This window comes from Gracilinanus agilis, chromosome 4 (genome assembly GCF_016433145.1).
Source record: "Gracilinanus agilis isolate LMUSP501 chromosome 4, AgileGrace, whole genome shotgun sequence".
Lineage (NCBI taxonomy): Eukaryota > Metazoa > Chordata > Mammalia > Didelphimorphia > Didelphidae > Gracilinanus > Gracilinanus agilis.
Genome location: NC_058133.1, coordinates 330,412,635 through 330,556,813, shown reverse-complemented (window position 1 = coordinate 330,556,813; position 144,179 = coordinate 330,412,635). Strand labels below are relative to the sequence as shown.

General features: G+C 35.2%; 2 protein-coding genes across 2 annotated transcripts; one reads left to right on the top strand and one right to left on the bottom strand.

Moving 5' to 3' along the window:
* The first annotated feature begins 30,701 nt into the window (after positions 1-30,701).
* On the top strand, positions 30,702-31,499 carry GJB7 (gap junction protein beta 7). Its single transcript, XM_044675383.1, has one exon. The coding sequence runs from the start codon at positions 30,702-30,704 to the stop codon at positions 31,497-31,499; it is 798 nt and encodes a 265-aa protein (XP_044531318.1).
* Positions 31,500-50,238: 18,739 nt separating this feature from the next.
* ZNF292 (zinc finger protein 292) lies at positions 50,239-141,487 on the bottom strand. The gene is made up of 9 exons (XM_044676365.1): positions 141,432-141,487; positions 141,057-141,253; positions 82,796-82,950; positions 82,545-82,623; positions 81,622-81,757; positions 71,902-72,104; positions 64,252-64,388; positions 60,907-61,048; positions 50,239-58,020 (listed from the first exon to the last, which is right to left on the bottom strand). The coding sequence occupies exons 2-9, from the start codon at positions 141,222-141,224 to the stop codon at positions 50,839-50,841; spliced, it is 8,202 nt and encodes a 2,733-aa protein (XP_044532300.1). The 5' UTR covers positions 141,225-141,253; positions 141,432-141,487; the 3' UTR covers positions 50,239-50,838.
* Positions 141,488-144,179: the final 2,692 nt, after the last annotated feature.

Here is a 144,179-nt window from a genome sequence, read left to right as displayed (position 1 = left end):
GTTTCTCCTTGGCACTTTTTCCAAACAGTTCACTTTCTTGATTTGGGGAGGTAGCAAGTTTCTTATCCTAAATTACTCTCAAACAAGAAAATTTTTTATAAATCTAGAATTATATGGCAATTATACAATTCCACTGAGGAGAGTGTTGACAAACACACAGATCATCTTGAGATATATGGCTGAGTTATGAGGTCTGTAAATCAATTGTTAAAAGGAAGTCAAAAACATAAAAAAAAATAGAAGAAAAAATAAAAATTAAACAGTATGTAAAAATTCTGTGTAAACAAGAAGAAGCCCACAGCAGGTTCTAGAATCAGGGCCTAATGAAGTGATTTATGTCCCATAAGCCTGTAGGACCATTGCAGCAATATGCACTTACCCAATCAGCAGCCAGGACTACAGAAAACTGCTACATGTATGAAAAACAGAAAAAGGACTAGATTTTGTAGCAGATGGGAAATAGCATTCCCTGGTTTGATTTTATCTTTGCTTTCAGGGATAGGAGAGTCAGAATTGTAACCAAACTGAGGTGGTTTGTCTGAATCTGGTACGGGGAAATCCTGCGTCTGACGTTGTCAAACAGCTGCTTCCTCAAACCCCAAAACAAGTCCTCTGTCTTGGCGCAGATTCTCATCAATCCCAGCAGGACTGGTTGGTCTCCTTGACCTTGTGCTTCATGGCACTGTATAATGGCTCTTCTGTGATCCCTTCTCTTGTAATCAGACATAATCATTAATCAAAGTCCCATAATATTTAACAATCAATGGCAGGTTTCCATAGTCTAAAGCTTTGGGGGTATGCATTAGTATTAGGGCTAATGAATATTTAATTTAATAAGTTTACAAACTTATATTAATGGAAAACCAAAAAACCATTAATACTATTAACATGTGCTTCAAGTAAAAAATGAGAGAAAAAAGAAAATTCAAATACTCTGTTGCGCATACAAAGAAAAACAATGATAAAATTTTTAAAAATCAAAAATATATAATTTACAATCAGTGACACATTGTGTTTGGGAAGGAGACGTGCAATACAAAGGATTCTCACACAAAAATAAGAATATTTTTTTAACTTAGTCATAATTCATAGTTGAGTGCAAATGATTTTCACCAAGTAACAGCTTTATAAAACAATAGTATAGCTAATGCACATTCAAAGAAGTACCAAAATCCCCCAAATCATGAGTCCATTTAATGACAACAGCAAACAAACCCACTATCATATAGTATTCAAAGTTGTTCTTTGACATTTAAAAAACCTTTGAAGCTCATGAATACGTCACATATTCTCCAGATCTAGCCAGTCTTTCAACCTTGGCTGAGATATTTTTAACAAAGTCTCTTACCGTCATCATTCCAAAATTTGGCAGAGAAGCCCAGAAGAATAAAAACCTCTGTACTGTTGATGAAAACCTTTTGGTTCTAAAACATCACCAAGAATCTAGATCATTCTGGTGGAAGGTTAGAGCAAGCCAAAGAGTTACAAATATAAAAACAATCCAGAAGCCACTAGGCAACAAGGATAATGTTCTCTCTTGAGAGCCATCCAGAGGTATCACGCCCCATAGGAAAACCTTCCCACCTCCCGGATGAGACTATAACAGCCGTAAAAGGCATGTATTTATATGTCTCATCCATTACATTTTTAAGAATGTGGGGGTGGGGGATACAATACTTGAACTACTAAATGGACCCTTACCTTTTATTACAAACAACTCAATGGTAGGCAAATGATCAGTCAGAGGTAGTGGTGCTCCTAGATATCCTGAAAAATCACTTCTGAAGACCCTTTAAAATCAAATTTTTAGGTCATTAAATTCTCCAAAAGTTGTATACAGGTTGTAACCAGTTTGATGGAGTCCATCCACCATCATCTATGTGACAATCAACAAAGGCAAAAAGGCACAAAAGGCCATTTAGGCAACATGTGATCTCGATGGATCTGGTGACAAACCCAGCATCCATAAGGACTTATGGCCATGCCACATTAAAGGGTTTGTGCAAGTTGTTTGTGGACTTTTACAGTGGTATTTTTCTCCAGACCAGTCGTATGGGGAGGGTACAAATAAAGACAATGTAACAGAATATATAAGAGAATAACAGAATATAGCTAAATGGCCAAAACATAGTAGCTGAAAATGATATAGTGTGTTGAATAGCATAGATTAGAACAATATGTGAACTTAACAAACAAAATTAAATCTTAAAGCAAACAATCAACAAATACCATATATGTGACAGGATACATGCACTGAATTCAAAAGTCCTTTTTTCCAATTCTGATAGCTGCATTACAGAGACTTCTTCACTATTTGGAGGGGAACAAACTGAAACAGTTAGCAATGGAGTCTGAAAAGCTAAAAATTCACCTCTAGACTCTTTAAGGTTCCTTCCACTCCTGAGTATCATCATCCATTTATTACCATCATCCTTTGGTCACACTTCTGGGGTTTCCCATACCTGCACTGGGCATAGTGTGGACGAACCCCATATTGTATGTGTTGTGGGGACTGGGCAGGCCAAAATGGTAAGGACATGTAGGGAGATGAATCTCCCCCTTGAATCAGGATTACTCAAGCTAATTGCAAGGATATGTGCACCCAGGAACAGTAAGAAGAAAAGACATCCTAAAACTTTAGTAATGCACTGTTCTTTCATGGAGTCCGCCATGCTTGTAATTCTACTTATTAAATTGGTTGCAAATCTACTTCCTGTCTTTAGGTGGAGCTACCCTAGTATGTACTGGCTAAGAGTAAAGTGAAGAGGTTTGGAAAAGTATTTTTCCTTCCCCTTACCCCTAGGAATAAAAATGCCAGGGAATGCTACCAAGTGGGAGTTCTGGAGTACTAGCTGAAGGGTATCTAGACCTCGGTGCTTTAGACACATTGGGGTTTAGGAAAGGCCTTAAAGAGAGAGAGCAAACTTCTAGGAGTAAGATAAGGCTAAACTTTCTCAATTTAGCCCAATAATTAATACCTTCTATTAACAACAATAACAACAAAAACTGAGCTGAAATTATTAACTTCCTCCAACATGCTGGGATTCTGGAGATGATATCTTGTGTTTGTGGGGGCAGGGTTGCTTCCCTGAGGTAAAAGGAGTCAGGAGGGTAAGAGGCTAATTGTTGCTAAAAACAAAAAACAAAAAACACACCTGGCTTACTAGGTAGCAGAGAGCAATGGCTATTCAGCTGTTTTCAGTTTAAGAGGAGAAAATGGGATTTAGATCTCACCTTTCCACTTCCAAATGACTCTCAGGCAGGCAATCAGCAGTGGGACCAGCAGTGGGAGAAAAGCGGCACGGATGGCAGAAGCACTGGGAAGTGGCTGGAGGCAGTGAGGCTTAGAAGCCTTTAGAAAGCTTTAAAGTATTAGACTGATGGTTGTGTCCTTGAAGCTAATCTGTCCTGCTCTACTCACTTAGAGAGGGGTAAGGGTCCTAAACTCCAGACTTCAGGTCGCCAAAAATGTAAGATTTAAATTAATGTCCACTACTCCAAGTATTATATTTTGTAAAGTTTATTAATAATCACTTGAAGTAAAGGAATAAAAAGGATATAGAAGTACAAAAACATAATTATCTAACAAAAATAAGACCATGTGAATAAATTCTCAAAATCCCCCAAAACCTGCTTCAGTTAGCCACCTTCACAAGAAGAGAAAGAGGTGGGGATATGCAAAACTTATATCCTTCCTATGTCAGCACGTAACTTGGGAAGGAACATGGGATGCTGGAAATTGTAGTTCTAGGTTTCAAACTGTAATTACACCATGGTTTGTCATTTCCTTCTCCAGCTCATTTTACAGAGTCATGTGGCTTTTTCAGACTCACCCAGTTAGTATATGAGGCTGGATTTGAATTTAGGAAAATGATTCTGATTCCAGACCTAGTACTCTCTCCATTACATGGCCTCTCCTATCTTTCTAGAATTATTATATGTTTATTCCCCTTCATGGACTCTATTGTTTAGACAAACTGGCCTTCTTATTGTTCCTCATATATGGTATTCCATATTATCTTTAACTTTGCACAGAGAATGTACTTTCTCCTCCCCTCTGTTCCTAATTATCTCTAAGCTTCAATTCCAATGATGTTTCCTCCACAAGGTTTTTTTCTGATCTTTCCAGATGCTAGAGCCATACCCTTGTTGCCATTTTGTAGCTTGTATTTATTATATCCAAATATTGTTACATACCAGTAAACATAACATGTGGTTTTTTCTAATAGAATATAAGTCCTTTTTGTTATTGTATCATTAGCTCTCAGTATACATTGTTCCACAATAAATACTGACTGACTGAAAGCTGAGTCTTCTCTAGTCTCTACTGTTCTAGCCAATAAACAAATGAGCTTTTTTTTTTGTAATACAGGATGATATATATATATATATATATATATATATATATATATATATTCCCTTAAAAAGTAACCATTGGAAGCCATTATGCTCACATATAATCAGAGCTGACTTTGTATAAGTGACAGGAATCTGAGAGTGAAGCTACAGGAATTCTCCACATATTACTGGATAAATGTAGGTTTCAGAAGAAAAAGCCACCATTGATTGAAAATATAATTTGATTCTCTTATAAATAGATTTTTGAAAAAATCACTCTGTATATCCTAAGCAACTGATCCATGAGCAACTTTTTATATATGCTAATGTGGAAGGCCAGTTAAGATGGTGAGTGACAGGTACCTCCTTTTACTACACATCTACCTGTATCAGCAAGAACCTGAAACTAGCACTAGATGGATTGATAATAAGGAAATTCTATATAAAATACAATAAAATGACTTCCTCCACCCCAAACTGCACAAAGTTAGCCAACCCTAAATTTCTATCTTTCTTCTCTCTCTCATTATATATATATATATATACATATATATATATATATAACCACCTCTCATAAAATCCACCAGGGTAAAAAAAATGTCGTCTTCATTTTCAATAACCTCTAACTGAATTTTTACTTTACTTTCAATTATTTTAAAAATATAATTCTGATTGGAACTCATAATGTGAGAAAACGAAGGTTAAAAACTGCTTCTAAATGTAACTGGTGAAAAGATAAAATATTACTGAAAAAAATATAAGTCTGAGATGGGGTCCATGATATAAAAAAACTTAAGAACTCCTGCTCTAAGCAGAATTATCTCCTTAGATAATTATGGCCATATGAATGGAGTTCTTTTAACTTCCTGCCTCTTCTTTTCTACTCATCTTTTTTTTTTTTAAACCCTTACCTTCTGTCTTAGAATCAATACTGTATATTGGTTCCAAGGCAGAAGAGTGGTAAGCTTGGCAATGGGGGTTAAGTGACTTGCCCAGGGTCACATAGGCATGAAGTGTTAAGGCCAGACACGAACCCAAGACCTCTAGTCTCTAGGCTTGACTTTCTCTCCATTGAGCCACCTAGCTGCCCCTTCCACTCATCTTTATATCCTGACCCATACATCCACTTTTCCTTCCCTCTGGTCTCAGAAGAGGTGATTTTTCTCTTTGCCAATGGTAACCTGTCTTTCTGTGCTCTTGATCCTATTTCCTATTTTACTCCAATTTCCCCATACAGTTTTCATCTTTCCCTCTCCAGGAGGTTTCTCTCCTGACTACCAATATGTTTAGGCCTCTCCTATAAAACAAACAAACAAAAACCCAAATCATTCTCCAGAATTTGCAACAATCTCAAGTTATCTTCCCATTTCCTTCACTTCTTTTCCTAAAAAAGGTAAAAATACTTGTAGAAATAGTCATTTAAATGGAATGCGTATTTCTTTTCTATTCACTTACTCCTCAATCCCTTATTAAGTAATTAGTCCTGTTCCTATGTTCCTACTAAAACTGACAATTTCCACCATTCTTACAGCATCAATTAAAATCTCTGACCTCAGGATTCTTGATATAAGCAGTAATGAAGGAGGAAAAGAGAAACTAAAATAGGACAGCAAAAACAAAAAAGGAAACAATGCTTTAAAAACACTAAAGAAGTAACTTATGGGAAAATGAAGAACAGAAATCCTAGTCTTTGATGACTTCCCATTGTGCCACATGGTCCCCAAGCCACGAGCTGTTTGATATCAGAATCACTACCCACTGAGTGTTGTTCTTCGGCAATGTGGAGTGGCCAATCATGTCTATATTGTAATCTAATCAATGCTAGGTGGCCTGAGTGCTACCTTGTTATGCCAGAACAGTGCTACCACAAGGCCTTCACTGTCACTACTGGGTCCTGACTTTGCCTCTCTATATCCTTAGGCCCTTGAGGCAATCAATTTTCAAGGACTATCTCAATACCAATTAAGGAAAAATTAGACCACCTGGCACAGGAGGTTAACTATTGCTTTCACCAGAGTACTCACTATATACTTGGACCTAAACCTGATTTCTAATCTCCAAGGATGGTAAGGAATATAAGTGTAAGACTAGATGGACTTTAAAATCCATTTCAACTCTCAACATATTATTGCATAATTCTTGTTCAAGCTCTCATTCTTTTTAAAAACTCACTTATTTTATTTTCAGTTCTGAATTCTCTCCCTTTACCCTCCTCCTTCTAAAACAAAGAAAGAGAAAAACCATTACAAATATGTATAATCAAGTAAAACAAATTCTCATAATAGCTATTTTTAATATTATTTATATTTATTTAATTTTATTATTTTAATTTAATATTAATTTAATTCTTTTAAAAATTAAATTAAATTGAATCACATTAAAATAATTTAATTAATATTAATTTAACTTAATATTAATTATTAATATTGTATGCTATTATATAGTTTTCCTATTATTGAACCAGTCCTATATTGCTCATATAAATCCAATCTTGTTAAAGTACATAATCTGTGATATGTTTTTGTAGTCTCCTTGCTAATATTTTATTGAAAAATTTTGCATCAATATCTATAAAGGATGTTGGCTTATAATTTTCTTTCTCTGTTTTGACCTGCTCTGGTTTAGGTATCAAGACCATATTTATGTCATATAAAGTATCTGATAGGGGGCCCTTTTTATCTAATTTTTCAAATATGATAAGGGTAGCGCGAGAAGGATTTTAAGATTCATTTCTACTTTCACTATGTTATCACATAGTTCTTGTTCAAGTTCTCATTTTTAAATTCAATTTTGTTTTATTTATGTATATAGTTTATATATTGCTGAAATCAATTGTTATTTAAATATTTGAAGAATTTTGCTTGTAAATTAATCTGGTCCTGAGTTTTTTCCTTCCATTTGGGAGTTTATTTATGCCCTATTCAATTTCTTTTTTCTAAGATAGGGCTGTGTACATCCTCTCTTCTTATTCTGTTAATCTGGGCAATTTATATTTTCACAAATATTCATCCATTTCACTTAAATTATCAATTTAATTAGCATATAGTTAGACAAACTAGCTATTAGTAACTTCCTTTATTTCTTCTTCATTGATCATGAATTTATCTTTTCCATGGTAGTTTGATTTCCTTCTTTTTCTAAAGTCAAGTTAGCTACTGGTGTATACATTTAATTGATTAAAAAATACAACTTCCAGTTATATATTTTAACTAAGTACAGTATTTTTGCTTTCATTTTTGTTCATCTCTCTTTTAATTTTCAGGATTTCTATTGTAGTGTTTAATGGTGTTTTAATTTATTGGTTTCCAATTTTTTTAGTTGCATACTCAATTTATTGATCTATTTCTTTTCTCTTTTATTGATGAAAGTGTTTAGAGATATAAATTTACCCTTAAATACTGCTTTGGCTGCATCCCCAGAATTTTTGTATATTATCTCATTACTGTCATATCTTTTATGAAATTATTTATTGTTGCTATGATTTGGTCTTTGACCAGGCCATTCTTTATGATTAAATTATTTAGTTTTCAATTAACTTTTAATATTTGCTTCAAAGACCTCTGATTGAATATAATTTTTATTGCATTATGGTCAGAAAAAGATTCATTTAATATCTGTCTTTCTTCCTTTCTTTAGGGGATTTTAAAGCCCTAACATATGGTCAATTTTATTACTTCTTTCTAGACTTAGAATAGCCTACTAACTGCTTTCTCTACTTTGAGGGTCTTTTTACTCCAATCTATGCCTGAAATGGTTGCCCATTAATTCTTTTTTTTTAAACCCTTAACTTCTGTGTATTGGCTCCTAGGTGGAAGAGTGGTAAGGGTGGGCAATGGGGGTCAAGTGACTTGCCCAGGGTCACACAGCTGGGAAGTGTCTGAGGCCAGATTTGAACCTAGGACCTCCTGTCTCTAGGCCTGGCTCTCAATCCACTGAGCTACCCAGCTGCCCTTGCCCATTAATTCTTACTAATGCATCATTTAAAAAAAATTCTCATTTACTTCCCACTTAAAGTACAAATCCCTAAGCCTAGCATTCCAGTTCTTTTACCATCTCGCTCCAAACTACCTCTTTAGCCTCAATATGTATTGCTATTCTTTATGTAATCTACATTCAATTCAAAATGGGGTATTCATTATCTCCAGTATTTTTCCTTCTTTCTCTTGTTCTTATGCCCCTGATCTTTCTAAAATTCATGCCAAAATTGGACTTTTTTCACTAACTTTTACTGTTGAAGTCTTTTTCTTCCTTAAAAATCTGCCTCTAGTGCCACCTTTCCCCCAAAGGTTTCTTTGATCACTCCAAATCAAATGATAGTACTTGGGTTTAGGTTCTGTGGATTTTGGTTAAAATCTTGACTATCACTTAATTATGTTTGTGACCTGGGCAAATCATTTAACTTCTCTGGTCTTCAATTTCCCTATCTATAAAATGAGGGAGTGGAATGAGATGATCTCTAAGGTTACTTCCAACTCAAATTCTATGATCTTTGAATTTCTCATAGCACTTTTGACCTCTTTTTTCACTGGTTATATTGTGTAGTCTTGTCTCCCCTATTAGATTGAGAAAAGGAATTGTTTCTTTTTCATAATCGTAATATTAGCACCAAGCACAGTGCCTTGAAGAAAGTAGGTGCTTAATAAATGTTTGCTGAATTTGATGATGGCAAGGCACTGCAGTGTTTCTAGTGACAGTAACTTCCTTTCTTTTTGCTCTAAAAAATGAAAAATTAAAAGAAAATTACAGTTTATGATAGGTTGCTGAAAATACCTAATTGTACCTTGGAACTAAATTTTGTAAACTAGAATAAGTATGGTTACGACTTCTTGTTTGGATCTAAAATATTGGATGAAGTGATTAAAATGAAAATAAATAGTTTTGTGAATACAAGGAATAAACAAAAGAGTTGTTTCTTATGCTGAACAGTGGGAAAATAGTGCAATATCCTCTCTTTATGTCTACTGTCTTCTTGCCTATTATGTTTTTTCTTTAAATTTTGAGGATGATCCTCAAAACAAGAATTTAAAAAATGTTCTTTTTTTGTTGTGAACTTAAATACCAAGGAACATTAATCAAACTGCTACCTACCCCTCTGCCAGGATCAATAGAACATCCCATTCCATCCCCCACCGATAGGAATTTTTTTCTATTATGTACAGTTTTTCTTTAAACATGTGTGTGTATATATACATATATATGTAAATATGTATATCAGTATACATACTATATGCATCTGTATCCAGATAAGGATAAACATGAGACTTGGTAGAATTTCTTTGGATCAGGGACTAGACATCAGATGTTCCAGCTGTTTCTATCTAGGTCTTTCCTTTCCATCCTCTGTGAAAAAGGGCTTCAACTGAATAGTTTGCATTACAACTAAACTTTAAAATGGCTCCCTTGAATATGAAAATATGGCTGTGCAAGCACAAGAAATAGAATAAGTCTAATAATAAAATAATCCCAGGCAGGTGAGTCCAGAGGCTTTGAGTATTAAACTTACTTAGTTAGGTAGAATGTTTGCATATAGGTAATAATTAATACCTGCTTTGGAAACAACTAATGTGGAAAAACAGTTGGGAATTAGCTACAAACTTAATATGAGCTAATGGTGTGATGTGGCTACTAAGAAGGGGAATAAAATTTTAGCCAGAATTATTAGAAATATAATATTTAGAGCAAGAGAAATAGTGTAGTCCATTATACCTGATAATGGCCAGAACACATCTGAAATGTTTATTTAAGTTCAGGTTATCATATTTTAAGACAGACTGACCAGGAGTTTAACAATTTATTGTATTTAAGAATTAATGATATTTATTCTGAATTGAAGACAATAAGATTGTCTTTAAATATTTGAAAGGGAGGATAAACTTGTTCTTTGTTGCTCTATAGAACAAATTAGGGCCAATGCATGTAGTCAAAAGGAGGAAATTAGAGGGTACTGTATAGAGAAGTAGAAAGAATATTGAACTTGAAGTCATTCAAACCTAAGTTTGAATCTTGACTCTGCCAGTTACTATTTGTGTAACCTTAGGTCTCTCTCGGTAGAGCTAAAAACAATTTTTTCAACGATTAGGACTCTCAACATAGGAATGGACTGATTTTTGAGGTAGTGAACTCCCTATTACTGAAGGTATTACAGCAATCAGGACAATCATTTCTCAAGATTTTTATGGATTAATTTATGTATTTGTCAGGAGGCTGAACTAAATGACTCTACAAGTCATTTCCATTATTAAATTCTATGATTTTAAAGTCATTACCAAAGGAACTAGCAATATTTTTATGTGAGAATTAAGAGGAAGCACTGTAAAATGTCTCAACAGAATTATTTTATTTCCTGAAAGAAACAATGTATTTTTAGATATCTTGAATTGTAAGGAATTCTTTTATCAGTCTTTGAAAGAAAGTGATCATTAATATTTATTTTTTATTCCCTCAGGCTAGAAAAGAAGCAAAAAGGTTGTTGCCTCCCTGAAATCAAAGAATCAGTATTAACTAGAATTACAACTCAGAAGTTCCTTGATCCCAGTTCTATGTCCTGATAATCTTGCTCTTTCCAGGCTACACTGTTTTCTCTCATCATTCTTGGACAGACTATACTATGAATCAATCTAGTGCCTTTGTGAAACAGACTTAAGGTGGAAGGGGAGAGTCCTCTGGGTTTTATTCACTTCTCTCCTCTCTATAGGACAAATAGCTCTAGAGAGCCTCTTTTGCTTCCCTTTCTTCTCCCCCCACCAAAAACAATTTTGGGGTTTCTACCCTTTTGTCTCTTCTTCTTCCCTTTTATCCCTAAAGTAGTGGTTGTTACTGAGGCATGGAGGTTAGGATTATGTATATATTTAAATTTACCATATGCCACAGTAGAGATTTGCTCAGAAATAACCAATCGCTCAAAAAATAATTGATTCATAAAATAAAGTCCAGAATTCTCTGCCTGGCATTTGGATCCTTTATCATCAACCCCAGGCTTATCTACTCAGCCTTATTTTCCATGCATCTCCAACATAAACGTTTTATTCTAGTTTTATCTATCTCATCTCTCTCTACTAGACATGCCCCCTGCTCATTTTATCTTTCAAAGCCCAATTCTGGTCCCATCTCTTCTATAAACTCTTTCTCCTCCACTTGAGCCTGAAATGGTATTTCATTCCTCTAAATTCCTATCATACTTATTACTATCCTGAGTCATTCATCTGACTATTAATTATGTCCTTGTAGTATCCCTTATCTTGAACTGTCCTGGGGGATAGAAACAATCTGAACATTTAAGATATATTTTTAAATGCCAAACAGAAGATTTCATATTTGGCCCTAGAGGTAGTAGGTAGTTTTAAAATTTGAGAGTAACATGGTTAGACATGTATTTTGAGACCATTTTGGCAGATGAATGGAGGATATATTGGAGTAGGGAGAGACAAGGTAGGGAGATTATTGAGAAGGCTATTGCTATAATTCAAGTATGAGTTGTTAAAAATTTGTACTAGGAACTACCACACCAATGCAACTACCAACAATTTGGAAATTGGTCTTAATCAAAGACACATGACAAAACTAGTGGAAATGCGCATCGGCCATGGGTAGGGGGGGCGCGGGGGGGGTTGAAGGGGAAAGGAGGAGCATGAATCATGTAACCATGTTAAAAATGAATATTAATAAATGTTAAAAAAATTTGTACTAGGATGGTGGTAATGAATGGAGAGAAGGGGGTATATGAGAGATGTTGTAAAAACAGAGAGAATAAGACTTACTAACACACTGGATGTTTATGGAATGTGAGGAGTCAAGGGTGCCACGTGAGTTGTGAACCTGACCAAGAAAATGGCAATGCCCTTGGCAGTAACAGGAAAGTTGGGAAGTGATAAGGGTTTGGGCTGAAAGATAATTAGACATGTTTTGGACGTGCTGAGTTTGAAAAATTTATGGGACATTTTGTTGTGGATGTACAAAAGGCAGTTGGTGATGTGGAGCTTAGCAAAGATTGCTGTATAAATAGATGGGGGAATCATAAGTATAGAGATGATAATTGAAACCCATCGGCGATTATGAACTCATTACATGAGACAATATAGAACAGGGGTCGGCAACATATGGCTCTCGAGCCATATTTGGCTCTTTTGAGGGCCAGATATGGCTCTTTCTGCAGGAGCCATAAAGTCAATTTTTTTTTTCAGGCACTGTTACAGGAGCGCGCATTGTGAGCACTGTACGGCTCTCACAAAATTACATTTTAAAAAATGTGGCGTTTATGGCTCTCATGGCCAAAAATGTTGCTGACCCCTGGTATAGAGGAAGAAGAGAACAGGATACAAGACAAAGCATTAGTTGGTGGCCATGACCTTGGGGAAATCCAGCAAAGACTGAGAAGCACTTAGGCAGTTGCAAGGAGCATGAGGTGAAAACAATGCCATGAAAACTTTAAAAAGGAGAGAGTATCTAGGAAAAGAGGGTGATCAACAGTATTAAAAGCTTCAGATGGGGGGAGTGAGGGGGGTGAAGGGGAAAGTAGGAACATGAATCATGTAACTATGTTAAAAATGAATATTAATGTTTAAATTAAAAAAAAAAAAGCTTCAGAGAGGCCAAAAAGGATGAGCACTGAGAAAAGGGTGTTAGATTTGGCAATTAAGAGATCTTTGATAACTTTAGAGAAAGCAGTTTTGGTTGAATGATGTAGGAGGTCAGACTGCAGAGGGTTTGGAAAAAAGAGCAGAAATAGAGGCAAGTAGGGAAGTATCTGGTATATAGATGATTTTCTCAAGGATTTAGAAGGGCAGAAGAGATTTAGGGTGATAATTATCAGGGATGGTTGGGTTTAGTGAGATTCTCTAAATTATCAATATTACTAGTATGTTTAGCAAAGTCATCCTTGGGAATCTTCCACTTGACTCCATACTCCTTAGCAAATGATTTTAAAGGAGGGATTTATATTAGGAAATGACAGAATTTTAGGATTACAACAGACCACATCAGCTATTCAGTTCAAAGCATGCCCACTGAAATATCTCTTATAATTACTTTTTCAGCCTCAAGTGAGGGAGAACCCACTGCCTCCTAGCTAGGTGGCACAGTGGATAGTGCTAGGCTTGGAGTCAGGCAGACCTGATTTCAAATCTACTCTCACTTGCTAGTTGTGTGACCTTGGACAAGTTATTTAACTTCTCTCCCCCTCAGTTTCCTCAGTCTTAAAATGGGAATAACAATAACTATTTCCCAAGGTTGTCATGAAGACCAAATGAGCTATCTGTAAAGCACAGTGCCTGGAACATGGTAGGCACTTAAAAACAACATGCTTATTTCCTTCTAAGGAATGTCATAGCACACTACACTTTTGAACTGGTTTAATTTTTAGAAAGTTTTCGAAGACATTGAACTTAATTCTATAAGACCTACCCATTGCTCCTCATTCTTCCTTCTGGAGTAAATTCTACCTTCCTTCTACAGGAAGAATCTTCAAATATTTGAAGATAGCTGTCATATTGTCCCAGTTCTTGTCATCTGAAGGTTAAATACCCCCAGTTCCTTCAAATAATCTTCAAATGTTTTTCTTCTTGGTTGCTCTTCTCTGTATTCTCCCCAGAAATATGCTTCTGAGACTTATTACATGCTCATTAAAAATTCATGAAAAATGTTGGGTAATGCTGTTGCTATTTATAAAAAGCAGAAGTGGAAATTAGTGAGATAACGATGACTAGACAAACATCATTTTTAGGATCTAACGGATCATTTATGGTCTGATTTGGTGTCTCAAAGTGATGAAAACTCTTGGGAGGGGTTGTATGGAAATCCATATTTTCAGTCGGTGTCATCTATTGTGAATGAGAATTTGCTTTTCTCAGAAAAGAAAAAGTTTGATTAGAAGTATGATGGTCTTTCAACATGATAAGCAATGGGAGCAGCTAGGTAGTATAATGGATAGAATGCCAGGGCCAGAGAACTTGACTCAAATCTGGCCTTAGACACTTCCTGTGTGAGCCTGGGCAAGCCACTTAACTCCATTTGCCTAGCCCTTGCCCCTCTGCCTTAAGAGTTGCTACAAAGACAGAAAGTAAGGGTTAAAAAATGTAATTAAAAAAAGAACACACATGTATAGATAGCCTTAAAATATTGATTCCAGTTTCATTTTCCCTTAAGCATGTATTACTCACACCAGAGACATAGGATTATTATTTAAGTCATGAGCCAAAACAAATACTCAGGTTACACTTGTTTAGTTTATACAACCTTGGAAACCATTAGTTTTCATTTTCCAATTTTAAAGCCACAGCTCCCTTTCAAGGAAATGACACAATCTGCTTATGATTTTTTAATGGCTTGAACTAACGCCTCCAACTCTGCTTAATCTCTTCATCTATGCTGTGCAGGTAAGTCAAGCTTATTGCTATTGTGATAAGATGCATTTATTTTGTGGGAGAAAAGATTGCATTTGTATGAAATGAGAGGAGCAGCTATCTCAGGGAAATAATTCCTCTGGAACTTCTGAGAAATATAATGCTAATAATTATAAACCTTACCAAAATGAATGGACTTGCTATCCCTTGCTGTCCCCCCTGGATGTTTTAACAAGCTGCCCTGGAGTAAAACTATCCCTTCAAACTATCTGGTTGAAGTGTGTACTTTCATAAAACTGATCTGACAAAATTAGATTTCTTGATTGATGCTTACGAGTATACATTCTTTTTTCTGTTAGATTCTTGTTAGTAGTACTCCACTGAAAAATTTTGGTATTTTTCAGTGGTATTGCATCATGAGGACTGAAGATTATCATAATTTTTTTCAAATAAGGGAATCAGGTCTCTATATGTTAGGAGGAAATAATTCAATTAATTTTCTTGCCATTCCTATCAGATTAGGAATCTGAGGATCTTCCAACTTTGGATCTCTGATCTTAAGGTCCCAGGTTGAAGTGCCACATTACAGATGAGTAAAATGAGGCAGAGTAATAAGAGATTAGGTGAATTATCCAAGATTTGAGACTAGAAATTTGGCCTCCAGAGAGAAAAACAAGTAATGTGGATAGTTTTATTAGTGTTAGACCATTTCCAGAGTGATCAGAAAGGTAATTCAAGGATCACATGTTCTCTTATTTCTTCCTTCAAACCCCTCCAAATTTCAAAATTGCTTTTGTTTATTACAGGCAGATCTTGAGCCTAATGGATGCTTTTGTACATATTTATAACCTTAGAGGGGGGAAAAATCTAGACTAACAGGGGCTGTTCTCTTTTGTTCTTGAACTATTTTATTCTTCATTACTTTTTTTTTTTTAAACCCTTACCTTCTGACTTGGAGTCAATACTGTGTACTGGCTCCAAGGCAGAAGAGTGGTAAGGGTAGGCAATGGGGGTCAAGTGACTTGCCCAGGGTCACACAGCTGGGAAGTGTCTGAGGCCAGATTTGAACCTAGGACCTCCTGTCTCTAGGCCTGGCTCTCAAACCACTGAGATACCCAGCTGCCCCCTCTTCATTACTTTTTGCACTAGCCCTATGCAAATCAGAGCCAGAAGAATTAACCCTCAACAAGTTGAATAATTAATATAACAGAGCCTTTGAATAGTTGCTGAAGCTTTAGGTTTTGGCAACCCTTTTGGGACTTGGAGGCAGATCTTTTGGACTTTCTCCAACAAAGGACTCTCTAATTTTGTAGTGACTGTTTGGGTTATACCTATCCAAACTCTGGTTCTCAGGCAGAACTTATCCAGGAAATAAGAAATGCATAATTACAGATGAGCCTGGTTATTCATTTTATTTCCTTTGGATTTTCATTTTGTTATGATGTCTAAATATGTACAAAACAAAGAAGAGTTAATTAAACCAATGATTTATAAATTCATCAAGTTCTCTCTTCTTTCTCTACCTCATTTTTATGATCAGGTTCAAATTCTCATTTGGATATATATGTGTGTGTGTATATATATATATATATATATATATATATATATATATAGACAGAGCTTTGTGTTATTGTCAACTTAATAGTGTAAAAGGGAATTCTTGGTTCTCTATGAGTTCATACCTTACTTGATGCTAGGTGAGAACAAGCCAAAAATGTAAGAGCTGAGGAGCTCACAAACCACTTAGTGAATTCACACCTTACTTGATGCTAGGTGAGAACAAGCCAGAAATTTAAGAGTTCACACACTTAAGAAATGTGTGGTTCCAAAGGTGAGAACTCAAAGGGGCAGGGGCAGGGACAGGAAACTACCATAAAAACCATGAAAATTCCTGAGGAAGAAAGCTGGTGAAAGTAGTCTGGTGGAGGAATCTGGTGAAGGAGACTAGTAGAGAGTGAACTCCAAGAAGAGAGTCACTCCAAGAAGCAAGTCAGGTTCAAGAAGTAGATCAGCTCAAATAAGAAAGTAGGCCTCAGGAATCACCTTCAGCTCTAGTCATTGTCTTGGGTCAGTGGATAGCTGGTTTTCCCTTCCTGTCTTCTGGAGATAGTTTAATTCTGATTGAAGGTTAACAAGTCCTGGCTGAGCCAAGCACTGGAACAATATTTAGTTAGATAGGTTAATGTTTTTTTTTTCTATCCTTTTGTATTTCTCTACTTTTACCTCTTTTATAAATAAAAGATTTATAATTTTCATATATGTAGCTAAATCATTAATTTTAACACTTACAATAGGTTTAGTATATTTTATTTTCATTTATTTATTTATTATTTTTTTAAACCCTTAACTTCTTTGTAATTGGCTCATAGGTGGAAGAGTGGCAAGGGTGAGCAATGGGGGTCAAGTGACTTGCCCAGGGTCACACAGCTGGGAAGTATCTGAGGCCGGATTTGAAGCAAGGACCTCCTGTCTCTAGGCCTGACTCTCAATCCACTGAGCTACTCAGCTGCCCACTGGTTTAGTGTATTTTAAGTGATGATAGTTGAGGTATATTCGAACTATAGAAAAGTGAAATTTGAGGACACGATGGCTCCCCAGACCTGCCTTTGTATGTATGTCGTTAAGACTTTGTTCTAATATACATACATGTTGAGACCTTTCAAAATAGAATTTACTTAGGGCCATTTTGTATTTATGAAAGGTTTTCCAAAAACCCTTTTCAATGAGTCTCTAAAAATGGGTTTAATTTAAGAGATTTACTACATTAAATATTTAGGCAATTTGCATTGATGTCTCCACAAAAAACAAAGCTGGTATTGTTTCTAGAAACATGCATGGAAGGGTGATTAAATAGGAATAAAGGGAAATTTTCTACACGCTAAAATAACCATCTTCTCTGGCAACAGAGATAGGGTACAGGACAGAACCCTGAGGGACATCTATGGTAAGCAGGTGTGATCTGAAAGGAAGATCCAGCAAATGAGATAGAGGAGTGGTCAGATAGGTAGGAGGTAAATCAGGAAAAAGTGATGTCCTCAAAGTCTAGGGAGAAGGGTCTATGAAGAAGGAGAAGGTGACCAACAGTGTCAAAGATTGTAGAAAAGTCAAGGAGAATAAAGACTATGAAAAGGTCACTGAATTTGACAACTAAGAGATCATTAATAACTTTGGAGAGAGCAGTTTCAATGGAATGATAAGGCTAGAAACTTAGTTGTAAGTGATTAAGAGAATGGAAGGAGAGAAAGTGGAGACACCAACTGTAGGCTGCTTTTTCAAGTTTGGCTACAAAAGGTAGGAGAGATAAAGGTTGATAAGAATATGGAAGGATCAAGTAAAGATTATTATTATTATGAGTGTCCAAATCCCACATTTTACAGATGAGTATCTGGAAGCCCAAAAGTCTGACTAACTTAAGATTGCATAAGAAATAAGTGGCAGCAGCAGGATTCAAACCCACTCCTCTGACTTCAAAACCAGTAAATTCTCTTATAGTCTGGGTAAATCTGGCTCTGAATATATTAGACATTTTAAGTGCCTAGAATGGATATAAACAAATATACTTTACTCTCCATAAAAGCAGATTTTTTTTAACCCTTACCTTCCATTTTAGAATCAATACTAAGTATTAGTTACAAGACATAAAAGTAATAAGGACTAGGCAATTAGGTTAAGTAACTTGTCTAGGGTCACAATTAGGAAGTATCTGAGGCCAAATTTGAATCCAGGACTTCACCCTTCTAGGACTGGCTTCCAATCCACTTAGCCACCTATCTACCCCAGAGTGTTGCTGAATGTTAGTGTCCTCAAATAGATACTGGCCTCTGCAAGATGATTTAATCAATCAGTCACTAAACATTTATTAAGTGATTAATACAGACCAGTCAACCCCAAATGGGGTCACAAAGAGTCAGACATAACTAAGACTGAAGCAAGTGAACAACATGTGCCAGTCATTGTGCCAAACACTAGTGATATAAATAAAAATAGAAGATGGTGCCTGCTTTCAAGGAGTCCACAAGTCTATGGCACATAGTTGGTGCTTAATGTTTATTGACTGATTTAATATTGATTAAATCTATTGGGGGAGACAACATAAAAACAACAATGTAAAACAAACTATATAGAGCCATGGTGGCAAAGCTATGGCACATGTGCCAGAGGGGGCACTCAGAGCCTTCTTTGTGGGCATTCTTGCTTATTTCCCCAGCCAGATGGACAAGGGTCTAGGCTGCTCCCCTTTCCTTCTCCACCTGTGCCTATGGACATTTCTCACATCACCTACCACACTAAAAGGTTCACCATCACTGATATAGAGAATAAATAGGAAATAAAGAGGATAGGCAATAGAATTAAGAAGGAGTAAGAAAGGTTTCTTGTAGAAACTGGAACTTTAACTGGGATTTGCAGGAAGCTCTGGGGTAGAGATGAGGAGGGACATTATTCTATGCATGAGGGATAGCCAGTGAAGCTGCCTAGAATTGTAAGAGGGAATGTCTTATTTGAGGAACAGCAAGAAGGCCAGTGTTACTGGATTAGAAGAGTATGGTGGGGGTGGAGTTGTAAAGAGTAAGAAGTCTAGAAAGGTAAGGGAGGGACAGGTTATGAAGGACTTTTGTTTGATCTTGGAGGTGAAAGATGAGTGAGGAACTGAGGATAACATTAAGGTTGTGAGCCTGAGTAACTGGAAGGATTGTGATGCTTTAGATAGCTATGGGAAAGCTGAGAAGAACAAAGGGGAGAGAGAAATGATGAATACTCTTTGGTACATGTTGAGTTTTAGATGCCTATAGGATTCGCAGTTCAAGATGTCTAAACATAGCTGATAATGGGTCTGGAGCTCAGGAGAGGAATGAATATATAGATTTGGAAATCTGCACAGAAATAGATGAACCCATGAGAGTTGATGAAATCACTGAGATACAGTATAGAGAAAAGAGGGTCAACAAAAACAAATCTATTCCTTTTTATACTGCCTTTGAATTACAGGTAACCAGAGAAGATGTGGTTTGGCTGAGTGTCAGATTAAGTTTTCTGTTGGGTTATTTTTCTTCAATGACTTTTTTGTTGTTTTATGAGATAATGTTCTTCAATTTTCCTTCTCATGAAATGTTTTGCAAGTGAGCAGTTATGTTTTAATGGGCAACTAAAGTTTTTGAAGACTGAGATAATCATCAAGGCTACTTTTGCCCTTTCATGTTGTAGTGATAGATTCACTGAATTTACTTTTGTACAGTGTCCTTTTTTTGGAGTATATAGATTGCTTAAATATGCCAAGTTGAAGATTTTTTCTTTGAATTCAGTGCCTTCTCATTTTTTTATCACTCTTAATTTGATATTGTTGTTGAATTTGATTCTAAAATAAATTGCACAGAGACAACCAATTCTGAAATGACTTCTACCTTGGTAAATCAGTTGTCTTTCTATTAAGATGCATTCAGTTTAATTTTTTGAGAGTATAACATTGATCTCTGCTCCCTATATCCAGTGCTTCCTGATTCCCTTTTTGAAGAAAATATTCATGAAATAAAAGTGTGAGGCATCTGAATAGTGCATAAGTCTTTAGTTGCTTTCATTTTTTTGGTCCTAAATTTTATATATATATATAAATATATATATATACACACACATATATAAATAAATTCAAACCATATAATGAAATATACATTTTGATTTAATTTGGAAGTTTTTCTGATAATGTTTTAAAGACCACTCCTGTTAGTCTAGATTTCCCCCCTCCCAGGTAACATTTGCTTTGTTTTTCTTCCAACCATTGTTCTGTAGCTATAAGGAATTTAATTCTTTCACATAATAGTTCTTCAGACACCTGAAGATTGTAATAATTTCCCTTTTGTTTTCCTTAAAAAGTGAACTCAGAGGAAGCAAATATATAAATGCATATATCTATTTGAGTATAAGTACACACAAAAATCTAACAAAAATAAAATGGGCATATATGTATATATATATATATATCCATCTCATTTTCACTTTTGTTATTTTTAAATGTATATACTTAGGAGAAGAAATAGTAGCTATCTGAAATGAGGAAAGGAAGATGATCCATCTATACAGGGTAAGTTTTCTAGAGATGGTGAGATTGGTGGTAGTGGACTCTGTGTATTAGAAATTATATCTGATTGGTCTGACAGAGCTAAACCTTGTTCAATTTTCAAAGTTATCTCCCATGAAAAAAGAGTGGAATACGTTGGCTGTGATCCTATATCTATTTTACTACTTGAATTCAGAATGGATAGGTAATTGGGTCACTGATGTTTCATTAAATTTAAAATAAAATTTTTTTGCTGGGCTTTTTGTGTAAGCCAATGACTTAGAAAAATCTGATGTATCTTCTAATATTATTGCCAATAATGGGGTTGTGCTTTAAGAACTCGCTTGATTAATTTCATTTTCTGTTTGTATTTCTCACTAAAGCTAAAATCCTGTTGAAATTAACCGATGCTCCTTCAGTGAATGGGAGAAACTCACTGGGAAAATTAGATCTTTAGTCTTGGTAAGTGGAAGTTCCTTAAAAAAAAAAACTAAAGGAGTTCTAAGAAAAGCAAAAAATAAAATAAATGAATAAAGAGAAAGCAGATCCTGTGAAGAAAAATCAATGATGTTGAGATTATTTATAGCCAAAGCTGAGGCAGAACTAACAAGTAGGGAGAATCATCAAAGATCTCTTGTAGGAGATGGAAATTGAGAGAAAAGGTGAAGGAAGCTAGCAGTTTTTATGGTTGTTTTAAAATTATATATATATATATATTTTCATATATATATATCAATTACATGTATTGACACATTTCCTCATGAGTTTTCCTAAGTTATATGATTTAATTAATTTATTTCTCTCCTTCCCTTCCCCCTTCCAGTGCTGGTTTAGTTGTTTATTTTATTTTTTTTTAAACCTTTACCTTCCATCTTAGAGTCAATACTGTGTATTGGCTCCAAGGCAGAAGAGTGGTAAGGGTAGGCAATGGGGGTCAAGTGACTTGCCCAGGGTCACACAGCTGGGAAGTGTCTGAGGCCAGATTTGAACCTAGAACCTCCCGTCTCTAGGCCTGGCTCTCAATCCACTGAGCTACCCAGCTGCCCCCTTAGTTGTTTATTTTAAAAGAAGGAATCATGTTTTACTTTTATTCTTACTTACACTGAATACTCATAGTTATAAATATAAATAAATATAAGCCAAACTACAAATTGAGGAAATAAAACACTTTACATCTTTGAAGAAACTGAGTTATCTCAGGTAAAGTGACATTAAAATTAGACATTTTTTAAAAAGCTCCAAGAAACTTATGCAGAAAAATACATACAGATATAGATGTATTAATACACATGCAAATAAACATGAGAACATTGCCCATTCAGGTGGCTTTGCTCCAAGAACCATATTAATATTCCCAAAGTTACTATGCTCTGATTCTACTGACTACACAGCTAACCTATATAACTATACAAGTGGCAAACCCTAAATACCTCACTGCTTTTATTTGTCCTGTACAAATGAAAGTAAACAGGAACAATTCTAGGCAAAGTTACATATTAGGTGATTTGTTTCAGGATCCTTGGCCTGCTTACTTTTCAATCTTTCTCTCTTCTTTGAAGAGTCCAGTATACACAAACTCTCTTTTCCTGCTTTTGGATTAAAAAGTCCAATACCAGTTATTTACACTTCAATGGTTACCAGTCATAGAATACTCTAATAGTCTTCAAAAAGTTGAAGTTAAGGTTTCAAAGCATATTAGTGAATGGAAGCTAAAAGTTCTAAGAATTGGAGATGAAGAGCAGCAACATTTCAGGCATGAGGTGGGGCAGGGAGGGATAACTTGTGTGGGGTCAAGAGAATGGGAGATAGAATGGCAAATATAGGAAGCTGAGGGATTGAATTAGACTGGTGGCCCTATATGAATACAGAGAAAGAAGCAGATGTGAGGTAGAATCTTTAAGACTTGGCAACTGTTAAGAAAAAGGGTAATGAATAAGTGTAAGCTAAGGATAACTTTGAGGTTGGCTTTCTGACAAAAACAAGATGGGTTAGTTTAGGGAGAAAGTAACAATGTCGAATGATACCTGTTGTGTTTCCCAATATTTCATACTAGATTGGAGGAAGTCATTACTAACTGGAATAATCAAGAAAGGATTAATGGAGGGAATATTTAGTTTTACATTAAAGGAGAAAGAACAAGGAAGGCATACATCCCAGGCATAGAGAACACCTTGAGCAAAGTAGAAAAGAGAACATGGTTGAAGGACAATAATTTATTCAGGTTGGTTTGAATAGAGTACATTGTAAGATAAGGCTGGAAAGTTAGTCTTGACAAATTGTGGAGGGCTTTGAATGCCAGGGTAAGGTGATATAGTAAACAAAGAGGTCTTTGTAGACCAAGGAGACCTGATGTCAAATTCTAGTTTTTACTAGCTATATAGTGATGGATAAGTCTTTTAACCCCTTTTGAGCCTCAGATTCTTCATCTTCATCATCAAAATTACAGTTGTTGGAAACCTTAAAAGGTCATCTACTTTTTAGTTACAATTAAATTTTCCTTGGTAGGCAATAGTAATCCATTGAAGGATTTTGAGCAGAGGAATGGTGGAACTAGATCAAGGCATAATTTGTTCCTGGAGGATGGTTTGGAGGATGAAGAGTGGAAAAAGTCTCTTAGGCAGCTATTTTGATAGTTCTATGGATCAACCCTATTCCCTATTGTTACTATTTTTACTCAAGGGTGGAAGGACAATGGAAATAATTCCTCTTTTCTCTTTCCTAAAAGGCCTGATAAGGTCCTTTCTTTTGTTTTGTAACATGATATAGATTTCTTCTTGTGTAACATGGGCACATGCCAGGTGCCATATGTCATGGGGAAACATAATACTTGTTTTTTTTTTCTTTTTGAAAGTTCATGTATTTATACAGATATTAATCTTTCTGGCAGACTTAAGGAGCCTCTTTATTTAATGCAATTTTGTTTGATTCTAGGAGCAATGAAATGTTTTTTCCTCTTTGAATGGAACATTATGCACACTTGTCTTCATTCTCTATGAAAATATATATTATTCTTAAACAACTGTCCTGGGCACTAGGATCTGGGCTTGTTATATATTATCTCTCATAAGGGAAAAACAAAGTTATTGTGTCTTATTTGTGATACTTTATCATAAGGGCCTTTTTAGTACTTTTTGCTTGATTTTCTTAACCCTTTATTTTCAGAAAGTCATTCTATCTTAGAACAAGATCCTATATACTTTTATTGGTTAAAAGGCTAAGGAAAACTAGATTGTGACAAAAAAAAACACCTCACTCCATTTTTTTTTGTTCTGATAGCACGAAACTTTTCATATGTTCTCCTCCTCATTTCCCATCTTTTACATGCCAAAAATTTCCAACATTCCTGATCATCCTTTCTTTTGCTCTGGCTCAGAAAAAGATATGGTTGACTTCTGCCCTTGATGCTATCCCTTTTGATACTTTGTTCCACAGATCCATTCTCTCTTATCTGTAAACTTTCATTCTTTTAGCCTTATTTTTACATTATCTTCTTTTCTGCATTCTACAGTCCAAACTGACTCATTTTCTTATTATTTCTCAACATGATACTATATCTTCCATCTCCATTACTTCACACTGACAATTTCCCATGCTTAGAACTACTTTTCTCTTCACTTCTCCTTTCCTTCCTTCAAAGATGTAATTCAAGAACCACTAATTTTCTGACTTCCCAACTGCTAAGGGCTATTCTAGTCAACTACCTAATATTTAAATATCTATTCCATACCTTGATAGAGATCCTATACAGAATTCCAGTTAAAGAAGGATTCCCTATAGATGGTGAAGTTCCCTAGGTTATTCTATTTGTGTATGACATTGTGTTGATTGCATCCAGAGTCTCCTGAAAAAATCTAAAATCACTCAAAGTAGTTTGGTCTGTCCATCAATGTGGGAAAGATCAAATGGATAAAGAATGTCTACAATGCAGATTTCTTCTTCTTCTTTTTTTAATTAGTGGATTTTGTTCACAAATGTCCCAGCCCTTCCCCAACCTCCCTGCATCACAAATGATACTGTCTGGGAGACAGACATGTTCATATGAATTAAGTCATTCAGGTTTTTACCTTTTAGTTGACTCTTTGGAGGTAACATTCACACTTAATCCTTGTGTTATGCTATTCTCTTGGTTCTACTCATTTCATTGTTCATTATCCCATGTAGTTCTTTCCAAGTTTTTTTTAAAACTAGCCTGTTGATCATTTCTTATGGTGCAGCAATATTCCATTATAATAATATGCCACAATTTGTTTAGCCATTCTCCAAATGAAGGACATCCCTCAATTTCCAATTCTTTGCCACCACAAAGAGAGCTGCTCTAAGTATTTCAGAACATATAAATTCTTTTCCTTTTTCTCTGATCTCCTTGGGAAACAGACTCAGCAATGGTATTCCTGGGTCTAAGGATACAGTTTTATAACTCTCTGGATGTAATTCCAAATTGCTCTCGAAGGGCAGCTGGGTAGCTCAGTGGATTGAGAGTCAGGCTTAGAGACGGGAGGTCCTGGGTTCAAATCTGGCCTCAGAAACTTCCTAGCTGTGTGACCCTGGGCAAGTCACTTAACCCCCATTACCTAGCCCTTACTACTCTTCTGCCTTAGTAAGGGTTTAAAAAAAATTTCTCTCCAAAATGGCTGGATCAGTTCACAACTTCACCAATAGTGTATTAGGTCCCCATTTTCCTACATCCCCTCCAACTTTGTCATTTTGCCCTTTTGTCATTTTAACTAACTTGATGGGTGGGAGATGATATTTCAGAATTGTTCTGGCTTGCATTTCTCTAATTGGTAGTGATTTAGAGCATTTTTTCATATACTTATATATGACTGATTTCTTCATTCAAAAATTGTCTGTTCATACGTTTTGCCCATTTGTCAACTATAGCATGGCGCTTATTCTTACAAATTTGGCAAAATTCTCTCTACATTTTAGATATGAAACAGCTATCTGAAAGGCTGTCTATAAAATTTGCCATCCCTCCCCTGAATTTTCTGCTTTCCTTTTAACCTTGGCAACATTTGTTTTATTTATACACAACTTTTCAATTAAATGTACTTGAAATTATCCATTTTACATTTCATGATGCTCTAGCTCTTGTTTACTCATAAATTCCTCTCCTATCCATAAATCTGATAGGTAGTATTATTCCTTGTTCTTCTAATTTACTCATGAAATCTCTTTTTATGTCTAAGTCATGTATCCATTTTGATCTTGGATATTGGTCTCTATTACCTAGTTCTGCCAAACTACTTTCCAGTTGTCCCAACAATTTTTTATCAAATAGTGATTTCTTATTCTTAAAACCTAGATCTATGATTTTATCAAATACTAGGTTACTATAATCTTTTACTGCTATTTGTTGTTTGTCTATTCTGTTCTGCTGATCTATCTTCATATTTCTTAGTCAGTACTGGATAGTTTTGACTATTACTGCTTTATAGTACATTTTAAAATCCGGTATTACTAGATCTCTTTCCTTGACATATTTTTTTCCAAATGAATTTTGTTATTATTTTTTTAACTCAATAAAATAATTTTTTGTTAATTTAATTGAGAGGGCACTGAATACATAGATTAGTTTAGAAGGCTTTTCATTTTATCTATTGGCTCTGCCCATTATTATTAGTTTTTAAATTGCATCTGAATAACAACCTAAGAAACTTGTTTAGAAAGTTCATATATACTACTTATAATATATCTGGGACATGTATGTATGAATAGTGGTAGTCCAAATGGTTGAGATTTAAAAAGGAGGAGAGCTGGGGTGCATAAATTTGAGGAAATTGCAAAGCACTCTTACTGACCCCTGAGCTTCTCCTAACCAGCAAAGGTCCATTTTTTTTCAGTACAAATATTTTACTGGTATTGATATGTGATACTAAGACCTTAAACTCCACTACCTCCAAAGAACTGAAGATGAGCTTCTTAACACAGAGTAATGGAAAGATGAATGATAAGTGGAAGCAGGTTGCCACACACAACTGTAAGAATATAAAAATTTAGGCTTTTATGCTTACATGAAAGTTCTAAATTAATATTGTGGTTGCTGATTTAAAAATATTGTAGCTTAAGTCAAAATTACTTTTAGTAGCTTTATTTACAAAGAGGTAGAAAGAGTGAAAGTGGAGAAATGTAAGAAGAGGGTAGAAAAATGTTTAGTCTATCACCCTAAATGTTGCTCTGGTGTTTGGCTCAGCCCCAGCAGGGTTCAATAATCTTTACTCAGAGGACCCGGTGGTATCTTCAGCAAGAGCTGAAGTTCACCAATGCAGCCTCCTCTGGGAAAGGAAAGACTCTGGAACCAATCTCTCCAGAAGCTGGGAAAGTAAGGGCAGCTACTCACCCAGCAAACTGACACAGGATTCAGGGAAAGTGTCTCCTCCTTCAGTCCAGCTCACTGGCGGCAGAGTTACAACATGAAATCCAAAAAGCCAAGTTCCAAAGAACTCCCTTGGACAGGAAGTTTAGGGCTTTTTATAGTCCTTTTTCCACGTCACTTCCTGTCCTTTCCTCCACCTTACGAGAACCAATCTCAGTCTTTCAATTTGCCTGGCACTGCCTAAGGGGGTTGGCCTCTAGGGTTGTCACCTACTCTAGCAAGTGATTCATGAATTCTCTTAGTGTTAAGTAGGGGTGCTTTGAGTTCTGGATTGATTAATTTAAAAGTTGCTGATTGATAGACAATGAGAGTTTGATTCACTCTTCTCACAACCAATAATGAACTCATTGTTTTTGTATATGCACACATATGTACATATGCATGCATATATGTACATATGCATGTGCATGTATATATGCATAGTCACACATCACACTCATGTTATCTTCCTCAGTACAATGCAAGCTCCTGGAAAGCAAGGACCATTTCATTTTTTGTCTTTGTATCCCTAGCATCTATCACACTGCCTGGCACATAGTATCCATTTAATATATGCTTATTGATTGATCAAAGTCCTTCCTAGTAATTAATAAGTATATTAAAACAAATTAATGCACCATGTCCAAAAATATCACCAATCATCTTTCTTCTAAGAGCTGGGAGGCTTATTTCATTACTCACTTGAATTCTGAAATCTTTCAATATTGTTCTACATGTTGGTGGCTACTGTGTAAATTGCTCTTTTCCAAATTCCTTCTATTTTTCTCAGTCTTCAGCCCCTTGACCATTCTGCAGCACTAACAGTATTGGCCGTTCTCTTCTTAGATACGATATTATCCTGATTCTAACAAAGCTTTCCTCTTATTTTTCATTGTCTCAACATCTTTCTCCTTTGATTAATATTTCTGTTTCCTTCATTGGATTATTTATTTTCCTCCTGACCCCTAAACATGAATATTCCTCAAAATTCTCTCTATAACTCTTTTATTTTTGGTGACTGTATCCATTTTCATTGCTGCAATCATTATCTGAATGCCAGTGATCACTACCATATCTATTATTCACCCTGAATCTTAATCTTGAGGTATACTCCCACACTTCTGCATTCTGGACATCTTTACTTAGATATCCTTCCAGCATCTCATCAACATATTCCAGACTCATTATCTTCCCTCTATCCATTTTATTCTTGTTATGGAAGCACCTTCTATCTTGGTACATAGTCTCAAAAACTTGGGAGTCATATTTAATCATTCTTTCTTTAAATTCAATCAGTTGTCAAAACCTGCCAATTCTACCTTCACAATCTTTCAAGCACATCAATTTTACCACTAGTTTAGGCCACCATCATCTCTCACCTGTATTTTTAAAACAGCCTTTTAACTATTCCTTCTGATTCTAGTATCTCCTAATACCAATCTAGCCATTGGAGAGCTACCAATGTAATGTTCCTGATATTGAAGTCTGACTATCTTACTTCCTATTTAAAACCTATAGAGGTGGGCAGCTGGGTAGCTGAGTGGATTGAGAGCCAGGCCTAGAGACAGGAGGTCCTAGGTTCAAACCCAGCCTCAGCCACTTCCCAGCTGTGTGACCCTGGGCAAGTCACTTGACCCCCATTGCCTACCCTTACCACTCTTCCACCTATAAGTCAATACACAGAAGTTAAGGGTTTAAAATAAAAAAAAAAAAAAATAAAATAAAATCTATAGAGGTTCTCTAATATAGATAGAATAAAATGAATACTCCATGCCCTGGTATTAAAAGCCTTCTATAATCTTTCTCCGACCTATATTCCTAGTTTCTCATTCCTTCTGCATAATCTCTATTTTCTGTTAAAAATGGACTCTTTTTTCTTTTTAAAAGCCCTTACCTTCTATCTTAGATTCAATACAAAGTATTGGTTCCAATCAGAAAAATGACAAAGGCTAGGCAATTGGGACTAAGCAACTTGCCCAGGGTTATACGGCTAGGAAGTATTTGAACCCAGTACCTCCCACATCCAGGCCTGGGTCTCTATCTACTGAGTTGCCTATCTGCCCCATAGATGTCTCTTAAAATGGTTTAATACAGATTGTTGTTAATTAAAGGGAAATCTGCATAGCTGTGTGGTTCTTCTTCTAAGAACCTTATGTGTTAAGAGTACCATATGGCCAGGGAGAAGAGAAGAATGATCTCAGAGGTGGTGGTGGCAGAAAAGGCCAACCTGGTAGCTATAGGGATGTAAACCTAAAGCAATGGAGTAGCAGTGGAAGAATGACAGAATAATTCTGGAACAAGGGGAAATTGAAACCAAAGAACAGCAAGAGAAAAGGGTATGCTGTTGTTCAGTCATTTCAGTCTTATCTGACCTTTGTGTCATCATTTTGGAGTTTTCTTGGCCAAAATGCTAGATTTTTTTTTTGACATTTCCTTCTCCAGCTCATTTTACAGGTAAAGAACTAAGGCAAACAGGGTCAAGTCACTAGCTCTAGGGTCACACAGCTATTAAGTGTCTGAGGCTAGATTTGAATTCATGAAGATGAGCCCAGATGCCCCAAAGAGGCATGATATAAAGAACAAAGCTGAACCTTATTTGTGACCAGTCACATAAGTAATGTGGACTGAGCAGGTCTGTGAGAAAGGAGACAACTTTCTAGGAAGTATGGGTACTCTCCTTCTGAGGTGGGGACCCTCAATTTCAGAGTAGTGCTAATTTGTGATAACTCTAGATTGTTTCCTGGAGAAGGTGGGAATTAGAGGAAGGAGGCTTCTTGACTCTTTAGAAATCTTCAGTTCTTTTTCTTTAGAGATCAAGATTCATGGGAAAATTCTGAGTAGTATACAAGAGAAAAAGAGGGATTGTGTGAGGGTCTCTTATATTTAATCTAGCACTTTGGCACCTTCTCCAGGGGATACTGTCAACACTAAGACAAAGCACTTAAAATATATGTATTATAACCTTGTTATTTCATAGTTTCGAGATGCTAAAAATGTTCGGAACAAATTTATGGTGGAAATTATTAGACTGATAAACATCAAGAAAGTTCATATAAATAAATCAAAAAATGTAATATATTGGGCAATTCCCAAGTAATAGCAAGTTTTGAATACTCAAAATGCTTTTAAAAATAACTTTAAGTCTTAGTACTAGTGAATCACTTTATGACTTTTGAGCAGCCCAACTAGTATCTTAAAGGAAATAGATGCTTCAGGCAGGAATCTGCAATTAGATGGTAATTAGGATCACTTTAATGCCCATAGACATAGCACTTCTTTCTTCAGAGACAATAATGAGAAAGGAGTTTTACTTATTGATGGGGTAGGGGTAAGATGCACTTGAGGATAAATCAACCAACCAAATTCAAGTGGATGAGTGCGGTTACTCATGGGCCCTAATAGTGGATCAAGACAGGATATTATTTATTACTTTCAAAAAGTTTTATAAAGGACTCATCTTCATGAATTCAAATCTAGCCTCAGACACTTCATATCCAAAGATGTGGAATATGACAAAAGTAAGGATTTTCTTCCATAGCTTTTATTCAGTAGTAGTGAAGAGAAGTGGATAAATGCATCTTAATGAATTTGTTTTCTTTCACAGAAGTCTTGACCAAAAGCCATGAGTTGGATGCTCCTCAGAGATCTCCTTAGTGGAGTAAATAAATATTCAACTGGAATTGGTCGAATCTGGCTGGCTGTTGTCTTTATATTCCGTTTGCTGGTCTACATGGTAGCTGCAGAACATGTTTGGAAAGATGAACAGAAGGAGTTTGAATGCAACATTAGGCAGCCTGGTTGTGAAAATGTCTGTTTTGACTACTTCTTTCCCATCTCCCAGGTTAGACTTTGGGCCTTGCAGCTGATCATGGTCTCTACTCCTTCTCTTCTGGTTGCTTTGCATGTGGCCTACCGTTTGGGCCGGGAAAAAAGGCACAATAAAAAATTTTACATTAGTCCAGGTAGCATGGATGGGGGCCTGTGGTGCACTTATGTCATTAGTCTTGTTTTCAAAACTGGATTTGAAATTGGCTTTCTGGCTTTGTTTTACAAGTTGTATGATGGATTTAGAGTACCCCACCTTATGAAATGTGATATAAGGCCTTGCCCTAACACTGTGGATTGTTTTATCTCCAAACCTACTGAGAAGAAAATCTTCCTTTACTTCTTGCTAGTCACATCGTGTCTGTGCATTGTTTTGAATATCACTGAGCTAGGTTATCTGGTTTTCAAGAATTTTGTAAAGTGCTGCCTTCAACGATATGCTCAGAATGTCAAATTCTCAGCTTATAAGTGTCACAATGTTGATTATGCCACGTGCAATGAGATTAATGTCCCCAAACTGCTCCAAAAGAACAACTCTGACTGTTCCAGAAGCATTCCTCAAAAACTTGATAGAAGTGATTTGCAAGAAGGGTGAAAAAAGAACTATAGGGTGTTCAAAAACAGGATTTAAATTGTGCTGCAATTCAGAGCATCCCAGATCATGTGCTTTTATTTGGTGGATATGAAAAACAGAATATAAAATGTATCTTCAGTTGTAAATATAATTGTACTGCTTTTCTTATACACACACACACACACAAATATATGTATGTATGTAGTGCATGATTTAATTTTTTCCCCAAGTAGTCCAAAGAGATTGAAGGCTGTGAAGATGGGATTGACTTTCTCCTTGCCTACTTTTAAATTTAATCAACCAAAAACTCAAAACACCCCTACTTAACACTAAGGAGGAGAGATTCGCAAGTCACTTCCTAAAAGTGGGTGAAAACTTGGAAATGACTGACCACCTCCTGGACAGTGCTAAGTAAATTTAAAGACTGCAATTGTCACCGTAAAGTGGAGGAAGGGACAGGAAGTGATGTAAAAAAAGGACTATAAGAGATGATGAACTTCCTGTGTAAGGGGTCTTTGTCTTGAATTTTTGGGTTGGAGGATCTTCTCCTTCGGGACTTTGCCTTGGGACTTTGGTCTTCAGCTTCACTTGGACCTTGGACTCTGGCTCTTGAATTGCTTCTGGTAAGACTGCTCCTAGATCTCTTCCCTTTGGATCTTCTCCTAGTGAATGAAAAGCTGACCTTCCTTTCCTGGCTTCTGGAGAGATTAGTTCCAGAGAGGCCTTCCCTTCTTGGAGGAGGTTGCATGGGTTGAACCCTTGCTTAATTCACCACCAAATTCTCCAGCTAAGGGGTTAATGAGCCCTGCATGGGTTGAGCCCAGGGACCAGAGCAACATTTAGGGTGATAAGCTAGACATCTTACTCTACCCTCTTACACATTTTTCTACTTTCACTTTCTCTAACTTTTTTTAAATAAAAGCTTCTAAAAGTAATTTTAACTTGGCTGTATTCATTTTAAAATCAGTGACCACAGTATTATCTTAGAATTTTCATGTATTTAGTCCCACCATAAAATTTAATTCCTTACAAGGCAAATGTCATATACCTTTAGTTTCAAGTTTTAGTAAGCATAGTGATCATGCTTCTTACAATGTCTTGCACATCAGCAGGTAATTAAAATTTTTTGAATTAAGTTATCAATGCAGCATAATATGTAGGAAGAGAATGAGGAGAGGTATTTGTTATAATCTCTCCATAAGTCACAAATTAGGGGTTAACAAGTTTTTCAAAGTAGCTTGCCAGGCCTCCATTTATATATTATCTTCCTGTGCAAGATTTTATAGAAGTTAGGCCAAAGACCACATGGAAGGCTACCTACTTGGCTCAATCAAACCATTTGGCAAAGGTGGGTAAGGATACTCACAAACTAGGACCCAAATCATGGACCTAAGCTAAGAACAGAAGGGTTGGGAGGAGTCACAACTCAAATCTTTATCAGCAAATATAGTATTCCATTAGCAGGAATGGAACAAGGAAGTATTCAAGGAAAAATCAACAAGGGGAAGTAAAGAAACATTGGATATGCATGATGAAAATTCTCCAAAGACAAAATATGCCTCATTTACAAGATTACCTAGAGCCTTCTGTGTCCCTTTGCAACCCTGGTGGCAGAGGGGGGGTGGCTATTACAAATTATAGCACATTTAGGCTTAGTAGCCAGCAACTACTATGGATACACTGCTTAAATTGTAAACAAACTAGGAAACTGCTAATTATTTGGTCTTGTTTATATAAGATAATTTATAATTTCTCATAGTTTAATGTAGAGTTCAGACCTAGGGTATTTACCCATTGGGGCAGGTAATAAAAAAGTCACTTTCATCTATGATACCCTTTGTTTTCATCTTGTTTCAGAGAAAGGGCATGCACTAGCTCCATTTGTATTCTTTTACTGTCATACTGTAACATATCTCCCAAAAGCTCTTTGTTTGGATTTCATTTACTAATTCAACAAAAGCTATGCTGGGTACTGGAGACAATAAAAAAAAAAAGAAGCTGTCCTTAAAGAGCTTACATTTTACCTGGAGATACAACGTATTAAAAAAAACAAAGAAAATTATTTGAAGAGGGAGAATGGACTATGGGGAAGTAGGAAAAATTCCATACAAGATAATATCAGAATGAAGACTCAAAGGAAGCTAAACATTTTAAAGAGAGAAGATGAGAAGGGAGTGTGGTTGAGCCGATGTGTAGTGTAGAGAGGTTAGTTGGATCTGGAGTTGGAAGATTTGGGTTCCATTCTCACTTCTGACATTTTCTAGCTGTGTCATCTTGTTCCTTCTCAAGCTCCTTTGCTGGATTTTCATCCTGGTCAGGTCTACTAATCATGAGAGTCCTTCCAAGGCTCTGTCTTCAATTCTCTTTTTTCTCTATATTGTCCCGGTTGGTGATTCTATAAACTCAAATTGGTTCAATTATTTCTATGCAGATAATTTCTAGATTTATGCTTCTAGAATTGACATCTTTCCTGACCTCCAGTCTCTTATCACCAACAGCTGCTAGGATATCTTGAACTAGAAGTCTTATAGATATCTCATTTTCAACATGTCCAGAGCAGAACTTATTATGTTTTCTCCCCTAAAGCCCTCCTTTTCCCAAATGTCCATAATATTATTGAGGACAACATCCTCTTCTTAGTCATGCAGCCCACAACCTAGGTGTCACCTCAAATGTTCAACCTATTGCTAAATTTTGTCATTTGTTTCCACATCTCTATTTTTTCTGCTTTTTACTCATCTAGCTATCAGCCTAGTGCATACTTTTATCACCTTTCCTATAAACAATTACAATAGCCTTTTGGTTGGGCCCTTGGCTTCATCTCTTCATAGTTTTATCCTCTACTCATCTGTCAAAAGTAATTTTCTAAAGAGTATGTCTAACCACATGGCTATACTTGCTAAACTCCATTGGCTCCCTATTACTTCTAGGATCCTCTCTATTATCTATAGAAATATAAAATCCTCTTTTGATTTTAAATCTTTTTCACAACCTGGCCCCTTCCTACTTTTTCAGTTTTCTTATGCTCTTCTAGTCTACAGAACTGATGATGTATGAACTGGTTTTTCCTTTTAGAATGTGAGTTCCTTGAGGGCAGGGATGCCCATTTCTTAGTATACAGTTCCTGGAACACAATACTTATTGCTCAATGATTGACATCCTAAGCCTTAATTTTCTCCTCTTATTATGAGGGGGTGGGATGAGATAAATTCTAATATTCTGTGGATGCATTACAGGTATGAGGGACAAGCCTGTGCAAAGAATGGAGACAGGAGATGGAATGCCAACTCTTTTTTAGAGCAGAGAATTTTGCTCATGGTTCCTGGCAACAAGAGACTAAAGTTTTGACATGGAAAGCAAGGGACCTGGACCTTTTACTCTGTTATTGTTATTTTGATAGTTTGATGAGGTCATGACAATGTATGAAATCGAATGTTTTTGTTCATTGGACAGGATACTGATTAGGTTAGATAACTTCTGAAGCTGAGATCCCAGAATTCTGTGACCAGTCAATAGAAGTCAATTATAGGTGATAGTGTCTGCATTATAATTCTAATGAAAATTATTTCATTAATTTAATCAGCAAAAAAAAAAAAAATCAGTTAATCAGCAAATAGTAAGCCTCTCCCATATACATGCATGGTGCTAGGCACTGGGATATAAAGATAAAAATGAAACAGTTTCTGCTTTCAGAGGCAAATTCCTTGTCATATGTAAATATTATATTTATTTAAAATTTTTCACAATGTGAACATGTACTCTGCTAAAAAAATACTTTGATGGCAGAATTCAAATGCTCCGGCATTGGGCTCTTCCTATGTGTGTCCCACTATGGTTATCTTAAATAAATGCTTGAATTGTTGTCAGAAATAAAAAGCTTTTGAGTGACAATATGATATCATCCTTACTTTGTGTCAGGTTAACAAACTTCAACCTCTTTAAGAATGAGGCAATGATTTCTTCTCTAGCCATGACGACAGAACTTTCTGTAATGAAGAAGACAACATGACAGTGTAACTAGAGACTCAAATGGAAAAAGGAAAACTCCAGCTATAGAAAAACAATATTAAATGTCACTTTCCTTAACAGTCTTTTTCTTTCTGGGTTTCATCAGATTATTGATATAGGGGAGATGGGCAATTAGGGTATATATAAGATTTTGGAATCCATCTACTTGGTTGATCTGAATATTAGGATGATGGAGTTATTGTAAAGACTTTTGCTGACTAAGGAAAGGTCAACATTAAGCTGTATACTTCAGCATGGTTGGGGAAATGTCAAAAGAACCAGAATGCTGGCTGTATCAACAATGTAATTTCCATAGCCTGAAAAATGTCATGAATTAATCTGATAACTATCAATCTCCTCTGACCAAAAGAAACATTAAATCCTTGAGTTATCAAGGTTGCTTTCATTAAATTGGCATTTGCTTGATTTTCTAAGTAGAGAAAGTACGGTAACTTGAGATTTGACTTTTCATGGAAATTAAAGGCAGATCCAAATAAACTAAGCTTCTTGGCTAGAACAGATTGCTCCCAATTAAATTAATTTTGTTTAAAGATTAAAAGCTGCATTATGCAAGAACAAGGAGATAAAGGGCAAAATCAACTCAGTACCCACTCCTGCATAAACATAGCATTTCAGATGATTTCTTCATTGATTGTTAAATCTATAAAAAAAAATTCAGTTTAATACAGGAAAAATCAGTGAAAGTGAATGTTTAACACTACATAAGCAAAAATAACTGGTTGTATGAAATGTTAATTAAAAAATATAATTAGATTAATGTTTAAAGGTAGACAGCAGCTTAGTTTTCCATTATCTAGAAGCAACTACCTAAAAAAATACCTTCTCTTGGAACACAGGGAAAAAAAAATGCTTCCTTTATGCCCCCCTCATCAAGAGTGCTTTTTAAGTCATGCATTTCATATATATACACACATATGTGTATATATGTCTGAGTTTTATATATATTAGATATATATAAAAGTTATACATATATCACATATATATCAGAGTTTTATAAATTTGTGGTCTTTTAGCTTTGGTAGTAGTGAATCTCAACAGATTGTACCTCTAAACTTATACATCTTTCTTGAAAATGAGAGTACATATGAATTAAAAATTCAGAATTGAACTATACATTGATCACATTTGAGAAATTTTGGCTTACAATTATACAAACAACTGTTCATCACAAACATAATCAGTTCAGATGACTAATTTGCTTTAACTCTAACAATTTCTATTAATAAATCACACATACATAAACACTCCATAGTTAAGTAAAGATGACCCATACACACAAAATAGGCCTAAAAGGAAGGAGAGTGGAGCAAGAGTTATCAATAGACAGTCCTCAAAATGATCAGCATAACAGGGAGTCACAATATGGGAGGTGTTTGTTTTGAATTCAGGGAGGTGCTATTTGGAAGTGTCTTGCAGACTTCCTGTGGACACGTGGGGGACTATGAGACTACATTTCCCATGATTCCAATGGGTTTCCAGTTTCCGGTTTTGTGGCGTGGGGATGTCCCCAGGTATAGGGCAGCTTAAATTCAGAGGAGGGCCTAGAGAAAGTCTCTTGGTTACCTGGATGGGCTGGCTGGCGTATGAGAGACAAGATGGACACTAGTGGTAAATTTAAAAGATAGGCAAGTGCAGTCATATATGTTTTACCAGATAGGCCAAGGCAACTAAAATACTAATTTCTCTTATATTATATGTCTTTATCATTTTTAATCGTAATAGAGGGGCAGCTGGGTAGCTTAGTGAAAAGAGCACTGGACCTGGAGTCAAGAAGACCTGAGTTCAAATCCAGCTTCAAACACTTCAAACACTAGCTATGTGACCATCGTCAAGTCATTTAACCTTTCTTTGCATTAAGTCACTGGAGAAGGAAATGCAAAGCACTCTGTTCTCGCTGTCAAGAAAACCCCATGACCAATATTGGTGTGCTATGGTCCAACAATCCAAAGAGTTAGACATGACTGAGTGGAAACAGTAAGAGCAGAGTCAGGAAGACTAAATCTCAGAATATGCAGAGAATGATAATAACAATTTTAAAAGGTTTTTTTTTAAAAGATATGTTGGAGTAAGAAGTCCACTTCTTGCTAGAGGCAGATGATATAATGAACAAGTTCATGTTGACAAATGTTTAATGAGCATGTACTCTGTTTTGTTCTCAGCCCTGAATGTTAAAAATAAATAGGGGAGGGGAAACAGAACTACTCTTACTCTGTTTTGCTTTCATATCAAGGACTAATAAATAGTAGAATAAATATGGTTAAGAGAAAATTGAAACCCGAGAAGTGAGTACACAATGAAAGAGAATATCTCACTTTAAATGATTTAAACGCTCATGAAATGATTTCATTTCTCTATGCATGTTGTTTTGGTTCATATTCTAAAATGATCTCATTAAGGGGAAAAATACAAAAGATATGTATTTGTAAACATTTTGTAAACCTTAAGATGCTATGTGAATACTATTATTACACTGAAAAAATATAGGTATGCATTCTCTTATCAATTTTAGTTTGCATTCAGATGGGGAAGGAATGTTGAGTAGAAATGTATTTTATACTTGAGACAATATGGTACATTCGAAGGTTCTAAAAGAACTTGCTTGTTGACAATCTTTCAGAAATCATGGTGAATGGGAAACAAAGTCTGGAGATGTACAAATGTTGTCCTAGTTTTCCTAAAGCCACTACATAGGCAACTTTTAAAATTCTCAAGAAATAATCACTAGAAGCCAACATGGGTTCAACTAAGAACTTAATGTCCATCCTACTTACGCCCTCATTACCTCTTGCCTGTATTATTGTGATAGCTAAAGGGCCTTCCTCTCTTTACCAATTCAGCTTCTTTGCAACTGCCAAAGTGATTTCCCTAAAGCATCCATTCACCTTCCTGCTCAAGAAGCTTTGGTGGCTTCATATTACCTCTAGAATAAAATCCAAATTCATCTGTCTAGCTCCACCTCATCTTACCATAGAGAGTTCACATTATTCCCCAGGATACTAAATTCTTGTCCAGCAAAGAACAACAATCAAATACTCATTCCTGGAATGCTCTTCTCCTTTCCTTTCCTTCTTGCAGAATCCTTAACTTCCTTCAAGGAACAACTCAAGCAGATCTTTCCTGATTTTCCCAGTTGTTAGTTTCCAAAGGAATTTGTTGGTGGTTGTTTCTTTCTAGCAGAATGTATGTTCTTGAGGATAGAAATTGTTCTACTGTCTGTTATTCCTAGTGTTAGCTGTTTGCTAAATTGAAATGACTTAAATTAGAAGCCACATCTAGAGTCAGAGATATATCAAAAAGTTGAAAGTATTCACTGCTGCCTCAAATATTCCTAGTTTTTTGTTTGGGTAACAACTTGGTCATCATCACATACTACCTATGCTTTAAATTTATCTACTTATATGTTATATTTCACTAATAAAACATAAGATTCTTGAAGGAATGGAGAGTCATTTTTTATTATTATAGTCTCCATGGTTAGCACGTGTTGAAGAGACAGAACCAAATGGTGGATAATGCTGAACTCAGTCAGCCTGAGCTGGGCTTGAATCCTGTCTGTGATACTTGGTTACTGTGTAACCAAGAGAAAGTCACAATCTCTGCCCTTCTTACCGGTAAAATGAATGAATAGTACTTGTTCTTACAGGGTTGTTGTGATGACTAGAATAGAAGTATCTCAAAAACTTTAAAGCACTATGTAAATGAAAGTTATTATTACAGTATGGAGAGGCAGCCTGACATAGTCCTGCTTCTGATGCATTTTGACTGTATGTTTCTGGGCAGATTACTTAATCTCTCAGTACCAAAGGCAATTCTCTTAATATACTATGTTTCAGAACTTGCAAAAGTAGAGAATTTTGTCATCTAGGAGTTTCCCATACCAAAGAAACCATTGATCTAGCCCTTATCTCTAAGCAATTTACATTTAATGAAATTTATCTTTTGGATTTTTTTTCTTGTCATCATCAACAGGTCACAAATATGATTTAAATATATTTTTTAAAAGCAGATTTATTTAGGTTGTCCATTCTACCTGATTATCATACTAGTGTGTGTGTGTGTGTGTGTATATATATATATATATATATACNAGTATCTCAAAAACTTTAAAGCACTATGTAAATGAAAGTTATTATTACAGTATGGAGAGGCAGCCTGACATAGTCCTGCTTCTGATGCATTTTGACTGTATGTTTCTGGGCAGATTACTTAATCTCTCAGTACCAAAGGCAATTCTCTTAATATACTATGTTTCAGAACTTGCAAAAGTAGAGAATTTTGTCATCTAGGAGTTTCCCATACCAAAGAAACCATTGATCTAGCCCTTATCTCTAAGCAATTTACATTTAATGAAATTTATCTTTTGGATTTTTTTTCTTGTCATCATCAACAGGTCACAAATATGATTTAAATATATTTTTTAAAAGCAGATTTATTTAGGTTGTCCATTCTACCTGATTATCATACTAGTGTGTGTGTGTGTGTGTGTATATATATATATACATATATATATATATATATATATGCCAGGTGTCATATTGGTGAAGTTAGTCATTTACATTATATTACATAAAAGTAATTTTTTAAACACAGTAACTGATCAATTTTCTTTCTTTTTTAAATTTCAAATTCTTTAAGACATTATTTTTTCCTTTAAGAACCAGAAAAATCTCACTGCACTAAAAAGAGAAATTCACTTACTCTCTCTTGCATGAGTGAAAATACAAATTCTCAAATATTCTAACTTCAATGCTGGGCAAATAGAAAAAAAGTCATTGTATTGAGCTTCTTCCACAGATAATCTGCCCAAGTCTGCCCCAACAAGTATACCCCTCTGCTCTTCTAATTCAGCTCCACAGTGCAGCCTAATACCATGAGAGGCCTCTGCCCTGAAGTAGAAGTCTTAGTGTTGATAATTTATACCTGAATTCATTCTTTATTAACAACCCCCTTCCTCATTTCTTCCCCCCCATTATCGTTATTCAATCACTTCTCCATTCCCTGCTGCCTGTTTCCTTATTCTCATCTCCCCCAATTACCAACTTTCACTCTAAAGCTACTCACCCCACATTCCTCTGTGCTCTCTGGAATATCTGCTCCACAGGTACCTATTCTCTTCCAAAATCTTTTACTTTCCCACTCCATCTTTTTGCAAGCATCTAACCTCACTTCCAGACTCATTGGTTGTGATGGGTGAGTTCAAATACTATTTGCTACCAATTACCACTTTCAGTCTTTCTCTTTACCACCAGTACTCTGTAACCTCTACTCTTTTGAGATTACTCAATCAAAACTCTAGTGGTTGTCTACCAACCTCGAGGACATTCTCTTTTATTGAGGCAGGTAGGTGGTATGGTAGATAGAGCCCTGGGTCTTCAGTCAGGGAGATCTGAGTTTAAATGCAACTCCAGAGATTTACCAACTATAACTTTGGTTAAGTTATTTAACCTTAGTTGGTTTCAATATTCTCAAAGGCAAAATGGGAAAGTAACACCTACCTCCCAAGGTTGTGCGGTTCAGAGAAGATATTTGTAAGACACAATTGAGTTCAGGTGCCTAGCTTATTTATAGCCATTTTGGCTTCCCTAATTTCTGCCCTTATACTTCAACATACATCTTGATATTTCCTCAAACATCCTAACTTCCCAGTTCCTTAGTGTACTCATTTCTCATGACCTTATGTCCCATCCCATCTCATTATAGAGGTGGTCATGTATGATCTTGTCATCACCTTCAAATGTCCATTTCTATGTTCATGAATTCTCAAATTCTCTCATCTGATCAGTGTTATTTTACCTCTTCTGTTTTGCACCAGCAAATGCTATTATTTATCTTCACCATAACCTCCAAACCTTCCTCAGAACTTTCTAAGCCATTAACCCTGGCCATACTCTCCTCCCTTCCTTATTTTGATCCCTGGGAAAACCATTTCAACTAGACACTGTCCACTTCTCTCTTGGTCAGTCCCTTTATTATATTCCCAATCTTGGCCTGCCAAGCCTCAGCCTTGGATAATTCCTACCACTTGTTGCCTCTACTCCTACTCATGTGTTGTTGGAGCTAGAGAAAATCATGAAACTGTGTTGACAACCCTTTTCTAATACCCTAATTGACCATCTCACTCACCCATTTTTCCAAATGTTTATCCTTTCTCAAGCTTCCCATGACTCTCCTTTCAGATGAAGATCTTGTCTCATTCTTCACTTAAAAACTTAGTACACCAGGCCTAGAGATGGGAGGTCCTAGATTCAAATCCGGCCTCAGACACTTCCCAGCTGTGTGACCCTGGGCAAGTCACTTGACCCCCATTGCCCACCCTTACCACTCTTCCACCAGGGAGCCAATACACAGAAGTTAAGGGTTAAAAAAAAAAACAAAAAAAAACTTAGTACATTTAGCTGGTTCCATCTATTCCTCTCATCTCACATCACTCAGATGCCTTTTGTCACTATATCCTCCTTTATCCATCTTATCTTCTTGCCACATCAACTTCACCCTACATGCCCACAAGTGATTCTATTCCAGTCTATCATCTCAGGCAAATTACCCCCTTATTCCCACCCTCACTTTTATCTATTCTCTGTCGACAAAATGCCCTTCTCTCCCCATATCAAAAAGCTCACTTGATTTTTTATCCCTGCCCAGGTATCACCCCATAATTCTTTGTGTGTGTGTGTGTGTGTGTGAGATGGGGGGAGGTGGGGGTAGGGGAAACTTGAGTAGGCTATTAACAATTTGTACATCTTTTTTATTTTCCATAGTCTGACTTCTAACCTCACCATTTAATTGAAAGTACTTTCTCCAAAGTTTCCAATGATCTATCAATCATCAAATCAAATGGACTTTTCTCAATCTTTATCCTTCTTGACTTTTCTGGAACCCTCAACAATGTGGATCACCCTCTTCTTCTTGCTATTGCTTTTTTTTCTAGGTTTCCAAAACATTCCTATATCCTAGATCACTTTCCACCTGTCTGGTTATTGTCTTCTTTGCCAGATCTTCATCCTTCCATTCATGCATCATTTATAACTTTAGGTGTACTAGGGTCCTTTTCTCTTCTCTCTATACCATTTTGCACAGTGATCTCTTTGGTTTCCATAAGCTCAATTATTATTTCAAAGCCAATAATTCTCAGATCTTCTTATCCAGCCCTAACCTTTTTTCTTACCTCCTCCCATTTCCAACTGCCTATTGAACTGGATGTCCCATACACAACTTAAAATGAACATGTCCAAAACTGAATTTATGTCTTCCCTCAACTCCAAATTCTGACATAAATTATTACTGTAGAGGGCACTGCTATCTTCCCAGTAACCTAGGTTTGTAACCTACTTGTCCTCCTTCATGTACTCACTCTTACCCCTACAGAATCTTTTAATTGCCAAGTCCTGTTGATTTTAGGTCTATAACATCTATCATCTGATGCTGACATCACCCTATTATGGGCTCTCAAAATCTTAGATTACTGGCCCTCTCCTATCTTTCCCAGATCCTTATGCCTTACTCTCCCTCATGAATTTAATACTGGCCTCCTTTAGCATTCTTCAAAGAGAAGACTTCATTTTCCAACTTTGGACATTTTGACTTTCTCATACCTGGATTTTTTTTTTTCTCAATGGTTTCTAAGCTGTCTTGGCTTCAAGTCCTGGCTAAAATCTAAACCACATGTTAAGAAGTCTTTCCTAATCCTCTTGAATGCTAAATTCTTCCCTCTTGATTATCTCCAATTTATCTCATAAAACTTACTGGTATGCTGTTGTTGGCCCCATTAGATGGAGTTCCTTTTTTTGTGCAGTAGTACTAAGCAGAGTCTTTAACATGCCATGTGCTTACTAAATACTTGACAAGTTTAACATGCATATGAACAGTGTTGTTTTTTTTTTTTTCCTTTCTCTCTCGAAAGAATTGAGGATGTTTATCTTGGTGAACATTTGGGGGATACTACCACTCGTCATTATTTGAATGGATGTCATGTAGACTTATTCTGCATGGCTCTAAAGGGTAGAAATTGCTCGTGGGTCAAATTTATAGAGGCAGTTAAGCACAATGTGTAGACTATATAGTCTACACAAAATAACTCTCCTATTTCATCCATAATCCACGATTGCCTGTGTCTTGGAAAAGACCAACAGCTATTGGGCCACAATTCACTTAGGTTAATAGTACTCTTGAAAACTGAACATATGTTCAATTTGTTCCAGAAGGGAAAAGTACTGGACTTGTGATTTCAATAGTACAGGGAAGTCCAGGTGAGGAAACTATCAAATCAGGATACCTTCTATGTAATTTAAAATTTGATTGCTGCCTAGGGCACCAAGAGGTTAAACACTGGCCCAGGGCTACAAAGTTAATAATGTGTCAGAGGTGGAACTTCGGCTTCAATATACAGTGCCTTCTTGCCTCTCATGTTATTCTAAAATGCCAGCACATAAGATTATAAAAAAATTAATCAATGAATCATGCATGCCCCTTCAACCAGGGATCTGTGAAAATATCTCTAATTAAATATGATCTCAAGTCAACTTAAGTGGAAGTGTATTTCCGATGTTATTTTGCCATCTAGTGGCCATTTCTCAGTATGCACCATAACAAATAAAATTAAGGTTAATTTAACATACAGGTTTGTTCCCAAAGATTTTATACTTCGCCAATAGACAAATAAAAAAATAAGGATACAATTGTTACAGTCAAAGATATGTACCAACAATGAGTTAATGCTATGCTAACACCACCATGTAAAAATTCAGAGCATTATAGAAAGGACATGGGAGTTGGAACTTGAGTTGAGCTTGGCAAATTGCTTGCTTGCCCATTTCCTCAATTATAAAAAGGGGAATGGGATTAGATAATCTTAAACATACATTCTCTTGTTTCTCTTCTCTGCTTCAATTAATCTCTTTGGCTTTTTAAAAAAAAATTTTAAAACCCTTACTTTCCTTCTTAGAATCAATACTATGTACTGGTTCTAAGTCTTCTAGAAGAACCTTTAAGGGCTAGGCAAGGGCAGCTAAGTGATTTGTCCAGGGTCACACTGCTAGGACGTCTGAGGCCATATGTGAACCCAGGACCTTCTGACTCCAGGCCAGGCTCTCTAGTTACTGAGCTACCAAGTTGCCCCACTACCTCTGTTCCTCTAAAATTCAAATAAAATCCCATCTTCATTAGGAAGGCTTCCTTGACCTCTCTTAATTCCAGTTCCTTCTCTCTAGTAATTATTTCCTGTTTACATTGTGCATATATATATTTTTGCATGTTGTCTCCAAAATGAGACTGTAAGCTCAAAAGTAGGGGCTGTTTTTTTTTTTTTTTTTTTTTTTTGTCTCCCTAGAGCTTAACATACTGTTTGGCACAAAGTAGGCTCTTAATGAATGCTTGCTGATTTGTTGTTTAAAAGGGGACTTTTTTTGGGGGGGGGGGGCAAGTCAATATGGGTCTAGTAAAAGGAAGATTAGAGAAAGAGTTCCGGCAAATAAACAGATGGGACTTTTGTTTCAAGTCCAGATTTGGTTTTAGCCTCTCTTCCTATTCTGTTCACAGAAAAATAAGCTTATTGCAGGCTACCTTCTCCTGATAATATCTAAGTGCTCCTTATCCTACCATTGCAGTATGAACTGTATCATAGCATGGTAGTACTCTTGGCTAAGAATGAAAAGGGATCTTAGAAGTTATCTATTTGAACCCTCTCGCTTTATAGATAAAGAAATGAGCCCTAGGGAGTTTAAGTGACTTGGTCATCACACACTTAGTAAATAATAAAGTTATATTCAAACTCCAAACAGTCCTTTTTCTAACTCATGCTGAAATTCTTAAAAGATTTTATTAATATCCTTTATTTGCACATTACCTTCATTTCTGAATACATATTTCTTTCTTCTCTTACCCAGTGAGTCATCCTTTATGCCAAAAAATAAAAGAAATAAACAATAGTTTGGCAAAACCAACCAGCAGATCAATCAGGTATGGCAGTATACTGTAGTCATCTTTTAAACAGTATTCTAGATTTGTAACTGAACCCAGCAGGCCAAATCGGTTCCTTAGAATGTAGAAGGGTCAGGTTATAAGTCTGAAAGCAAACATAATGTCCAGACCAGAGCTGACACAGAGATGTTAACTCTACCCCAGCTTCCTAATTCTTTCCCCAAAATCCAACTCTTCCTTGCCTCCCAATTAGGATTTCTTAACTATGCAAAACAAAGATCTAACTTCTGTATAATTGAGACTATTTGCCATAACTTATCATAATAAATAAAAATCAAACACTAGAACATTACAGTAGTTATACACTATCACTTCAACAGAGAAATGAGATTAGAGTTAAGGTAGATTATAATTGATAATATTGACAGATCATATGAAAATACATGGCAGGAGGAGGAAGCAATAAATAATTTGGTCTGAGGAAATCAGGCAGTCTATAGGCTTTGCAAATCCCTACACAGATTATTTGCTTCTAATAGCCTCTAGTTTTCTTTCAGTGGCAATGAGGTATGCTGGCTTTGTACAGGAAAAATGCAAAAATATCACATTTAACAAAAAACTCCAAAGACCCATAATCACACACACACAATATTCTATCAAAACTATACACTTTTTATTTGAAATTCTTACACAACAGCCATTCAAAACACAATGACCGCTGCTAACTGGTGCTTTGCTTCATTCACTTCAGGCTGAGAAGTAGCTTTGGGCTTATCTGCTTTCACTAATGGGCAATTGGGCTCAGGTCATCTGTTTCTTTATTCATTTTGTGGGGGCAGCAGGAAGGTACCAGAATTGTTAATTTTCTCATTTTACCGTGAGAAATTAATTTCACTAAAAAAAAAAAAACACCCCTCCTATAATTAGATACTACTTTGCTGTCTTTGAACTACAATTGCTTAAGTTTATTTAGCTAATTTAGTGTTACTTCATGTTAAGAATTTAGGACATACAAGGTATACTGCAATTATGCATGCATTTAGTGGCTTCCCACCCTCCCATTCCCATGGTTATACCTGAGATGAAAAATGCAGAAAGTTTCTCTACAGTATCTACTTATTTTTCTGCTGTTAACAACTCATATTAGAGAACAGCAAGATATATGATGAATACTGACTGACAATCAAGTGATGTGGTTTTATTCTATTTCACTGGCCTGCTGTATGACCCTCTCTGAGCAAACTGTCTGATAAATTAATATCCATCATCTTTGAAACTGGCAGAATGCCTGCCCAACAATCTACCTCAGGTTTTGTTGTGAGCCTCAAATTATGTAATGTTATAAATATGGTCTGAAAAATACAAACTACTATAAAAACACAAGGTCAGAGTAGCATTTATTTGCTTGCCATTGGCTGTAGAAAGGAAACATAGAAATAATCCATAATCATTTCCTGTTTCTCCTCCATTTTCTTCCTATTTTTCCATGGCTGAGGCAGTGAGTTTGTATTATAGTACCTGCCTCATCTTTTTCCTCCTAGAATTACAGTGATTAAACCCTAAGCCTGAAACTCAAAAGTAAAGCAAGTCCTAAACATATACATCAAATTATAAGCATTTTTAAATCATTTCTTCCCTGTACTTTCTACATGTAGCCAATAAATATCGAAGCATCCTTGAGGTATTTATTTTGCCCTTTCAAGAATGCAAAGAATTAATGAGGTGAGAAGAAAAATTTCAGGAAATTCCACTAAGGTCCCTCATCCTTTAATAATAAAGGAATGAGACCCTTAAAGATTCTTAAAGAAGGCTGTCACAGGTGGAACTGGATGAGGGGGTGGATGTTCACTTACTTTCTCTATATCCCTCCTTCTCTCTTTACTAACACCCCATCACTTTTTTAAAACAATGAAAACATCAGTAAAAATATGTGAATATGCTGTGTTCAGATTTACTTATTATAAAGTATGAAGAAATTTATACCATTCTGTGTAATTTCTATATCCACCTTTCAATTATTTGAAGATTTGTGGGTGGAGTAGAAGCACAATCCACTGAAAAAACCTATATATAATTTTAATATTTCATAACCATCATGGTTTCTTTTCCCTAAAGTTTTACAAATAATTTCTTTATAATAAATTCTACAGTACCTACATATTTTAAAATCCTGTCATTCTGAATCCCTCTTTCCCTTGCTTTCTTGGAACCTCTTGGTGTTCAAGTGTTGATAAAGGGATTACTTAATTCAGAAATTTCTTAGGGTTTTAGCCTAGTAAGACATTAGTAAATAAACATATAAATATCTTCCCTGAAAGAGAGAAGGAACAATCCTTAAAGCAAGTACTCAAGTGAGGTAAAACATGCAATCTAGAGAAACTGCAATCTTAGTTTTTCCTTTTTAAAGATCCTTTCCTATTTTATAATGTTCCTTATAAATGTCAAAAAGCATTCACAATAATCAAATTATACTCTTTGCTTAGTTGATTTTTAAAAGGAAAAAATTGAAAGGCTTAGTTAGGCTACAATGTAAAAGTTAGGAAAAACCAATATAACTCAAAGACATAATTAGAATCCAAGGAAACTATAGAGTAGACCTGATAATATTAGTGATATAATTTGTAAGTGCTTTTCTTTAATAGATTTGAAGCATAATTCAATATGGCACTGAAAATTAAATGAGAACATTTCTGTTTAGAAAAAGTTTGACAACATTCCATGTAAAAAATTAGCTCATTGGTCACATTTCACTTTTCTCTACTAAATTCCTTCCCTTTTTGTATAAACAGTGCTTATTTTAAAAGTTGGCCATAAACTGGTACAGTATAATACCTTTGCAAGTAGGGAATAATTGAAATCAACTGCTATATCCCAGCTGAGTCTGGATATCCTATTCCTCTAATAAAAATATAGGATAATCCAAGTCCTGTTTATTCCAAGTCTACTTTATTCTGTCCCTTGTATTTCAAAATAACAAGGTTAAATACTATGAAAATATTGCTTAAAATTACCATAACTTATGACAATGCATATTGGTGATGAATGACATGACTTCTCATTTATAAGTTTTTAGGATCATTACATTTGGAAAAAAATTAAAAGATAGTAAAATAACATTTAGAGTATATATGACAAAATGTTTCTGTTACTAAGAAACAGACTTTAATTCCCCAATTATATTTTAGAACATTACCTCATTCTATTACATTTAGTCATTGGTATTAATCTCTTGTAAGTGACATGTAGATGAATAGCCAATAGCAATTTTAGTCAATTTTCCCAATTTGGGGGGGGGAGGAGGAGGAACCCAGGTACTCTAAATTCATAAGTTAAGGGCCATCACCATAGTATTTATAAAAAATAATTTATTAAGCACTTACTTGCACATGATGTTGTGCTAGGCACTATATAAGAGCCAATTAGACAGAATTTCCTGTTGTCAAAGACTTGGCAAACTGTATGGAAAAATCCAGTTAACAAAACTTTAATATTAAAATTATTCAAAGCTACCTAAGCTATTGCTAATCTCAAACACACCATCTTTTAATTATCCATAAAAGAAAAATTATGATTTCATAAATAACAGTGACTTTAGCAAAGTGTAAGAATTTTAATTCGTATCACATTTTATACCTTCCCAGAAATTTAAAGAGGCAAATGGACTGTTCAATATGTCCCACGGCTTCAGGAAAATAAAACTACAGTACTTTAAAAATAAAATGTCCTTTAAAAATTTTAAAAAGAAAACAATTCACTGGTTGATCATGATTGCTCAGAATACTATCAAGCTTATGCTTAATGTGCTTTTTTTTTTGTTTGTGAACTTTATAATACAAAGAGGATGATACCTTCATATCATCATGGTATGACTATTAAATTAATCTGTCATAAGACATCAAAGAACAGAAACTAACAGTATTATTTATGACAAAGAGAAGTGCAATTATAAATGATGGAAACTGGCTTTACACGAAAGTCAAAAGATTTTAAAAAAAAATCACAGTTGACTTTAGAGTAAAAGTGAAATCAATAAAATATTTTAAAATCACATTTACTTTGTATTTTGGGGGTACAGATTATTTAAAAACTTACTACCAGTGAATGTAAAGCTAAGTTAAATGAATACTGTGTTCGTTAAAACCAACAATTACTATTAATACTGCTTTTGAGGTCCATTCTAAAAAGAAAAAAACCCTGTGAATATGGTAGAAAAATAGACAGATTATAGAATGTAAGAATTTAAACTGTAAAATCACAGCATTATATTTCCTTCACAGGAAATGTTTTGTTTATATTATTTTAAATGTTTGGAACTCTTACATTTTATAGAATTAAGATGGAATTTTATTTTTACCTATTTTAAGGTATATAAAAATGTCTTAAAAATATTTTCCCTTATGAGTTTATAAATTTTAAAGCTATACACCAATTTGTAAATTCAGAAAATTAAAAAAAACCTTTATAAGATAACATGTATAAAACAAGAAATGAAATGTGATTTTTATTTAAGGCAATACTGGGCTACTTCACAATTTACCACCTCAAATATATATACACTGCTCCACACTACTAAATTTTCTATCACATTCACAATGGATTCTTTAATACCAAATGTTTAAAATCTCTGATGTAAATTCTTTATTCACATTTCCATTGTAATTACTCTATATTCAATTAGAAGCACTGAGGGAAAAAAAGTGTAGCTATAGGAAACTGTTAAAAGAATCTGCTTTAACTACACATGAATGCCATCCATCCAAAGATACTGGATGGTAAACTTACAAATATGAGCATGTTGTCAGTATAATGTATTTACCCTATGAAATGTAATTTCATCAAATTCCTCTTGTAAATAAATGCTGTATGCAAAATAAACTGGATATGGCAGATTTTCTAGCTTTAGTTTAAAAAGTTCTTAATTTAAAACAATTAAAGACAATTTTAAAAATTTGATCACTTAGTTACAAATTAAAATTCCGAATATAAATGTGTCATTTAATAGTTTAGACTTACAGACTGCTGGTGGCAGCAAATGATTTACAATAATAAATATATACAAAAAAGGTATCTACAAATAAAGAGTACTGTTATACATGAGCAGTGACCTGGTGAAAGATACCAATCACAGACAATTCACAAAGATTTAGTTCATGGAAAGGACAACTTTTTTTTATAGAAATTTGAGGTTTAGCTCAATTATTTACAAAAACTGAAGCAATGATTATGTTCCTCAAGTCCCATAGGGATAAAACCACAAAATTTTACATGACTAGTGTCATGATTTTTTTTCCAGGTTAATTCACTTCAACAACAACAAAAAAAACCAATAATAAAAAAAAGTCACAATTACTAGCATGCTTGATGGCTTCCTATTAAAAATAAAAATGTATAGGTTGTATTCAGAGTATATTAGTTATCAGTACTGCAATTCTCCATTGTCATTACCCCTACTTATTTCTTTTGTGCCTGAAATATTTGTATCATTTGAATGTACTTCAAGTTTTTTCAGACTGACAGTAGGTTTCATTTCCTGAAGCTGCTTTAATACAAGCTCAGTGCAGTCTTTAAGAGTTTTGTCTAAAACAATTTTTACATTTTCACTGCACTGAAGTTGTGATGGATTGGCAAACTGTACAAAGGTTTCACTTTCAGAACATGTCCATATGTGATCACTTGCCAAAGAAGCCTTGTCAGTAGATTTTTTTGAGTTTGAGTGAGAGCCTTTTTTAGTTCCATTGTTTTGATGGTCCTTGTCCGTATTTTTTTTTTGCTTCACTGCAGACTCCTCAAGAAACTTGAGAAATGATACTTCAAATCCCATTGGTTTAAATGAACTCCAGTCAAAAGTTGTAGGTTGCTCCTCTGTGGTTTGAATCGCAACTGCTGTTTCTTCTTCTTTATTCATGCTATTTACTTCAACTGCCAAAATTTCTTCTGGCTTTTCAACCTTCTTCTTTTTGTTTTGGGAGACAGCTTTTTCTTTACTTGCTCTCTTTAAGTTATTTGATTGTTGTTTTTCAGATTGGCAGGTGATATTTTCTTGAATGTCAGTGCTTACAGATGAAACTGTATTATCTTCTTGGTTCTCCACAGTTGCACTGTCTTCATTAATCAATTTGGTAATAAACAATTCTGTTAATTCATCCATTTCATCTTTTTCAACCTCACTCTGTGGAACTGTTGTTGTACTTGAGTCATTGGTGCTCTCTGATATACATGTATCAGATTCTTTCACATCACTTTTTTTGTCAACTTCTTGTTCAGAAGAAGTATCTTTTATTTGTGCTGGACAACACTGTTTGAAGACAATGAGAAGATCACGGTGTTGTGAAGTAAATGACTTTGATAACTTGTGGCATTTATAATGTCTAATTATATTGTTCTCACTTGTAACAACTGATGAGCATCCCTTTATCATACATGGATATTGGGTTACAAATCTGCTTGTACACTCAGATAAAGCATCATTCCTAGCTTTTATAGAATACACGTGCTTTCCACGTTTCAAAGAGTAAGGTTTATTTTCTTCAACCTGCTCAGCCTTTGAATTTTTATTTTCTGAAATAATATTTTTCTTTCGTTTGTTTTTAGAAGCCTTGCTTCCCTCTTTTCCAGACCTGTTGTATCTTGCCCCTCGATGTTTAGATCTTGATTTTTCTTGGTTTGCCTTACTTGATATGTTTTCCTGACCAGGTGTCAATCTTCTCGGCCTAATTAAGTGAGCTTTATGTTTGTCGTTATGTTTATTAAAAATGTGTCGCAGTAGATTAGATCTAGTTGCATAAATTCGGTCACAACCTTCACAATCACATTTATAAATACCATCATCATCTATTTTTTTGGGCCTGAATTTGATTCCATGGTCCATCTCAAGATGAATAATATAGTTCAAACACGTAGTAAATGAAGACTTACAATGGGACTGATCACATGGAAATCTTCCACAATCTAGGGTGGGGGGCATACTTGCAATTTCCTCAACAGTCATCTCATGAAGTTTCATGTAGTGCTGTAATAAACTAGTTACCTCTTGAAAAATTCGAGAGCAGTCACTCACTTGACATCTGAATTCTTTAACAGTCTGTTTAGTTTCAGTTTCTTCACTTTCTTTACAAGCTTCACTTTCTTCTTCTATCTCCACAGGGAATACAGGTAGATCTGATTTATGTACAGCCTGGTAATGAAGAATCAAGTTTTGCTGTATTGTAAAAGCTGCAAAACAACCTTGATGAACGCACCTATATGGTCTATAGGGACTATATCTAGTTGGCACCTCAGGAGATTGGGTTTCTGGTTTTTTGCGTTTCATCTCCTCCTTTTCTTTTTTATGCCTCCTATTTTTTCGTCCTTTTATCTCTATGTTATTGCAAGAATGTGTGCCACATTGCTCTGGAGTAGTTGTAACTGTTGGTGGAGAACTTTCTATTTTTTCAGGATTTTTTTTTTCTATAAGCTGAGTTTCTGCAGTCATTGCCACAGTATTTATGGCAATTTCCTTCTGTATCTCAACTTCTACAGGAGGTTGTACTTCACTTTTATTTTCCACTGCCAAAGTGTTCTGTTTTTTTATTTCTACAACTTGTGGTACTGCTGTTACATTTTCGTTCTGAGATTTCTTCCCGTAAGGTCTCTTAATTTTTAATTTGACCATTTCTTCTGATGTAAAGTGATGTACCAATTGACAGTGTGCCCGGAGATTAGAATTTCTTGTAAATGTTTTTGGACAGGTAGTTACTACACATTTGAATGGAGCATACTTGAGTTGATGTTTTTTAATTTCCATAATCATCTCTGCAGTATAGTGGTGAATTTTACCATAGTGTTTAAATAAGGCATCCTTTGTCATAGCACTATAGGTACAACCTTGGTCTTGGCATACAAATGGTTTATTAACTTTATCACTATACTGAATGTTATTTCCAGCATCAGAGGCCTGCTGGATGACTACTGTATTTGGGGTTGCTTTAACAGGTGTGGAAGCCAAAGCAGCTGATGTATTCACTGGTAGACACTGGGGTACCTTATCTGGAAGAGGAACAGATATGTCATTTTCTAACTTCAGTTTCTGTAAGCCTTCCAAAATTTCTAATACTTGAAAATCATCCTTAAGTGACACTTCAGGCTTAGGAGAGCTGCCATTTGCAGTGGTGATATCTCTTTGCAATGAAAACTGAGACATATCAGGCATTTTAGGATTTTGCATTACATTTACTGAAGAGATCTGAGTGTTATAACTCATCTGTGAATTTTGTGACGCTCCAATGACATCTTGGATTTCATTTTTAACTTCAAGAATTTGAGAACCCATGGCAGTTTTAATAATTTCCAGAGTCTTTTCAAAGTTCTGAATAACACTGTCCTCAGAAATCTGTAAGTCAGAGTTTACTGAGGTAGTGCATGAATTCATAGCCATCATTTGGGAATCTCCATTTTCAGTTTTTATTGCTAAAGGAGTTAATGCAGCATGAGACTCAAGATTTGCTTTGAAGTTTTCTTTAATACTGGCCATAAACAATTGATTGTCAACATTATTTAACTTCTGTGTGAGATTTTCCACCAATGCCTGAGGCTGAAGATTATCAGTTGGTGTCTGTGCATTTCCTTCAATACTCTTTGCTAATAGTCCCATTGCTGTTAAGTCATTCGTTCCTAAATTTTGAGGACTATTCTCAAGTGATGGTGGAGCAGCTTTCCTCTTTCTCTTAGAAGCACAGTTTCCCTTTTTATTTAAATGACTAGCCCTTACATTCTGGGGACCACTTATAACTGAAGCACGGGAACTATTAGTGGTAAAATTTTGTGATGATCCAACAGAATTGGGAAATGAACCCGAGCACAAACCATTTTCAACAGTCTTCAGTAATAATTCATCTGATGGAAATACTGGTGGTAAGTTGCTGCAGTCATTTATGGAAGGAGTTTTGGTGCTTAGAGTCCTGTTTTGATCTGTTAGCAGAGTATTTGGATGACAGACAGTCTGCAACAGAGGAGAAACATCTGGATTGGGTATAACTGCTGCATTTACTTGTGTTGCATCAGTGACACAAGTTGCTGGAACCATGTGTGAAAGAATCTCTGAATTCTCATATGTATTGGTAATACCAGCAGTCTCCAAGGCTTGTTTGATAATTTCACTTCCTTCCTCATTCACAGTGGTATTAAAATTAGTCACAGCAGAACGAGGAAATGTATTCTGTAAAAATGTTGATGACCGATTTTCAGATGTAAGTAGCTGAAGAAATGATGGATCTTTAAAACATGTTTCTGAACTGAAGGTAGGTTGTGGTGGTTGCTGTACATTTATTGCATTTGTAGAGAGTATCATGTTGGCAAGAAGAGAAGACTGACCATTACTCTGCAAAGCTTCTTGAGAAATTTCTGATCCTTCTAGTGGCTTACAATAGGACCGTTTAGACAAATGTCCACCCAGTGATCTGGGATTAGTAAAAACCCTGTAACACCTGCTACAGATAAATTTACCATCTCTAATTATTGCTGGCCACTTAGCCCTTTTATTATGTTTTGGTTTTCTTTCTTTACCATTGGGGCCCCGTCCACGGTCCTTTTTATTTTTTTCTGGCGCTGGATGTTGTGCGGTGGTGGCACTGAGACTATTTGTAGTGTTTACTTCTGAAGAAAAAACTGTATTTGGGGCACTCTCTTCCTTTATAAAGGCAGCATTAGTATTTCCTTCAACTTGTGAGAAGTGATTTGTACTATTTTCCAGCTGGGAAAATACTGAATTAGTCCCATTATCTGCTGGTGAAGGGAAAAGAGATATTGAACCACTTTCTGCAGGCAAAGGAAGGAAAGGATCTGAACCACTGTCAATATTCAATGGCAAAACTGTTTTTGATATATCTTCCAACTGGGATGGCAATGTTGCGTTTGATAAATTTTCCATTGGGGCACATAATACAACACTTGGTTCACTTTTAACATGAGAAGGAAAATTTGCACTCATGACACTTTCCATCGAGGGCAACAATGGATTTGATAAATTTTCTAGATGAATTGGAAAAAGAGGAGTTGAAACATGTGGCAACTGAGCTGAGCCATGTGGCAACTGAGTTGAACAAGCAGGTTTCACACTGGTTTTGGTCTGGGGTGTAAAAACTGTATTACTGTTACTGTTCACCTGTGATGGCAAAAAATACACACACTTTCCATCATTTGGTGTATTTAAGTTGCTGGATCGCTGCCTTCCTTTGCTTTTACGCTGCATTTTAAATGCTGCATATTGGTCAGGATGTGCTGTTTTCATGTGTTTTCCAATACTTTGTGAAGAATTATAAGATCGAGTACATCCTTCAACCTGACAACAGAATTTCTGGACTGGAGCTGTTGGTGGAACAGATGGAGCCACTAAAGGACTGCTCAGATTGGGTTGTGGTGGAACAAATGTGATACCTTCTAATGTCTTAAGTGGTAAATTATAAAGACCAGATGTAGTTTTAGCATTACCTTCAAATTCAAGTTTGGAAATAGGCAAATTGTTTTGAAATACTGCCTGATTTTGCAAGGTAAAGGTCATCAGATTATTAACTTGTCTTTCTAAGTTTTGAGGTGCAAGATCACCTATTTTAAGGGGATCTGAATTTGCTGAAGTATTTTGAACATGCTCTCCCTGATTTAAGCAATTATTCTCTTTTCTTACCTGCAAACCTGGAAGACAAGAATCATTACAAGCATCCTTAACTTTTGTAAATAACTGTGTACCCACAGAATTATCAGTGTTCATCATACAGCCTGTAGCAGCCAATTTTTCCTGCTTTACAATATTATCCTGGAGTCCTTGGCTGAGAGACACTTTAATGCTGTGGGTTAATGCAGTTGTTTCATTTGGTGAAAGAAAAGGAATAGCAGGGTTTTCTGAACCATCAGACAACAGTGTATCTGCCTGCCCAAGTACAGAGGCAGAAATTTTTCCTTGCTCAGTCACAAATGATTCTGTTTTGTTTTGGTCCCAAGAACTGCTTCCATCTACTGCTAAGTTGTTACTAGTGTCATTTTCTGAAGGAAGGACAGATTTCTCATTTTTAATATTTTCATCTATGTTTTCACTCACTTTTGAAGGCTGAACTGGTTCATCAGATGGATTGGTTTGGCCTTCAGGAGTCTGCACTTTTTCAGTATTGTGATCATCCAAATGCTTTTCGAGCTCACTCTGAGAACGATAAACTTTCCCACAACTTGTGAATTTGCAGGTATAGGTATTATAGTGCTGTGCTTCATGATCATAAAGTAGATAGGCTTCTGAAAATATTCTGCCACACTTAGGAAACATACACTTTGCTCTAAAGACCTGGTGCTCTTTTCTGTGTGTTAAAAGCTCTGCATAACTATTAAAACCTGCCTTACATTTTATCTGTATACATATATAGGGCTTACTGCCACAGTGCATTTGTAAATGATCATTGAGATGAGTAACGCTTACAAAATGCCTCCGACAATACTGGCAAATAACTTTTTTGCTTTGCATTTCAAGAAAACGCTTAGCTTCTTCATTATCTTTGTGTCCTTTGACATGAGCAATTAAGTTTTTAAAATATTTAAAACCTTTCTTACAGAAAGCTACAGGACAAGTGAATTCATTGACAGGTATTGGCTTCTGAACAGGTTCATAAGATTTATCTTCGTCATCATTTTCATCATCTGAACCATCATTGTCATTGAATACAATGAAGTCAGCAGAATAAAGACTATTCTTCTTTATGGGACGCTGCTCTTGTTTGGTTATCGCAACAGGCTTTTGATTCTGATTGGTTGTTGGTACTTTGGGAGGTCTTCCTAATCTTCTCAGTGGTTTCATAGCAGCCAGTCTCTCTTTACTAGACTGTTTCACATGTAAAGTCACATGAGGAACAAAAGTTTCTTTAGAATTAAAGTTTTTTGCACAGATAGGGCAACTGTAAACCCCATCTTTATAATGCTTTTGTGCATGTCTTACTATTCTATGTCCAAGGAACTCTTTGTCACATAGCACACAATACTGCATGTAGGCCTGCCAATTTCTAAACCTAGCTGATATAAATCCTCTTTCTCTTAACTTTTTGATTTCTTTCTTTTTTTCTTTGTCATCTCGTATGCCTTTAAGAAGGCTTGAGGCTTCATCAAAACAGCCAGAAAGTCCATTTACAGAAGTTTCTTTTCTCTCTCCTTGGTAGTCATCTACCTTTTCATACACTTCACTGTCATTTAGTTCATCTATTGAAGACACAATAGATGCCTCTTCTCCCATTAATGCGAGACATTGTCGTTTTAAGGTTTTCCAGTCCCAGAACTCTGGATCAAAGGGCCATTGCGTTTTTAACACAAGTAAGAGCTCACAGCGCAGTGAATTTGGTATTGGAAGATTCTCTTCATCATATTTCTGGTCAGGCTGGTTATACAACATTTCAACAGCATAATACGCATCGACTGTGGGCTCAAGAAGAAATTCACTCAACTGACAAGCACGCTTGACCTCCAGATCCTCAGGCAACAAGCATGAAATGGTTTTGCAAATAGATATTTTTACTTCAGTGTTTTCAGCAGAGTCTAATCGAAGAGCTTTCACACAGAGTTCAATGCAGGTAGCAAGCCCAGCTCCTTCAGTCTGTAAAAACAAAGAAATAACTGTAAACATTTAAAGATCTACATAGTAGTAATTTGCAAACCAAATGCTGTTCTAATTGTTATGATTACTATATGTGCAAACCAGAGATGAGGGAAAAACTTTATGCAGAAATCATGAGTTTGAACTCTTAGATTTGGTTGGGTGAAACTGAAATCAACTTAATCAAAAGGCAAGAAGTCCATCAAATATCATAAAAATCCAAAAATGGAAAACTTTCTTATATTGCCCACCAAAGAACATAACTTGGTATAAACAAAATGTTTCCTTGAATTAGGACAGGCTTAATTCTAAGGTAAGAATATTATCTGATTCTTTATAATAAGGACTTAGCAGTATAAAACTTGAAGGACAAATTATCTGTATTCATTAAATCAACTTGCCCTCTGATTACAACTTGAGATGCTCATGTGAGAATTTAATTTACACTGGTTTTATAGTTTCAAAATTTTCATGATCAACATCTTGGTCTGGATAGTGGAAAGAAGACTACAATTACAATCATAAAAGTACCTAGTGTGAAAGTGGGATAGGAGGACAGATGGGAGGAAAGAATACAAGGGGGACAACAGAATTATAAGAGGGCAAAAGGATAGAGCCACATCAACATAAAAGAAGTAATGGGGAAAAAGAGACAGTATGGGGCAAAAAGAAAGCTAGGAGGCTATAAGAAAAGTCTGAAAAAGATAATGTATATTTTGAAGGACAAAGAGGTTAAAGATAAGTCAGTGAAACTTAGGTTGTTTTCTAGTTGAATGGATGTAGACTTTGGCTAAGAGTTAGGAGAGAATTTTCTGGGACTTATTATTATTATCTGGTTTGGGCCAGAATTTCTTATGCATTATGGATACCATGAGACTTCACTTCCCTGATTCTTTTGTTGCTTATATTGTTACTTAAATTTCTTTCTATGTTTTATTTCCCACAAGATATTCTCTACGTATGCTTCTTCTAAATTACTTAAGATAACGGAGTTCCTTTATTTAAAATATCCAATTTCTTCTTCCACATTTTTTCCCTCAACCATACCAAAAGAATGCAAGCTCCTAAAGGGTGGGTATGATATTCCTTTTTGTCTTTGTAAATCCAGGACCTTTCTTAGTGCTTGATACAAAGTAGGTCTTTAATAAAAATTTGTTGAATTAAATTGCATCAAAGTGTTTATATTAAGTGCTTAATATAATGTTGGGCAAACAAATCAATACAAATTATCATCTATCCTCAAATCAGCTTTCATAATAGTTAACTTTAATGATTTTAATTTCAGTTTTCCTTTCATTACCTAGACCAGGGGTCGGCAACCTTTTTGGCCGTGAGAGCCATAAACGCCACATTTTTTAAAATGTAATTTCGTGAGAGCCGTACAGTGCTCACAGTGTGCGCTCCTGTAACAGTGCCCGAAAAAAAAATTGACTTTATGGCTCCTGCAGAAAGAGCCATATGTTGCCGACCCCTGCTCTAGAGAGTGCTAAACATCCCACTGTTAGTGCAAAAGCCATCTGACAGTTATCTCTTAAAGATGTCACAAAAACAAGCCTGTGTTTCAAATAAAAAATAACACCAAAACAGTAGTGCATAGACGATACATGGTATTGATAAGCAGCTTCTCTCTTGGCTATTTTATCTCTCTAGTTATCATTTAATTCTCCTGTCTCTTTTCTTTCCTTATGTTGACCTTCCATGGTATTGGTACATTTCTTTAGGATTATCACTAGTACCATATTGACTTCATTTCTCCAGTTATAATTGTTTTTATTTTTTCTTGGGGGGGGGAAGGGAAATGTGAAAACGAAGGAGCAAAAAGAATAAATGCTATTTCTATATGTGGATCATTTGTAAATTATAACTAAGAAAATATAAGAGTAGATGGGACCTTGTATGCCATTTAACCCAACAACTATTTTATGAGTGAAGAAATTATAGGCCAGGGAAGTAAAAAAATTTGTGAGTGGCTGAGCCAGTGCTCTTCACCTATTTCTCTCCTTTTATTACATATGCTGCCTAAAAGTCAGATATTTTTAAAATTGGGGATGGACTATAAATTAAAATGTCATGTTAATGTTTATGAAATTAATTTATTTCAACTAGAAGAGTGTTATAAATCATGATGTTACAAACTTTATGAAGGAAAAATTGGGAATAAGTTAATTAATGATACAGGATGCCCCAAGCAAAGATTTTTGATATACCTTGTATAATAATAATTTAAAGGAAATAAGAAACACTAATTTCTCTCTCTCTTTAATTCCTTAAAAGGAAGGCAGGTGATCTTAGGATAGAAGAATGAAGATCCATTCTTCTGATTAACAAGAGTTTTAAGAACAAGAACAAGAGAGAAAGGAGGGAAAGAAAGGTGAGGTATTGAATGGGGTGAGAGGGCCAAGATGGATTTTCTTTTTTCCCCTTTGAAATAAATTACAAGCAGCAGATAAAATTTAGAAAAGTTGATCTTATAGCATTCTAGTCGTTGTTTCCATGCAATGTTAATATTTCTAGAAGATAGGCTCTTTATAAGAGAAAAAAACTGAAAACAATTGAATTTCTGACTAGAATAGTATTCAATAAAATAACAAGTTGATTTTCCACAAAATATGCACTGTGAGTAATCTTGAAAATTTTTTTATTATATCACTTTTATATGTTCTTAATTTCAAATTATTTATAGTTAGAAAATGTATACTTTGAATATTCTTAGATGAAAGAATAAGCATAATCTTCCTTGTCCTTGCAATTAACCCATAGTAATCCTCCTCTGTATCCCCAAGTTTTCAGGTGTCAAATAACAGGAAAAACAGGTGACAATATAATAAAAAAGTCTTCTATTAAATATGATTTATGAAAACCTGAAGATAGTTTGATTATTCTTACCTCAGAATTGATAACTTTAATCAGGAAGAAAATGTGATAGACCGTCTTGGTTAACAAAGAAAGTTGACGACACCTCTCTAAATACACTTGTACAGATGGTTCTACTCTTTGTTGCAATTTACTCCAAAAGAGAGTCAGCTCCCTAAAAATAAGTTAAAAAAACAAAATAAAACAAAACCAAGTTGATGCAACAATGTAGCAATGGAGGGGGGGGCACCATGCTAAACCAGTTTGTGAAATCAAATATAAAATTGATTTCATCTTTCACTTTCTCTGTGAAACTAATATTTTAATAACCTATATTTTTAAAGAAAAGACATATTCTTAAGCAATTAACCTAATGTCCTTTATATTCTTCTAATAAAGACAAAGTGGTACTGTCATCTTCTACAAAGAAACATTTGCCACTTGGATAAATAAAACCAGTAATAATTAATAATCTGTATTTGAACTGGGAATATGATAAAAATGGGTTTAATGATCAATGCAATGTTATTTTTAAAAAATGCTAACATTTTAATGTAGAAATAAACTAATCCATTACATCTTTTATTATTTATGCCTTTATTAGAACTAGTAATAATTTAGAACATAAAGAAAAGCATAATTGTTTTACAAAGAAATTTACCATAAAATGAGAAAAATCAAGTATAATATAGTAAAAATGAAATTCAAGTACACTTTTTTTTATTGCTATCTCATTAAATTGAACATATTTTATTAATGAAAAAACTATGCAACACAAATTCACAATTTCTTATGCAATCCTCTATCATGTTTTCTTCATAATGAAATGCTTATTTCCTCAAAAATCATTTATTTATTTATTTGCTTGTTTTTAGGGTATTTTTCCATGGTTACATGATTCATGTTCTTCCCTCCACTCCTTTCTCCCTCCTGTAGCCAATGAGTAATTCCACTGGGTTTTACATGTATCACTGATCAAGACCTATTTCCATATTATTAATATTTGCAATAGAGTGATCATTTATAGAGTTTACATCCCCAATCCTATCCCCATCAATCCATGTGATGAAGCAAATGTTTTTCTTTTGTGTTTATACTCCCACAGTATCAAGTACACTTCTGACTTCACTTAAATTAATTTCAAATGAAATAGTTATATTTGTCAGAAGCAAATTAATTCTTCTGAGAGTAGGGTTCTCACACTTCTAATTTTTGGCCCATTCTTCTCTTATAAGTGCAGTGATCTCAGGTTGGAAAGCGTGCTATGGCTAGATTAGGGAAAATATTTCTGTGTTCTATAACTTTGATTCAACTAATACTAAGTTGCTTTATTTTACCCTTTCTCTTCAGTTGTTGGTAAAGCTGTTGTTGAAAACTCAGCTTTCTTAGGAGAAAAGCAATGGGAAGCCTTGTGTTCATGAGGACTATCTGGGAAAATCAAGGGTCATCACAAGCCAGCTAAGCAGTAGTGGCAGTGATAAAGAAGGGTTACTATGCCAATGGCTCTGTAGTGCAGGACTATTTAGAAAAAGTGGTAAAAATTTGAGCAGTTCCTGAGTTGGGGTTTGGTTGTGAGTGCTGTTTTCCTTCCTACCTGGGGCAATTGCTTTACATTTTCTCCTCTGCAGAGCAAATTTCTGCAATGAACTGTCTATATCCCTGTTTCCATTTCTTTGCTGGGTACTCTATCCACAACTATATTATTTGTTGGTATTTTCACAAAGTTCAGTTCTACATTCTCTGCTCATTTCCTTCTAAATTCATTCCCTTAGGGATCCACTAATAGGATTTAACACATAAACACATTACTCTACACCTCTCGTCCTGACTTCTTAGTTCCCCAACTCAATTTTTCTGCTGTCTGCCTGCATTTGGGTGTCCTTTGTTACCTAGTTAAAAACCAATCATCATGCTTACTTCTTAATTTGTCCATTATTATTAATGCCATTCTCTTCACCCTTGGGTGAAATTTGAGACTCCTTTCCATCCTCTACTCTCTTCAAATCCTAGTACCTTATATACCCTAAGGTAGAGGTGTAAAACATGCTATCCTGCTCTCAACACCCCCAAGAGGGCAAGAGACAGATTAAAATGTAATTGGGAATTATTTAATAAAATAAATAAAAGTACAATAAAATATACATAGGATTTCATTTTAAAAGAAATTCAATAGGCTGCTGGTAGAGATTTTTCTGTATCAGTAGTAGCCCCTGATTCTTTTTGAGTTTGATATCACTAACCTTTACAATCTATTATATCAAGGTTGTCACATCATTTTGTTTTGATCTGTTCCTTTCTCTCAGGCACCATAGTATTCTTATAACTTCAAAAATTTACTTTTGGGTGGGAGCTTGTACTATATCTCTAATGTCCTTTACAATGCTAAGATTCTACAATTCTACCTTAGTCATTCTACTATTTGTCTCTTAGCTTATTTATTCCTTCACCTCTAATTTCTCCATCCTTTAATTCATTTTTTGCATTCCCAAGACCATTTTCCTCAAACATCACTTGCATTATGTAATTTTCCTATACAAGAAAACTACAAGTATATCTCTTTGGATGTCAAATTGAAAATCTGGCTTCAAGGTTTTTTACAAATTAAACGCCATATAATCCATTAGCAAATCTTTTTACCTGCTCTAGGCAGGGCTTATCTATTTTCCTTTTAGTACCCTAGCACAATCCATTCTCCTGACCAAATTGTTTCCTATCCAGTCAAACCATATCCAGCCCTTAAAGATTTAGACTGAAATGCATCCCTCTGGGAAGCTTATTTCCTCATTATCTGCTATATTTGATATGGTCTGATCATTACTTTTTCCCTTCCATTTGCACTGTATACATTCAAATCTACTTTACAAATATTATGATTTTTTTTTATATTCTATGATTTAAAGGCTTTGAAGGAAAATGTCTTCTAACTTATTTTATCTTCCCTAGAGCACTAAAGCCAATAGAAGCTGGAAAAAAGTTCAGGCTGTCAAGAGAAAAGATAAAGACTACTTGTAGAAGGAGAAAAAGGCCATCACACCAATAATCCTGGGTGCACTTCTGAATGAAAATTCCTTTCCAGCAAACCAGAAGCTCTGTGAGGCCAAGAATAGGGCCTATTTAATCTTTGCATTTGTCTCAGCATCCTTGTACAGTACTTTAAAGTAGTAGACATATAATAAATATTTGTTAAAATGAAACAAAATTTAACCAATTTTGAAATGAAGTACTTAATAGCTAGCTTCAAAAAAGTATGTAATGTGTCCATAAGTCTTCAGTCTTGAAAAAAATCTAAAAGCAAACGGTTCATTTCCTTAATACATCTTCTATATCCTTGTTGTCATTCTGTTTTTACTGATAATCTTTAAAACATAATTAACTCACCAGGCACAATACATGTCTCCTTGTTGAAGCTGGCGGGACAGAAATGCAGTACATAAAACCAGAGCACTCTTTTCATCTCCATCAGATTCTAAGTTACATATCATTTCTAGAGCATCTTTGCAATCAACTGCTGAGATCTAAAGAAGAAAACATATATGAGTATAATACAGCTTATATTTGGATATAATCTAATTGACCTAATCTACCACTACACAATTTCTATGAGAAATTTACTGTGCATTAATTATCTAACAGTAAGATCTCATTAATTCAGATGATCCTAATTAGGAACTGGTTCTCAATGGAAGTAGGCATTGAACAATTAATATTAATCTTGAGGCCAATATTAAGAACATTTAAGAAAATTGATTTTTAGCCCCTTAAAAATTACCAATTAATATATGAATAAGTAACAACCTAATTATATACCCATATCATCATTAAAATAGGTCCATCAAGGATGTCTAAGTAGGTAATAATTTGAAAAGAAACATATACATTTAATAGCAAGTTGACAGTTTCTTTGAACGATATGCCCAAAGATTTTAAGTCAATAAGTATCTGAGTATTTATTATGTGTAAAGTATGCTGTTAAAACTGAAGAAGAGTTTTAACAAGTAGTCTACTTATTAGAGGAAAGAACAAAGAGTGATGAAAAAATTTTTCTGGGGTTCTGATGACAATTCCTCACAGATCTTTCCTTCCTTCCACCATTCTTAAAACCAGTCAATATTTATAAATTATATATTCATAACTGTACATTCAAATCTAAATAATAATAATGATGACATCAGGATGACAGCTGACAGTTATATAAGTTTTTAAGGTCTACAAAGAACTTCAACAGTAAGTCCTTTAAAACCTGGACATATATAGCACTACACCAGCCACTATACAAAATTAGTTGTAAGTATGAATAATCCTGCTTGTTACAAGTTTATGAACTAAGACCAAAGACATATAGCCACATAAATAACTGTATTGCTATGGACAATAAGAGAATTACAACATAATGCCACTTGGTTTGTGGTCATTGAAATGCTCTGTGGAAAAACATGTTTTCCCATGACTTCTAAAATAACTGTTCCCCTAGAATTCTCTTCCTCTTATTGTCAGCCAGATTTTTGCTTCTTTTACTTCTGCCACCTGCGGACAGGAAGAAGCAAGCACAAGAATGATGGTGTTCTATACTCTCACCTCTGGATCTTAATATGCTATGATTCTCTAGCTGTTTATTCACTTCAAAAAACATTTATTCAATGTCTATTTGGTACAGAGCACTGCACTAGGTTTGAAGGTGGAAAAAATGGCATATTGGATGAGAAATCAAAGCTATTGTTATTGGAAAATGCTCTACATTATTATTGATTAGAGAAAAGCAAGTTAAAACAACTTTTGAGATACCATCTTATATCTATCAGATTGGCTAAAACGACAGAAAGGAAAAATGACAAATGTTGGAGTGGATGTGGAAAACTAATACACTGTTGGAATTGGGAATGGATAAATCATTTTGAAGAGCAATCTGGAATTGTGTCTAAAGAGTTATAAAACTGTATGTCCTTTGATTTAGCAATACCACTATTAGGTCTGTTTTCCAAGGTGATTAGGGAAAAAGGAAAAGAACTAAAATATTTATAGAAGCTCTCTTTGTGGTGGCAAAGAAATGGAAATTGAGGAGATGCCCATAAACTGAGGGATGGCTAAACAAGTTATGGTATATGATTGTGAAGAAATACTACTGTGCTGTAAGAAATAATGATTTTTAGAAAAATATGGAAAGACATGAAATAATGAAGAGTGAAACAAGCAGAAACAAGAGAAATTGTATATAGTAACAGCAATACTGTTTGAGAATAATTGTGAACAACTTAGCTATTCTGAGTATTATGAATATCCAAACCCATTACAAAGAACTTATGAGGATGTTATTTGTCTCCAGAAAAAGAACTGATAATAGAAGTATACATAGTACAGTTTTTCACCCTTGCCCCTCATATCTTTATCAAATTATGGTTTTCTCTAGTGTAGGGGGTGGGGAACAGGGGAAGACAAGGAGACAGCTTGGAAATTAAAATATAACAAAAAATAAATTAAATTAAAAAAAGCTTAAGACAATAACATTATTGTATATTTATTTATATATTGTATACAATAAAACAGAGTAATATGCACATTAAGGAGGTATGTAGCAAATTTGATAATTTGTAGGAAAACCTATCTGTTCAAGGAAGTTTAGATATAAGTGGATCTGAATTAAGCTTTAAAAGGTAGTGATTCAAGAGTCAAAGAGGGAGAGGATATTCTAGGTAAAGGAAAAAAATCCATGGCAATTATTCAATAAACTTTTATTATGTAAAGCTATGTGCCAGGTACTGTCTAAGGTACTAGGGATATGAAATAATCCCTACCCCAAAGGAACTTAAAATTCTATCCAAAAACATGTTAAATGCAAACATATACAAAGTGATTTTGTCATAGAGGATACTAACAACTTATGAGCTCATGAAAGGTTTCACACAGAATAAGATACTTGATCTAAATCTTGAAGGAAACTAGGGGTTCTAAGAGGTAAGGAATGAAGTAGGAGGGCATTTCGGACATGAGAGGCAATGAGTACAAAGGGAAAGAGAAGAGAAATGGAATGTAGTGTATAAGCAAGAGCAAGAAGATCAGTTTGACTAGGGTGAAAGAGAGCAATGTATAAAAGGCTGGAAAGGGAAATAGATGCCAGGTGGTAAAGTACTTTAAATTCCAGAAAGCTGAATTTATATCTGATTCTAGAGGTAATAAGGAACAATTAGTGCTTACCAAGCAAAGGAAAATGATGACTAGATTTGCACCTTAGGACGATTAATTTGGCAGTTGTGCAAAAGATGAATTGGTGAGGGGAAAAGGTTTGAATAAAGGAGATTTGTTTTGAAGCCACTACAATTCTCTGGGCAAGAGGTGATAAAGGCCTGAATTAGGGTGACTGTGTAGGTGGAAAAAAGGTGAGGATGTGTGAGATATAACTGAGGTAGATACAAGAAGATGTGGCTACTGATATGACAGTCAACAAACATTTATTCAGTTTATTAAGTTCTTTGCACTATGCTAAGTGATGGGGATACTGCAAAAGGCAAAAACAGTTCCTGACCTCGAGGAGATCACAATCTAATAAGAGGAAACAAATGCACACAACTTGTACCAATACATGTACAAGAAAAATAGGAGATAATCTGAGAGGAAAGGCACTAAGTAGGAATGGGAAAGACTTGTAGAGTTTAGGATGAGAGAGAGAGAGAGAGAGAGAGAGAGAGAGAGAGAGTCAGTCAGATCCACAATTTAGGGAAATTGCTTTGATAGGCAAATGGATATAAAGGAGTGGGGCAAGTCTTGAGGCAGGGAAGTCAATCAGAAGGCTACTGTAAAAGTCCTGGTATGAGATAATGATGTGTGAATAAGGGTGAAGACTAACTTGGAATGCAGGAAGATGCTGGTAATTTTGAAAGTAACAGGGAAATCTGAGAGAAGGGAGAATTTTTAAGACTATAACTGAGCTCTATTTTCAAAATGTTTGAAATGCCTACCAAGGTGGTTATATAGATCCACCAGACAGTTGGAAATATGGGATTGCTATTATAGGAAGAAGCAGGAAGTAGAGACACACATTTTTGAGTCCTAAGGATAAAAGTGACAACTGAAAAATGGGAAGAAAAGAGATCACCAAGAAAATAATAAAGAGAAAGAGAAGAGGGTCAAGGACAGATATTTGGGGAACATCTTCATTTAAAACAATCAGCACATGAGAAAGAGAAGGAACAAACAGACAAAGAAAGAAAACAATTAGAGTATATCGAGTAGTATCAAAAGCTCCAGACAAGTTGAGGAGAATAAGAGCTGAAGAAAAAGCCACAAGATTTAGAGATCAAGAATTACAACTTTAAAAAGAGTTGTTTTAGTTTAGTTGGGGAGGATAGAAGTTAGATTTTAAAAGAATGGGGAGCTTGTAGAGAGTAAAAGAAAATGGGTAAAAGGAGAGTTGAGGGAATGGTGGTGGTCTAGAAAAGATATGGTAGGAGACAAAAACAACTTGTTTTTGAATGGTAGCAAGAAGGAGTTAACAGAAAAGGAGAGAATGAAGACTGGACTAACAGTGGACCAAAGTAAAGGAAGAGAAGGATGAGGACAGGAACAATGAAAAAATAAGGATAGCCCCACCTTTTCAACTCTGAGACTGCAGCAAAGGGGAGACTGGTTGAAAACAATGAGACATTTAGAGGAAGGGAGTGGAAGAAGTTACTATCACAGTCTTCATTTCCTTAGTAAAGCAGGAGATGAGAGAATCTGTTGAAAGTGAGGGGAGAGGAAGTACAATTGAGAGTGTGAAAGAAGAGAAACTCTAGTAAAGTAGTTGGAGTCTATATGGCAGAGATAAAAGGATTTTCATGCTAAGGAGATTTTTCATGGACCTAGTTAACTTGATTTCTACTAGAACACAAAGAGAATGACGTTATCTTACAAACATAAGGTGGTGATGGGGTTTAATGAAATATTTGTGAGATATGAGAAGTAAGCATGTATGGATAATGCATTCTAAGAGTTAGGAAAAGAAGCAAAGGAGATACAGAGCAGAAGTTACTCTGGACTGAAAATCAGAAGGGAAGGAATGGTAAGAAGTCAGGAGAACAATGGATTCAAAGGTGGAGTTACCCTTTCTCTTCTCAGACTACTATCTTAAGATGATAGTTTACAATTACAGGGTCTACTAAAGACAAACAGCATTGGCAATGAATTTTTTTTTAAAACCCTTAACTTCTGTGTATTGACTTATAGGTGGAAGAGTGGTAAGGGTAGGCAATGGGGGTCAAATGACTTGCCCAGGGTCACACAGCTGGGAAGTGTCTGAGGCCGGATTTGAACCTAGGACCTCCAGTCTCTAGGCCTGGCTCTCAATCCACTGAGCTACCCAGCTGCCCCTGGCAATGAATTTTTAAGAGTTGTCTCCTCAAAAAAGTTTGCAATTATTTTCCAAAAAGGAAATTATTAGATAAGAGTTCATTTCAATAAATGAGAGAGAGAAAATGCTTATTTAGGAACCTGGAGATGTATAAAAAACTGATATAAAGAAATGAAAGCGTAGAATTTGGTGAAAGTGGAAGTATTCAAATTTTTCTAGGTCTTTTTAGAAAGCATAAATTGACTTGTGATTTCAATGGTACAGAAAACCTAGGAGCAGGAAGTTCCTTCTAGCAATGCAAGTGGTCATCTTTGTTGCAATTTAGCCTTAGAGTGTTGCATGTAGTACTAAGAAGTTAAGTGATTTAACCAGGATCAGAAAATCAATCAACCAGCAGTATCTGATACAGTCTAGTGTTTATAGTAGACATTTAGTGAGCATTTATATAAGTGCCTACTATGTGCTGGGCACCAAGGATAGAGACAAAAATGCAATAATCCTTACTTCCAAGAAGCTTACATTCTAATGAAAGAGACAAAAACCACATATTAATATATAATAGAAACACAAATATCTATAAAGTAATTAAAAACAAGGTGAACACACTATTAATTTGGGGGACAGAAGGTGGTTCCTCAGCTTCATCTTCAAAGGAAAAGAGAAACTCTTCAAGGCACAGTTAAGGGGAGAGTACATTCCAGGCATGTGAGGATAGGATGTGGCATGGGAAATGGATTGTCATGAGTCCAGAATAGAGAAAAAGCCAGTTTTGGATGGATAGAATGCAGCAGTAGGAGTAATGTCCAGTGAGACTGGAAAACTAGATGGGGGATAGGGTTATGAGGTAAAAGTTAAATGGAAGAATTTATATTTTTATCCTAGAAACAATAAGAAGCCACTGGAATTCACTAAGTGGAGGTCAGTCACATGGTCAGTTAGGCACTTAAGAAAAATCACTTGGGCAGCAGGCAGTGTTTAAGATGGACATGACACAAAGGAACCAATAAGGATGCTATTGCATTTAACAAAGCAAGTGGTACATATGTGGGTCTGCTATCTCTGGGAGTGGAAAGGAGTCACTTTGAGAAAGATTGTGAAGGTAGAAATGGCAAGGTTTGGCAAATAATTAGATTATGTGAGGCAAGGGAGAGTAAAGAGTCCTGGAGAATGCCATGATTACAAACCAAAGACTGTGAAGGATGGCTGGGCCTTCAATAGAAACAGAAAAATTGTTAGAGAGGAAGAGATTTAGGAGAAAAATAATAAATACAGTTTTGGACATACTGAATTTGAGATTTTAAGGACATTCCATTTGGGAAGCCCAATAGGCAGCATTTGTGCTGCAGGACTCCAATGGCTTAGGGCTGTAAAAGTTGATGAGGTTACCAAGAGAGGGAAGCCTAGGATAAAATCTTGGGGAACACCTATAGTAAGGGAGAGGAGGTGATAAGGATGATGAATCAGCAAAGAAGACTAAAAAGGCAGAATTTAAACCAAGTCTTGGTTTTGAAGCAGGCTCTCTAAGCACTATGCCACAATGTTTCTCATTACCTTTTAGTAACTGCTTTAATATATTTTCCTTATTGCTTCAATTTTAAGTGACTGCAAATTTTAACTTTTTCAACTTAACCTGAGAACTGGGTACATCGTCTAGTCATAGGAAAAAACTTCCTATTTAAAAAGAGGTCCTGATTATTTTACAAACTAACTTTTTTTTCCTACTTTAAACATTTAGTTAGCATTAGAAGCACTGGATTATAGGTTTTAGAGCTTGAAGGAAATAGATTATCTGGCTCAACCATTCATTTTATAGATGAAAGAGTTAAAGAGAATTAAAATAACTTCCTTAATCTTTGTTCCAATGAAAAGTTAATAATTTGTATCAGGGTGATAACACTCATAGAAGATTCAGATTAGGTATGCATAATTAAATCTTTGATTTAAAAAGAAGAAAAATATCCTTCTGGGGGAAATGGTTATTTAAATTCTGTACAATGACTTTGAAAGTATTACAGAATGGAGAGATAGGTAAAAATTAAAGTGTAAACTCCCCAGAGGGCAGGAACTATATTACCTCTTTATCCTTCTCAGTCCCAACATAGTGCATTGCATACAGCAGACATTTAATGTTTTTAAATCAATGCTAAATGCATGACAAATTAAATGTCTTGAGAAATTAAACTGAAGATAACTTCAAAGGCTGACACAAAATAACGACCATTTTAACCATCATATCTTTCTTATAATTTAACTGCATTAAAAAAAAACAACAACTCTTATCTTCTGTCTTTGAATCAATATTGAGTATTGTTTCCAAGGCAAAAGAGCAGTAATGGCTAGGCAACTGGGGATAAGTGACTTACTCAAGCTAGGAAGTGTCTGAGGAAAGATTTGAACCTAGGACCTCCTGTCTCTAGTTTGGCTCTCTAGCCATTGAATCAACCACCTAGCCACCCCAACTTAACTACATTATTTGAGAACACTACAAGCTGAAATAGTAGCTCAGGGAAATTTGCATACTCTGGTAATGGATTAAGAGAATTTTCTTCATCAAAAATAAAAAAGAAACAAAAATTCTATAAAACAGTAATTACCACAGACTAATTTGAAAGATGGGAAACAAAAACCTTGGGATCCTACTCTCCCCTCACCGCCAACCTCAGTTACAAGAAGAGAGCTAAAAATTTCACAAAAGAAAATATACTTACCTCTTCAATTAACTTGTCATTTGGTGATGCTGTGCTGAGACAGACAAGGTAGGTTTGCTTAAAACTGCCCTTTGTGCCAATTTCTGGATGGTCAGAACATAACTTTGCTAAGGCAGTAGCTTGGCTTAACTGATTTGCTTTGATCAGATGCTTAATTCGCATATCCAACAGGATGGGACCCTCAAAGGCTAAAAATTCATTCACTTTGAAAGATAAAACATAACATATATTAACAGAAAATACTACATTTGACAATACTATATTTGAATATAAGTATTTCTAAGGAATTTAAAAGCCAAAAGGGCAGACAGCACTAAAAGCATTTTGTAATTGTCATTGTGTTGTTAGGCTACTGTTTCTATTATGAAGCTCTTGATCTTAAGAAGCTATATTTTTAATGAGTCATTAGTCATTTCTGGCCACTCAAGTAAGATAATATGAGAAGAGGTATCTTAATAAATTCTGAAATACTTAACATGAATAGAAATAATCCAATATTAAATGGTAATGTTCAAAGTTGTCCAAAAGTATACTAAGTTCTTTTATCTACAAGATAATTAACCTCAGGATAATAGCATAGTTAGAATCCCTGGAGTTTCCTGATGATCAGACACACAAATGTGGATATGGTATTTCAGAAGTTTTAAACTACTGTCTTAATATACATATGTGAACTGTTTTTCTTCTGTGCAGCTGTCTGGACAAGTTAACTTCCTAAAGGCCAAAGCCCATAAACTCTTAATCTCTAAATAATTTATTTCTCAGCTGACAAACTGATGTCTCTTTCTACCTCTGGTTTCAGTGGTGTGTTTAATGATTTGAAAAGAGGAACTTTTTGCTTAATATTTAAAATTTTATATGGTAATAGCTTGAAATAGTTTCTTAAATAATGAAAATATTCTATATTGTTATTCCTATTTACAAATGGTGTACCACACTTACCTAGTACTAATTTTGGTCTTTCCCCCCTTATTTATTCCTTAAGCATTCCTTAGTATTTTGTGAATTACTTATAATACTTAGTATAGTGATTAAGTTCTGAATGTCTTGATTATTTAATAGTTTCTCAGCTTCAAAACTAAGTGAATCACAAAAATTTCAGTCTTGGAAAGTACTGCTGAGGGTTTCTAGTCCAAACTCTATATAAAAGTACCACAATGAGAATCCCCTCTACAAACATACCCGACAACACTAGGCAGCTCTCCAATGTCCTTTGGGCAACCTGCAACTTTGATTCTTTAAAGATTGTGGTGTTCCAAGATTTGTCACCTACAGCATATCACCTGGAGAACATTTGTGTTTAAAAAAAAGATGTGGTTTTGTACTTGGGCACACCTTGGGACTGTTGAAAGCATCGTGCAATTTACCAAATGCCAACCACTCTGTTTTCTTCCTTCTATTCAGTTCTGAGCCTAACTCATTGTTAATCTGCAGTGCTCTTGCCAGGTGTATGCAATAATGTGATCACTTAAGAGGACTGGCCATTTAACTCTCTTTTGGTCTGAACAATGGGCATTTTTTATGCAATTTGTTTTTTTCTGTATGAACTGTCAGTAATCACAAAGAATCAAAGAATCTTGCACCAAGGAAGCACTTTAATGGCTATCACGTCCAATCTGTAACTCGTTAAGAATTCCTTCTAAAATAAATCTGATTTCTTTTTCTCCATTCAACCCATTTTTCTAGTCCATCCAGACTCTTGGTAACCTAACTTTATGACACAATATATAACCTATTCTAGTTTTGTGTCAACTTTAAATTGGATAAACAATCCTATCTATGACTTTAACTATAACACTGATAAAAATATTAAGTAGCATGTGTCAAGGTCAGGCCCATTAGTTACTAATGACTTTGCCACAAGTCCAAATATTCAAATAGTTCATAGTAAACAGTGTCAATATAGAAAAGCAACTCATACAGATAACTCATATTTTTTCCCCTGGTCTCATCTCTTCTACTCTTTTGTTTTTAACTGCTTTCCTTTCTATTCTTTTCCACATCAAACTAACTCACGAAACAAAAAGATTAAACACAGACAAAACAAACACTAACAATATGTAATTTGACAAAAAAAAAAGCAGGTATACTGGGCAAGATTTTTTTCAAATGTCAAAACTATTGTCAACTTCAGTGCTGGGTTCAGTGCCACTTGGGGAAAAACTACTTGATATAAAATCTAAGTTTAAAGGAAATATAAAATAAAAATGATGGCCATTCTGATTGTAAACAAGTCAATGAATTATACTAGCTTGTAGTTTCTAAATCTGTGTTTTTTGGAAAGGCAAGCTAGAGATACACAAAAGACAGAATTATTTCAAAATAATCCTTTAAAGGCTCAGCATGAGACCATTGTATAGAAGTACTTTTGAGCAGTGAAAAGGATGTCAACCCAACAGATGGCTGGATTTCCTAAAATCTCAAATAGAAAAAAGGGAATTGTTATAATGAACAATGAATGTTACGAAAAGTGGATTTAAATATAAAGGCAATTTAAAACTATTAATTGAAGATTTAGAAGAAAAGAGAAAAAGAACCATAAGGCAATCTAACCTTCAGGAGGATAATGGTAAAGTTCATCTTGGCTGTAAGCTGGCAAAAAATATTATACAGATATGTATTTTTTCTAAGGATGAAGCAGTTAAAGAGCTACTAAGCTATTAACAAGTAATCAGCTTTCAAAGGGAAGAGATAAAAAGTGATGGCCTAATCAGAAGTCCATGCCCAAGTAAACTGAGTGTGTGTGATCAAACTACTAGCACTTTACTCCACTCCTATATTTTCTGTCCCTTTCCTTTTCTCCCCCTTCAGTTTTTTCCTGCTTCCTCAATTCTCATTTTCTTTTCCTTAATTGGCTACATAATGGAACTTGGGCATATATTGTAGTTTTTTTCTAAACTTGTTGAATCTAGTTTTGTGCTTCCTGCTCCTATTTTAAGTGAGCTGAACTCCACTGAATATTCATGGTTTTGTGTAAACTCCTTTCTGTTCTTTGTATATGTGGAGATGACCATATCTGATGACAACTGTCAAGTACAAAGTAATGAAAAACATTTTTTTTAACAGTGAAGATGGATTCATTATATGTTATGATAAAAAAAATCCTAAAATTAGGGTAGGGAAGTTGACTATGTCACAAATCACAAAAATAAGTTCCCTAAAAATTTAAGTTGGTTTTTACGCAAGTGGTTTTTATATAACCTTTTTCTCTGGAGCAAACCACAATAGAATATTAAAGCCATTTGTTTGCAAAATCTTTTACAAGTATCACCTAATTTTGAGGAAACACTACCATCATTAGCCTTATTTTTCCAATAAGGAAACTGAAGCTGAAAGAAGTTAAGTGATGTTTTTGGACAAAATTACAAAGTATCAAACGTGAAATTTGAATTTAAAAAGCCTTCTTAACTCTAAGTCCAACATTCTATCTACTATATCAAGGAAATGAACTTTTCTGACCCATTTTATCCACTTAAAAAAAAAAACCTGATCAAGTGCGTCTTATTAACTTTAAAACTATCATTTGAATTAATGGAAAGAAATGTTATTTTACTCGCCTTTAACAATCCACAAAACTTTCATGATATAGAGAAACATGGGATATTAATTTTGTCACTATTAAAAAAAAAAGGTTAGGAGGCAGCTGGGTAGCTCAGTGGATTGAGTCAGGCCTAGAGACGGGAGGTCCTAGGTTCAAATCTAGCCTCAGACACTTCCCAGCTCTGTGACCCTGGGCAAGTCACTTGACCCCCATTGCCTACCCTTACCACTCTTCCACCAGGGAGCCAATACACAGAAATTAAAGGTTTTAAAAAAAAGTTAGTTTAGCTGTAACTAACAGACAACTTACAGACCCTGAGCGACCCATTGCCTACTGGTTGTGGCCCTATGCTCCTAGAACGGAGTCCCAGGATAAAAAAAAACAAAAAAACAGTTGAAATTTTTGAAATTGTTGAAATCCTTCAATAAATAAAGGGTTTTTTAAAACACATTTTAAGGAAATGGTTTTCCATCACAACCCTTGCAGTATAAAGAGTTGTGATTTTATTTAGATTTGAGGAAAGAATTTTGGGGAACAAGACTTAGTTGACTCCAACTGATATTAACAAACATTTACAACTTTACATATCAGACTCTGATAATATTTGCTCAATGAACTTGGAATCAAGAGGCCCAGGTTCTAATTTTGGTTCTGAGATGGCTCTGTAGAATTGTTTTTGGTTTTATATCCCCACTGCCTAAATGTCCAATGAATTATTAAGTGTGTGACTTTGGACATGTCATTTTGCCTCTCACAACCTCAGTTTCCTCATTTGTAAAGTGGGATAACAATGTTCATACTACACACTTTTGTAAAGTTTGAGAGGCCTTATGGGCATGTTGTAAGATAAATGTTTTAACCAACAAACCTTTAAATGCTATATAAATGTGTCCTGTTATTATATTTATGGAACATACTAGAGGTGGGAGGAAGTTGACTTCCAACATCAATATTAAATTCTTTTGCAACCACTAGGCAATAGGAAGCATTCAAGATTCATGGAGTGTTCATGTCAATGATACGTTGAAGCAGTTCTACTCCATTTCTCCAAGATCAGATCAACTGTATTCCTGGGTATGCAAGAGAATAACTGAAAATCTATCTTTTTTTTTTTTTTTTTGGTAGAAAAGAAACTAAGTTTCAAATTTTGTATAAAAAGTTTATAAAGAAGGTCTAGGTTCTTTTCACCTAAGATATTTCAAACCTGTAGTTCTGTGTGGAGCTGAAATTTAGGGAAATTTTTCTCATAGTCTTGTCAAAGTCTTAAGAATTCTCCAAAAGTTTATTTCAAAATATAATTAGTTGTTCTTTAAGTGGTTTCAGTAATGTTCTTTAGTGACCTCTGCTAAGAACTTCAAAAGTTCATTTAAAATAAAATTTTATTTCCCCATGCAATTAATTATGAACGTTGTGAAGGAAAGTGCTTAGGCTTTTTAATAGTTTATTTTTAGAATCCTGAGATGGCATAATTGCATATTTCTAGATGATCAGGCCAATTCTAAAGCTGTCAATTTGTTTTTTCTTTATTCACTGGAAAACTAGCTGAGAAAAATGATTTTACTGTATTTCTCTGATTACAGGGCATTTCTCCCTAAAATGAAAACTTTCTGAAAGAAAAATGACCAGATGTAGCCTTAGACTGAAAATAATTATATTAGATTATTGTGTTATATTCAAGAGTAAGAAAATTCTTTTGATTCAAATAAACATTTAACAAATTATTTTTCTCTCTGTAGCTTGTCAGGAAGACAGTTGTTAGGATAAAAAAGAAAGTCAAGTTATAGTCATTACACAGAACAAGCCAGATTTGAGGAAAAGTGTTTGGCCAATAAAGTATTTATTATCTATTGTGCCTAAATAAAGGAAGAAGCAATAATAACAACACATGACTAAAGTTTGCTTACGTTTAGTATGAACATTTTTGTAGGCTGCTTTTGGTATCATCATTAATTTCACTGTTTCAGATACTTTAAGAAAAAATGGCATTTTAAATAATGATATATAGCTATTTAATAACAAGAATTTAGGCAAAAATTCCAGGCCACCCCTAATTCTTTGTTTTTATTTTTAAAGAACTGGAAATACAATTAACAAAAAAAGATTTTACTTTCTCTAAATCAGTGGTTCCCAAACTTTTTTGGCCTACCGCCCCCTTTCCAGAAAGCCTCCTGGAAATTATGAAACTATTTATTGAACTCAGAATAGAATGTAATACAAAAAAAAGTGTGGCCATCACCACCCCCCTGGATCGCTGCAGCACCCACTGGGGGTGGTAGCGCCCACTTTGGGAATCACTGCTCTAAATGATCACAGTTGATAGAAGTATTTGCATGATTTGATTCTTTAATTTATACTTAGTTTCAAAAACAGTATTTTTTATTCAATACACTAAGACCAAAAATTTAAAAACTGTATTTGTAAGGTAATGTTATATTTTTCTTCCTACCAAAAATTTAAGTTTTTTTAAACCCTTATACAATACTGTGTATTGGTTCCAAGGCGGAAGACTGGTAAGGACAAGGCAATGGGGATTAAGTGACTTGCCCAGGGTCACACAGCTAGGAAGCATATGAGGCCAAATTTGAACCCAGAATCTCCTGTCTAGGCCTCTCAATCCACTGAGCCAACTAGCTGCCCCCTCCCCTACAAATATAAGTATAGTGGCTAATCTCCTAGACAAGGAAATCACAAGAAATGGGAAGTCACATCATCAGAAGTTAATGTTTATACACATTCAATTTTTATGTCATGTTATAATTTTTTCTTAATAAAAAATAATATAAAAATATATAAACTCCGTGGGACCAGAAGGTATTTCATTTTCTTTCTTTGTATCCCCAGGCATGTTAACAAGGTACTAGTCTCATAGTGGGCATTCTTAAAACTACATGTTGATTGACTGGTTCCCTTTTCAATTCCATTTATAAAACAATCAATAGATTTCCTTACTTCAATCTCTAAATGCCCCAGGGAGTGCTTTTTTGGTTTGTTCAAGGAATGAGGGATGAAATAAAGTCTTATTTCTACCCACGGGTCCCATTATCTTTCAAACTATGTTGCATGCTGTTTCAGCTAGTCTGACTAAGTCTAAGGATATCAACAAATTTATCTAAAACAAGATATACTTAACAGAATAACTATCAAATGTGTTGGACCATGGACTGACAGTATAAGTTTTATTAAAATGATTACCTTAAAATAAAATTTGGTGTATAGGAATCAAAATAAAATATTTAAGCCCAATTTTAACAAAAGCTTGTCCTTAATGGAATATATATCATTAAAATATATACTAAGGAAAATGCAAGGAACTTTGTGGGGATATTTCAGACAGTTTAAAAAAAACCTGAATTAGATTTCCAGGATTAATTAAACTATTTAATTAGTATCCATGTAATGCAAACAGAGGCTCAAAAATACATGGAAGAGGTAGAATATTTTCATTTATTTAGTTGAGCTAAGTAACTTTATCATCATGATAGGGAATCTTTTTTCTATCCAAGGTCAACAATTCACAGAAAAATATTAATTCAAGACATACACATAAAAAGCAAAGTAATTAATTTAATGAGCTGTTCCATTAATTACTTAAAAAACACCCATAACAAAGCAATGTTGGATACTGGAAAAGAGAGCTAGACTAGGAGTTAACATCTAAAGAACTATGTTACCATGGATAAACCACTTCATCTTCAGCTTTCTCATCTATAAAAATGAGAATAATAATATCTACAATACTTCACAAAGCTTTAGTGAGGCTCAAATGACTATGTATGTAAAAGTATTTGGTAAAACTTAAAATGCCATAGTAATGACTGTTATTATAAAGAAAAGGAACTACAAAACTTAAGATACACAATAAAAAAATATTCAATTTTGTCCACAAGGAAGACAAAAAGAGTGCCGAGAAACAAACCTTTGAATGACAGTAATTAATGACACTTAATGCTACCATATGGTTAAAATACAACCACAGGGTTCCAAAACATGTTTCTCCACTTAAAATTACATGGCATTTACACATTCAATTAGGAGTAGATAACGCATCTGGAGCTCTTTGGAGTGACTGCTCCAGGAAACAGATTTCCCCACTAGGTGGAATGAGTCTGAGGTTCCAAAAAGCCACTACATTGGCTTGACATTCGACAGAGGCAAACATACACACAGATAAAGGCACAGAGCAAAAGACAAGGAGAGAAAACAGAGAAAGATGGAAATAAAGATTTATTATGTTTAGGTCAGTGTGTAAATTATATTGCTTTGGTCCAGATTTAGAGCTGGAAAGGACGTTAGAAATGATCTAATCCAATGCTTTTTCATTTTGCGAATGGAGAAATTGATGGTCAGAGTGAGTTAAATCACTTGCCTAAGGTCAAATGTATTAAATAACAGAGCCAGGATGTCAGTCCAGGACCTCAAACTACAATCTAGGGTTCATTCTACTACATCACACTTGTGTCCTAAACTTGGGTGAGTTAGTGGCCCAGATTTTCTCAAACATTTCTGAATTTGGAAAAATAGGGTATACTTTATAATGAAGCTTATCAAAGGCCTCATTCCGATATTAAAGGAAATATCTTTTGATATCAGACTAAGTGACTGGATTTTAGGAAATATGCGTACCATATGTAAGGGCATCATAGTCAGTTATAATTTGGTCTTTGAACCTTAGTTCTCCAATAATTATCCTTTCTTCACTAAGGAAAAAAGCTTTCTACTTTTACTCTCAAATTTTACAACTACTATATGTATAAACAGATTTTGGTTAAGAAAGTTTTATCATTTTTATAGCTAGTTCTTTATTTACTTTTTTTTTTTTTTTTTTAAACCCTTACCTTCCGTCTTGGAGTCAATACTGTGTATTGGCTACAAGGCAGAAGATTGGTAAGGGTAGGCAATGGGGGTCAAGTGACTTGCCCAGGGTCACACAGCTGAGAAGTGGCCGAGGCCAGATTTGAACCTAGGACCTCCCGTCTCTAGGCCTGACTCTCATTCCACTGAGCTACCCAGCTGCCCCCTTTATTTACTTTTGATAGTCAAAAGGGGCTCATGTCAATTTTTGTCAACAGAATAGTGTTTATAATTCAAGTATCTGAATACCAAAATAAGTATTTATTATGCTACATCCTAAAATGGGCGTGGGTGGTGGAATTTCTACCCTTCAGGGGAAAAAAAGCTTAGATTCCCCATAGTTTAACTAACTAGAGGGAGATACGGTGAAAAGCCTCACTTAACTTATTAAAAAGCAAAACTCTGTAGGATACAAAAGTGAAGAAACTTTTTTCTACATGCTTTATTCTGAGTAGAAAAATGAATAGTGTGTTCATAATAAGAGTATCATTCATATTATTCTGACCAGCCCTTAATTTAACATATGTAGGGAGCTCTCAGAGGGACTTCCTTTATTTAATCATTCATATTAATGGATGAATTTTGCCATCTACTTTTAGTATGATGCCAAGGCATTTCTTTCTTCAAAACAAGTTCTTTATTGCTTAATCCCAGTTGAGACACCTTTAAAGCAAGTAACATTTAAGATGGAGGGAGTGGAGTACTAATTTGGAATTAGTGGACCTGTCTGTGTACAATTGCCAGGTTTGCCATTTACTACCTGCTCAACCTTAGGTAAGCTACTTCCCCTTAGAGTCTCAGTTTTCTCGTCTGTAAAATAAGAGTTAGACTAAAAACACCTCTAAAGTGACTTTCTAACTCTATATCTACAAAGTAATGGGATCATAAATTAGTAAGAAAATCTTGGGAAAATGGGCTCTAGTGTTAATAAGTATTGAAATGTTCATTGAGATCTAGGTTTTTACAATCAGTTCTATCAATGACTTACTGTGAGATTCTGAAGAAGTCGATTTCTATTCTATTTTGTTTTCCCAATCTATAAAACAAACTTTCCATCTCTCAAAGTATTCAAGCAAAAGCTGACTACTTAAAGTACTCATATACTGAAAAGATGATGAAGTAGAAGACCATAAAGGTCATGTTCAACTGTAAGGTTCTCTAAATGCACCCTCTCCTGACTCTCTTGACAGGTAAGAAAAGAGCTGAGGATGAATGAGATTAAACTCAAGTGCTTTGAGCACTTCAAATGAAAGATTTCATAAAATATTATATACTTATTTACATATTTGAACAATTAGATATATTTTCTCTCTCTGTAAAAATTTTACCTTTTTCCTTATCCAACGGTTCTTGGGAAAGAATTGCACACAGTACTGGGTTTTTCCAAACTCCAGTTTCTTGAGCAAGAGTAGTTAAAAAATGCAATTCACAGCTTCCATTCTCCATCAGCTTTTTATGAGCTACCTATAAACATCAGATACCAGAAGAATTATGATTACATCTTTTAAAGCAACATTAAAACATTTTTAAAAGCAATAATTTTTAAATATAGGCAACTAGGTGGCTCAGTGGATAGAGGATGGGCTTGGAGTCAGGAAGACCTGAGTTTAGACTGCCTTCATGATGATGACCACAAGTGCAACAGTGAAAAAGAAACAGGAAGTTGCCTTCAAAGTTCAGCTGAAATGTCCTTTCCTTCTGGTCAATCCTGATATCCTTCCTCCCCTAAGTTGCTACTGTCCCTTCATCCTAGAAATCTGCATTTTCTTTGCATATTTTGTTTATATTTTTCAAGTATACTTTAGTAACACGAAACAATTACAAAAATTTTTATATATACTTTCTTGTGCAAGTGTAGTTTCCCACCAATAGAATATAGACTTCTTGAGAGCAGGTAGTTGTTTTTTTTGTTTTTTTGTCTTTAGTCCCCAATATCTACAACAGTACCTGAACATAATAAGCACTTAATATATGCCTGTTGAATAAAGGAATTAAATATAACACTTTCTTTAGAGAAGTTTAAATCAACTGGCTTAACAAAACCAGATAATTAATTGGATTTTTCTAAATTAAGACATGAGTAGTTTCCTTCCTCTGAAAAACCCAAGTAGGCTGTCAAAGAACAGTGCAAAAGCTAAAAAACCTATTGAAATAGATGTGCTTTTTCCCCCCTGCCTACTACAAAATGAAGTTTTTTTATTTTAAAATATGAGACAAAACCATTTAGGAGACAACTACTACAAATTCTTACCTGCACCAATGCCTGAAACTCTTTCCATTGATGATCTGATAACTCAAAGGGCAGACACAATAAAAGTTCGACACAGCTTCTGAAAGGCACAAAGTTGGTAATGATATACCAATGAGTCACCTAAATAAAATTGAGTGACTCTTGTATTGATAGATTTAACTTAAACTTATTTAATACTAAAATTTAAGGTAATTTAAAAAACATCACAAAACTCTAAATCTAGGATCTGATTTACTGAAAAATATACTTACAATGCCAGTCGTTCCAGCACCAGTGCTACATTTTCACACTCAGAGGTAAGATATGGTCGTGCTTTAGCATAGCTTTGAATAGCCACTGTGTAAACCTCCAACAAAGGTAAAGGATCTTCTGAGGTTTTCCATTTCTCAGCATATTCAAGGAGTGTCTATTCAGAAGAAATAATAAGCAATGCTAAAAATAAAACAAATCTATAAGCTAATTCTCAGTTTTACAATTTGTTTCCTAAAAGGGAAATTTCATTCATTAGTGGAAGAGAAATCTCACTTTTTATAAAATTCAAGCAATTCACAAAATCTTAGAATAGGAAGAGAACTGAAGAGTCTAACTTGTAGAAGGATAGGAATGCCACCCAACTTCTGTTCAAAGCTCTACCTTGATGGGCATAACTCACTCTTTTCAGAGGCAGCTTATTCTATTACTGCATAGCTATTCCTGGTTCTGTTCTTTTTCTGAGACTAATAAAAGAAATTGCCTGAAAAATGCAAGGAAAGAGTTTATGATTCTCTTTAATTTAATATTTCACTTAGACAAAAGCCATATTATTAATTCACCAAAAGAAATAGTCATCAATGCTGCTGTATGAATAACCAGGATTTACTTTTTCTGGTTAAAAAGTTTCAGACGAAATAATATCTCAACTAATTTAAGGAGTTACTTTAAATCATAAGAAAATAACTTTTTAGCCTGGCAAGAATATTTTTAGCTAAATTGGACCTTTGATCTAATCTCAAGAATAAGTATATAGACTGTTCTGTGATTTCATTTGTTCAGGGAACTCTGTCTACCACTACTACCACCAGCACCAGCACCAGCACCAGCACCAGCACCAGCACCAGCACCAGCACCAGCACCAGTGAAGGTCAGCAGTACCTTTCCTGTAACCTAATGAGGTACTTAGAGCCCTGAGAAATTAAATGCTTTACCCAGGGTCACATAACCAGGGCATGTTTGTCAGAGGTTGGACCATAAGCCAGGTCCTTCCTGGCTCAGAGGTTGGTTCTCTATTCTCTAATCTACTCTTCCTTTCAATAATTCCAAATATAATTATTACAAAAGTTAGAAACGGAGGTGATTCTATTGTTCTATTTTGCCATGCTATTTTAAAATACCAAAGACTGAATTTTTTACTTCTGTTACCAGATTAACTGAAAATTTAAGATTTAGTAGAGTAAAATTTTCAAGCTGGAAGAGCCCTTTGAGTTCATGCAATCTTAACCTCCTTATTATGAAGATGAGGAAACCAAGGCCTGAAGGGGTCAAGTGTTAAACAGATAGCAAAAGGCAGAGCAGGGATGTGTGTTACACAGGTAGCAAGAGGCAGAGCAGGGATGTGAACTCATGTTTGGAGTCTGAACTATAATGACCTGAAAAATGAAAAGAGATTAGGCAAAGAAAAAAATGGAGTGGATAGGGAGGATAGGCTGCTAGACTTGAAGTCAGAAAGATTTGGGATTAATTCCTGTCTCTGACACTACCTGTGTAACTCTTCCCAAATCACTTAAATTCTCAGTCTCAATTTCATCTGTAATGAGGAGGATAAGATACCCTCTAAGATCCCCTCTAGCTCTAAATATATGATTAAATGTGTAATCTTCAGAGTTACAAAACAAATGTTTATTATTTAGAAATGAAAGTCAAAAATTTTAAACAGGGGGCAGCTGGGTAGCTCAGTGGAGTGAGAGTCAGGCCTAGAGACAGGAGGTCCTAAGTTCAAACCCGGCCTCAGCCACTTCCCAGCTGTGTGACCCTGGGCAAGTCACTTGACCCCCATTGCCCACCCTTACCAATCTTCCACCTATGAGACAATACACCGAAGTACAAGGGTTAAAAAAAAAAAAAAAATTAAAAAAAAAAATTTTAAACAACTCCTTACAGGGTCAAGGCTTTTCTGGGAAACTTCCAAACTTTTTAAAAATCTAAACTGACTTTGAAAAGTGTTATAAGTATTATAAATATAAGTGTTACAAATCCATAAAGAAATTATATCAGAGCCAATAAAATATGCTATACTTTCAAAAGATTGAACAAATGAAGGAACAGTGATGATAGATGTAGATTCTGAGATGTTATTAATTCTCCTACAATTACCATTTTAAGGTTCCATGGTGTATTTTAAATAAATTGGGGCTCTAGATACATATTTTTACAGAGTGACAAATATCTCTAAAAGAAGTCACCCAACAAATGTACTTACCAGACTTCTGGTCAAGGACTCATCAAGGTCAAACCTAAAATTCTTACTTTCAAGAAAGGAGGTACACTGATGGGAAATATGAGATTACATTTTTACCTTCATTGTGTCTTATTATAGACCCAGTGTCTCCACCAATAGGAAACATCTTGAAAGAAGGGTTTATTTGTATTTGTATCCCCGCCTAGCATGATGCCTGGCACATGGGGGAGTTTAGTAAATGCTTCTTGATTTGATCACACGTGGAGCCCAAATAAAGTCACTTTGCTTACCTGTCCCTCTATTAATTACCCACCCAAGCAGAAATTAAACAAATAGATGGAACTAAGAGAAAGGTGAATGAATGAAAAGATATAATTAAAGAACACTATCTGCAATCACCCATTTCTTTGGGAATAACCTCATTTAGGCAGTTTTTCCTATTGTTTTCACAGAACCCAAGGCTATAATCTATTTTACTGAGAGTCTGAACCACCATCCTTCTAGTACTCTCTATTTTAACTTCAGCATAATCTGATTCCTCACTTTCCCTCATCCCCCATACCAGGTGCTAAATCTGGCTGTTCCTATTTCAACAATATCACTCCTCATCTCTCTTCACACAACCATCTTATTTCAAGCCTAGATTGTAAGTCTCATTATCAGGCCTTCCTTTATAGCAAATAGATTCCCCTCCAGATCTCACATTGCTGCCAAAGAGATTTTTCTTAATAAAAAATCTGACCACATCACTCCCCTTCTCAGTCAACTCTAATGACTCCAAAGTGCCTCTAGGATAAAATATAAAATCTTCTGTTCAGTTTTTAAAGCTCTTTAAGAACCTGGCCTCAACCTAGTTTTCCAGCCTCATGAGACATTATTCTCCTTTCAATACTCTGTAATTTAGCCAAATTGACATTCTGTTTCATCACCAGTCTCTCACACCTTTGTACCAGCTGTCTGTACCCCTAGCCTGGAATTCTCTCTCTCCTCAGCTCTATTCTTAAAGGAATCCCTCTCCCTTCAAGATGTAGCTCAACTACTAATTTCTTCATGAAGACTTTCTTAATCTACTCAACTCTTAGGATCCTCCTTCTCAAACTATTGTGTATTTAATCTCTATTTATTTGCAGCCTTTCCTTTTATATTTATGCTGTATATAATTATATTTCTATATGTATATATAGACATATATAGACACACACCTCATTTCTCCAAAAGAATGTAAGCTCACTCAATTTAAAGATTGTGTATTCTTTGTCTTTGTATCCCCAGTGCCCAGCAAGTGCTTAATAAATACTTCGGATGATTTCTCAAGATCATGCAGCAAATAATGGTGGAGTCAGGACTAAAAAACTCAAGTGTTCTGATGCCCAGTCTACTTCCCAGGGCACCTAAACAAAGAACATTATAAACAAAAAGAATCAAAGGGATAATCAAGAAAGCAAAGAGCACCCAACTAATATTCTCATAGAAACCTATGATAAATTTACTATGTTATTTGCTTTCTAACTAATGAACAGAGAATTTAATGTACATCCTCTGGATTAGGAAAACACCACAAAATAGGCTCAAGCCACATTATATATTTCCCTGAAAAAGTAATAAATAAAGAAGAAAAAATGGAAGATTAAAATCACTAGGATTTTACATTTTATGCATAAATAATAAACTAAATTACACTTTTAACCGAAGTAACAATAACAGGAGAAATTTGCATTGATCTCTCAGTTTTGGACATGACTAGTTTCATCCTCTATACATACCAATTAGTTATATTTAATTAGATTCTTAAGTTAAATATTATTGTTTTCATTAAGCCATGATAAGAGAGACATACATAAAAATCTTAATTGTTTAGTTTTAGATCAATTTTCAAACTACAGTAAGGCAGTGAGGTTAGAAAAATTATAATTTGTATTAAATTGTAACAGCATCAAGTTCTTTCTGAGAGAAACTGAAATGATACAGTTTGAAGCTTTAAAGTGAGAAAATTGTTTAAAAGATACATATGTTCAAAGTTAGGTGTATAAAATTATTATTATATTTCATGGCTTATAAAAGCAACAAAACAAAAATCCCACAAAGTATTCATTTAAAATAAAGGCCTACTTCTTATAAACAGACAACTAACTGCTTTAACAAAGTGTTGAAAATGCCAACTTTTAAATGTTGATTTAAAGTCCTCTTTTTAATATGAAGAATATAAACTTTGGTAGAATGAGCTATTTTTTTTCTGTCAAAGGTAAGATCCCTGATAATAGAGATTGTTTAATTTTTGTTTGTATTCCCAGTTCCTAGTACAGTGGCTGGACCATAGTATAGAAGACATTCACGTTAGCTCTAGAGTTGGACCTTAGAGGCTTAATAAGGTACTTGTTCAATTGAAATTAATTTGGTGTAAAACTAAACTTTTTTAAAAAAAGTTTTTCATTTAAGATATTAGCCATTTATTAAGTAACAAAGTAAGAAAGTATAGATTTATATTTTATAATCATCAAATTGTCTACTTAAGGTTGAGAATGACTGCAATTGAATATGATTGAGCCATAAGAAATGATGAATGGGAATGATTTCAGAAAAACTTGGAAAACCTGTGATGGCCATATTATATTATGATCAACTGTGAAAGACAAAACTTATAAGCAATGCAAAAATCTAAGACATTCCCAAGGAACTCATGTTTGAAAAGTGCTATCTACAGCTATAGAAAGAACTGTCTGAATAAGAATGCAGATTTAACCATGCCATTTCTAATCTTATTCCTTTCATGAGTTTTTTCTTACATGTGTAATGTCTTCTTTCACAACATGAGTAATGGGGAAATTTGTACTACATGACAACAGAATAACTTATATCAGATTATTTGCTGCCCAAGAAGGGAGGATAGGAGGATAGAATTTGGATTGCAAAAGATTAGAAAGTAATTATTAAAAACCTGTTTCTATAGGTATTTGAAAAAATAATAAAATGAAAGAGTTGGTGAAAAAAAAAAAAAGAAAAAGAATGATTATAGCCACTCAAAGTCATTCCCCAATAGAAAAATGGTCAAAGGAAGTGAAGAAACAATTCTCAAAAGAACTGCACACTGTTATCAACACTATAAAAGGATGTTCCAGATCACTAATAATAAATGAAAGTCAAAACAACTTTAACATTTCATTTCATATCCAAATTGGCAAAGATGAGGGAGGGAGCAAATCTTTGAGAGGTTGTGGAAATAAAGGAGAGCTAATACGTTGTAGACCTGTAAACTGGAAAAACTATTAGAAAGCAATATGAAATTATGTAAAGTGAGTAAAATGTCCATATTCTGATCCAGAGATTCCACTGCTAGAAATTTTCCATAAAGAGGTCAGTAATAAAATGAAAAGTCCCATTAATATCAGTAAATTTATAGAAGCTTTTTTTGTAGTAGAAATGAATTAGAAACAAAGTGGATACCCATCAATTAGGTAAGTTGTGGCACATAACAGTAAGAGAATCTTAGTGTGCTATCTTTTGCTAATAATAATATAATGATTACACAAATTCACACACAAACGAATTCAGGTATATTCAGTTGGTAATAAAAAAAATTAAGGCAGAAAAAATAAAAATAAAAATATTTTAATTATAACTAAATTCTTTTCATTTTCCCAAGTAGTATAAAGTCTTGAAACTTCACCCAATCACACTCATTCTCTTCTGCGAAATGTTAGTGTGAGTCATTAAATTGTTTTGCTCCAAACAAGCTTTTACATCAGTTTTTTCCCCCATATTTACATTAAAACTTTTATTTAAAAACAGAACCACAGTAAAGTAATAAGCACACAAAATACATTTGGAAATATTTACAATTGGCTATGAAGAATAAGGAGGGAGAAACTGTTCATTAAAACTCTACTATTGCTGATTCTCAGACCCTGGTTCTATCTGGGAATCTAGGATAGAACTAGGTAGGACCAAGAAAAGCAAGGAAGCTTTCTTCAATCCATCTTCCCCTCCAATGACCAGGAAAAGTTAAGAATTGAGAACTAAATATTGTCCACAGACAAGGTTAGTCAGGAGGAGATAAGCACCAAGGACAATCCTTCAAAGTTTCTGGAAGAGCAAAGGCCACAGATTTGGAAAGATATTCAACTTCATCAGCAGTGACATCTTGTTCTCTTCTCTTCCTTTTCCAGTTCAGATTAATCCCTAATTTTAACACCCTAATCTTAATCTATACACCCATTTTGCCTACAGTGGTCAAGCCTTAAATACTGAACCTCTTAAATACTGGGAACATCCTTCCCATTCCACCTCCAATGGTAAGGCTTATTATAGAAGGCTATTTCATCTTCAGCAAGGGACTCTAATTGGTGTGGGTCAATGGAACATATAATATAGCCAGCATTGAAGGAAGTGGAGTGGTATGTTTGTGGGTTGTGTTTGTGAGTGTATGTATGGGCTCTGAAGAGTCAAAGACTGGCTAAATCTCCAAGGCAGCAGTTGTTTATATATCTGGGGAACTAGGATTATCCCATCCCAGAAATAATGAATTATTACTTTACACATAAGCATAGCATTATGGACTAGTTAAGACCCGTTTGCCCCCTGGAAGAGACAATGACATTTACAAATATATATACATATATATATATACACACACATTTATTTATTTATTTATTTATTTTTTCCCCCTTACTATTTAAATCAAATATGAACTATGAGTGGGCCTTCTTTATCTCACTCAAGTCTTCTCCACTGGGATGATGCAAATACATATTTACAAGGAAGCAGTGGCCATTTCTTCACTTGAACAAGGAAGCGCAGGTAAATCCTCTAGAATCGAAACCCTGTAATGGGGATAATTTGAGGAAAGGTGTGTGGTAAAAGGGGATTTTGAAAGGAGGTTGTCAGGGACTTGCTAAGTAGGAAATCTAGGTTACAGGTAGGCTGGAATAAGGAGATTCTGGATATAATATGGCTGAAGTCAGGAGTATAACACTGAAAGGAAACAAAGATCTTCAGGGAGAGGAGGAACTAATCTAAACAGGCAAAGACAGCAGGCTTTACAGACTGGGACTTAGACTTAGAGACAAACTGAGAAATAGACTGAACTGAAATTAACCACAGGCTTTAGTTAATTTCACAGGAAAGGACTTGTTTTGAAGTTACACCTTCCTTCAAGATGGATACCACGGCTTCCCTTCAAGCCCAGAGTATGTTAGTTCTTTCCCTCTTCTTCCCTCTCTTAATAACTAACTGACAAATTATACTAATAGGTCTGTTGAAACACAAAAGGGTTTATTATCTTTAAAGGATGATTTGTCAGGAAAGTGGATTGAGGAAGCCCTTATAGTTGTCTCTGGAACCTCAAGTGGGGGAAGGGAGGCAGAGATGGAGGCTGAGCAAGGACCTGCCTTATGTGCTCTTGATATCTAAAGGGAATAAATGATGACTGACTAATTTCTTTATATATAATACTATCAAATTATAGTTAAACCCTTCACAGATTTGAACTCCTCTCTAATTTACTCTCCTTATTAACTTCACAGACATATAAGGTAAGGGAAGGAAGGTAGGAAATAATAAAGGAAATGAAAATAGAAAGGGTTTCTCTAAGCTAGCAATTCTTAAATAAATATTTCAAAGCTAGGCTAACTTTCAATTCTACAGATAGGTAAGGAAGCAGCTCAGCTGGTCTGACCCTCTCCATGAGATTTCCAAACCAACTCACTTTTTCCCTCAAGATTCTAAACCCCTAACTGATTACAAAACTCAGCCAAAGCTTGAAAAAACTAACATGACCCCCCCTCTCTATACTACAACCCTTAGTACCCAAATCTCCCTGCATACCAAATTCTAGTCCCCTATGAGAATACTACATTACCCCTTAAATCCTGTTCTCAAATCTTGCATCAGTTTTTATCTGGAGTTTTCCCTTATAACATGCTTTGTGTCTCCATCAGAGCAGTGCTTTTCTTTGTTTCATTCACGCTAGTTATTAATAATAGCCCCCCCAAAAAAGCTGTAAAGTACAGAGGTATGTTCCTATAAGAAATACTTATTTAATACTGGGGTTCACTATTATGCACAATTTTCAACTTATGTAAAGGGTCTTGAAACACATTTGTCATGTAAAATTAGGTTCTACAGTTCAAACAAATCAATAAGCAGAACTAAGAAAATAAAATGTACGACAACAATGTAAATGGAAAGAATAAAATGGCTTAAACTGAATACTATGAAATGATAATGACCAAGCTTGGCTACCAAAAAAAGCTTTAACCAAGCATCTTTTTCTCCTGCCCCTCCCCACTTCTTTGCAGAGAAAAAACAAAAAGGGTCCCAACTGCAACACTACATATGTCATTTTCTTAATGTAATGGGTTGGTTAGTTTTGCAGAGTTGGGTTCTTCCCCCTTTTCTTATAAAAAGCCTTGATTGCAGAGGCATCCCTATCTATAACATGATCTTTTGGCAAATGTCAATGTTGGCCAGTGTTGATCACTGAATTCTGCTCTGTTTTCTAATTCTTCCTTTTATGGTTGGGTGCTTGGTGTCTATGTTGATATCACTGAGATCTCTGTGGTCTGCTTATCAATCAATCCACAAATACAGTAGGTGTCAGGCAACAGGGTAGGCCACTAGTGACCAGGCAAGACAAAAGCAAAAGCATCCCTGACCCCAAACATCCAATGAAATATTTCGTGTAGCCATTCCCCACTAGGTAGCTGATCAAAGGATCTCAACAAATAGTTTTCAACTGAAGAAGTATAAGCTATTGACAACCATTTGAAAGAATGCTCCAAATCACTAATAAGAGAAATGCAAAAGAAAACAAGGTTGATGCTGAGGATAGGTATGAAAAGATAAGATCACTAATGTCTACTAGTGAAGATATGGATCTATATATCTATTCTAGAAAACAATTTGAAATTATGACAAGGTAAAGGCCAAAATATTCATACTCTTTGACTTAGAGATCCCATTATTAAGTACACACCCTAAGATGGTCACTGATAAAAAGAAAATCCATATATACGTGTATATATATATATATATATATATATATATATATATATACATACATACACATATTTATACTCCAAAATACTTATAGAACTTTTGGGGTTAGCAAAGAATTGGCAACAAAGTGTATGCCCACTAACTGGGAAATGGTTAAACAGATTATGATACATGAACATAATGCAATATTACTGTCTTGTAAGAAATGAGGAATATGATTAGCAAAAGCATGGAAAGACTTATAGGAACTTCATGAAGTGAGAATAAAGCAAGCAGGGCCAGGAAAAAAATTATATATACTTACTACAATAATATAAATGGAAGAACCACCAAACAAGTGAATGTTGAAAAGATCAAACATGAGTCCAAAGAAAAATTATAAAAAGACACCTCTCCCAATTCCTTTGCAGAGGTTGAGAGTCCACAGGTTTTGGAATACTACGAATATTTTGAGATTTCCCCCAATATTTTGATGTTTTGCTAATTGTTTTTTCCTCCTTTTCCTTTTAAAAATATTGCTTGTTACATGAAATGGCCTTCTGGGAGAATGATGTAGAGGGAAATTTAAGTGATGCAAAAATAGTATCAAGAAAATTTTTAATTAAAAAGGCTTTTTTTAATTAAAAATTTAATTTTTAAAAAGTGTCTAAAATGTCTGTACCTTAACCCTAAGATCTATTGATTGGCACATACCCCAAGGAGGTTACTGACAAAAAGAAAGGCTCTCTACATATCAATGATATTTATACCAGCACTCTTAGGTGAAGCAAAGAATTGGATGTCCACAGCTGGAATGAAACAAATTCTGGTACATAAACGTTATGAAATATTGTGCTGCTCGAGATGATGAATATGATGAGGGCACACGAAGACTTATATAAATTGATACAAAGTGAAGTAAGAAGAGCTAGAAAATAATATACATGACTGTAACAATGTACTAAGAAACTACCAAAAAAGTAAAAAATGAATGTTATAAAATTATAAAGAACCACCTTGGTGTGCCCCATACAAAGATAGAAGGTATTTCACGCTTATCCTTTGAAGAGAAAGGGAGAGGCTTGACTAGTATCAAATATTGCCTATAATGTCAGTTGTTTTCAACACATTGATTTCTGCTGAATTTTATCCCTCTTTTCTTTCTTTAAAAGTGTCTTTAAATTATAAGTGATAGCTCTCTGCAATGGGGAAGAATGCATATGGGAAAATCCAGACAATGTGAAAACAAGGTATCAATAAAAATCTATTCTGAAAAAATTGGTTTGACTTTGAACCTCGGCTTCTCATTATTTACTACTTGCCCCATCATCCAGAGAATCAAGTAAATATAAAGTACTCTCTGGCTTTTAACTTTCTAGTTTTTTTTTCCTTTTTTGAATATTACTCCTCTTGGGCCTACAGTTTGACAACAAAGACCTACTTTCTGTTCTCTGAATATGACATTTTATCTTCTGCTGTAAACTTTTTCACTGGATGAACCCAAGGCTGTAATGCTTTCTTTCATCACTCCACCTCCTGATATCCTTGACTTCTTTTAAGAGAGCTCAGATTTCACTTCTGTAGGATCTAAGTTTTTCCCATTTAAGGTTATCTTCCTTTTTTAACTATTGAATTTATATTTATTTACATTTGTTTTGAGTTCTTAGTGAACTCCTTGATGGCAAGGATGGCTTCTTTCCCCCCCTTTTCTTTCCATTTCCCAAACTCAGTCTAGTGGCTGTAATGTACCCTCCCAATTTTCCCATTTTGATTGAGGACACACTACCCATTATCCAGTTTCACATTCTAGTAGTCATCCTTTATTCTTTCTTTTCCCTCACCCCTCATATCCAATTGGTTCGGTTGTCAGGTCTCCTCAACATTCCAACATCTGCTCCTTCTCACTTTACACTAATACTAATGTCACAGTCTTCTAAGTAGACTCTCAATCCAGTCTCTCCTCTCCAATCTAGTGTCCTATATAACTCCCAAAGTGTCACTTCTAAAACACAAATCAGCCTAAACCCACTCTCCTATTTAAGAATATTCACTGATTATCCAACTTCATGATAAAACATTATTAACTTGTTTCTTTGGTATTCAAAACTCTTCAGAACCTGGCTCCAGGTTGAATCCCTATTACTTACCTTTAGGCAGTTGGGGCTTTATCCAAAGAGGCCTTACAAACCTTCACCTACCATTCTATGCCTTTTCAAGTCTATATTCCTCAAACCTGTGATACTCTCCTTTTCTATTCTCTACCTTATGGAACCCTCAGCTTCCTTCAGAGTTGAGTTAAAATAATGCTTCCTTTAAGAGGCTTTTTCAAACCCTACTTCCCAAAACATGATGTATTTATTTTGTATAGTCATAAATATGTATTTTGCATATAGTAGGTATCTGCTCAATGTGTGTCCACTGTTGAATGATCAAAGGCCATCTAATCCAACTCCTTTGTTTCACAAATAAGGAAAAGGATCCAATTTCCAGGGAGATGGCCAGGGCACTGAGAAGTTAAGCAACTTGCCATAGTCACATAGGCAATATGGATTACAGGAAGGATTTGAACTCTCTAGTTGGTCTTCCTTACTCCAAGCCTGGCAAAAGCTAGCCATGTCACTAAATCATCGTAGGTACTAGAGATACTGTAAAAGTGAAACAGTCCTATCCTGGTTCTTAAGGAAATTATTTTCTTCTGAATGACTATAACACACCCAAAAATGAATAGGAGATAATTAAATGAAGAAGAACATGAGTTGAGTCATGAAGGAAGAGAAGGGAGTGAGGGGGAAGTTGAGGGAAATGTTCCATGCTTGAGAGGGTTACGGGATAGACTAGGAGGGAGGTCAGTGGTGAGGAGTGACAGGATACATATCATGACTAAATGTTAGGAAAATAACCTGCTATCAAAGTTAAATTCTAAAGTAGTAAAAACATTTTGATAAGTGAAAGTAATACTGGGTCAGTGACAAAGCTACAGACAAAATTATAGGTATATACAGGTTAGAAGAGGTAAAAATAACAGTTAATCTTCAATAAGAAGAAATTCTTGCTCTAGTATCTCATTATGAATTGTGAGCTCTACAAAATCAATCAAATTAGTAGGGGAAATATGAACTTTCCTTAAGGCCTGCCCCAGACAGTTCTTGGTACCCTGAATAACTGAATGAGGATCCAAGTTACAAGACTGTGGCTCACCCAACCTAGAATACTTTGCACAGAAGATATGACAAAAGTTAACTATGCATTGAAATAGGTAGGGGGTCTCTGTATGGAAAAGCTCTTGGTGCTGCAACTGGGACAATAAAGAATGATCAAGTTGTACTCTTTAGGATTTGGGGTTATCAAAACTGCTTATTTTTCTTTCAATAAAACCTTAATAAATGTATGCAACTAACAAGTCTGCAAAAATGAGATAGATCACAGCAGCTTGTAAGGGCTGTACAATGAAAAAGTTTCTTTCAGGGTTTCTGGGTGGAGGTTCAAATGAAGTGTGACCTCACACCCTTCCCTTCTCCCATTCTCATTGTGCTACAAAGTTCCAGACACTAGGGTTACAGAAAAGAGATATTGCTCCACATTTGATGCTCCAATGTATTTTAGTAATAATTAAAAACAAGATATTTAGTGCTAATGTCCTTTGTGAAATTCTCAAAGGTTAGCTACTTAAATTTGGGGCTTTTCTTTTTCATGAGGATCTTGACACAAAAATTTCACTAATAAGGGGAGTGAATTTAAGATTAGAAGCCCTATTCAGGGAGGGAAAAAAAAGAGAGGCATAAAGTTAATTATTCTGTTTCCATCTAGAAGACAAAAGGAAAAAAGAAAAAAAAAGTCAAAGGCCTAATTTTAAAAATCGCCATTTTTGCAAATTCAAAATCACTTACCACTAGTTGTCCTATACTTACATTCTTTCGAAGAAAGGAACAATTCAGGGAGATAATTCCTAAACCTCTAGTCTTTAGCTTTAAAAAATTATCATGCCCTTTCTAGTCATTATTTATGCTCAGCACTTTTTCACTGCTTTATTCCTTTAGAGTTGGTGTTCTTAACTTGGGATTGAGAAACTTGTTTTTAAAAGATATTTTTATAACTATATTTTAATATAGTTGGTTTCCTTTGTAATCCTGAATATTTTATGCATTTTAAAACATTCTGAAAAAGGGTCAGTAGATTTCACAGATTGCCAAAAGGGGGCCAAGACACACACAAAAAAGATTTTGACTTTCTTCAGTTACAGACAACACAAACACATATTTAACTTCTGAGAATCAGTGTTCAAAATGTCACCAGAGAGTTCTCATCTCAAGTTACATCTTGAACTATATGTTAATTAGAAGAAAGAAAAGGATTATGCACTCAGGCAAATGAAAAGAAGATAAGTTACAAACCAGAGTAAGAAAAGCTAAGTAAAGTAAATTGTTAGGCAAAACCAGTTGAAATTAGTAAAATAGTGTAACAAAAAGGGAATGGTGTTGAAATAAAGGACAGGATGATGGGTGTAAAAAGTGTCAAGAATGTTCATGAGCTAAGAGGAGCAGCTGGTTGGCTCTGTGGATTAAGAGCCAGGCTTAGAGATGGGAGGTCCTAGGTTCAAATCTGCCTCAGACACTTCCTAGCTGTGTGACCCCACTGGGCAAGTCACTTAATCTATTACCCAGTCCTTACCGCTCTTCTGCCTTGGAAACAATACAAAGTATTGATTCTAAGACAGAAGGTAAGGGTTAACAAAAAAAGAAAGTTCATGAGCTAGGGATGAGGAGGAAAGTTAAGGATGTCAAAAAGGGTTTGCTTGTTTTGTTTTTTTTATATTGGAGAAAAGAATAAATAAATAGGACCAGTACTTGGTGTGTACAATAAGTTACAAAAGAGAAAAAGCAGAGCTTTGAGCTGCAGTTTCCTCATCTCCCAAACAAGGGATCTATACTGAATGAATAGTTTCTGAGGTTCCTTCTAGTTCAAATCTAGGAATTCTACTCAATTCTTACTTTATTTTCTTTGCCAAGAAACATCTTTGACAGCAAAACATCTAACAGCAAGTTGATACCCAAGAAAAGAGGATAATGTGAAAACACCAAGTTGCTCTTAACCAAATGAAACTCACTCACTAGTCCAGATGAAATGTATCCTGGGGCAATAAAAAAAAGTTTTGGATGTAGATATGATCGCTGAACCACTGGATTAGCTAAGAGAGTGGAAAATAGAAGATGTGCTGCAGGACTCTAAATGTCCCAATTTTCCAAAAAAGAAGAGAACAATCAGAAAGCTGTAAACTAGTGAACTTAATTTCAATATATGTTTATCTTTTTGTCAAATGAGGGAGGACTTCTCTAATGGGAAAGAGGAGGGACTGACTATCTTAATATTTTAAATGTTAAAAACAAATAAAACAAAAGAAAAAATACCCTAGAATCATTGAGGGGAAATGACCTTTCACAAATAAAGCATCTGTCTGGGCTCACAAGCTTTCTTACAAGGAATCACAATTACATCTAGCACATGTCAGTGAAATCTAGTCATTAGCACTTTCTTCCTATATAAATATAAGTAGGGGAGAGAGTTAAAAGTTTATTTTCTTTGGAAAGCTTAATGTTGCTCCTTTTAAATGGTATCGCAATAAAAAGAAAAACAATAGTAGACTAATCAGAACAATTTTGGGAAGTTAAAATATCCAAACCTGGTCTCAATGGAGCAATGAGAAAATATACCTCCTTCCCTCTTTGAATGTGGAACTTTAAATACACTGCCAAACAAAGCTGAGGTGATGGTTAATTTTATTGATTTCCCCCCCCTGCATTTTTTATTCTTTGTTGCTGATTTGTTGGGAGAAGGATTAGAAGAGAGGTACAGTTAACAAGGACGGTAATGTAAAAACAAAAGATAGTAATATAAATCTAATTATAAAACAAAATAAAAAAGGATAGCCACTAGAAAATTTTACACACACACACACAAATATCCATGTATAGTATATGATTAGTGAATACCTAAGTAAAGCAGTTGGTGCTTACCAAGAGCCAATATGGTCTCTTTAAGACTATTCCCAACTAACCTTATTTCCTCTTCTGAAAATAAACAATTATGAAGTTAGTAATCCAGGAAAATACTGTATATACAGAGCTTTCTTAGATCAGGGGTTCTTACACTGGAGTCCTTAAACTTAAAGAGTGATCAGTTGGTGGTCCAATGTCAATTGACAGGTCTCTCTCTAGTCAAGTACCTCATGGACTTGTACTTGGTCCTATGTGGTTCAGCATTCTTTCCTAGTAGAGATGGTATGCTTATCAAATTTGCATGGCATACAAATTTGGGAGGGATCATTAACACAGATGACAAGAGTCAGGACCTCCAAAAGTTTTTAACAGTATAGTAGGGGCTCTTAACCTTTTTTGTGTTGTGTTAGATAGTTTTATGAAGCTTATGGACCCCTTCTCAGAATACTGTTTTAAAGAACCTAAAATATATAGTTACAAAGGAAACCAATTACACTATAATACAATTACTGAGGAGTTCTAATTGCCATAGTTGGGCAAAGACAGTGATAAGCTGAAAGGTGTCCAAAAGTGCAACCAGAATAGTGAAAGTCGAGTTCAATACTTGTAAGAATTGGTAGAAGGAAATGATATAATTTAACCTACAGAAGACCAAGACTCAGGGGTGACAATATAGCTGTTTCAAGGCTGCCATACAGACCAGGTTTTAGACTTAATCTAAACAAAGAAGTACAGTTAAAAGTTGCTAAGAGGCAAATTCAGGCTTTTTGTCTGGAAAAATTTCCCAAGTGGAAGTCAGATGATTATCTGTCAGGAGATTACTCTTGGAGTGTGGGCTGCACAGCCACCAAGGTACTACTTCCAAATTTCAAATTCTGTGAGACAGCCCGAGTAGGGAAAAGTTAGTTCCTCATAACTGCCTTTTTCAAGATGGCAACTGGTTCTCTTCCTCTAAGTATCTGGAAGCAGTCTCCTGTAGTGAATATAAAAGTAGCCTTAAAAACCATTCAGAGCCAATTTCAAATCCCACCTCAGACACTTATCAATTATGAAGAGACAGTGATAGAACCACCCCCAAAGGATTGTTAAGGATCACATATAAATATAAACAAAATAACTAAATGAGGCAATTTGAGAGGAAAGGCACTAGATTGGGGAAGTGAGCCAGGAAAAGTTTCAGGTAGGAGATTGTGCTAGAGCTGCAACTTGATGAGAAGGTACTCTATGACTCAGAGGTAAGGAGGGAAAATGTTCTAAGTATGAGGGACAGCCAGTACCAAAGCACAGATGGAAGATGGACATGTTGTGAGTGAGGAATATAAAGAGAAGACCAGTTTAGCTGGATATAATGCCCAACAAGACTAGAAAGATATGTTCAGACCAGCTGATGCCATACTGCCTCATTCCCCCTCCCACCCATCCTCTGCTAACCATAAGAAATCCTAGGTCTTCTTTGGCAGAGATTCCAAACTTGGGGGCTAGCAGCTACAAAACTCCCAAGTGTGGCCTGAAACAAATTAAAATGTATTGGGAAATATGAACAAAAAAAAAATACCACACAACATAGTTGATTTGTTTTTTTGAGTCAACATGTCCTTCAGAGATCCATTTCTATTTGACACCATTGCTCTAGGTTCTTGCCCACTAAAATATATACCTCAAGGACTCTTTCTGATGACTTGAATTGCAAGCTTCCACCCCCACCTCAGGTTTATCAGCATATTCAAGCAGTCTCACCCAGTCCAGCTCAAGTGCCCCACCCATTTCCCAGTATTATCTCAGATTACTGTTTGGATCAATTTAAGATTTCAGTTAAAATTTTGGCTATCCACAAATATCTCTCTCATGTATAATGTTGCCATGGTAATAATGGTTCTTTGCAATGTTATTTTTATTCTTAACCAAGTGGGGTATATGTGTATATTTTTGGTTACTACAGAATACAAATCAACAAGGAATTCCAGCAATCATTTATTAAGAGTCTGTGGCACCCAGAGTACTATTCTAAAAGCTGTATCTAAAAGATACAAATTTAGATAAAACAATTCTTGCCCTCATAGGGCTTGCTCAAAGGACATTATTTCCATGGAGTTCTTTATCTTGCCACCATTCCCTGCCCTCTCTTTCCCTTCCCTTCTTAGAATCCCAATAGCACTTTTTCTTTGTATCTTTGTATGGTATTTATAATTTTATTTCCTTTCTTTGTAATCTCTGAAAGTGCCTAGTAAATCTCAACTGGGTCCTCATTGCAACAAAGCAGTAATCCCTTAATCCTTTTTTATTTCCAAATTACTCTTTGGCTGCATCCCATAGATTCTGGTAAGAAGTCTCATCATTGTCATTCTCTTCAATGAAATGACTGTTTCTATGATTTATTCTTTAACTAACTGATTTTTCTTAATGCCACTCTCCACAGTGAATGTTTCAGACTTTCTTTCTGAAAACTTCCAATAACACTTCTCCACCCTCAGCTGAGTTAAACACCATTAATACAGAGCTTTATAATCAAAACCCCATAATTCCTTCTTTACTTCTTGCTCTGATGAAGGTCCTTCTGTTCACCCAGGCCAAGACCTCTATACATTCATACTTGATTCTCATTCCTTCCTGTCTTCTCCAGAAGGTTGCCTCCATTACCAGCTCCCCTTAACCTATCTAAAATCTCTATCTGGTTCCTCCCTGACATACATAAATATGCCCAAATCTCCTCATCTTTAAAAACTCCTTGCTTGATCTTACCATCCTCACAACAATCCTATAGCTCCACATTCCCTTTCAGACTAAACTCCTTGAAAAACCCACCCAAAAAGGCAGCTAGGTGGCTCAGCTAGCCAGGCATAAAAGATGGGAGGTTTGGGGTTCAAATACAGCTTCAGATACTTCCTAGTTGTGTGACCTTGGGCAAGTCACCTAAAACCCCAATGCTTAGTCTTTACTACTGTTCTGCCTTGGAACTAATACAGTTTTCATTGTAAGATGGAAGGTACAGGTTTTAAATAAAAAACAACAAAAACCCCACCTATACTTAGTACTTCCTCCCTCTTCTGAACTCCCTACAATCCCTCTTCTAACTTCATTATTCGATTGAAATTATTCTTTCTAGTGATCTCTTAATCCCCAAATTTAATGACTTCTCAATCCTCATCACTTTCACTCAATCCTCATCACACCTCTCTGGACCACTTTACATTGGTGACTGCCCTCTCTTCTCTGGGTTGTCATGCCATTGCAGTCTTCTGGTTCTCCTTTGTTAAGTCATCATCCATACCACATCCACCTTATTCTTTTTTCTCTATACTAGCTTGGTGACCTAATCAACTACTGTGGTTTCAAAGGCCTCCTCCCTCTGGATGACTCCCAAAGTCATATCCAGTCCTAGTCTGTCTTTTGTGTCCCAATCCTGCATGACAAAATGCTTATTGGGACTGTCCCATAGGAACCTCAAAAAAGATGTATAAAGCAGAACTCATCTTCTTTCCCTCAAACCCATTCCTTCTCCAAACTATTACTGTCTAGGGAACCAGCATCCTTCCATCAACCCAGGTTTGCAACACTGGTATGATCCTTTGTTTTTTACTTGCTTATTCAAATCTTATTTGTTTCCACATCTCTCACATTCATCCCCCTTTTCCGCTCATGTAGCCACCATTCTAAATCAGGATCATATCATTTTATGCCTGGACTTGCAATAACCTTTCTGGTCTTTATCCACATCAATCTATTCTCCATATACTCACTAAAATTTCCTCAAACTCATGTGTGATCATGTCAATACTCTGCCTCCTTCATCACCCCTTTTCTCCCAGTTCTTTATTACCTCCAGGATGACATTTAAACTTTTTATTACCTGGCTCCTTCTGGTGTTCTTATATGTTATTTGCCCTTCCTTGCACTCTAAGATATAGTCATACTGGTTAGTCACTGTTCTGCACGCACAACATTCTCACACCCATTTCCATGCCTTAGTACACTATCTGCCCAGATGTATCTCCTCCTCACCTATACTTCTTGGAATCCCTGGTTTCCTTCAAGACTCGGTTTAATTTTCTACCTTTCATGGCTGGAACAGAATCTACTATAATTCAGCCAAAGTTAAAAAAGCAGGGATAGTAATTATTTTTTCAGACCGATTATAATGGAATACTATTGAACTATAAGAAATGAGAAACAAGATGATCATTAAAAATCTGGAAAGACAGATGAAAGTGAGGCAAAGTGAAGCAAGCAGAACCAGGAGAATATTGTACACCGTAATAGCAGTAAAATATGATGATCAACTGTGAATACTTAATTATTATAAGCAATGCAAGGATCCAGGACAACTCCCAGGATCCATGATGAAACAGGCTATATCCACTGCTACAGAAGGAATTTACAAAGTCTGAATGCAGCTTGAAGAAAGTCTCTTTATTAGCTCGATGAAATAGTGTAAGCGATATGTCTTTTTTCACATGATGAAGATAAAAAATAGGGATTGTACTTTAACACATGTACTATATATCATATTATCTGCCATCCTGGGGAAGAGGGAGGTATGGGAGGGAAGAGAAAATGAATTGAAAAACGTCAGAGGGGGCAGCTAGGTGGCTCAGTAGATTGAAAGCCAGGTTCAGAGACAGGAAGTCCTGTGTTTAAATCTGGCCTCAGATACTTCCTAGCTGTATGATGTTGGGCAAGTCACTTAACCTCCACTGCCTAGCCCTTACCACTCTTCTGCCTTGGAACCTAACTGGTATTGATTCCAAGACATAAAGTAAGGGTTTTAAAAAAAAGTCAGAAAATGAGTACTGACAATTGTACCAATATGTAATCGGGGGAGGAGAGGAGGGAGAACACAAAAGATTAAAAAAAATTTTTTATACCATTTGCATGAAGGCTTTTCAGATTCCCTTAGGTGTTAGTACACTCCTCTGAACTACCTTGTTTGTATTTATGGTATATAACATATAAGTATTTATAAATGTACACATCTCCCTACTATAATGTAAGCTCCTTAAGGAGACTTTAAATTTTTTTTTAAATCTCCAGTGATTAGAATAGTACATTGCAGAAGCCAAGTGTTTAATAAATGTTTCTTCATTGACTGGATTAAAAAAAAAAAAAAGGTTACGTTTTAAGAATTAAAGGTTCAGAATTCAGTAAAGAAGTGATCACTGTGGTCCAGAGTAGCCAGAGAAGCTTTTGTGGTTGGAAATGAAGGAAAGGTAAGATTTGTTTTAATAGGGTATGGAAAATGGGGGTAGGGTGGGGAGTGGATACTGTGGCAAAGACACAGGAAGAAAAATATTTAATTTGTGCTAAAGATAATAAAACAAAATAGCCAATCTTATTAGGCTTAAGTACTAGCAGATGAAATTAATGAAAGGACCAGTTCTTAAAATTTCTGAATACTAAGTTTCAACTTCAGACTTGATAACTTTAGTGGATATGAACTCATAAAAAAAGGGAGCATATTCTTTCTAGCAGTGAAGATTTAAAAAATCCATGATGAGGTTCAAACCCGGCCTCAGACACTTCCCAGCTGTGTGACCCTGGGCAAGTCACTTGACCCCCATTGCCCACCCTTACCAATCTTCCACCTATGAGACAATACACCGAAGTACAAGGGTTTAAAAAAAAATATCCATGATGCTTTGTGACACTCATTGCTCATATTCTTCCACAGATGCCTTACAGAAGACATACAATATAAAGACCTTCCTCTGTCTTTTATATTTTATATGAACTAGTGAAATACTCAGACTGTCCATCTGTTCAATTACTAGTTTTCATTTCATGCCTAGCCCCTCCTTTCCCATCATACATTTCTTCCATGATTCCTTCTACAAAAAAATTCTTTGAACATGGGAAATCACTAATAGATAGTACATAAAACCCATTCTCAATTTAATGAAATCTTTATGGAAAAGATTTACATGTTTATCAAGGGCATACTTTGGGAAAACTAGAGGAATAAGGCAGGCCTTTAAAAATTAATCTCTCCAGAATACTAGTTTTATAGTTAGGACAATTTAAAAGTCTTAGAATGATCCAGCAATACCACTACTAGGTTTGTACTCTAAAGAGATAAAAAGTTTGTATACAAATATTTATAGTTGCATTCTGCGGTGGCAAAAAATTGAAAAAATGAAGGGGTGACTCTTGATTGGGGGGTGGCTGACCAAAATGTGGAATATGATGGTGATGGAATACTGTTGTGCTATAAGAAAAACGATGAACTGCTTGATTTCTATAAAAACTCAAAGACCTCCAGGAATTGATGTGGAGTGAAATGAGCAGAACTAGAACATTGTACACAGTAACTGAAACATTATGGAACAATCAAATGTAACAGACTTTGCTACAAATAACAATACAATGATTCAGGACAATCCCGAGGGACTTATGAAGAAAGAATGCCATCCATATCAAAAGAAAGAACTGTGGAAGTAAAAACAGAAGAAAAACATATGATTTGGGGTTTTGGTTTTTAAAAATTACTCCATTACAAAAATGAATAATATGGAAATAGGTATTCAGTGATAATATAGATATAACCCAATGGAATTCTTTGTCAGCTCCAGGAGGGGGGGAATAGAAAAGAGGAGGGAGAGAACATGAATAATGTAACCATGGAAAAATACTTAAACATAAATAACTTTTTTAAAGGAAAAAAAAGTCTTAGAGCAAGGGAAAATTTGTGTATAGTTTCAGGAGGCCATTGGATGGGAAAAAATAAAACTTTGTTTTTACTAACATTTCATTTAAATACAGAATTTTCTTTAATTCGGAATGTAGACAACAAATATCATTCTGAGAAGGGGCCAACAGACTACCAAAAGATCATCTTTCCTTCCAAGAACAATCTTTTATGTTAAAATCATAAATGATTTCTGAATAAGTGCAAAGAAAGGTGACTTCAATGACACTATGATTAAGAAGGTGAAATGAACCATCAAATGGGGAAATGTATGCTCAAATAAGTATTTGTAACTATTCTGGAAGACATATTAGGCTAGGTTCAAATGGACCTAATGCAGTAGGAAACATGTAACTATTAAAAGTTCTTAATTGAAGTTTTATACAGAGTTCTTCCATATGCTATTTGAGACTCACAATAACCTTATGGGACAGGATGGCTAGATATTAGCACTAGCTTACAGATGATGCAACTTGAAGTTTAGAAATGATTTGGCTATACTACTCAGGCTGCCTCTATAAAAAGTAGTGAAGGAAATTTGTTTTTAATTTATGATAGCAACATATAGGAGAAGAAAATGACTTGAAACAGGGAGACCAGTTAAGAGCCTATTGAAAAACTCAATATCAGGTGAGGAAGATCTATAAAAGGAAAAGAAAGGGTGAATCAACAGATCCCCAATGATTCTACAATAGTCACCTATGACTTCTGAAAAAAAATCTTATTGATAAAAATATAATATAGTGATATAATCAAAATTCCATAGGAGAGTACAATTGTTTTTATTTTATACCAATCCATATGTGGTCTTTTTTTCTGCCTATATATAAATCTATAATCAGTGTAGTGTTTCAGAAGGCATTTTTTCCCAAAGACTTCATTTGTCTATAATCAAAACAATAAAAAAATCAATGAACTAAATTCTAAGGCTTGAGTTTATAAAGCAGAATGGTTAAAACTTGAACATTTCTAAATAAGTTATTCTATCATTAGTGTATTCAAACAGCACAGAAATTCTGGGGTTTTTGGGGGGATGGGTGGTGTCATGGTTTGTAAGGAATGTGGAGGACTAGAAGCAGTCCTTATGTTATATAGCATACTACAGAGGTGGTGCTAAATGGAATTAGATAAAGTATGAAACAGTAGTGGTGGCTCTGTAGAATAGAAAGGAAATTTAGAATATTCATAAGAGGCAGTATTTTAATTAACTTGAAAAAAAGAGACTTTATTGAATAATTTCAAACAAATTAGGCTATCAATCCACAGATTGGATGCCAAAGCATTTACAAGTAGTACAAAATGTTAATTGACTTAAAAAGCTGTAAGTCCCCAAGTCCAATCTCAATTTATAAAGAAACTCAGGCACTAAGTGGCTAAATGACTTGTCTAAGGTCACAAAGACAGAGAGTAGCAGAACCAAGCCTAGAACTCAGGTCTCTAAACTCCCAAGTTCAAATGTTCTTCCTACCAGGCCACATACTCTATTTGTCCAAATAAACCTGTTCTGCTGACCAATGGAGTCTTGGTTACTTTCTGACCAATGGGTATAGATCCTTAAATTATTCCCATGATACATTTGGCAGAGAAAATTTCTAAATGAGAGTCATTGCCCAGAATACACATGCGCTCTTTGACTCTTGTTGCTACAGTCACTGGGGGAAAGAGAGACTTTTGTTGAGAAGAGACCATAGAAACAATTTATTTAATGTTAGTAAGATTATGGAAAATCTCCCTACTAATTTCCACAATAAAAACTCAAAGAAATTATTATTAAACATATATTATGTGTAAGGTAATATGTCTACAACAGAAAATAAGAATCTGTCTTGAAGGGGTTTATATTTTATTGACAAGATATAACATATGCAAAGATATGTAAAATACAAAGAAATCTGAACAAGAAGGGAAGACTAACAACTGGTAGGTTTCATAGACTTGGTATTTGAGTCAAGTCTTGATTCTGAGCCAATACCAGGATTCTGAAAAGTGAAGAAGGAGGAGGTTAAGGCACTGATGCATGGAAGGGGAGGGTGGAAAGAGGGACCTCATGAAAAATTTCAAAGACAGGGGGCTACATCATCAATTTGGGGGAACAGGTTTGTAGTTTAGTTAATCTGGACAGTATATAATAGGGAATGATATGAAATTGACAACAGATTATGAAAAGATTTAAATGCCAGGCTCAGGAATTCATATTTAATCAAATGAGAATGTATGAAAAACACTCTGTAAAAATGAAAGCCCTGTAAGTCACCTTTTATTATAAAATCCCAGAGGCAAGAGGGAGCCACTAAAGGTTTTTGAAGAGATTAAGACAGATCTACATCTTGAAAATATTCTGGCAGCTTTGTGCAAGATAAGATTACTGAGATAAGAGACTGAAAAGAGGGAGAAAAATTGGGAGGCTAATACTAGTTCAGGAGAATGGCAAAAAGAACATTAAGTAGGGTGACTACTATGAGTGGAAAGAAAGAGACATAGCTAAGAGATGTAGCACAGAATATGGCTTTAGGATTAGAAGGGACTTGAGTCAAACTCCCTCATTTGTCAAGGCAGAATTAACAGACGTTGGGAACAAACTTGATTTGCAGAGTGAGGGAAAAGAGTCAATGAATATGATGGTGGTGGTAACTAACATTTATAAATTACTTGCAGGTTTTGTAGATTTATAGAATTATAGCCTAACAATCCTGAGATGTTATCATCTCTATTTCAAAGATAAGGAAATTGAGATTCAGAAGTAACTAAGTCAGGGTCACATAGAGTCAGAAGCAGGATTTGAATCCAGATCTTCCAAAATCCAAGTCCAACACTCTTATTCACTCAGCAATACTGGCTTCTAAGAATAACACCCAGATAAAAGCTGGGAACATAATGATCCCCTTGGGAGAAATAGATAAGTTTAGAGGAGGCAAAGGTTTGGGTGGGAAGATAATGAGTTCTGTTAAGATCTATTGAACTTGAGATCCAGGTGGCACACTAAAAGAATTGATTATTTGAGAGTGGAGTTCAAATTAGGAACAGTCATCTAGATTGTGTAGAGAAAGGTGAAGAGATGAAAAGTAAACCCTGGAGGGAGGAAAAGTTCACAAAGGTAGAGAGCATACAGAGGTAGAATATAGATGAGGGAAAAGAGACTAAGGGGACATCTACCCTTAAGGTCTTGGGAGATGGATGCAGCAGCAAAAGCACCTGTGAAGGTACAGTTAGACTGGAAGGAGAACCAGTACAAAGTAGTATTACAGGGTAGAAAGACTATCTAGGATGACAGAGTAGTCAACTGTGGTAAAAGCTACAGGAAGCCAAGAATAATAAAAGCTGAGAAAAGGCCACTAAATCTAATAGGATCATTCTGGAACGCATGAAATGCTCCTGGTTTGGCTCTGCCTTCCTGATAGCTCTGACTCTGTGAGCTGTCAATAAGAATGGGATAACATCCCAGGATCTCTTCTCCAAAGAAGACTATCTTTTAAATACTTTACCCCTAATAAATGCCTTTTAAAAGATGATTTGAAGGCATTTGATATGTCTGCCCAGGTCCCAGAGCTGCTAATTATACATGAGTTTAGAAGGCAGTTTTGGTATAATAGTGGAATTGGAAGGGAATTGTGAGGAGGTGAAAAGGTGGAGGTAGTAAGTAGTTTATTCAAGTGTTGTGTGCCTTAGGCCTCATTAACTTACAGTCACCTAGGGAATTTTGCCTTCTGGTCCAGACTCTTTTGGCAGCACTCTTTTTATTTCCCTAGTCCACAACATGAGGTGTAAAACCTACAGGAACTTTCTGGGCTATGAGCCGATGTGGCATCCAAAGTTCAGGGATGCACAGTACTCCAAACAACCATTTTCCTCATACATACTTATTCATCATTTTCACAGTCTCAGTGCTATTTCCTAGCTTCTTTTTCTTTCTCCTTTTATGTCACCTTTGTACAATATACCCTAGAGTATATGTATTCAGAAATAGTATGCAGGGCAGGGTCCTCACAAGCATAAATAAAATCATCAATACATTTATTTATTAAGCACCAATTTTGTTAAGTACTGTGCCATAAGCTTAATTCTATTAGAGGAAAACATATTTAATACAGACAACATACATATGTGGATACACATTTACAATGTAAATCTATGTAACAAGGGTAGACATAGGTGAGGTAGGACTAGTAACTGGGTGGGGGAGGATGAATCAGGGAAGGCCTAATGCAGAAAGTGGTTAAGCCCAGCTTTGAAAAGAGCTAAATGTGGCAGAAATGAGCACTTTCCAAGCAAGGGAGACAGGCAGGAAAGAATGGAGAAATCTTAGTCCCAAATCAGGTTCCCTAAGCTTCTGGGTCCAACATTCTCCTAAGTAGGAGTAGTAGTCCTACTGGGTCTACCACTTTGTAGCTCCAGATGATATGGTTAACCCAGCAGAACAAATTCATATCAAATTTATGATTTCCCACCCCTTTTATTCTGTATATACTAATATGTGTACAAATCAGCCCCTACCCCTCCAACAACAGAATGTAAGTTGTAAGTAATTTCATTTGTGTATCTCCAATGCTTGGCACATACATTGTAGGTGCTTAATAAATGCCTGTTGACTTGATTCCAAATTTCCTTTTCCTCTCAATTGACCAGAAAGTTTCCTAATAGTATAATGACCTTGAAGTTAGTGGTTTATCTCTAAATAACATAAACTCAGTGAAATAGATTGGGAGCTTCAAGGAAAAGACAAGAAAATACAAACAGATAAATAGGATTGTTCCCCAAACCCAGTCAATTTAACCCCAAACAGAGGCCACAACAATCCCTTTCTTTCAAAATACCATATTTTAAAAGTGCTATGTAAAGGAAACAATTATTTTTTGAAAATTATTTTTTCCTTTTTAACCCTTACAATAATCCTTAATCTTCAAACTAGGGTAGCAGTTTTAAATTATAATTTAAGATGCAATATTATTTCAATAGAAATACATGCTTTGTACAAATAGACTTAGTAAATCCCTCCCTCCCTCCCATTTCTGTTCATAGTTTCTGAATGAAGCTGATCTCAGCATGAGCTGTGAACCAGTTGTTTATGTATGGAGTGCTTAAATATGGAAAATGGTAATGGGTAAACTGGAGTCAAGCAACCAGAGAGAAATGTCAGGTATCCAAAGAACCATAACCTCAGTCAGAAGGCATCCTTGAGGTCAAGTCTGCTGACTTCTTATTTAATACATGAAATCACTTAAATAACACAAGACAAGTACCTACAGAACTTTAAATGAATACCTTCAGTGACAAAACTCAAGCCATTTCTTGAGGCAAAGGAAGAAAAAGACATTATTTATATTCATGCTCCACAAAGCTCAAATGAAAACTTTTCATCCTTTGGGCAGGCATATATAATTTACATGCATTAAAGATATTCACCATTCCTTTCTTCCTCTATTCTCTCTCATTTAGCCATAACAGGAGACTACTTTGGGTTGGTGGCCAGAAGTCATGGCTAGTATTGCCTTCCTGTATGACTCTGGGAAAGTCACTTAACCTCCTGGACCCGATTCTGTCTACAAAACGAAGGGTAAGGCTACATGATTTTCAAGATCTCTACCACCTCTAAAATTAAGCCTAAGAGCTTCCCAAATGTGTCAATATATATGTTACAAGAAACATTTAAAGATAAACTTGAACACAAAATTTAGTTATTTGTAAATTAATACTTTATTGAAAGACAAAATAAATGAAGCGTACGTAAAAAAAATATTTTTTTTTTATGGAATAGGTGCCATTTCTCCAACATCACAAAAGCAGTTGTTTCTAAGTAGAGTTTAACAATTAATATAATCCTCTCTCATTTAAAGTAACTGAACTTATATGCTAGTAAGCATCAGCTTGATCTCAAGTGCTACTAAACCAGAGAGGATTTAGAACTTCAAAGTACTCTGGCCATTTTAATTCTGCCAAGGTTTAGAGCATGTAAATAGGAAAAATGATTTTAAACTGAGTTTTTACAATTTCTTATTAACCTCCTTGTTCCTTTCCCAATATCACAAAACAGCTATTGCCCTTTTGCAGTCACTGTCATCCCTCTGCCAAAACTACAAAGCCCTCTAAAAACTGTTCCTCCTTAACCATTTCCAGATAACCCTAAAGTTGGGAACAGTCTTTTCTGTTGGTGCTGTAGAAAGTTGATTCTGGAGTATACACTATGATCTTATTAATGTGCTATGACTAGCAACTTAATGGATGAAGCCTCTCCTTTGGGTTGTGGATCACAATGAATCCTGCAAAGACAGAAAAAGAAAACCAAATTACTAGGATACAAATTATGTACTTAAAGTATAAAAACTTAAGATTATCATAATTGATATTAGATGAAGTATTAGAAAACTATCATTTAGGTGTTCACACTATTCAAAGATTCTTCAAATAGTTGTGAGGCATTCTACAATGGAAAATTAAATCGTTAAGAATTTGGGAGAAAGTAGAGAAAAGTGAGGGAAGATTTAATAATGTGGATTCTGAGATAAAACTCAAGAAGAGTTCACAAAAAAAATATCCCAACAGACTCACATGAAATGTATTCCTTAAGCAAACACTCCCAGATGACTTGCTACAATGTAAATACAATATTATTTACTACTGCAAGGTACTAGTAACAAGGTAACTAAGTAGCAAGGTAACTAGATCTGGAGCTACATATAGCCAGGTGAGTTTTTGGTTAACAGACAGCACAGCATTCACTGGTAAACTATTAGAAAACAACAACAACAAAAAAAATCCCTTGATTGACCAAGGGCCATAGTTGACAGATTCTTTAAGGTTCAAATTAAGAAATCAGAGGAGACTAGCAACATCTGCTAAATTTTTTAATGAAGCATAGGTTTGTTTGTTTTAATAATTTGATCAAGTATACTTTTTACTGAGATGGCTAAAGGCATTCACTGCAATAGTCTAGCCCTATTGCAAAAGGAGAAGCCTGAATTAGACTACTAATAGGTTAATATCCCTATATATAGGAAATAACTAGAAGCAGCCTGCCCACCCACTTCACACTCAGCCCATTCATTAAAAATGCCTCAATTTTCTTGGCTCTTCCCCCTTGGTTGCCAGAGTTCCTGCAGTGGGAGTTACTATGAAAAAAACCTAAAGAATCTAAATTAGAAAATATAAGGAAGCAATCTGGGAAAAGTACATATATCTTAATACAACAGGACTGGCTTATAGGCCTGGTACTAAAATATAATTTCCCCTAAAATGAAATAAAAAAACAAGGAACTTTATTATAGTATTTGAAATTCCACCAGCTATAATTCATTTGGATTGATAAATTGTTTTTCCTCCCCACCCCCCCACCCCCAGGCTAGGGGCCAGTTTCATGTTAGTGTGAAACAGTTTAGGCTGTTTGTCACCTGAAAACTAGAGAGTATCAGCAGAACTGGGGGAAAAAAAAATTAGAAACTTTGAGGAGTAGAGGTCTTTTTAAAGCCTAGGGAAAGATAATTTCAAAGTATCGGGGACAAACTAGCTTGTAGGACACCTTAATCTTTAAAGTACTGTAGGCTTAAAACAAACAAGAATTGAGCTGCAATTGCGCTAAGATCACTACTATGTAAGAGTAGGGCAGATCTAGGTGAAGTGCTGCACTGGGAGAGGAGGTATAAAGGAAATGATAGTCCACTAAGTGGCAACAGTAGTCCAGAAAGAGAAGTGGAAAGATACTAAAAACTAATCTTAACTGCTTATAATTTTTCTAAATAGAGATGATCCTCTGACCAGGAAAGAGTGGAAAAAAACATTTCCTATTCTTATACCCCTTGATTACTCCAAGGGATTCAGAACTCAAGTTATGTTTTTGAGGATTAGCCACCTACCAATGATTTGAAATATTTCTACCAAGAAAATGTGTTCTAGGTTCCAAAACCACAATTTTGGAATGCAAAATGAAAGATGAGGGCTACTTATCTTCATAAAATTCAGTTAGGGCTCTAGTTGTCATTTTGTCAACTATAATCTTACTTCATAGATATTTATGGAATTATAGAACTGGAAGAGATTTTTTACCTAGTCCAATCTCTTCATCTTATAAATGAGACCACAGCAGTTAAATGACCAGACCAAGGTCACAGAATTAAGAAGCAAGCAAACTAGAATTCAAATCCAGGTCTCAGGAGTTCAGTCTTTTCATTACCAGTTGTCTTTAATGGAACTCTTCTTAGGTTGTTAGGCATTACAGCATCTCCTAAGATATCATATGCTCAAATTTCAGGTCTTAAACCTAACAAATCATTATTTTCTACAACAAACCCTAATGAATTTACTGATGGTTGTTTTTTGGACCTTGATTCAAGTTCAGAAATATCCTGAAGTGTGTTACTGCTAGTCTTTATCAATGATTAACAAATAAATACATCATGCTTGTTCTTATTCTCTTATTAGGAATTCTACAAGCTTCCTAACCAAGCAAGGATTAGATATAACTAAAATGTGTAAGATTTACTTTGGGAAAAGATAAGTAAACTGACAAAATTTATCATCATTTTGATAGATTAAAAACATTCCCTGGGGATGACTACCATTTTAAAACAAACTACTCTGCTAAATATCAATATAGACATATTCTACCCATTCATACTAATTTTAGTGCTATCAGCCAGTTCAATAACATTAATCATTAGTTCAAAAAATCTCCACCATTCCTACAATCCTAACATACCATCTTTTGATATAAAATATAGTAATATCAAATGCTATTTCATCAAAAGAAAATCAGAATCAGAGATTTTTGCCCCTCCCCCACCCCAAATGTTAAAGTAAACATAGGATCTGTATTAAGTACAATACCTTCAGATAATGAATGGGCTTTCAGATGACTCTCTTCACTAGCCTCTGGCTCCAGGTTCCTCTCCTCTTCAACTAAAGCAAAACTTAGCAATGTTATATCTGAGAATCTAACAATGCAAAGCAATCAGGCTATTTTGTCCCCCAAAATTGTTGTGTAGAAATAAAAAAAAAAAAAAAAGAGGCAGATTTTATTTACTCCTCCGTATACTTCTACTGTATCTAGAGGTTTTAGGATAGAGAGGAGGACAGAATTAGCTGATATTAAGCTACTACTGATTTGAAGGAAATATATTTTCAATCAAACCAGAAAGATTTAAAATCTCAATACAGTTCTAGTGATGAAATGATTCTTCTCCTCTTGAATTTAACACTTCATATTAAGATGACAAAGAACCAGCTAGTTTTATAACATTGTATATCTTAATAGAAAAAGTTAAAAGTAGGGAATACTAAAATCAGAAGTGGAGGAAATCCAGTAAATGCTGAATCTGAAAATTTACAAGGGATGGTCTAGATATTAAAAAGAATTTTATAATTGTTTCCTGTATAGGAGTAACTTAACATATTTGGAGAAAAAACTCAAAAGCTGCTAAAGGAATCCTACAATAATTTAACAGATTATTGAACATATTAATGTAATAACAGGAAACAATAAGAAAACCCAATATCGAAATAACAAAAATACAAGCAAATCAAGATGGCTACATAGACAGTTTAGCACTGTTGATTAAATTAATCACATGGAATGTAAAATCAATTTGCAAAATTTTTCTATCTTCTTCAACCTTCTTCCCTCAGGATAATGTCGACTTAAACCATTAAACTGTATGATCTGCAAAAATCTATTCAAGCTAAAATGGAATTTTCCAAAGTAAGAGTCTCATTAAATAGACAATAATAATATGGCTTCTGAGAAATTTTGCTTTTATATTTTCTGACTTTTAAAAATAAAATATAATGGATAATTATTTAAAATGTCAGATATTATATATTTCTTCAACCCAAATATATGTATTCAGATCATCAGCATTTCCTAAAAATCACTAGCTCTATAAAAATCCCACTAAAACAAAGCATTTTTACATTAAAACTATTTTCATATGTTGCTAGCAAATTAGCCATATTAAAATGGCTACTGTATTAAAATGATGCTGTCTTGCATATTTAATGGAATCTAGGACATTATTTTAAATAATTTTAACACAATATTCAGGGACCTTAAAAATAGTAAAGTAGGAACAAATCAAATCAATGCTTTTTTTCTATGGGAAATGTGTATTTAATTAAGAATGACCGACAGATATGAAAACAAGAGAAGAAAGCCAAAAAAACATTTGTGTCTAAAAAGCCCAGATTGCTGCCACTTTACCTGTGTATTCTGAAATTGAGAGACTAATTGAAGAATTGCTATCTAACAGTAAAGCCTTGGACAAGCAACTTGGACTTTCTGTACCTTATGTAGCTATGTGAGATTTCACTTTATTTAGATATTCCTCTTTATATAAAAGGTATCTTTTCATCTTTATGTACCTTGATGCATTTTCATGCCAGACTTTAGGTTAGATTTTCGGGCAAATAAATGAACATTTTATCCTTCACAAAGGAAAGTGATTCTAGTGATCTAGCTGTGCTGTTACCTGGAACCTTTTAGAACCCACATCACACATCTGAAAATTATGTAATGCAATGCTATATTATAAGTCAAATCTATAGCAATGTAAAGAGATAAGATGGCTAGCCTATATAGAAAATGAATCCCTATCTCATTAACACTTTCTTAATCAATAAGTTAAAATAATAGTAATATTTTGTTGATCATGGTACAACAAATTTACAAAAGATAGTACTATACCACACTTTCTTCAAATATTTAAAAATATGATTGTACTTTGCTACAATTATCACACAATGAAGTACTTTAGAAACAGATGAGTAGAAGAAAGCTCAATTAAATTTGAGCTTTTTTGTTGATTCAAATGACTTTCTTTCACCAAAGCAAACATTTCAATCACACTTCTATCAGAAGCCTGATAATAATTCTCCTATGTTGTAGTGCAGGGGTCGGCAACGTATGGCTCTTTCTGCAGGAGCCATAAAGTCAATTTTTTTTCAGGCGCTGTTACAGGAGCGCGCACTGTGAGCACTGTACGGCTCTCACGAAATTACATTTTAAAAAACGTGGCATTTATGGCTCTCATGGCCAAAAAGGTTGCCGACCCCTGTTGTAGTGAAATATAACAAAGATACAGAAACTTAAAAAAAGGATGGTGAGATGTTATATGTTATCTGTTTCCCATAATCGTCCAATGTGTTTAGGGGACTTAATATTCTCAGTTCCTGTAGTACATGATTAATAAATAACTGCTAAATTTTCATTTGTTAATCACTATACAGAGGATGGCTATAGTGGATAATATAGTATTCCTTCGGAGGAGAAAACCCTCTGCTAATATAAAGTCTTGCTAGCTCCATTTTTTTTTGGAAAAACAGGAAATTATTCTTTGACCAAGGTGTCCTTGGGATCAACCTTCAAATGTTTCTTTTCTTTCAGTATTTTATTTGGAAGGTCTTTTCTTGGATGATGATATGCTTCACTTCTAACACTTTTAAATTCCTTCTAAGAGAAATTTTTTAATCTTATATTTGGGGTTACTGCTTCTATGGTCTTTAAAATCTCGATATACTACTAACATATAAAAATAACTTAATGAAAACAAACTGAATCTTTGCTGAACTCTTCTATTTCATACTACATCAATATGCATCACTGCTTCTTAAAGGAGGCATCCCTGAGTTTTTACTTTCTTCTTATAATTAAACCCTGCTGGTTTTTCTTCTGAGGTTCTTGCAAAATGCATTCTTCTACCATGTATCAGCTATATTTCCATATGGTTATATCCTTCATAAATACCTTGTGTATACTGATCTTCCTTATAATTCTCCCTTTAGTAAATTTCAAATTGTTACAAGCTATATAACATCAATATTGGGGCAAATGTATCTATCACCTAGGAACCTGAGTTTGGTATAAAACATAGCAGAATTACTTTATTAAGTTAGTACCAAGGACCATAAGTATTTTTTTGATATTACAGGGTATCAATATTATATCAGACTTTAGCCATAGTCGTGAATATGATTTGACATATTACTTGTGAATCATTTCAATGTGGGGCTATGCCACTGGTCTTAAAACCAAATACAAAGATTTCAAATATGAATCAGAAATGAGGACACTTGGGGAAAAACCCAAAACAAAACATAAAGATCATTTTGTTCAACTCCTTCATTTTAGAGAGGGGAAGTAATATGTTTAACTTATATAAGAACTAAGAAGCAGAGCTTTCCAGTCTACCATTTTCAGTCCTCTAAATTATGTTTTTAAATTAGCAACAATTATACAAGTATAAAAAGTACTGCTTTCATAAAATTAACATACAAAATCAAACATACTTCATACCTCACTATATGTGGTAGATTATTGTTGTGTACTAATTTCACATAGGTATCTTTAACATTTTTTTGGCTTGGTTTCCTATTGAAAATAATTCTACAAATTAAAAATCACTACTCTCAAAACATGAGAATGGCTCCACAATCTCTGCAATAATTTCTAGGATGAGTGCTTATTTGCTACCATGCTGTTACCCTTATACAGATGTTTATTATCCCAGGAACACAAAGTAATTACACTAGTAAGACTTTATAGATTAAAAATCCAAACAGGGAAAGTCAATATAAGAAGAATTGTTTAAAATTAAAAAAAAAGGCAGATTACTCAGTTTTGGACTATACTTATTAGAACCTTTCAAACTTAAGAGAATTCCCTTTTGCTCCTATTCAGACATTTTTTAAATAGGGTCTAAAATAAGGCTTCTGCACTTTATTTGACCACTCAAGCTAGAACTCAACAGCACAAAAACAAAATTTTAATATTTCTTTCTTTGTCCTACAAAATTCAAAGTCCAACTGAGTCTTTTGAAATATAAATTATTACTATACCCTAAAAACAAAATAAAACTTGGACTCTCCCTCCCCATAATTAAAAAAAAAAAAACATACTCAAGCTATTAACCAGCTACTGATTCATTTACACTTTAAAAGAATCATGAGAGATTAGCTCAAATAGAAGGACCAGGGTATGGATATTGTATTACAGAATTGGAATAAAATAAGAATCTTAGCCAGTTGGACTGATCAATGTAAAGAAAATTCTGATTAGTAATAATCCTTCGAAAAATTCAAAGGTAAGGATGCTCATCATCACCACTATTATTAAATATTGTACTAGAAATGCTAGCTATAGTGTTAAAAAAAGAAAAAGAAACTGGAAGAATTAGAATAAGTAATGTGGAAACAAAACTACCACTATGCAGATGATATGATGGTGTACTTGGAGAATCCTAAAGAATCAACTAAAAAAAGTTGAAATAATTAACAACTTCAGCAAAATTGCAAGACAAAATAAAACTACATAAATCACCACCACTTCTATATATAACCAGCAAAATCTGGCAGGAAAAGATAGAAAGAAATTCTATTTAAAAATACTTCGTAGTCTTATCTGCCAAGCCAAATCCAAGAACTATATGAACATGATTACAAAAAATACTTTTCATACAAATAAAGGTGGACCTCAATAACTGGAAAAATATTAATTGTTCCTGGGTAGGCTGAACGAATATAATAAAAATGATAATTCCACCTAAATTAATTTACTTATTCAGTGCTATACCAAATGACCAAAACACTATTTTATAGAGCTAAGAAAAAAACTCCAAATTCATTTGGAAGAACAAAAGGTAAAGAATATCAAAAGAGAATCAATGAAAAAAAAAGTGAAAGTCACCTAGAAGTACAAGATCTCAAACTGTGTTAGAAAGTGGTAATCACCAAAACAATCAGGGACTGAATAATAGTGTGGTGTTTCAGTTGAATAGATTGAGTACAAAATACACAGTGGTAAATGACTATATAACTTTAGTACAGGATAAACCCAAAGATCCAAGATTTGGGGAGAACACATTATTTGACAAAAACTGTGAGGAAAATTGGAAAACTATTTGCCAAAAATTAAATTTAGATCAACTCTCACATGACACACCAATATAAAGTCAAAATGGGTACATGACTTAGAGCGATATAATTAGCAATCAGGGAAGAATGAATAGTTTACCTGTTAAATCTATGGATATAAGGAGACTTTATGACCAAATACAAAATAGAGCATTATGAAATGTAAAGTGAATTTTGATTATATTGAATTTAAAAGGTTTTGATACAAACAAAACCAACATAGGCAAAATGAGAAGCAAAGAAGAAAACGGGGAAATTTTACAGTAAGTGTTTCTGATAAAAGTCTTATTTTTATTTCTCAAATGTACAGAGAACTGAGCCAAATTTATAAGACTATAAGTCATCCCCAATTGATAAATGGTCCAAGGATATGAAGAGGCAGTTTTCAGAAAAAGAAATCAAAGCTATCAATTGTCACATGAAAAAATGCTCTAAATCACTATTGATTAGAGACATGCAAATTAAACCTCTGAAGATAACTCCTTCATATCTATCATATTGGTTAATAATAACAAAAAAGGAAAATGATAAATGTTGGAGGGGATTTGGGGCTAATTGGGACACTAATGCACTGTTGGGAGAGTTGTTAACAGATACAACTATTTTGGAGAGTAATTTGAACTATGAGCAAAGATTATCAATATGTGCAAATCTGTTGACCTAGAAATACCATTACTGAGAGTGTATCCCAAACAGATCAAAGAAAGGGGAAAGGACTTATTTGTAGAAAAATATCTAAAGAAGCTCTTTTTGTGGTGGCAAAGAATTAAAAACTATGAAAATGCCTATCAACTGGGAAATGGTTGGACAAGTTGTGGCTTATGATTGTAATGGACTGTGCTGTGAGAAATGATGAGAAGGATGATTTCAGAAAAACCTAGAAAGACTTACATGAACTGATGCAAAGTGAAATGAACAGAATCAGGAGAGCATTGTACACAATAACAGCAATAATGTAAAATTATTCTCAGCAATACGATGATCTTCCAAGACAATCAAAGGACTCCTGATAAAAAGATATCATCCCTCTCCAGAGAGAACTGAGAGAGACTGAATCAGATGGACGTGTATTTTATTTTACACTTTATTTGTCTGCTAATTTATTTTTTGAAGTCTGTGTTTTCTTTTACAAGAACTAACAGTAAGTACGTTTGTAGAAGTATTCTTTTACATGACTAATCTGGAAATGTTTTGCATGACTGCACATGTTACCTGTACCAAATTGCCTTACTATCTCAGGGAAGGGAGAATGAAGGGACAGAGAAAGAATTTAAACGCAAAATTCTTTAAAATGTAAAAAATTGGTTTTATATGTAATTGGGAAGGAAATATTTTTAAGTATTAAAAACTCAATTAAAAGAAGTACAAATTCATCCTATTAATATTGAGGTATTTCTCTCTTCATAATTCAAATTCAAAGAAAATAGAAACAATTTCCTAATAAACTTATCTTTTCAACACCACTATTTTTCTGCTAATGCTATAAATTGAGAAATTTTTATATAAATCAAATTTTGGGTTAATGCAAAGGAAAATATAGAAATTCCCTGGGAGGACAAAAGTAGGTCAAGTAAATTACTAAAGAAAAAAGACTGGAAGAAGCTAAGTAAAGGCTATAAAAAAGATACAAAGGTTAGAAAAAGTAGTGAATCACAGTCATTAATGATGGACAGCACTTGTGTTATGTTAATATCCTCAATAAAACTAAGTGTCTTGAAGGAAGTCTCTAGTATTTTGGTTAGATTTCCTTTGTAAAATTTACAGGAAGAACCTGAAGAAGAGCCAAATAGATGAGAAGACATGAATGGGTTGCAATATGGACAAATCATTTGGAGAAAGTACTTCTATAGTAATATGAACACAGATTCATTGAAATACTTCCTAAATAGAAGCAAAACCAATCCAAACTAGTAGTAAGTGCAAATGCTTAAACAACTCATGTTAAAATCCAAGCTAACATCGTCATTAAGATCAATAGAACAGCAGCATTCCAGATTTTATTTCAACTTCTGGAGCCAATTAATTCTTCAGGTTTTCCTACTGTCTAATTTCTGCTTACTGAGGAATCACTCTTCTCTATTACTTACAATTAAATCTATCCCTTCCCTCCTCCCCATTGTATTAGTTTGCTTAATTAAAGAGTACCTTGCCTCACCATCTTAGATGTAAACTATTTGTTCAGTGATACAGTGAGTAGGACTTGGAATCAGAAAGATCCGAGTTCAAATGATGCCAGACATTTTACTAGCTGTGTGATCCTGGGCAAGCTACTTACATTTTCTCAGAATATTTCACTGTAAAATGGAAATAGTAATAGCACCTGCCTTGAAGGGTATTTGTGAGGATCAAATGAGATACCATGTCAAGGCACTACAAGAACTTTAAAATGCTATATAAATGCTAGCTATCATTTTATTACCATTTCCTCCCAGAACCCTCATGCCTAAACAACAGGCTGCATATTTAGTTGGAAAACCACATGCTAACATCTAGCCATGTTCTACTGTATTTTTATTGTTAAATGCTTTCTAATTACATTTTCAAAATTAGTTAAAGGACCCCCAAATTTCCAATATCACATTCCCCCCTAAGATCCAGAGGAAAGACTGGTCTTCCTGATGGATCTTATAAACATAGTCAACTTTTAAATTACAGGAATTTGGGGATAAAAGAAAAGAGGACAAAAACAATGGTTGCTAGCCTCACTGACAAAAAAAGCCAATTAGGGGGCAGTCTTCCCTTTTGAATGCGTACATTCAAAACAAATGCATTCAACTCCCCATAGTTCAATCATCTGCACCCCAAAGTTCAATTTGGATCTTCATGATGCAGTGTAGGTTCTTCAGGCATTTTCATGGTGCCTTCTCCAAACAGGTTTGTTGTCTAGATTCTGGGGAGATGACAAATTTCTTATCCTGAAATTACTCTCAAAAGAATTTAAACTTTACATTATAGATTATAAAACATATATTCCTTCCTGAGGAGAATTATACATTCCCCCCTGAAATTACTCAAGAAAATTTAAATTTTACATTATAGTATAATTATAATACAGACATTCTGAGTATAAAACTTACAAACCCTCCTGAGGAAAGTTAATAAGACATTCTCCACCAAAGAGGGTTAGGCCAACACCCAGATCAGCCATGGATACATGGCTGAGTTAGGGGTTGTATGAAATCAATTGGCAAAAGAAATAAAAAAGAAAAGAAAATCCAAATAAAAGAGAAAAATTAACTTGTGAATGAAATGTAAAATGTCCAAGTCTTATGTGCAAAAAAATGTAAGGAAAAATAAACTTATAACAGTTCCTTGAATCAAGACCCAATTAAAGTGATTTAGGCAGTTTGCAATTACCCATTCAGGAGCCAGGACTACAGAAAGTTGCCATAAGAGAAATAACAGGACCAAATTTGTGGGCAAGGGAAGTGTCTCTCCCTGGTCTGATTTGCCTGCACCTTCTCAAGGATGAGCCATAAATGATAGCCAATCTTAGGTGCTTGGCTAGGGATGAAGCTCAAGGGGAAGTCTGGCCTCTAACAAAAGTCAGAAAAGCTGCAACCCCGAACCCCAAACACTAGTTTCAAGCCCTTTAGTATGGGCATAGAAGTTCCTCAATCCCACCTGGATTGGGATGGTCTGCAAGACCTTTTGTTCCTTGGCACTTGTGCAGTTTCTCAATCAGTCCCCACGACTTTGTGCCTTCTAGCACTGTTTAGTGGCTCTTGAGTTCCCTTCTCCTGGAATCAGAGAGACATTAATCACAGTCCCATAATATTTACCAATAATTGCAGGTTACCATAGTCTAAGGCTTTTGGGGTATGCATTAATATCACAGCAAATATATATTTATATTAAACGTATATTACTGTAAAATCAAAAGGGATTAATATTGATTACATGTACTTTTAAGTACAAAAATGAGGAAAAGGGTAAAAGAAACTGAAATATTGTATTGCACATAGAAGGGAAAAATGATAAAAGAATATTTTAAAAATCAAAAATATATATAGCTCAGAATTAGTGAAAGGTTTTTCACCCAAAAATGAGATCCATTTCCTTGTAAGCTTTTCCATGAACTCTTGTGAGTATAAATGGCTTTTATAAAATAGCAGATTCATAATGCACGTTCAAATAAAGTACCATAATTTCCAATAATACATTTAAAGACAATAGCAAAGAAACCCATTATCATAACCACTTGCTATGATGTTTTAAAACTGTATACTTGTCTCAAATTCAACAGGTATAGTAAATCATTCTGCCATGGCTGAGATATTTTCTTAACAAACTCTATTACTGCCTCCATGGCAATTGTGGGGCAGAGCCTAAAAAAAAAATCTGATAAAAAAACTTATGGGTCTAAGTTATCCCCAGGAATTCTAGATCCTTCTGATGGGAAAGCAAGCCAAAACATCAAGTATACAGGCGCTCTCCTGGCTTCCTGTGTAAGTTACAAAAAGCTTGGGTAAGAAACTTCCATTTGTTTTCTCTACCCCTTTAAAACAACATTCTTTATACTATATGTTATTATATTTTATATATATAATATGACAACATTCCTATATTATAAAGAATATTATATACATATATATTATAAAGAATGTGTTATACATAAACATAAACATATCCATTCAAAAGGGTACTAGGTATCTTAAGTCAATTCTTAGGACCTTTTATAACATTATAATTTAAATTCTCAAGGCATCATAGTCTTCAAGGTTGTGTGCAATTATCAAGATTGAATAGAAACTTAAGCCACAGCAATGGGCTTTTACAACTTAAACTTAAAAAAAAATTGAAACCTTAAAGAAATCAGGAAATACAATAATATAAGGAACAGATTACAAGCAATGCAGTCAAAAACCCTTTTTACCAATTCTAATAGATTTGTTCACTATTTGGGAGTTACAATAAATTAATTAATCTAGCAGCCAAAACTTTAGTAGCTTAAAATGATCCAGTGTTAACAGAAAAATCAACAAAAGAATCAGCAAAATACAACAGAGACTTAAAAAAAAACAAAACATAACAAAAAAAAAAAAAAACCACCATGCAGTCTGAGGTTTAAAATCCACCTCTGGTCCAATTTAAATTCCTTCTAACTGAGCTCTGCACTGAGCACAGTGTGGATGACTCCATCAGGGTATATAGTTCAAAGTCTTGATCAGGCCCAAATGGCCAGCATAGTAGGCAAGATAATCACAAGGAATGGTAGAAAGAAAAAAAAAAAAAAAAACATCCCAGAACTGGGGTCTGCTAGGGTCCCGTGCTAAATCAGTCCCCTCCCCCAAAGCAGAACATGGAAGCCAATTTGGGGTAAGGACTGGAAAACCTGCAGGTTGGGAGCAAGGGTTGTGTGTGTATGGGAGGCCAGGTCAGGTTTTAGAAGAACCACGTGGAGAGCAGTGGTGTAGTAGAAGCTCCCTTCAGGTTAAAAGTCATTAACGTCTACGAGGAAACACCCCTGGAAAAGTCCCAGGTGTGTGCAATGAGAAAGAAGGGGGTTTTACTTCCCAAGTCTTAAGTAGCGGCTGGGGTCGTCCCAGGAGCTCCAGGAGGTGACTGGGTCAGCAGCAGCAGCAGGAGCATTTTAGTAGGATCAGCTGGAACTCAGGAGACAGGATCAGGCATCCGGCACTAGCAGGAATTGGGATTGGCACTGGGATCAGCTAGGACTGGCATGGGGGAGGGAGAGGTCAGAAGCCAGAAGCGGCTTCTCCGCCAGGGGGGTATCAGGCCGATGGGGCCCAAACTGACTGAAGCAGCTTCCGAGGCAATTGGGATAATGATCAGGAGGCAAAAACAAACTGCTGCTATCAGCAAAAACATAGCGTTTGCCAAGCAAAGTCACTTTCCCCTTTCCCTGAAAAGCAGCTGTATGGCTGGGCAGAACAGGGAGAAGAGAAAAAACAAAACCCCAAACTTTCCCCTATTAGAAGGTTTCTCAAAAGAACTGAGCAGAGTGGCCAAAAATAGCACAAAAACGGCAAGAGCCTGTCCATAGCTCTGGAGAGGATTCTAAATGCTCTCAAAGAGTTCTGCCTGTGTAAAAAACTTCTAAACTTCCTGTGGACATTCAAGACTTAAAAACTACATTTCCCATGATTCCTCTTGCATAATACAGGTGGGAAGGAAGTGTAAATTGAGTTATGTTTCAAAAATGGTTGCAAAACTGTAACAAATAAAATTAATATAAAAGGATATATTTTAAAACATTAGGGTTTTATTGAAAGCCATATTGATAATTAAAGCCCCGTGCCTAATAAGAGCAAGTTCAAATGCCACACCATACCTTCCACCTGGCCTTCAGCAGGAAAAGAAGCAGTACAAAATTCTGTCCTGAGAGTCTTTATACCTTTGTTTATGTCATTTACACTTCCTTCCCACCTGTATTATGCAAGAGGAATCATGGGAAATGTAGTTTTTAAGTCTTGAATGTCCACAGGAAGTTTAGACCAGGGAAAACAAAATTAGTTCAAGGACCCCCAAATTTCCAATATCACAAGCCTGAGGAGGAAGCCTAGGGCTAAGGAAGAGGAATAATCATAGTTGTGGGTCCTATCTATGTGCTAAAGAATAATTTCAGAAGCCAATAGGAATTGTGAAATTCTGATCCTAGGAGGAGAGAAAGGCCTCAGTTCAGCCCAGAATCAATTAGAGTAAAATAACCAGGAGTCTCAGACCAAAAGGTGCCTTCAGTTTGGTCCCTCTGAACCTGCAGTTTCCCAATGGGCGGATAGTGGCTTAATGCAGCAGCAATGTAATGGAATTTCTAACCAGAAAAAAGGCAAAGAGGTCTCATTCAGATCCAAACTTGGGTCAAGAATCTGTAGGGTTCAGACCATAAAGGCAGTGAACATATTCTGTAAGAGATCACAGCCAATATTCTTCCAAAAGTTCACAGATCCAAGCCCTAAAATAAAGTCTAAATCAAGAGATAGGCTTAAATAATAAGCAAACAAATAAACACCTAACAAAAAAAGAGCAATTTATAGCCAGGGAAACTAAAAACAAAATCCCAGGAGAAAATGACTTCAAAATATCTACAAGCAAAGTCCCAAAGAAAATCATAATTTGGGGCACAAATCAAATCTAATTCCTAGAAGATATAAAGAGTTAAAAAAAATTCAATGATTTAAAAAATAAAAGTGAAGAAAATAACAAAACAAATGAGAGGTACAGTAGAAACAATTTACCCCTATCAGAGAGAGGAGGGAGGGAAGGAGGGAGGGAAGGAAGGAAGGAAGGAAGAACCAGAATAGAAGTTTAGAAAATTTAAATACGATTGACCTCTGAAGAATACTGAATGGGAATAGAAGGGAGTAAACTTATTGCTAAGCTTGCATGGTAGCTTCACAAAAGCTCACCAGATATTATGGCATTAAAGCCTTCCTAATAAATGCTAAAGGCAGCTAGGTGGGGAAATGGATAGAGTATGGAGCTGAGAGTCAGAGCCTGGAGTCAGAAAGATGACCTCCTGAGTTCAAATCTGGTTTCAGAAATTTATAACTATGTAACTCTGGGCAAGTCACTTCACCCTGTCTGCCTCAGTTTCCTCATTTGTAAAATGAGCTGGAGAAGGAAATGGAAAACTACTCCAGTCTCTTTACCAGGAAAACCCCAAATGGGATCATGAAGAGTCAGATAGGACTAAAAAAACTGAATAACAACAAATAAATGCTGAAAACCTGAAATATTATATGTTTCTTTTACTGGTCATAATGTAATAAAAAAAGATATTCAATAAAGGGCATTTGAAACAAAAAACTCAAATTAACATTGGTGTAATATTAAAGAATGAGTGATCAAAGAATGAATCACAGAAACAATAATTTCATTAAAGATAATGAGCCCAAAATACCAAGATTTTTGGGATGAAGCTATATACTGTAGTACTTAGGAGGAAATATGTACAGTTTCTCTGAATTTTTTTTCATCAACAAAAGAGAGAAGGAACAGATTAATAAATTGAGTACGTAACTAAAAAAACCATTAGAAACCCAACAAATTTGAAATTTCAATTAAGCACTAAATGGACTGACAAAATTAAAAGAAAAACCCATTGAATAAATAAAACTAGGATCTTATTTTTGGGAAAAAATTTTTTCAAGAAGAAAATTAAATTATAAATACAAAAAAGGTGATTTCACAACGAGTGAATAAAGAAATTATTAGGAACTATTTTACGCAAATATATGCCAATAAAACTGAAGAACTCTCTGAGGGATTTATGGTAAAGATGCTACCCACATTCAGAGGAAGGACTGCAGGAGAGGAAACATATAAGATAAACAATTGCTTGAATGCATGGGCTGAGGCGGTCATGAATGGAAAATAGAACCTGAACAAGGACACATGTTACAACCAGTGGAAATGTGCGTTGGCCATGGGTGGGAGGAGAGCGGGGGGAGAAGGGGGTGAAGGGGAAAGTAGGGGCATAAAGTATGTAAACAGGTTAAAAACAAATATTAATAAATGTCTAATAAAAAAAAGATTAAAATTTTACCCTCACATATCACTATACTGCTAACTCTCACTTTTCCATGTTTGAAAAAAATGTTGTCCATGATATAATCCTTTTCTGCAAGTATGAGTACAAATAAGAGCATGTAAGGTCTTGATTGAAGAATAAAAATTCCTTGAAATAAAAAAAAAAAAAAAACAAAAAAAACTGAAGAACTAAATGAAAAGAATTATTTACAAAAATATAAACTGCCCAAATTAACAGAAACAGAAAAAGCACTGAAATAAACATAAAAGAAATAGAACCATAAATGAATTCCCAAAGGAAAAAAACAACAAGAAAAATCAAGCAAAAAAAAACAGTTAAAGAACAACTAATTCCAATACAGGCTGTTTGAGAAAATAGGAAAAGGAGTTCCACCAAATTTATTCCTTGTTGGAAAAAAATGGTCTTAATGCCTAAAACAAAAAGAGAGACAAAAAAGAAAAAAACTATTGATTAATGACCCTAATGAATTTGATGCAAGATTTTGAAATAATATATAAGCAAGGAAACTATTGAAACATAACATAAAGATGATACATTATGACCAGGATGGATTTATTCAAAGAATACAGGGCTGGTTCAATATTAGGGAAATGATAACTATAACTGATCATATTAAGAATAAACTATATACATCAACAGATACAGAAAAATCTTGAGAAAATAAAACACTGATTCCTATTTAAAGAAAACAAAACACTAAATAGTACAGGGATAAATGGAGCTTTCCTTAAAATGATGTGTAGTACCCATTTAAAACCAAAAACAAGCATTATCTATAATGAGGGTAACCTATAGATAGGACTTTCTAATAAGATTGAGGCCAAAGCAAGAATGTTCATGCTCACCATTACTCTTCAATATGGTGTTAGAAATCCTAGCAATACAGTAAGAAGAATAAGAAATGGAGGGGGGAAAGCATTGGCAAAGAGGAAATAATACAATGATTACTTTTTGCAAATGATATGATAGTTTACTTAGAAATTCCCCAGGAGTCAACTAAAAACATGTAAAACGACTGAAAACTTTTGCAGGATATAAAACAAACTCACACAAATCACTAGCATTTCCTAGTATAGTTAACAAAACAACATCCTGCATAAAAGGGAGAAATTCCACTTAAAATAACTACAGATAGCTCAAAATGGAGCTATCTGCCAAAATAAAATAGGAACTATATAAATATAATTACAAAACACTTTTGTACACAAGACAGTCTATATAATTAGAGAAACATCAATTACTCATGAGTAGGTTGAGTTACTATAGAATAAAAATAACAATAACACCAAAATTAATTTGCTTATTCAGTGCCATGCCAGTCAAAACTAATGAAAGATTATATAGCTAAAAAATATTAACAAAATTCATTTGGAACAAATGGTCATTATTAAGGGAATCAATGAAAATGAGAGGAAGGAAGAAAGGTTTAACATTATCAGATCTCAACCTATATACTTTACAAAGCCATAAACATCAAACAATTTGGTACTCAGTAAGAAATGGGAAGGAAAGTGGAATAGACCAGACACAATATGCAAAACAAATGAGTTCGGTAACCTAGTTTTGAGAAACCCAAATATGACAACTACTACTAGGGGTAAGCATTCACTATTTGGCCAAACTTTTGAGAAAACCGGAAAACAGCCTGGCTGAAACTAGATATAAACCAATGTTTTATGTGGAACACCAAGATAATTTCCACATGGGTATGTGATTTAGAATTAAGGGTGATATTACAAACAAATTAGATGAGCATGGAAGAAATTAAATGTCAGATCTATCAATGAGGAAGAATTCATAACAAAATCAGTGACAAGTTCCCAGGAGATAAAATGGACAATTTTGATTATATACAATTTAAAAGTTTGTACACAAGAAAAATCAATTCAGCTAAAAATTAGAAAAGAAACAAGGAAACTGGGGAAAATGTTTTAAAATTTTCTGTCCATTACCAATTTGTATTTTAATGTCATTTTCTTTTTTTCACTGCAAAAAAAAAAATCTTACAGCTATTTTCTCTGATAAAGGTCTTATTTCAAAGATTTAAGGAAACTGATTTACATTCATAATAGAAGCCCCAATATATAAATTTTCATAGGTTACAAATTTTTCAGAGCAAGAAATCCAAGCTATAAATAGCCATATGTAAAAATTCTCTAAATTACTGATAATTAGAGAAATTAAAAGGAAAACAATTCTAAGGTATCATCTAATATCTATCAGATTGGTTAAAATGATAGAAAAGGAAAATAGCAAATTCTGGGAAGGATGTGGGAAAATAGGTACATTAATGCACTGTTGGTAGAATTGTGAACTAGTCCAATTGTTCTGGAAAGCAATTTGGAACTATGTCCAATAAGCTAATAAAACAGTACATATTGTCTAACCCAGTGATATCTAAGTTTATAGCCTAAAGAGATATTTTAAAAAGAGGAAAATGATCCAAATGTACAAATTTATTTATAACAGCTCTTCCAGTGATGGCATTCATCATTTGGGAAATGGCTGAACAAGTTATTCTCTAAATATGATGGAATACTACTGTGTAGTAAAAAGTGACTAAAGGGATGAACTTGTATAAAGTGATCACAACCAAGAGAACAATTTATATAATAACAACAATATTGTAAAGACAAACAACTTTGAAAGGCTTAGGACCTCCGATAAACATAATAATAAACCATAATTACAAAGGACTTATAATGAAACATGCTATTCAGATAGTGAAGCGATTGACTTGGAGTACAGATTGAGATTTAGGGTTTTTGTTATTGTCTTTGATTTTTGGACATCATATGACCAATATGGGAATTTGCTTTGTTCAACTATATGTATTTGTAGTGTAATTTGGGGGGGTGGGGTAGTGGTGGGCCAATGAACAGGCAAGAAGGTGGGAAGGAAAAATCTGAACCTGAAATTAAAATAAAATGAAATTTTAAAAGATTTAAAGATAAAGTCAGAAAAAAAAGGCTAGATCTGATTTAAAAATACATAGCTGAAATTTACCTTAGGGATGACACTTTTCCTGGCACTGGAGGCTCCATCCTGGACTTGTGGGAAGACAGTTTCCAGGAAGTGAGATGACTGTATTCTGCCCTCATCAGACTTCATATATTTTATTCAGTTCTCTTCAACACAGTTTTAAAGAAGGACATTTGATAAAATATTTGTAGTGTCCAAAGAAAGGCAAAAAGGATAATAAAGGGCCCTGAGTTTGAGAAGGAACTGAGGATCTTCAGTTCCAGGAACAGAAAAGTTAGGAGGGATATGAGATGTGTTCAAATATTGTCTTGCGGAGAAAGACTGTCATGTGAAAGAATTAAGACTCGTTCTGATTGGCTCCAGGATAGAAACAAGAACAATGGAGAGACATCAAGTCTAATTAAACTTGATGTTAGGAAAAACATCTTAATTTAAGCTGTATTAAAGTGGAATGGACTACTTTAAGAATTGGAACACCAATGCCCACTGCCTTCTATTCCCCATGAAAAACAATAGCTTAGCTGAAAAGCTAAGGAAGAGCACAACTACACATGGCCAAAAACATTTCCCCTAAATAACAAGTTTTAAAATGTCTTGTCTAACTAGCTTCAGTTTAATATTCTATATAAAAACTAGTTTTCACACATGCTGATAAGACAGTAACAAACTGATGTTATTTAGATTAGCTTCTGAGGTTTTGAGGATAACTCTACAGAGTTAAAAATCATTATTAAAAGCCTTTCCAAAGAAAGTTCTGAAAATGTTATTTTATAATAATAGCAAAAGGGCTCCCAATCAATGTGCTGCATACCCATGAGGAAGCTGGGTAGGTATTTCAAGAAATTTGTAAATACATTGTCATACCAAGCACTGTCTTAAATTGTAGCTTCAAGAGATTATGTAGTGGCTGATGGTTTCAGATTTCTAAAAGGGTTTCACTGGTGTCTACTAGGTACCAATTGACTTTTGGCTACATATTTGCTCTTGAGTCATCCAGAACTTGTCTGATTAAGTTGTGAAAGACTCTATGCCTTTTCCTATAACATATATTTGCAAAAGTTTATTTTTTGCACATGTTGCATTAGAATCTAAATAAGGAAACAATCTGGAGGAAGAATCAAATCTAAAGTTAAAATTTTAATCTCATCAACCAAACTTCAGATTTTTTTTTCCAATGTATCTATAGGTGCTATGGTAATTGATAAAATACACATTCAGTTAAAAAGTATTACTGAATACAAAGTAGCTTTCTACCAGCAGGTACAACTCCTGGAAAAGAACCACTACCAAAACAATCCACTGAGCTGAGAAAAGGATATTAAACCATCTGAAATGATAGATGAGTACTATAAACATTTTAGAGATGAGGAAATATAATTGGATGTCATGGTTTAAAAAAGAAATGGGAAGAAGCAGTGAATGCTCTGGATCTCTGTATTTATTTTACCCACTAACCAGATTTCCAGAATCTCATAATGTCAGAGATAGAAGAAACTTTAGAACTCATCTGGTTGAACCATTTTAGTTTTCAGATGAGGAAACTGAAGCCCAGAGAGATTAAGTGATTCTTCCAAGATCTTAAAGCAGTCCTCTTGGTTTAGAGTCTAGACTAAAACTTGGTGATCTCTATGCCCTGAGTTGAGATACTGAATCACATTCACTTTGGCTCCTAGGTTCAGAAGCCTGACAGCCTATCTCTGCTACTGTTACCCTTCTTTCAAAGCTTGCCACAAGCAACCTACACAATTTTCCCAGCAGCTTTCCCTTTTGATACACTATTGATATTCTGCATATTTTGAGGGAATTTATTCATAGGAAGAAAGACAAAATAAGGTTGTTCTAGACAGAGATCATCCATCCATCTCTGATTCTAGCAAATCAAGAAGTTTTCTTGTTCAGTGGTGGGTTTTTAGTGCTCCAACCAACTTAATTTAACCAATAATATTTTAACAATGGAACCATTCCTATAGGTTCTTCTTGAAGAAAAGAGGAAAAAGCAGAGCGATTTCTTAAAGGATAATCAATTTTTATCATTACCTCAAAAATTAATTTAACGTTTTAACCTATTCATCTCTCAAATTCACAACTCTCCTTTTTTTCCAGTCATAGATACACCAAGACCTATTACAAATCATCAGCCTGCCTGACCTGCCTCTTCCCACTCTGTCCCATCTTCCTATCATTTATCTCATCTAATAAAATCTAGTCTTCCTGGTACCCTAACTTATAATGCATGTCTGAGAAGGAAAATTCTATTATTTTTTGTGAGGTTATATTTGGGATTCCTTCAGTTTCAGTGGAGGAAAAAAAAAAATATATATATATATATATATATATATATATATATCCCTCCCTTTGGTCCCACAATTTTATTCAGGTGCCACTAGGAAACAACAACATGTTTGATGATTTGAAAGCACTTGAAGAAGCCTGTCATAGAAATCAGCAAGAAATAGGATAGAATTTCTATAATTCCAGGACAATTTTGCTTATCAGGACATCAATATATTTATAGGAGTTCATCATTCTATCAATGAAGACTTCCAGGTCCACTAAATGTAAAAAAAAAAAAAATACTCTAAATTTTTTTGGTTGACATTTTAAAATCCGATGAAGATGAGCAAATCTTAATAGGTTTATCTGGACTTCTGACAATGCTTTTGGTATAGTATTGAATGAAAAAATGAGTTTCATTAGTAAAAAATTACTCTTTCCCAATATTCCAATTTTTGTAATGTCTTGCCTATAATAAACATTTTCTCATCATTAGCCCTGGGCTGTTTTATTTTTACTGATTTGTGCACTGTTCTTCCAAATTCAAGAAGTCTAGACTGTACTAAGGAAGAAACAATAACAAGACCCTCTTGTTTCCAGGTACTTTGGAAAGTCTTTGCTTGGTTTCTAATGATTTATTATTATTAGGCTATGCTGCAGCAAATAGTTTGTCATTTCCTGGTCTTTTTTTGAAGAACATTCATTAAGAAATCTTGTTTTATAGTGAGCTTGAATGATCCTTGAGAAGCTTGATTTCTCAGACTAATATTCATTGAAATGACTCTAACAATCATTTAAGTTCTCTTTGAGAACTTTTGCACTTTTACAGAGAAATATTCATTCTTTACAACAACAAGACAGCAATGAAATGCGAACAGCATGATATCCAGCACTCCAAAGATGGAAATCTAAAAGTGGGAAAGAAGCTCACTCAGTTCAGTTTTATCTGGTTAAAGTGAGAAGTTCTGAGTTAACCTAATAGTAGAAGTATACATGCATAACCATTACTGTCATAAAATGAAACAAATTATTTTCTGTCCTAAGTTAATTCGGACATTACTGTATGCTTCTATTCAAGCCACTGATAAATGTCTTAAACAGAAAAGGACTCAGTATAGAATTCTGGCATACTCCCCTGGATACTTCCAAGATACTCTTACTAATTTTAAGATACTGAACGAAGACACAAAAGCAAAGGTCAAAATTACTTGATAACTTTTAATATAAATAAAAAAATATATTTTTAAAATGAAACAGTGGCTATAGAAGTCAACAAAAGAAAGCAATTCAGTGAATTTACTCCAACTGTTGGGGGATGGCAAAAAGAGATCATGCTATGGCTTTGGTTGGCAGGTGGCAGCAAGGAACATTGGGATAAGTGGCTTCTCCCATTCACAATTCTCTTCTCTAGCTTCTTGTCACAGGGGAATAAAAGGAAAAGGAGCTAAACCAGCAAAGCTCAGCCAAATCCTAACCACTGGCTGAACAATTCAACAATAACAACCTTCTCCCTGCCAGACTCAAATTCTTAAGGTGTTTAACCAAGCCATGACAAGACTTAATCTATGATTGCACTGTCTTGGATGTCCTTAGCTACAGGACATAACTCATTCATATCTGCCCATCCAATGTGCAGCTTTGTTTCAAGTCTTTCCATTAACTTCACCAGTTGGAGGGTGGGTGGCACTCATCACACCGATTCCTTTTCTTTCTCCCAATGCCCTCAGTTTACCAGAAGACCCTAGCTGGTTTACCTTATCATCCCTCTGCTTTTTTTTTTTATCTTCTTGTTAACATGCCATTTTCTTGACATCTTTTTCTTCCCTTCCTCAAAGTTCTCCACTAGTTAATAGCCAAATTGTATTCATATATACTTTCTATAGCCTTCTGTTTGATATTAATTTTTAAATCTTCAGAGACTTAATATTCTGTCTTACTTCAAAATACTGGTAGAATGCTTATGTTAAAAAGATGGGGGTGAGGTGCAGCTGTGTGGCTCAGTAGTTTGAGTTTAAACTGAAAGCAGCTATAAAGCTTATTAAAGTTACCTGGTTTTTTATTTTTTTATTTTTATTTTTTTGGTTTGGTTTCTAGATTCAAAGCAGACTGTCAAATTTTGAAGAGTCTATGTAGAATTCATCAAATATTTGTTAAGAAGCGTGTGTATATAAAAAGTTTATTTACTGATTATTGACTACTGAATATATAAATTAAGAAAGGACTTTATAGTAAGAACTAAATGTTGATGAGGTGAAGGGAAGATTGGGGTTCCCTATCTTGCCCAGACTGGAAGTGCAGCCACTTCTGGGCTGATTCCACTGTTGAATGGCATGAAATTCTTTACCACTCTTTTTCCAGCCTGGGCCAGGTGGGTGGAGGGAGTTTTCTCCTCTTGAAATTTTCTGTTCTACTGAAATCGCAGACCCAGTCTCTATTCTTCTTGTCAACTTATTTTGTAGAGTAATACATGAAGCAACAGTATATAGGGGCAATTATACAACAGTACCAGAGTAGAACCTTTACAAAATGGTTTATCTTCTTTCATTTAAACACAATAGCAGTTCTATGAATTAAATAGAATAAGTAGTATTTAGTCTCATTTTACAAATGGGAAAACAAACTACTCAAAGCTGATATCTTTAGATCACTCAGGGTTTGAGGGCAGAGCAGCAGATACAAAGCAGAATGTCCCAATTTAAAACTCCTCCTAAAACCTTCCTATATAGACTGCAAAAGCTGGACTCTAAGCTCACTCAATTTTGCATCTGCTACTCTCCCTACACCTTTGAACAAGATAGTCCCTGATGTCCATTTCTCTGCCTCATCCCTACCTTTTTGGCTCCCTTTTGAGTGTTGTCTCCCCCAAGAGACTATAAGCTTCTTGAGGGAAAGGGACTGTATTTATGTCCTAATGATTAGCACTGTACCTGACAGAAGTAGGCTTAGGTAGATCAAAACACACTCAAGCTTCACATCTGGCCATATTGTTAATAAGGTTTGCCCACAAATCTTCCATAAGAATTTACTCCATCTTCTTCTAGGTCTTTTAACATTAAATATATTCATTGCTCTCTATCAATGTTATTCCTTAGTTCTTGACATAACCAGTCTACCTTCCTTTTCAGATAATTTATTTCATGAATGATATCCCTTTCATGCCACTCTTTCCATGCAAAGAAGCTAATGACAGGCATTAAAGACCCAACTTAAATCTTAACTCTTTCCTTCTCTAACTAATGCAGCTACTATAGAAATAAGACTTACCAAGTTATTTTCTAGATTTATGATAGGTAAGAGTACGCCATATTTAATCTAACCTACACTCTCCACAGTTTTCCCCACTATTTTCAAGCAACACTGTCTTTTTCCTCTCCTTTTAGTTCTGAGAAATGTAATCCTATCAGCACTACCAATCCTAGAAAGAAAGTGTCAATCACTTAATAATCACCTTTGTGGGCAGCTAAGTGGCTCAGTGAATTGAAAGCCAGGCCTATGGAGATGGGAAGTCCTAAATTCAAATCTGGCCTCAGACACTTCTCCTAGCTCCTGTGGGCAAGTCACTTAACCTCCATTGCCTAGCCCTTACTGCTCTTCTGTCTTGATTCTAGGTATTAATTCTAAGACAGAAGGTAAGGGTTTAAAAAAATAGTCATCTTTCCTAAAACTTCAATTGCTGTAACCAAAACACCCCTCCCTGACCACCACTAATCCATAAATGTTGCCATAGGAGTTCATAATTTTCTTTCTCCATCATGAACTCCTTTAGCAGTCTGTAGAAATCTATGGATTGCTTATTGGAACAATGTTTTTAAGGGTATAAAATACAGAAGTTACAAAGGAAAACAAATTATATTGAAATATAGTTACCAAAGTGTTTTTTAAAACAAGTTCAGAACCCAGGTTAACACAAGCTCTATTGTAACATAAACTCCTAGAAGGCCAGGATTGTTTTGTTTTACTATTTGTATCCTCAGTGCTTAACAGTTTCTGGGACAAAATGTTTATTACTTTTTCTTTCATCTTTATATCCCTGACCTCTATAATAGACATTTAGTGAATGTTTGCAATTACCTTAAGACATCTCTTCTACTGATGTCTTGTACCTACTTCAATCTCTAATTTTTCATGTTTCTCTCTTCTCTAACTATAGCATATACTCCTTGAGGGCATGGACTGTCACCCTTCTTATATTCCACACAGTAATTTATATGTAGTAGATATTTATTAGGAATTTAAAATTTTGTCTCAAAAATAAGGGATGCTGGGTTTTCATTCACAATATTAAAAGGCCTAAATGGAAAATGTTAAATTAGGTAATCTAGCCTCAAGAAGGCCTTTTATACCTACTAAAAATAAAAAAAGGAGTATTTTTAAAATGATTTCAACAAAAACATTTTCAGAACTTTTAATTGAAAAGTTGCATACTCCTTTGAGTAAAAAATTTTCTAGAGCTCAGAATTACTTGAATTATTTTTAAAAACAGCATCCATTTTTTTCTCCACAGGTTTATGAGTTCCTGTAGATTTGATGGCTCCCCACATTTGAGAACCATATCCAGTTCAAAATGCTCTAAGCTTCTTTCAAGTTTCAAAGTTTCAGTGAAATTCAGTGATATTCATGACCTCAAGATATGAATAAATTTAACTAATTAGTTTTGATTGTCTTTATCTTCCCCATGGATTCCATTTTTATGGGTATTAGTAACATAGGTCAGAACAAATTCAATTTAACAAACACTTATGGAACACATATTGTAAGGTAGATTTCTTCCAGCTCTAAACCTATGTTCTCAGACAAGCTATCTTTAAATATAAATGTAGTAAGAGAGGCAGCTGGTTGGCTCAGTGGATTGAGAGTCAGGCCTAGGGAAGTTCTAGGTTCAAATCTGGCCTCTGACACTTCCCAGCTGTGTGACCCTGGGCAAGTCACTCGACCCCCATTGCCCACCCTTACCACTCTTCCACCAAGGAGCCAATACACAGAAGTTAAGGGCTTAAAATAGGAAAAATAAATAAATAAATGTAAGAAAGCTGTTCATTTCTTAGCAATAAACACTTATGCCTATACTTTCCCACCCCCATCACCAAGTTTAAGACAATGATCATCTACAACAAGAAAAAGTAAGACATGTTTCTAGAGGGAAAATATAGGATTATCTTTCAAATGATAACTGGATAACAACAACAAAATTAACACCTATGGAATATGATTAAGTTCCTTTCTATTACTTCAGAAAGAATTATCATGACTGATTTGTGTTCCTTGATAGATGTGAAAATTTGAAGAAATGTAAATGTGCTTATAGCTGCCACTTTAAAATTTAAGAACTAATAAGAATCTACCCAACCTCATCCAACCACTCCTCAACATGAGGGATAATTAAATAAATGAACTCCTCCTAAGATATGTATTAATGTTAGTTGATTAGACTTGACTATAACAAACTAAATGTATATTAGTGAGTAAGCAAAACAGAAATATAAGTATAATAGATATAATTACTTTCCCTATGGAATCACTTTGAACTAAATTAATACTGATTTAGAAATAAAAGGGTCAAATTGTGTTATCACTCTAAAAAATTTAAACAATACTCTAAAGGTTAGAAACCAAGACGCCAGCAGTAGTTCTAGTATTCCAAGAAGTCTCCTTAGTCTTACTCTCCAATAAATTCTAGAGCTGTTAACCATGATGTTACTTAATTCCATAGCCAAATAGGCATCTAATAATGGCTGAAGGCAACTATGAAATGTATTGTATTGTTTCCATTCATTTAGGGGACCAATAAAGACCAAGCTAACAATTTTTATTCTAGATCTGATTTTGAAAATATATAAAATGAAATCAAGAATCAGATCTACTTTTTGACTTTTCAAACAATATAAACGACCATTAAGTACCCTAGGAAAAAGGAATGGCGTACAAGATTCCATTTAAAAAAAACCCACAAACTCTTAAGCAACCTCTTACGTTTCATGATTGTTTATTGGTTCTAGTTAGTAGTGACCCTGGGCAGAGCACTTAACTTCTTTGGACAGCAGCTAATCAGAATGGACATCTCTACATCGCTCACAATTCATATTCTAACACTGGAAACCTCAAACTTAAGTAATTCAGATCAGATACTGGGCAAATTATATACATTATTACTTAAGAGTTGAGGATTAAGGGTTTTTTTTGTGTTGAAGTAAAAGTTGCTCATATAAGCAAAGAATTTAGTTTTATTCTTGTTTATTTATAAGACAGAATTAAAAGATTTGGGCTAATTTTTCATGCTTAAGATTCATTTTCCAGTTTTATAGCAAATTCTGTAACCTAACAGGTGCATACAAAGAAAGATACTACCTGGTAAAAAATGCCATCCAACAAAGTTGGCAATATCTTTCACTTTTTAAATGAAGAGGATAAATAGAGGCAGTTAGATGGCTGGAGAATTAGGTCTGGAGACAAGAGGTTCTTCGTTTAAATCTGACCTCAGATACTTTCTAGCTGTGTGATGCTGGGCAAATCAATTAACCCCCATTGCCTAGTCCCTACCATTCTTCTGCCTTGGAACCAATCCTCAGCATTGATTCTAAAACAGAAAGGATTAAAAAAAAAAAAGTAAACCAAAGGGTAAATAACAGCCAATACAGTGATCCAGTGGAGAAAAGCATTGGATTTGGAGTCAGAAAATGATTCAAATCCCATTTCTGTAATTTAAATATTGTGTAGACCTTAGGAAAGTCATTTAACCTAGCGGGGAAGGGTGTCTCAATTTTCTTATCTGTGGGTTGGACTAGATGAGTACTTAAGGTTTCTTTCAGTACTAAATCTATGTAAGGCTCACTTAGTAATTTTCTTCCAAATTAACACTAAAACGAATAATGCAGCTAAGTCAAATTGGCAAATTTAGCAATAGGAAAACATTTTTAAAAACAACCCCTGGGTTTAATCTCTGACTATCATTCACTTATGCCAACATTTGGTATATAAGGCTAAATTTAGGTGGGGAGGGTGTGTTTGGATATCTAAGCAAAACATAAGTTGAGCACAGGATGCATTACCAAAGATTTAGCAAAACAATTATTTTGTGATATTAGAGCCCTATGTAGCAATACTGGTTATGGATATCCAATTTTCTGCAAGAAGCCTTTACCAATTCCCTGCTTAATGCTAAAGCTTCCCCTCTATGATGTACCTCAATTTGACCTATCTCTTTGGAATTTATATGTTTGCATCTAGTCTTCCCCATGAGATTGTGAGCTCTCTGAGGTCAAGGACTGTTTTCACCTTTCTTTGTATCCTCAGTATCTGGCACATAGCAGGCACTTAATAAATACTTCTGGATTTGGACGAATTGTAAAAGTGGAAAAAGTGATCCCAAAACCTATTTTTAAGTTTTGTATGTAAAGACTTTTAGTGGCATAAATGACCAGAACCTTATATTCAACGATGACTTTCATTCATAAGAATTTTCTATTATGTTAAGAAATCCCAGAAATTACAGAAAGATATTTTCACAATCTATTTTACATGTGAATTGACTTCTCTTTTTCAGTTAAAATGAAAAATCTCAGCGTAGCATACTATGGCTTGCACACAACGAGTATTTCAAATATTTCACAAAAATGACGGGTAAAGTCTGCGTTTGGAATCTCTTTCCTAAATCGAGAATTCTGTTCCTGTACTGATAGTCAACATAAACACAATGCTGCTGCATTTTCAATCCTGGTTAGAAACCAGTCACTGGAGAATGGTTTTTCAGGCTTAAGAGGAAGAGGAAAGCTTAAACTGACCAGAATAAAAAGTACACAACAACAGTAGTCCACTACATGAAGGAGCTAAATGGGGAAAGGCCCCTTGCAGAATCCATAAGGAATTGTCTGGGAAAGTGGACTACTTATTCCAAGGGTAAAACCGCAGGGGGATTCCCCCCTTCCCCCAGCAGAACCCATTCTGGGACAGCTCCATTCCCCAACTAACCCCGGTACTGGAGAGGGGATGCAGCAGCAACAGCACATCCAACCAAGGCGGGAGGGCCAACCCCCGCCCCTCTCACCGGCTCACCCAACAGGAGGCCGAGCTGAAAGGGGTCGGTGGGGACAGCTCCTCCGACCAGCAACAAAGGCCCCTTCAGTCCGCAGGCGAAACTCCCACAACAAAGGCCCCCGAGACGACGGGCGAGGACCGGGCCGGGGGCGGGCCTGATTAGGGGCCGGGGAGGTGGGGGCGGTGGCGCCCATCTGACCGAGGGGGCGGAGGCCCGGGAGGGAGGGAAACCAAAGCGGGGGGCGCGGTAATCCCAGGAGCACAATAAGAGCAGCTATATAGCAGTCGCGGGAGAGAAAGCGGCAGCGGCATCCTAGTCTGTCCTCCCTGCTCTCTGTAACCCTTTTTCTAAACAAGGAGGGGAGAGATCCGCAGGAGCGGTCCGGATCCCGCCCGCCTAGCACTCCCGATCCCGCCCGCCTAGCACTCCCAAGCCCCATGGGGGGCGGGAGAGGGAGACGTTTTTCCGCCTGGTCCACAGCCCCCTTCCCTCCCCCCCCCCTCCCCACGGCACCAGCACACAGCCGCGAGCCCTCGCTGCTGCCGCCACCAGCACACAAAGGCGCTGTCCCCGCAGCCTCTCTCCTACCTCCCCTTCTTCCCCTCCCCCCGGCGGCGGTAGCGGCCGCGGAGATCCCGGGGCAGCGCGGATCGCTCCGAGCCCGCCTCTCGCTCACCCACTTCCCCACCAGCCCGGGGGTGGGCGGGGAGAAGGGGGAGGGGGCCCTCAGGGCGCTCTCACCTGGCACAGCTGCTGGCAGTACTCGGTGGCTGCCTCCACTGCCGTCCCGCGGCTTTCCCGCAGCTGCCGCTCCAGCTCCTGGAGCCGCTCACCTAGGCGCTGCAGCTCCGCGGCGCAGCCACCGCCGCTTCGGCTGAGGCTCTCCTGGTCGGCCTCTTCGTCCGCCATCTTCACACCCCGCTCCGTCGCGTACGCACCTGGGTCACGTGATAACACAATGCCACGTTCGGCGGGGTCACGTGCTGGACGCGCTCGCACGCCGCCGAGCACGTACACTGGCAGGAAGGAGGCGGGGGAGCCGCTGGGGAGCGGGAGGTGAAGAGAAGGGGAAAGGGAAAGGGCGGGGGAGGAGGCGGAGGATGGCGGTTGACTTACCCCGCGCTCCACCAGCAGACCGGGCCCGAGGACCCTAATGGGGAGGGGCCGAGCTTAGCCTGGCGCGCGCCTTCACCACGTGGTCGCCCCAAGGGGGAAAGATCCAACCTCGCCAGCTCCACGAGCTGGGGCTTCGCTTTCTTTTCCTCCCGAAGGCCGAATGCAGCTGAAGGCGGGAGGAGCCGAGGTCCTGGGTTTTGTGCGCAGCCGCTGGCTTCTGTTTAACGATGTGAGGGCCAAGGAAACAGTGAAATAACCCCTGTTTGGCACCCAAGGATGTACCCAAGTGGTGTCCAAATCAGAATTGAAAACTTTAGCATCACAGGACCTGGAACGGTCTTTGGAGGCTATCCAGCCTAAGTCTCCCATTTCACAGAGGAGGAAACTGAGATCCAGACAGATTAAGTGATTTGCTCAGTGTCAGACAACTCCACCACGTATTGTCCTGGGATAGCAGGGGGAATGAGACTTGAGAAACCATAAAGACCTTCCCAGAATTAGTGAGAGGTATTAAATCTTTTCTTGATTAATTTAAGAAGTAATAATTATAGCATACTCTTCTTATGACCTTTAAAAGAATAACTATACCAAGTTGATGATCTTGCCGCTGAAAATAGAGGATAAAGGAATCTCTTGAATATAAAGTTTGAGAAAACATCAGTGAAAGCACAACCATAAAACAAAACAGTAACAGGCATGTGATTATGGAGAAGGTAAAACAAATCCATTGTTGAAACAAAAAATTCTGTATTTCCACAACGTGATATTTCAGAAGTTCTGATTCCTAATCCTACTGTTTAAATTATGACAAACTAATTTAATTGCTACTGAGTCATCAGATAAAAAAAAAGTCTCTACAAGCTAAATCAATCAGAGAGGAGTTGTATACAGGCTATGGGATTTGACAAATTTGAGAGGATAATCTGAGTTATAAAGTGATCTTGGGCAAGACAATTCACCTTTTGACTTCAATTCCTTCATTTATTAAATGATTCATTAGCAAAAAGTTTGATCAAGCTATCTAGAAAATGTTTTATTTTTATGTGCTTTTTATTTTATGTGCATTTTCCAAATGCCAACCATTATTTTGACACAAATATCTAAAATAAAAATTAGTTCCTTTGTTGCTTTGCCCTGCTCCCAAAAAGTTTCTGTATTTGATAGCTGTCAAAAATGTTCAGAGTCGATAATACCCTAGATTAGCTATGGTTTCAAAAAACTTGGAAATTAGAGAACAGTATGATTAGATACTGAAGTGAAACCCCCAACTTGCTACATTATTGTAAATCAGCATATATAGGAAGGTACAACTCATTTTTGGCAACAAAGTACCAGCTCCTTAGTACAGGCTATGTATTAGTTTCCCATAGAATAACAAAAGATATGTGATTAGGATACTTAAAATAGCTATTGATAACAAGATTTCAAATTCATATGTTGATTCAAGCAAATGGTTTGGTAGTGTGTCTAAATTTATAATTATGGTGTCCCTTTGGAAATTTAAAAGTTAGAAATCACTAATATAGCTAATGAAGTTTGTTAGTAATTCAGTTTTCTTATTAAAATAAGTTCTTCCAAACTGCTTCATTTCTCTAGAAGTCATGACAAATATAAGCACTGTCAAATGCCATATTATTAATAAACTACAGGCTCAAGAAAGTACTTCAGGTGACAACTCACATTTCTGCTTTCACTCAGTGATATGGAGAGAAATAGTGTAGTGTAGAACTGTGTAATGGCTAAATTACTGACCTCAGAATCAGTAAGAACAGGGTTCAAATCCTGCCCCTGAAACCTACTAACTGTTTAATTTTGAGCAAGTCATGTAATCTTTTTGTGTTTCCTTATCTGTAAAATGAAGGGGTTAAACTATTTGGAATCTAAGGTCTCTTATAAATCTAAATCTATGGTCTTATGGCCTAATAAACTCACTGCATGTAAGGAATATTTTTCCTTATTTTCACCAGGACTATTTGTAAACAGACTTTTCTGAGCAAACTGAGGATGTTGAACCGATTTCATGGTTAATGTCCAAAAGGATTTAATGATACCTTCCTTTCGTAAAGAACTTTACATAGAATATCTCAATCAATCCTCAAAACAACATTTAGGTAGGTAATGCAAGTAATATTGTTCTCATTTTTAAGATGAAGAAACTGAGGCTCAAAGGGGCAATGTGATTCTTAAAAGATCATATAGCTACTAAGTCTGACCTAATCCAGATATTCTGACTCTTTAAGTGCTGCATTTTTTCCACACCTTTATGCAAGTTCTTTTATTTGGCATCAACGTACTAACTCCCTACCCCTCAAGTAATTAAGAACAAACTGAGGTCAGGGAAGAACTAGATAAAGCTTTTTAAGCAGAGCAACCAAATAAATCTGGAGGAAAAGTGTGACTAAACATGCCAACCAGAGGTTCACAAGATGTAGAGGATTTTCTAATTGAGTGGGAACCCAGTTAGAACATTTTAATACATTTTAACCTACAGAAGAAATTTAGGGAGGAATTCGTGTGAAGTGAGGAAAGCACTGATTTGGAATCAGGCTTTGAATGCCCTTTGCTTCTTGCCTCTCTGGATCTTATTTCATTTCCTCACTAGGAAAATGAGTGAGTTGGACTAGCACGTAAAAGTATGGATTTAGAACTAGAGAGGATCTTAGAGGACATTTAGTCTAATTCCCTCATTTTATAGAAAAGATTGGAGCCCAGGGAGTTGAAGTGATTTGTCCAGTGTCACTAAGACCT

Excerpts from the sequence above, each read along its gene's own strand:
- GJB7 (XM_044675383.1), top strand. The coding sequence starts at position 30,702 with ATGAGTTGGATGCTCCTCAGAGATCTCCTTAGTGGAGTAAATAAATAT.
- ZNF292 (XM_044676365.1), bottom strand. The coding sequence starts at position 141,224 with ATGGCGGACGAAGAGGCCGACCAGGAGAGCCTCAGCCGAAGCGGCGGT. Across the intron at positions 82,624-82,795 it reads GTGCTGGAACGACTGGCATT|AAGCTGTGTCGAACTTTTAT; the intron begins GTAAGTATATTT and ends TGTGCCTTTCAG. Across the intron at positions 81,758-82,544 it reads AGTTTCAGGCATTGGTGCAG|GTAGCTCATAAAAAGCTGAT; the intron begins GTAAGAATTTGT and ends TGATGTTTATAG.